The sequence below is a fragment of the Coccinella septempunctata genome, chromosome 2, assembly GCF_907165205.1.
Source record: "Coccinella septempunctata chromosome 2, icCocSept1.1, whole genome shotgun sequence".
Taxonomy (NCBI): domain Eukaryota; kingdom Metazoa; phylum Arthropoda; class Insecta; order Coleoptera; family Coccinellidae; genus Coccinella; species Coccinella septempunctata.
In genome coordinates, this window is record NC_058190.1 from 53,993,244 (window position 1) to 54,126,228 (window position 132,985).

Consider the following 132,985-nt stretch of genomic DNA (forward strand, 5'->3'; position numbering starts at 1 on the left):
ATGGGGTCAGTTAAAAAACCGTCAAGACTGAATGGTTGCACCGAGCTCGATGAACTAACTGGATATAAAAAACTCTTTCTCCACCTGAAGGTATGTAGATTGCCTTTCCTCACTCAGTACTCACCTCAATTATTCGAGAGCCAGTATAAAAAAGTAGATACATAGGTATTTCCATAAAGCACGATGTTTCGTTCGAAACTTTTCACTGTTATGGACTAAATTCATGAGACGGAATAGGTCACTCATAAAGTCTATAATTTGGCGGTAGCCGCCTGGAAAGTCCACTAAAAGAACCTTATTGCCTAACTCTGCGAAATTTCCAACGTAAAATATTCCAAATTTTATCGGAGCGTGAAGTATAAACGGCATTTCTACCCTTCTATATGTAGTTTAGAAATTTTTCTAAACATAAACGAGGGGATGAAGCTCTCGTTTATGTCGACGTAACTAGATCGTAGAATTTAAACACCCACCCGTCGCGATTACCCAGAAATTTATTTATTCCCTTAAATATAACGCTTTTTATAGCCAACTATCTGTATGAACGACAACCCAAAATTGATTTTCATTCGAAATTCTCGTCGATCAAGGAAAAGGGGAGATGTTTCAATTGATAAAAACCGTTTAATAAAATTTAGTTTATTAAATAACAACTTTTTATAGTTAAATAATAATACAAAAGCATTACATAATATATAAATAATAAATTGACTCCACCAACCTTCCATACTGGCGAATAAAAAAGTAAGGTTTTTTTTTCACAACTTGATAATCACACAGTTTTATAAAACTAGCAGATAGAAAATGAGGATTATTCAAACAAATTTACAAGCTATGTTAGGTAAATTAGTAAATTACTAATAAATGGTCCCTCTGTAAGCCAAATAAAGAAAATTAAAAATATACATTCGATTCAAGACAAAAGGATTGATCACAACAAAACGTTAATTCAATATGGCAACTCAACAACGTAATATAATTTCTTTCAGCTTCTTCACACACGTAATATAGTAGGTAAATATCGAAAAATTGCAATTGGCTAACTAGTATTTCAATAATGTTCAGAAATCCCCCGGAAGAACGGCTGGCGATCCGTCGTTCCGGGCGATTTGAGAGATTAAAATTATATTTTGTACAAAAATATGAACAATTTTATCGAAAACAGAGCTATATATCGTAAGTCAGTCAAAAAGGTGAATTTTGGAATTTAAAATCATACAAGGTTTATAATCTGAAGGGTTCTCTTTTATCAGTTGTCTTTTTCGCTTGTCCAGTCGGCGTGTCCGACGCTCCGGACGTTCTGCGGAGGAGCCTAGACACTGCCGTGGTCGAACCTGGCGGTACTGGGGTGTTAGAACCGGATGGGGTTCTTGTCCTACACAGATAGAACATAATATGAGATGAAAATGAGTCTTCGGCATTGGTTTAGATTTTTTACAAGATTAAAGTTTTTAGTCAATGCTTAGTTCAAGTCAACACAAGCTTTAAGAAACAAACACAAGAGTAGGTACATCTGACATTGACCACCTAGATTGATGTCTATTTTTCGTGAAGAAGTTCCATTTTGAAATCGTATCAAATGAAAATTAAGGCATTTACTGATGTGACGAAAATACATTTTGTGAATTTGGCCCAGTACTTTTTTATTTTTGGAAAAATTTTTGTTCTGAATTGTTCTAAGTTTGTGCTACTTTGTTCCGTTGAAATTTTTTTTCAATTATATACGGTTCTCAAGATATTCCACAAAATGTATGGAATGGACCAGCCCAGCACTTCGATTTCCGTGAAGAAAATTTTTGTTCTGAATTGTGCTAGGTTTGTGCCGTGGAATTTTTCTTGTAATTCCATACGGTTCTCAAGATCTTCCACAAAATGTATGGAATGGGCCAGCCTATCACTTTTCGATTTCCGTGAAGAAAATTTTTGTTCTGAATTGTGCTAGGTTTGTGCCGTGGAATTTTTCTTGTAATTCCATACGGTTCTCAAGATATTCCACAAAATGTATGGAATGGGCCAGCCTATTACTTTTCGATTTCCGAAAAAAAAAAAAAAATTGTGCCTAATTTTGCTAGGTTTGTGCTGCCTTGTACTGTGGAGATTTTTTTTACTCAATACGGTTCTCAAGATATTCCACAAAATGTATGGAATGTGCCAGCCTAGCACTTTTAGTGAAATGGGTTTTCATGGCTGAAATGGATTGTTCTATATATAGGTACTCATTAATTCTGAAAGTGCTGGGCTGGCCCATTCCATACATTTTGTAAATATCTTGAGAACCGTATGGAATTACTAAAAACGCCCACGGCACAAAGCAGAACAAACCTAGCACAATTCAGTACAAATTCAGTGATTTTTTGGCCCATTCCACACATTCTGTGGAATATCTTGAGAACCATATGGAATTACAAAAAAATCCTCACGGCACAAAGCAGCACAAACGTAGCACAATTCAGCACAAGAATTTTTTTCTCGGATATCGAAAGGTGCTGGTCTGGCCCATTCCATACATTCTGTGGAATCTCATGAGAACCTCATGGAATTAAAAAAAATCTCCACGACACAAAGCAGCACAAACTTGGCACAATTCAGCACAAAATTTTTCTCGGAAATCGAAAAGTGCTGGGCCAACTTCACACACATCGAAAATACCGATAAATTACGACTGTCAATCAATCATGACAAATATACACTGCTCCAATTTTGAAGTGGATTTTCGAAAGGAAATTTCAATCAAAATGGAAAATCTCTTTGAAAAACCATTAGTTAGGTCGGAAACATCTCGTCTCTAACCAACGAACGTATCAGATTTTGTTATTACCTAGCTGAGGTCCTCAGGCTGGGTGCAACACCCACTGTCACAGGTCTGGTCTTGCTTGCACTCCTAGTTAAAATATACACATGCCAAGTTAGTTGGATTACGCATTATTACAGCTGATAAATTCACAGTCAGCGAGTGAAAATTCGAACCATTCTAATGAACGAGAACGATTTCCAATGAACAAGAGAAAAAATTCTACATTATACAGATTTTGACAAGCAATCAACTTCATTGGAAATCGTTTCTAGCGCCGTTAAATCGACAAACATTAATTATGCAAAAGATGAACACTTGGAATGGTGAAAATAACTTGAATCTATTGAGAAATCTCTAATTTTTCTCTTGAGTTTGATGATTTGTCATAGATAATGGATAACTTTACAACAAATGTAAACAGACAATGAACAAGAAAACATCATGCACTAGAGTACCGTCATGCGATGAACCATGCCTCTATTACCCACATTTATAAAACATCTATTACCTATCCGGTACAGGAATTTTCGATTTACTAGATTTACTCGTTGAAGATTTGGTTCTGGTTAGTGGATAAGAAGAAGAAATTGCTGTTAGTTGAATATATTCACACCAGTATAATAAAACTAATCAAAAATAAAGACTAATAACGCTCAAAAACAAAACCCACATAAAAATATAGGCAAGTACAATAACGAAACGAATAGAACAATTAATACAGAAACGAAACGCAAGAAAACGAAATTAAAGAATTGAATAAACGAAGAGGCAATGAAATCGCAACCAAACTGCAAATCGGCATTGAAAGGCATGCAATCAAACATTTATTATTACCCAGATGAGAAAGACACCGAACAAGAATCTGAAGTGGAAGGTGATTCAGGATCTGTATCCCCATTTCCTCTATACACGGGTATACGAGATTTGCTTTAATAGAAACAGAAAATTGATGTTAAGGAAATGGTATTCTTTAACTGAGATCTCGACCCATTCGACATTTGCTTTGGGTAGGTGGCAAGTGGAGATTTTCACCAGTTACTTCCTAGGCAATGAAAAGATTTTGTTCATTTGATGGAAAAATATCTCAATTTTTCTCTGTATATAAGAATAATTGTGAACTTCGAAATAATACGTTCCTAACGATATATGGGAGTAGGTCGAGATCTTCTAATTATGAAAAGTATGATAGATAATACGTTGAAAGACCCGAAGAGTTCAAACTGGATAAAATGCCGAGGATAGCCGTCTACGCATACTTTCCCAGATACCCAAGAACCCAATCGACACTATTTGTAACAAAATGACCAAAGCCCCTCGTACATTTCCCAAAACAGTGCACACGATTTTTTTTGGTTTACCTTGACTTTGGCGTTATAGCTGTTAACATTGGTATACTTGATGCCCTTGGTATTCCCGACCTATCGAAGGTTATAACATTATGAATTATTAGTAGTATTCTGTAGAGAAGTTTAATTAATGGAAGCTTTAAAGCGTTAAATCTTTCTCGGAATTTTTTCAATCAAATTCGAGGCAAACGATCGAATAGGATGAAATAATCCTCCAGCCAAGATGCCTGATGTTCGTTCATCGAACTGATTGAGTACTCACTTTGTGACCGGACTAGCTGGAGATACCAAACCACTGGGAGTTCTTGAGCCGGAAGTCGTTCCATTGACATTCCTTCTCAGGGTTGAGGACGTTGTGCTGGCTGTTCTTCCGCTGATAGGGGTCCTCCTTGGAATTCTTGAAGGGGTACCATCATCTAGAAATGAAAATAAAAAAAATTAAACCTTGCTACTTTATCGTGGATTGATTTTTTTCTCTACGTAAGGGGGGTGTAATGAAGTTTCATTTTTTCAACAAAAATGCAACCTAATTTCAGAGCAATTTTTTCGTTTTAATTCCTTACCTGTGCTGTCTAAAGAAAGAGTAGATCCGTGCCTAGATGGAGGTTTGCTGCTCGGCCTACTTCCCGCTCTAGATGCCGGCCTTGAATTAGATCTGGACCCTCCAGGAGTTAGGGTGGACCTGTACGATGGTTTCCTTGGCGTACGGAATGACGCGCTTTCGTTATCTGATAGCGAATCTGGCGTTCCAGCGGACAGGGATGATTTCGATGTCCTTGGTAAACTGCCCATCGGCACCGATCTCTGAGATCTTTCTCTCACCTAAACGGGAGGAATCGATGATGTAGGAGGGATATGTACGAAAACTTTATCAATAACAGTGCGCAAAATGAAAAAGGTTCCCGGTGATAACTACAGCTTCCACATTTTTTCTGATCACTACAGATGAAGTTTTTCAAGAAGATTCAAAGATCGAAACTGGAAATTCCACAATGATATGAATAAAAAGAACAAATATAAAGAAAAAGTGGAACTTTCCAGATCAAGAATCACCATGAAAAACGGCTCGACACATACAACAACAGGAGAACCTCTTCCAACTACTGCAAAAGCTATTCTAGCTTACTTACAATTCGAGACCTTACCTTATCGGGTGGTGAAACAACGATCTTGAAAGAAAACGATATTGCAAATTGATTGTTCGTATTATCGGGTTTCTAAACTGATCCAAACGCTAAATCACTAACAGAATATTGTTTTCTCGTGACCTAACTACTCGAAATCTTCGTGTGCAACAGAATGACGTTTTCGAGCAGAACTTACCTGCGGTATACCGACCATTGGAACTTGCGATAAATACAAAAGTCTGTGATGGTCTGTTTCTCGTCCAATAACGGCAACTGCATGGCAAACAATCAAAACACACAATTAAATACTCAAAATTGCTCGAAAGGTTCGATTTGAGTATGTAATTGGTACCACAGACGTTCAAAAAATTATTCTAACTGGTGATGCAACTAGAGAACGGCCTAAACTCGCATGCTCATGCAAGAAAACGACACAAAAATGAGATTTGCGGTGAATAATTCTTCTAAACTTGGTGTTTGAGGAATAATTTTTCCATCCATCAAAAACGGTCTGAAAGTATGAATTGATGTCATGAACGCCGGATCAGTCATGCCTTGGAATTCGCACAAAACCGAGCGATTTCTGACAGTTTAGGTTGTTAACACTGTGCTACGTTGCCGGTGCACTTTTTTAGTTGATAAATAAAAGATAATCATTCACATAAGAATATAATTAATGTATTTGGTTTATGATAGCAATTGAAAGAACTTATTGTGGGAAATTCTGTCGTGACTTCAACAATTTTTCTGAGCAATACGTACGACAATGAAGTATTTACTTTTCAATAAATATCAAGACAACTTTTACTGACTACTTCTTTTATTGCATCAGACAATGTAATGGAGAAGTCATTGTATCACCGGATTATGTGAACTGTAATGATTGATGACTTTGTGAAGACTTTTCCAGACGTATTTTTGATGGATTTCATGCCACCAAAACCTATAGCTGAATAACTAAAGCTACAACTCACAAAATACAAGACAAAAAATACCCCAAACCTGTGTAATCACACAAAGAAACGAAAGAGTGTATTACCCAATGGAAAGAATTTGGATTGGCCTGTGTCCAGTGTAGGGTGGGGCCAGCTGTGGAACCCACATGCAAAGGATATGCATTGCCGATCTCTCCTTTAGCACGAAGCTGCTCAAATATAGGCATCAGCTCCGCCATATGCTCGTGAGCTAAACAGCACATGCCAAACATAACAGCAATTGTTCGATAGAACGATGATAAAATGTCTTTTGTGCGTTTCACACAAAAAGAGGTTTCGACCTAACATCATGTGGATATTGTCGACTTGAAATCGATACAGGGCTTTGTTTCTCTTGAGAAACCAGATATGTTCAATCATTACAATATTCACATGTGTCGGCCACTTTTCCTATGTACAAAGTTTAAAAATTATGTGTAACTAAACATCCATAAAAAAGGTATACACATAAAATTAAGCCAATGTACATAAACTATAATTGTCAACGATTTGATTGAAACAGTTAGTACCAGCCAGAATCGATGATTCAATCATCATTGAGTCTGACAGACGGTAACTATTTCAACAATTCAAACAAACAAAACTCGAAGAAGATCAAAATCGAAGATCCCACCGATAGAGAAAAATGTCTATAGAATTGTGTCTGTAAAGATAAAAAAAAAGCGTGTGCCAACTAATCACAAAAAGAACTATAAAATTCTCTATATCGACAAAAGTTCCGGGTACCAATTAAACACAAAAACAAATATAAGAAAACTACAACGTTCATAGAACAGACAGACGGTCGTATCTCCGATAGAAAAATCACTGAACCTGAATCTCCTGAGGCAACGTAAAATTCCGATGTAACTCAAGAATTGCGTACAATATTTTTCACCTACCTTACCTTACCGATTCAAGGTGTGTGGGTCGTGTATGGAGACATGAAGGTCATGCAGAGGATTGTATACTTACTCCAAACTACTCAAGCAGTAATATCTACATTTGTTTGGACGAGAAAGAGACGCCAAAATCCCCTTTAAGGTAGAAATGTGCATCTCTTTCACTAGGAAAAACTTTACAACATACGGGAAACTAGATACATAACTTGCAAAAAGAGGAAAATGTAGAATATCATGCTTTGCTATCACAGTTACCATATCAATTCATAATATACATCTTGGTTGAACATGTTTGCTGAATTATGCCACTTTCAGAGAATGTTTGAATAGATTAAAACCAGTAGCAGGCGAGACGCAGCATTTGGATGAATCAGCTGATTTTCCCCTCTTGGCACTCTCATTCAGTGAAATTTGTATACAGAGTGGGCCATTGAAAACGAAAAGTTTAAACACGAAGAATAAAACAGAATAATAATAAGATAAAAAAGGCAATCACCAAAACGACAAGAGAGAGTGGTTATAGGTGCGCAATCAAGAAACATGTCCACACAAGAGAGCAGTGCGAGCTGCCGGTGCAATACCTTCGTGATCGGCCCCTGAGGGGTGCGTAGTGATGATGCGGAGGAACCAGAGGCAGGACTGGAGACCGAGGTCTTCGGCTTGAACGCGGTCATGGTCTGGGAGACACCGTCCGCTAGGATGAACTGTTCTCGGAGTTCAATGTTTGTGCGTCCCTTAGCTGTGGTGGTAAGATGGTAGTGGTGGTGGTGGTGTTGTTGGGATTGATGAGATGAGATGTTCGAGATTTCAGAGGAATTTGGAATTGAGGGGAAACGGGCGTGAGAGGAAGATAAGAACAAACAAAAAAGCATTAAAACTAAAATCGTACCATGTTGTTGAAATAAAATAAAAATGCGGCGACGCGATCTTACCACGAAGAATATGGAGAATCGAGATAAATTCATATGATAGACCTATACAGGTTGATTTACGTGTCGAATCACCTTGTACATAAAAACCTCAAGGAATACTCCTGACGAAAATTATGTATTTTTTATGAAATATCTTCACATTTTGAAATAATGGTTATTTCAAACCGTTTCCCAAAAAATATTATTTTAAGTACTTAAAAATAAAAAATAAAAATGGGATTTAAAATTTAAAGCCTTTCGTTTCTATTGCACAAGTTGGCAACATCGACTGAAATATGCCTTGAAAATAAAGGACAATAAATACACTATCTTGATGAGATAGACAAAGATGGCTGTCTATGAAGTCTGCGACGAATGAGGAAGGTCGTAAAATTTTATGGGATTTTTATGGCCGATTGTTGTTGAGGCTCGACTGAGTACGCGCCTTATGATGGCTGTAAATCAACAGCTCTTTTTAGTAGGCGCTGTTGCCAAATCGTAAACTAGAAACGAAGCGATTTGAATTTCAAAACATCATATTTGAAGATGATTTTGAATAGTTTCCGCGGGGCATTTGAAAAATTCATGAATGAAACTCATTATTATTCAGTTTAAACTCGCATATGCTGTGATAACCCAAACTGAGGAGAATTCCCCATTATGTGAAAAATGGCAGAATTTTTTCTGGAAAATCGTCAAACTTTTGAAAATGAATAAACTTTCGATAATACCAGCCTTCGTTCAATTCCAACGAACAAAACGATAAGAGTGAGGGCGAGTTTATAGAAATATCAATTTCGTTGTACGTTAAAAGGCGATCCAACCTTTGCTCCTTCTTCTTCGTGGAAAGACCCGTCCTAGTGCGAAAATCGATAGAATACACAAACTCAGAACAAAAAAAAAGTGTGTACAAAGTAATAAAACAACCTAAAGTGTACGGAACGGCATCTCAACTAAAACAAAATATTAATACCTAATAAGAAAATTAAGGTTATCGATCATGCAGAAAAAAAACGTATACCACAACCAATATGTACAGTTTCGTGATTTTTTCAGTCGTACCACTAAATCTACTGTTTCAACTACCAGTTACTAATCTTGTCATGTCTGTACACCCTTTGAAAAAATCACTGTACCCATCATGCATAATCTTACCAAGGGGGCACCAGGGTTCGTGCTCTTCGGGTTTGTCTGGGTGAGGTAATGGTAACACTAGCATAACTTTCGACATTTAAAACATATATACAGGTGATGAAAGATTACGATGGTGAACATTTAAAGCGCAACGTATTCGCAAAATTAAGAATTAAGTGATGAGAAGGGGAGATAAGGAGAAAGGTAGAGTAAAAAATATTATTAATGCTTTGGAACAATTTTTCATGTTGTGCACTACAACACTCCGTTTGAAATTTTTATTTTAATGATTGATCTCTTGTAAGTCCATGAAGTGTTATAATGCAACATTTCGGTTTTATTATTATTATTATGGATAGAATGACGTGAATTAGCGTTGTACTTTTAGCAAATGATGTTTGATGTTGAGGTAGAAGTTTTAATATGAGAAAAGCTAAAAATATTAAGCTTAAAATTATGCCTTGGATTAATTCCTCAGGAGACACAGTTAATACAGTCAGTAAATTCATCATTAAAATTATTAAGAGGTTCAGTTGGTCACAATATCATCTTCATTTTGTTAAAATTCCTGTCTTCTCTTTTGTTCATTATTGAGTTGACGTGTTTCGAAGTGAATTTAAGGAATCAATAATTATTAACATTGAAATGTTCTGAATTCGAAAGTTGAAGATATAAAATAATTATTGACTCGTAAGAACGATGTAATGTTTTAGGAATGGAAGAAAGCTCACCTCTGCACGGATCATTTTTCACTAAGAATTCATCTAACGCTACCCAACCTCCTCCTACCCTCACCATGACGGTACTTCTCAAGATCCTCACTAGCCTCAATTTCTGACTGTCCCCGAACTGAAACATAATCATTATTTCATCATTCATAGTTGCTACATATTGCAGGAAGCCATTCTATGTTCAATTCTCACCCTATATTTTCCTTCGCCGACTTGGAACACCCTGAACTTCTGTCGACACGTACACAACATGACCAATCGCTTGACCTCGTCGTGAATCTTCTGGGAATCGTTGGGCGCCTTCTCCTCCCAGTCCGGCCTCAGGGCCGCGATGAACTTCTTCCAGTCGATGAAACCCCTGTTGTCCAAATCGAACATGTCCGCCACGTGTTTCATCTCCAACCTCGACGTATCGAACTCTGAAAAAAGGGGAAAAATCGAGGGGCGATCAAGACTTGGGCCCTATGCGGTCCACTTACTGGTTTTTATGATACCCTCGATGAATTCCTCCCTGGGAATCAGCTCGTTGTTGTCCTTGTCCATCTTCCTGAACAGGTCGGTCAGCCTGGACTTCTTGTAGTTCATGAATTTCAGGAACCTCTTCCTCCAGTCGTCCCACGAGAAGTTATCGGCCTTCTCTTTCTCCTTGAGATACGCCAGATGTTCGTAGAGCTCGCGTTGTCGTTCCCACGAGAGCATCCAGACGTGCCTCCATTTGTCGTATAGGAATTTGACTCTCGGGGATTTGAATTCCGGTTCGCTGAGGGAAACATTAGTTAGACGGGTGTTTTAACGATGAAAAAAGGCCAAAGATGCGGTTTTCGATTCAAGAAACGTAAAACTGACATGCATTAAAGAAAATAAACCAAAAGTTTGAAAACATTCGATGCAAATCTCAGGTGTATGCATTTTTCTTCACAAACGAAGAATTTCGGATAGGATTGTAAATGAATTAAATGATAAGTACCTTCCAGGTAAGAATCTAGGTCCGAAGTGAGGATATTGTGGATCTGGACTGAGTTCTCGACCGGGACTGGACCGGCTGTAGACAAAGCACATGCAAACACCACATTACTAAACTAGCTCATAAAATCATTAAAAAAATATCAATATCATTCGAAACAAAAGGAATCATGAACAAACCATCACCAAATGCAATGACCTACCGACATAAAGCTCGACTTTTGACTAAAAACTGATAAAAAAACAATAAAAGATTAAAATTCTAAAGTACAAACATATGGTAAAAGCAATCATATCTCAAATGTAGGAAATCTTGCGAATAAAAGCTACACAATGGATGATTTCAAACTAAAGCTCTGATGAAAAGCAGCCCAATCACTTTTTGTATTCAAATTATGAACTGCGTGCTTTGATACCCTTTGGAATTTCAGATATCTCTCACCAAGACACATAACATTACTAATTAACCAGTAGAGTAACACTGATCAACAATTACTAAGGATCATCAGCCTTCGATTTATTAAATTCGGGAATATTCACTTATTCTCATCAGATACCAGAGTACCTTAAGTCAAAATACTTGTTTTTTTTTCAGAAAAATATGAAAGAATGACGAGTTTCAAAGAAAAAACATTTTGATTGAAAATATAGGAAATTCTAGGTTCACAGAGCAATATTAATCATTACTTTTCAACAAAGATTATAGAGTTAGGAAGAGAAGCGATTGAAGTGATGGGAGCGCCATCTCGTGTGTTAAATGTGTTACTAAGACCCTAAAATATTTTTAAAGGGCCATCTCCAGAAATATATGAAATTTTTCAAGATTTCAGATGGCATTTCGATTATCGTACTGCTTTTTGTTCATCTCGCTCCTTTAAGTTGCTAATCATTAAATTTTTGTGTGTATTTTCTTAGTGAAAATCTCAAAATGACGTTCGAAATTTTTTGAACGGTGAAGAGCTGTGTATGAAATGTTACAATACAACAGAATTCGAATTTCGCGCCCTTCAATTATAAAACAGTTTTTCTGTATTGACAGTACGCTATCAGCGCCATCTCATTGTCAAATGTGGCAAACCCAGGCCCAAATATAGTCGGTTTTTAGTACTTGAAATATGAGGGCGTTTCCTATCTCTCTACTCAATAATCTTCGATTGTGATAAACTGAGAGTTGCCTATCTACAATTCGCCCATGCCACGATTAATGAGAAATTTATACGCGTTCCCTATCAATTGTTGAGCAGTGTATTCGCACAGTTCATCCGACGAAATCGTTTATAATTATCATGCAACATTTAAACAATGAATTCGCTAACCTTCCTCTGTGCGCAAGGAAATCTTTGGATCCTTTGAAGCTGAAATAAAAATGAAAACGTTCACAAACTGAATCTCAAGAAACGATCGATGCGATAAAATGTGCAACACTAACGACCTACCTCTGTTTATGCCCAAGGGTGCCGTAGTTATCAGCTTCACGAATGTCATGCTGCGATCCGCGTCTGAAGATACGAGCACAAATCAAAACATGCACAACAAAAAAACACAAAAAAAACGCAATTGCAGCTACAAAATTCGTATCTCAACACTAGTAGATGAAAGCGAATGAGATTACGAATAATCAAACAAAAAATTAACTCAATACAAGAAATTAATAAAAAGTTAAAACAACTTACAGCGTTCCCTTTCCTTTGACGAACTTCTTGACGTCTTTCGTGGCTTGCGCAGCTTTCACCTGTTTAGCCTTACAAATCCTGTCAACCTCGATCTGTCTCCTCTGAGTATTCTCCATAAACTCCTTGTGGTCGGCTATGAGTTTTTCGGTGGCCGGAATGTCTTGCGGCAACTCCTCGCGTTTGAGGGCGATGAGCGTGTTCTCGAGTCCCAGGAGCCACTGGATCAGTTCCTCCAAACTGTCGTCCAGATTCTTCAAGGTCTGCATGTGCGAGGCCAACCTCTGGTATCTCTGCAAGGCCCACTGCGACACCTCCTCCCATCTGGTCTGGATCACTTTGATCCAGTTCTTGATGACGTTGATGCTGTCCGGATGGGATTTGGCCAAGACGTTGTGCGCCAGTTCCAGAGTGTGATCTTTGTCGATCTCCTTCTCTGCCAACTGTGCTCTGAAATCTTCCAGCATCTGCAACTGTTCGAGAGCGGCGGCTTCGTCTTCCGGAACGTTCCCCATGAATCTCAGTTTACGTTCGGCCTCCGATAGCCAGTCCAGGAGCATGTTGACAGCCATATGTAATTTTTCAGCTTCTCTGAGGGCCTCGCGCAGTTTTTCGGACTTCCTGTGGGTCAATTTCGATACGTTGTCCCATAGTTGATTGAGGTCCAAGAGTTGCTCCCTGAGTTGCGTAGCATCTTCTTTGTTGGCTTTACGTTCCAGCTCTTGGCCGGTCTTCATCACCGATTCCATCTGTTCGTTTCTCCTTTCCAGTTCTTTCTCGAAGAGTCTGTGTTGTTCCACCAGATGGTTGACGGTATCGAGATCTCCATGAACCGGTATATCTTCAGAAAGTTCCCTCTCCACCTTCTTCAACCACTGAAGCAACGCCGCGAGAGCATCCTTGAATTGACCAGAATAGAGTAAGGCTTCTTCTAATTTACGTTGTCGATCCACGCTCTTATTACAGACGCTGGTCCATTTGTTCTTGAGCTCAATCAGCATCGTCTTGAGAATAGGTTCGTCGGCTTTAGGTGCTTTATCTTTCAGGGACTTTCCGCTCTTCATCACGTTATCATAAGTGACTTGTTTGCCCGAGAGCAATCGTTGGAATTCTTGATGTTTCGTGATCTTCAGTTTGATTTGTTCTGGTTCATTTCCAACGGCCGTACTGAGGAGTTTATCCAAATTCTGTTCGGTATCTTCCAGCCAATTCATCAAGCTCGTCCAAGAGTCGTGGAAGTCCCTGGCCTCCTTGTAACCCAAATCCAACGCTCTGGTCCTTTCGCCGGATTTGGAGGCGACCCTTTCCCAACGATGCTGGACGCTTATCAGCAGATTCTTGATGAGTATCACGTCTTGCTTCTGACTGAAGTACTTCAGATGGGTTCCCTTCTTGTCCAGCTGCAGCATTATCTCGCGATGGGCCGCCACGTCCTTCTGGAACACCTTGTGTTCTTCGATCTGTTGCTGTATGGTCTCCAGGACTCTGGATACGGGTTTCAGATTCGTCAGGATTTTTTCCGCGTTGGTCAGCCAATTGACGAAGTTCTGGAGGGCTTCGTGGAACTCCGTGGCCTCCTTCAGAGCTATCTCCAATTTGATCTTCTTGTCGTTGGCTCTGGCGGTGACGGAGTCCCAACGTTGCTTGAGCGTTCTCAGGTTATGCTGTAGGTTAGAGGCCGCGTTGGGACCTCTCTTCAAGTATTCCTGACCCTGGGCGAGCACGGTCTCCACCTTCGGTCTGTTTTCCTCTATTTCGTTATAGATTTCCATGAAACGTTCCAGTTGTTCGGTGGCCGTTTCTGGTAAGCCTCCAACGGGTTTACTGGCTGCGATGATACCGTCCACGTCGCCCAGCCAGGCGAGGAGATCTTGGATTTCGGCGTTGAACCTCTGGGCCTCAGTGAGGGCGTCTTCCAATTCTCTCTGCCTATCAGCCGCCTTACGCATGAGAGCCTTCCATTCCGTGTTCAGGGTGTTCAGTTTGTCTTGAGTGGCGGACGCTTCATCTGTAAACAGTATAGAGTTAAGTTATCGGATGTTAGCAGTGAATTCGTCAGACTTACCCTCTCCACTCTCGATGATTTGGCGTCCAGCGTCGTTCAGAGTATCGATACTGGTCTGATGAGCCTGTATGTCGTTTATCAACACCTTCAACTTGGCCAGTTCGATTTCTAGAATTTGGGCATCGCCAGCAACGGGTTTCAGTTCGTCTAAGGTGTGGTCGGTCTTCTTTATCCATATGAGTAGTTCACTAAGAGCGTGTTGGAATTGTCCGAGCCTGAGCAAGGCGTTTTCCAACTGTCTCTGTCTATCGACGATACCTCTGAGTAGATCGTCCCAACGCTTGTTCACCGCAGCGAGTGGAGCCTTGATCGCGGCAGCTTGGTCCGCCGAAGTCCTCTCGGTAAGTTCTTGAGCTTGCCTAAGGGGAAAAAAAATTGGAGAACTTTTCCAGGTTATGAATTTCAAATAAGCAACGCTAAAGCTGTAAAGCACAAATATCAACAACGCGTTAGTGGAAATTTCGACTGCATTTTCATAAAGCCCCAATCAGTCAATCCAATGAAAAATCGGTATAAAGGATGTTCGTATTAGAATATGAAACAGATTTTTCATCGGAAAGAATAAGCGCAGTAAAACGGAATTGAATCACTGCTGAAAAAACCGAAACAAAAACGATGAATTCAATATGTCGAGACAAGACATGCTCTGATACTGATTAAACTAAAAAAAAAAAATAATGTCCATGCTTTTATTTCATTTATGCGTTATCACATAGGCATTGCACCCCACAAAACGTAAAATTCTCTTGCCTGATGAGACTCCTGTGGTCGGTGGACACATCATAAAAAATATATATTGTTAATAATGTATTGGATAGAACTTAGTCGACTAAATATACACTGAATGATGATTATGGAAGGTCTGTGAAAAATAACCAAACTTTCGTTGATCAAGATGATTAACTATGTAGAATTCATATTTGAACAGTTAGTTGATTCACACCTACTAGCCTGGAGATATTACAGACAGAGGAGGCATTGGAAACACTTCATCTGTCGAAAATGTCGCCTCTTTTGTCGATGAATATTATGATTGTGATAAAGATATATGAAAATTTTTATTGAATCTAAGCAAAAACTTTTGTTTATTGGCTGCTTCTTGTTCGGACTTAGAATACGGAATAGAAGAATAGGACTTTTTTTATTTTTCGAGCTATATCGACCTAGGTCATTATTTTGGATAATTCGAGGTCGTATATTACGAATATGAAATTAGTTTCTTCCTAGGATTAGTATCTTGGGAAATAAATCACATTTAGTCGAAAATTTAGAAAAAATTGGTCAATTTTGAGGAGCTGTAGTAGCCAGAAAAAAGGTACTGGACATATGCTTATTTTTTTAGTGATAGATTGATCATTTGCGAATATAAAAATCCAAATTTCATTCAGCTTCCGCGAACAGTTTGAATTTTATGATTTTTTCCGCGAAGGTCCAAAATTTCGGAATTTCCATCGATCATAACTTGAAAAATAATCCTTTTAGCAAAATTCTCTTTGCATATTCGTGATCTACGCCCTCGATTTAGTAAATACTTCAATTTTGGTGGTAATCGGAGAGATCGAAAATTTTTCAAATTTTTCCATACATATGCATGGAAAAATTGCGATTTTTGGAAAAAAATTTTTAGTCTCCGATTGGAACCAAATTGATCCTGTCGACTAATTCGAGGGCGTAGATAACGAATATGCGAACAGATATTTTTAAAAAAATTTATTTTTCAAATTATGGCCGATGGAAAATTCGAGATTTTCAACCTTCGCGGGAAAAATCGTAAAATCTCAAATGTTCGCGAAAGATGAATGGAAGTTGGATTTTTTCATTCACAAAGGATCAGTCTGTCAGCAAGAAATTCAGCATATGTTCACTGCCTTTTTTCAGGCTGCTACAGTTCCTCAAAGTTGACTAATTTTTTCGAAATTTTCCGCTAAAAAAGATTTATCACCCAAAGTACTGATCCTAGAAGAAATCTGATTGCATATTCGTGATCTACGACCTCGAATTATTCAGTAAAATGACCCGGGTCGATATAGCTAAACGAATAATTTTTTGTTCAGACTATTTGAGATTTTTGTGAAAAAAATTTTTGGTTTCCAATCGGAACCAAATTCCTACTGTCGACTCATTCGAGGGCGTAGATAACGAACGTGCAAACAGATATTTCTAAAAAAATTTATTTTTCAAATTATGGTCGATGGAAAATTCGAAATTTCGAATTAGCACCGATCATAAACAGGGGTGGGTAGTACCCATTCATCTTGTCGAAGATATCGATATTTTTTTTTCTCTTCTTCTTCTTTTCGTAGATTTATTTCTGGTAACGGGATACAGCAATGAATCGAACAGTAGTGTTTTGGCCTAGGTATTCATGAAATTCATTGTATTATGGTTTTTTGGAGCAAATCTACCCGTGGATCTCCTGGCCTGCTAGTGGTATCCAATGATACATGATTGAAAAAAAGTTCGGTTAATTTTTTGTCAACCCTCGAATATTCACATAACCCAATATTAATAATGTACACTGACCTGTTAAGGGCTTCGACCTTAACCATGTGCGGATCCACCTCGGCCTTGAAGTCTTTGAGCTGACCGATCTGTTTCTTAACGGCGTCTATGTCCGCACCCAGAGGACCCATCTTGGCGAACTTGTTCTCTGCCTTTTCCAGGAAATCGAGCAGATTGTCCAGGGTCTCGTGGAACTCCATCGCCTTCTCCATAGCGTCTATCAGATTCTCCTCGCGTTTGGCGTACAAGGCCGTGATGTTGTCCCACGCGTGATCCAAGTCTTCGATGTGCTTCTTCACCTCCGGCTTATCCGGCTCGCCGCACAACTTCATCAACTTCTGCCCGGAATTCCTCACCTGATCTACCTCCGGCTTCGTCTGGTCGATCTCCTGTCGGATCTCTTGCAGCGCCACCTGTTGTTCTTGAATGGCCTTGGGTTCGACGGCCGGCGGTTCTTGACCGATGAGCGACTCCTCGATGTCCTTGAGGGTGGACATGATGGCGTGGAGCTCCTTCCAGAACTTCTGAGCCGCGTCCAGGGTCTCTTCCAGGGAATTGCCGCGGTTGTTGGACGCCCTCTGTACATCGTCCCAGAGTTTGTTCAGTTTGTCCAACTTGCGTTTGATCTCTTTGATGGCCGGGTCCGCCCTGTTGGCGGCCTTGTTGATCACGTCGTCCGCGGCCCGCTGTACGGCAGCGTAGGCTTCTTTGCGTTTGTCCAGGTCGCCCATGAGGTTATCGTTATCCTCGATCTGGTCCCTGATCTTGGGAGGATGGGCGGATATCGGTTCGAGGTTGTTCACTTGGTCGGCGGTGTTGGAGAGGGCGCGCAGCATACCCTCGAGTTTATCGCTGAACTGCGAGCTTTCTTGCAAGGCTTCTTCTAGAGCCTGTTGACGTTGCCTGAGCTCCAGTTTAAGAGCGGCGTATCTGTCGTTGTCGCTATCGAGCAATTCCTGTACCTTGGCGCCGTCATCATCGTTACACAGTCTGACCAGCGCTTCTCCAGTTTTATTCAGTTTATCCACCAGAGGTTTATGCTCGTTGATGCTCTGAAGGAACATCTCGTTTCTGTCTTGTTGTTGAGCGATCAGGTCTGGTCTCAGAGCTGGCATAGATAACATCGCCACTTGCTCTTCCATGTCGTTGAGCCAGTTGACCAACATGTTGTGGGTATCGTGGAAATGTTCCGCGAGAGGCAGGGCCTGTTCTAAGATGCCCAATCTATCGGTGCTAAGAGCCGATACGGTGTCCATGGCCTCTCTCAGATCGTCCATCTTTTCTCTTATCAAAGACGTGTCCTCGTTCGGAGGCGTCTCTCTGAGGACCTTCTTGGCGGTCGACAAAACGTCGCGAACCCTGCTCTTCTGACTGGAGATATCGTCGTTGAGGGCCTTGTGTTCTTTCAGTTGCACCCTTATCAGATCGGGTTCCGCCGACGGTTTTTCCGCGTCCTTTATCTGTCCCTCCACTTCCCTGAACCATTCGAGGAGTTCGTCGATGTCGCTGGTGACTTCGAGGGCGCGTTGTTTGCCCAGGTGTATCCTCTCGGCGCGCCTCTGGATCTGTTCGGCTATGGCGTCGAACCTCCTGTTATCCCTGGTAACCAAACCTTCGATCGTGGCTGCGCCCTCTCCCGGACTCGCCTGACATAACTGTGGACCGACCAGATTGATGTGCTCCAGTACTGGTCTAAGTTCTTGAAGGTCGAACTCGAGACGCGCTATCTCGTCCTCGTTGGGTTCAGCAGATTGCAAGATGATCTCAGCGTTCTGCATCCAGTCCACCAGACGGTTGTGATTGTCGTGGAACTGTTGCACGAGAGGAAGCATCTCTTGAGCGTGTTTTAGAAGTTCCGCTCCTCGAGATGTGAGGTCGTTGTATCGCCTCTGAAGGGAGTCCAGTTTATCCTTCAATTGGAGGGCTTCGTCGGACGATATATGACGCATCAACTCGACTCCAGCATCTACGGTTCCATCCACGTCTTGCTGCCTGCTAGCTAGTTCTTCAGAAAGGCCGGTTAAGTCGTCCATTTGTTCCAACAACTTATCCTTGTGGACTGCTAGTACCTTGTAACGTCTCAATCTGTGCTCCAACGAGTCCATCCAAGCCGCCAAGTCTTGATACGTTAAGACGAGGTGGCGTAAGCCTTGTCTGGACGCCGTCAGTAACTCTCCAATGTTCTCACTCGCTTCTACCAGGTTGCCATACCTGTCGGTCACCTCTTGAAGTTTATCAGCCAAAATAGAAGCTTCATCTTCTCCGACCAACGACATCAGGTTGGATGCGACGTCCGTCAATTCCCTAAAGTCGGGTTTCTTGTTCAAAATATCGTCGTGGAGTATATCGTGCTCCCTTATCCTCTGTTGTATCTTTTCCTCGTCCGTAGGGATGATCTCCATATCCTTGATCTTCTTCTCGCTGCGATCCAACCACTCTTGCAACGGTACCAATTTATCCTGGAATTCTTTGGCCACCTTCATGGCTTGTTCCAGGTCCAGAGTTCTCTGTTGCGCGCCCTGAGTCAGGGTGTCGAATCGTCCCATCAGATTCTTCAGTTGTTTCTCGATGGCCTTCCTTTCGGCCGGATCGGCTTCCTTAGCGATGTCGTTGCCCATGCTGAACAACGAAGACATGGACGGTTGGCGATCTAGCAGCATCTTCTTCAGGAATTTCTGTTCTTGAAGCTGGGCCTTTACCACTTTGTAGTCCGCGGATGGAGGCTTCTGGTTAGCCACGAGATCTTCGGTGTCCGTCAGCCATTTATCCAGACCGTCGAGGGCTTCCTGGAATTTGCCCGACTGGAGTAACGCCACGTCCAATTTTCTTTCCCTGTCGTTTATCTGAAAATTTAAGGGTGATTTTGATGGAAAGTTATGAGATGATGTGATCGCTTACCTTATCCTTGAGTGCGTTCCACTGTTCATTCATCTTTTCGAGATCCTTTTCCAAAATCGCGGTGCTCACGCCAGGCGACGCAGACTGGATCAGACCGTGTCCGAATTTGTTCCAGGAATCGACGTTTTTACCCAGAGGTTCTATCACTCTTCCCAGGAATATCTTAAAGTCTTTCTGTTGGGCCCTTATGCTGTCCACTTCGGAACCTACCGGCTTGAACTTCCTGAGCTGATCTGAGGCATCGGCGATGTTCTCTAAAATGTTGGAATTGGCCATGTAGAAGTCCTCCAGTTTCTTCAGGGTGTTGTTGAGGTCTTGTTCTCTGCCCTTGGTACGATCGTCGAGTTTACCGATCTGTTTTCTCAAAGTTTCAACTTGTTCTCTAGTTTGGACGGTGTCTGGAGCGAAACCGCTATCGACCAGAACTTCTCCAGCGTGTATCGCGTCGTTTACTTCGTCGGACGCCCTGTTGATCTTCTTGGCGAACGTGTAAACCTCGTCTAATTGTCCGTGGACCGTTTTTACATCCCTACCCGGCGGCTTCATACCGTCGAGCTCGTTTTCCAAAGAGGCGAGATCGTGGGAAAGCCCCTTGACTTGGTCGTTGAATTGCGTGACAGCAGTAGCGGCCGATTGTAATTCCAAACAACGATCGTCGAGTTTGGCTTGGAGTTCGCCGAGTCGCTCGCTCAAAACGTCGACTTCGTCTTGTAAATGATTAGCGTCGATTCCGTTCTCCGAAGCTTCATGGGCTAAATCGATACCTTGCTGACGCACCGCCTGTAACGGCTTCTTCAACTTGGCGGTTTCGTCCCTCAACGCCTTGATCCTATCCAGAAGTTTGGGATCTTTCGCGGCACCTCCCAAGGCGTCGTGAGAGGCTAACTTATCCTCGCATCTCTCTAAGCCGTGTTGGAAATCTCTCAGGTTCTCGTTGAAGTCTATCAATTTTCTGGACTGATCCTCGAGAGCTTGCGTACGTTGGATAAGCTCATTGTTCAGTTTTTCCCAACGCTCTTTGAGGTCCGCGATTTCGTTCTTAACGATGTCTTTGTCGATATCGCAGGCGGATAGGAAAGTGTCGCCCAAGACCTTGGTATTTTCATATTCTCCGGATTTCTTCCAGACTTCGTTACGGAAAACTTGAAGCTCCTTGAGTTGTTTCTCTATGTGTTTCCTGTGGAACGACGACGGTTTCAGACTGTCCAATTTGTCCTCAGCCTGTCGCAACCACGGTAGGAAATTTTCTAAGGTACGATAGTACTTGCGGCAATGTTCTTTACAAGTTTGAAGTCTAGTCTGACGATCTACGGCTTCTTTTCTCAGTTTATCCCAGTGCTGTTGGATTTTATCCATTTCACGCTGTAGTGGTCGCGTGTCGGTTTTGTTTCCGCGTCCTAGGATGTCTCGACCTTTGTTCAATAACATTATTACTTCGTGTTCTCTGGCCAGGACATCTCTGTATATGGGTTCGTGATGGGCTAACTGTTGGTCCAACACCACGCGATCGGCGGAAATCAACAATCTTTCAGTGAGAGAGCCCAGTTCATCGGATAACCATCCGAGCGTTTTAGCGCACGAAGCTTCAAACTGTCTTCCGTCGCGAAGGGACCCTTCGAGTTCAGCCTTCTTGTGGTCCAGTTTCTTCTGCAAGGCGTTGAATTGTCTGCTGATCGACGCCAGTTTACCCTGAATATCTGCCCTAGAAGCGGGATCGCTCAATACGTCGCATAGATGAGAACCCGCAGCTTCCAGATCTGCCAGCATGGGTCTTTGACCCTCGAGCTGCCTCTCGAGGTTTTCGATTTTTCTCAGCTGTTCCTCCGGGTCCTTATCCAGCGGAAGCTCGTCCAAATTGTCCGAAATTCCCTGTAGAGCGTCTCTGAGTCTTATGAGCTGCGCGTCGAATTCCCTGCTGGTATCTGCAGCGGCTCCGAGGGAGTCCGCTCTCTCTTCCAGTCTTCCCAGAAGATCGGCCCATTTTTGCTGTATGTTGGCCAGTTTATTGTTGATCCTCTGACCGTCCGGCGAACGTACGTCCAGGAACGCTAGGACGGAATCGCCGACGTCTATCAAATGTTGGAGCTGAGGTTGCTGCGACCTGAATTCTTCTCTCAGAACTTGAACTTGCTGAACTTGGGACTGAACCATCCTGGAATCGCTCGAGATGGGGCCAAGGACTGTTAACATCCTTTCTTTGGCGCCGAGCCAAGCCGAGAGGGAATCGTGCGTATCGTGGAATTCTTTCATGTCCTCCATGAACTTGATCTTGTTTTTCAGGTGATCGCTCAGGCTCTTCCAATGGGAGACCACGTCTTCCAGTTCGTCGTTCAAGGTGTCGCTTCCGGGGGAACCAGGTTTTCTACGTAGTAAATCTTTTATTTGGCTCTTGGTCGAATCCAGTAGGGATTGTTTTTCGTACATCTCTTCGAGAACTTGCTTGATCTGTCTGTTCAGTTTATCGGCCTCGTCCTTTGTGTTAGGTATGGCGTCTTTGGGTAATTTCTTTTGGACTCTGTCGAGGAACGTGCTCAAAGTTTTCAGATTGTCCAGATGTTTCCTGACCTCTTCAGATAGAGAATCTATTTCGGATTGTCTGTCGTTTATCTTCACGCCGAGCATCGAATAACGGTTGTTGATTTCTGCGAGTTGCTGTTGAACCGGTGATAGTTCTTCCAAGTGGAACCCGTCTTGACTGGAACGGCGAGAAGAGAAGCCGCTTGATCCACCGGTTGAAAGGGGACTGAGGGCTTTTGTAGGCGACGGTGATCTTGCGTCTATCGATTGTCTTCGTCCTGAAAAAAATTGATTACATATTTTATCTGGAACTTCTATCGAGATAACTTCACTTACCACTGTTGAATGATGGTCTCTTCGTGGGACTGTAAGACTGACTCTTACGTTTGGTTGGAGAGTCTGGTTGATCCCCTCTGATGAGATTTTCGTAGACCAAGCCAACATCGTTGACTCTTTCAATGGTTGAAGCGTAGTCCTTGTATTCTTTAACGATGGGTTTCAACTCTTCGTTCTGCTTCTTCAAAATCTCCAAGTCGATCGCGACGACCTCCAAACGATTCACCTTATTCTCCATCTTACCCAGCCAACCGAAAACGTCTTCGCGCGATCTCTCGTAAGCGAGAAGCTGTTCCGATCGTTGCTTCGACAGTTTCTGCTTGTCGTCCAGCATATTCAACAGGTCCCTCCATTGGTTCTCCAACAGTTTGATCTTATCTCTGACGTTGGAAACGTCAGTGACGTCCCTCTTGTTCACCAGGTCCTTCCCTTGGTGGACGATGCCTTCGAACATCTCGTGCTTGTCCTCCACGTTGGCGCCGATGTCTTGCATCCTCTTCGAGATCTCGTCGTGCGGAAGCTTGGAGAAGTCTCGCGACTCGATCATTTCCGTTATGCCCCTGTACCACTGATCGAACTGCGTCACCTGGCCGTTGAAGTGGGTGAGGTCCCGATCGATTTCCGCCAGGAATTCTCCCCGCTTCTGAGATCGATCGAACAGCTTCTCGAAGCGCACCTTGACGTCGTTCAATTTCGTCTCGATCTTCTTGGCGACGCGCGCGTTGCTCGTGGAATGTATCAGTTCGCTGGCGGACAGGTAGACCGAGTCGACGGACGAGATGTGGTTGTCGATGTCCGACTGCAGGACGCGGTGTTCACGTATCTGTTCGTCCAGACGTTCCTTGACGAGAGAGGCCGGTTTCTGGGCGTTTTTGAACTGGCTCTCCGCGGAATTCAGCCAGTTTATTATGCCGTCGAGGGCGTCCTGCACGCCCTGCGATTGGATCAGGGCCGTCTCGAGTTCCTGGCAGCGATCGGTGATGGCGTTGCTCAGTTGATCGTATTTCTGTTGCAGTTCCACGACTGGTTGTTCCAGTCTGTTCAGTTCGGAAGGTGAAAGTTGTCCTTCCAGTGACGATATCAAACTTCTCACGGCCTGAAAAGTCGAAAGGATTAAGTGATGATGCTGGAAATCGATTATTTCACTTACCATTTTAGCATTATCGATTAGTCTTCCGTTGGCTACGAACTCGTTATTCATCGCTTTCGCGTTGTTGAGTTGATCTTCGACGGATCTAGGATCGCCGCTGATCGGTTCGTTCAGAATCTTGATAGCTCTAGGCTCGACGTCCCTCAACCACAACCTGGCTTTCTCAACGGCGTCGCTGTAATCTCTCTGTCTGCCTCCCACACCCGATATGCGGTTGGACAAGTTGTTCGCCCTGTTCAGTAGATCCTTGTACTGCTGAGTTATCAGACTAACTTCGCTACGCACTGGAGACTCTTGAGACGTTAGAGGTTCGACGTGTGGTAGTCTGGAAGGAAGGGAAGTCCTGAATTCGTTCAGTAGCTTCAGGTACTCCTTGCCCTCGTCCACGAACTTCTGAGCGGACATGGTTATGAACCTCAAATCCGCCTGATGAGCGATGACGTCGCTCACGAATTCTTTCGTGCTATCCACGCTGGAATCTAGGTTCTTCAAGTCCGTCAAGGAGCGTTCTTTATCTTCCAGAACCCTCCTGGCCTTGGCCAGCCAGTCGGAGAAGATCTGCATTTCCGACTTCAACTTGGACAGCTCGTCTCTAGACGTCATCATTTTCCTGAGCAAGGCGTCGCTGCGTTCGACAGCTTTGTCGTATCTGTTCTTGAGCGTTCTTCCGCTCTTCTCCAAGGCCATCACCTCGCTCTTGGATAGCACGTCGCCGGCAGTCAACACCAACTGCCTCACTTGGTCGCTGCAGCTGGTCACTTGCACGTGGTGATGGTCGAGGTCGTCTTTGATGTGCTTCATCGTGTTGATTTGGTTCCTTAAATCTTCCTCGAACTCGTGGATCACGTCTTGCGAGGCTATTCTATCCTCCACTTCTCCTATCCAGTGCAGGAGTTTCGACAGGGTTTCATCGCACAGTCTGTACTTCTCCTCGACCGCTTGCTGAAAATCGAACACGACATTTGATATACAATGAGATACAGTGCGATTTCCTAAGGTTCAACTTTGATTAAGATCTGGGAGTTATGATTCGAAATTTCAATTGAAAAGTTGAACGTCGTTTGCCAGAAGCTAAACATCCCTTAACCTAAACATGCACTCAAGCATTGCGAACACACATAATGATGTTAGTTTGAAAAGAAATAAAGTTTTACCTAAAACACACTTAAAAACCTGTAAACAAAATATCGATAAAACTGGATACAAAATAAACATAAATGACAAAACAAAGAGCGATTTCACAATCGATTATAAAAATTAATTTGTTAGATTCTTGCTGTGTGAGTCTCTCCAGGTGTTACAATTCTCAAATAACAATAATTGAGTGGAGTACTTGCAAATAACTGCTTAGTATTTCGAAAAATAATCATTAGTTACTTCAACCTATTATTATGTCTTCAGTAATATTTGAGCAAATAATATATAAGTTTGTTACAACAGGTTATAATTTTTATTCTTTTAATAATATTTGTTTATTACTGTTTTACTGACTTCAAGTTGAGTCTAGCATTATTCAATGCTAGGGAAATATGGATGTTACCAAGTTGAAACTGCATGATAAAGCATATGACAGTCATCTATAACTGAACTGGAGCATTCCATAAGCTTTGATGAAGGTCATACTACGGAGGGTGTTCGAAAAAAAATCGATACTTTCTCAATCTACCGATCGTACTTTCCTCTAACTGTCTGGGTGTTGTTGTGAGGAAATGAGATGATTAGGTTATACTTTGGGTTACTGGTATGAGTAAATTATGTGAAAGCGGATGTAATGATACGTTATGTGCGGGGTTGCAGGCGTTTATGCACATTCTCAGTAGGACCACCACACAAAAATGAAAGCTCCCAGGGGTCACAAGCTGCAAAAAACATTCATGTTATAACTCATTGTATTACATCGGAAATCGGGTAAGAAATAAAAACGAGGGAAACATCGAGATCGAAATAGTTTGGAAAGAATAACTGATTCGGATTCTGTGAGATCGTGTGAAATGATATGTGAAAAATTTATTGCTGCATTTGTGGTGCGAAAAAATCAACATCGACACGTTCTTCTATATGACATAGAAAACTGAACATCCAGCATGTGGTCATTACATCCATTTTCTGAATATACAGAGTGAGACATTGAAAACGAAACAGAGGCACTTTAGGTTGGCAGAACCGAATTATGTGAACCAGCTTATATCTTTTGAACCGAGCTGATTCGGAAAAAATTATAGAGGTACACAGTGTTTCTTTTGACCTCAAGAATCTACTGTTCATATACTTGTGCCACTCAAAGATTCATCTTGTTTAATTCGGTCCTGCCTCTTCTACGCACATTTCTCTGCACCAAGCCAGTCGATCATTTCTGCGACTAGTAGTGAGAGGAAGGACTAATTGAGGTCAGTATGGTAACTGCAGAACTGACTTAAAGCAATATATTCCTAGAAATCCTTCATGATGAATTCGTTAATACTGGATGTTCTGTTCTCTATGTCGGAGCGTTTTTGCCCACTTCATGCTTCGAATCGTGGGGTTTTACTGAGTACTAAAAACGTTCAGAACAAAAAGGAGGATCTGCACTATCTCGATAAACTCTTCGCTACTTTCTAACTTTTTTGTTTCATCGCGGATGCATCATCGTTTATCGCAAATCAGCGGCGCATTCTTTTAAGCAAAACTCAAGCCACAATACACCTTAAAGCCTCGCAAACTCGGAACAGAAGCGTACAAGTAAAACGGTAAACTCACCCTTTGTTCAGCAGGTAATATCAAACCCTTTTCCAGCGCCTTCGTGAAGTCCACCTGTTTGCTTTCATTCTTGTCCAGTATCCTGCCTTCCTGCGCGTCCACCAAGCCGTTCTCTATAGCTGCAGAGAGCGGAACTATAGCGCCACTTTCGGGATCTTTAACAACGGTACTGGTCGGATCGACCAGATTGTGCCTTATCGCCTCCGCCAGAGATATACGTTTTCTGTCTATTATCGGCACGTGGACGAAGGGATCGGTGAAGCCTCCAGTTGTGGGGTTGTAAAGGGAGTAAATCACGGATTCTACGAGACTGAAGCCTCTTCTCGGTGTCATGAGCAGACCGTTATCCATGGCGCTGGGAAGCGAGTACAGTTTAGAGGTGGAAGTATCGAGAACGTTCCCTTTCTCCGAGTCGATCAGACCCTTTCGGAAGCCCTCGGGCAGTCTGATCAGTTTCTTTTTGAGCGTGTCCTTGATGACGGCGGAATCAGGGTCGATATAACCGAGAGTTATCGAATCTTTCAAACTCATCACCTGGTTGGATTGCGGATCCGTGAATTTACCGGTGTTCACGTCCAAATTACCCAACTCGATCGCGTGTCTGAATTCTAACGGTTCTTGTAGGTAGATTACGATAGTTTCGGAATAAATGACGACGCGAGATTTAAGAACGGTGGTCTGAGCTTCGAACACGAGCGTCTTGGTCACGTCTAAGGTTTTATCGGATATGGCGTCGCTCACCGTCTTGAACACGCCCGATTGAACGTCTTTGGTGACGGCTATCTGAGGATCCAACAGTTCGAAATTCATCGCTTCTTCCAGGGTACATTCTCGAGGTTGCGTCGGCGTCTTACCGAGATCCGAAATCGACTGTTTGATCTCCAGCGGTTTCTCCAGGGTCACCAAGAGACCCTTATCGAACGCCGCGTCGTAGTTGTACGTCAGTTTCGATTTAGAGTCTAAAACGCGACCTTTCAACACGTCTATCTTACCCTCTTGTATGGCGCTGGGTACGGATTTGGTACAGTTGTTGTCTATCAGAGCGGTCGTGTACGGATCTATGAGGTTGCGGTTGAAAGCGTCTATCAGATCGTAAAATTCCCCGTTTTTCAGGGGATCCGCGAATTTTCCGGAATCCGGACGGTAAAAACCACACAGGATCGCTTCTTCCATAGTCACAGGCCTGTCGATCGGTACTATCAAACCCTTCTTTTTGGCGTCCGACAGATTCAAGGCGTTTTCGTTGGGGAACACGTATTTGTTGTTTTCGTCGTCTATTATATTAGTTTCTATGGCTTCGGGTAACCGAACATACTTATTCTCCAGGCTGTTTTTAACGATGGAATTCAGAGGATTTATGAACTCGTTGTTGCAAGCTTCCTTGAGGTTGACTTTACGTCCCGAAACCGGATGGCGGAAAACGTTATCTACCGGATCGTAGAAACCCATCTGTATGGCTTCGTACAACCCGAAGTTGCCGTTCTCGATGTCCAAGATCAAACCTTCTTCTAAGGCCTGCGATAACCTGATCTGTCTATCCGTTACGGGATCGTTGAAGGTACCACTTCTCTTATCCACGACTCCCAGTTTACAAGCGTCGGACAAATTCAACAGTCTATTCTGCTTCCTATCGAAATAACAGGGCAACAGAGGGGATATTATGCATTTTCTGATGGCCTCGTGAAGCGTGATCTTTCTGTCGTTGCTAGGATCTATGATTTTCCCGGTACTCTCGTCGTATAAGCCTTGATGTATGGCCCGCTGTATCGAGACGGCCGCTTTGCTATCTATCAATATGCCCAACTCGAAGGCTTTCGGTAGGGTGTACTCCGAACCTTCGCTGGTCGAGAAATCTTTGACGAGCGCCAGGTTACCGTCGACGTAATTCTTGTGGATGGCGTCGATGAGGGAAAGTTTCCTCCATACGCCGGCTCTGGTGTCCTTCACGCTTATCGACTCCGCGTCTATTAGGTTGATCTCGATGGCTTCCATCAAGGTCAGGTAGTTTCCGGTGTGGGGATCTAAGAACAGTCCGGATTTTTCGTCGTATATCCCCTTGAATATAGCCTCGCTCAGAGGTACGGGCGGGGTTACTTCTATCAACAGTCCACGTTCGAAGGCCTCGTTGAAGTCTACCGTCTCGTTTCTGGAACTTATCACGACGCCATCGCTGGTGTCTATGTAACCGTCCACTATAGCTTGATCGAAGGTGACCAGTTCTTCGTCTATGGTGACTAGAGTCGAGGAAGTATCTACGTAGCCTCTGTTGAAAGCGCTTTCGGGTTTCAGACGCTCCTTACTTCTAGGATCGATGAATTTACCAGTAGACGGATCGTAGAACCCTTTGAAAACAGCCTCGGGTAGAGTTATCTGACTGCTGTAAGGTACGATCAACCCGCGATCCTGCGCTTCGTAAAGATTCGACTCTGTGTTTGTAACTGGGTCGATCGCTTGACCTTTGATAGGATCGATCAACCTCAGGGTTATAGCGTCGTTTAAAGTTATTATATCGCCCGATCTCGGGTCTTTTATGGTGAGCACGCTAGGGTTCACCACGCCACCTTCGATGGCCTCGACCAAAGTGACTTTGGCGTTATCGACAACGAATTTTCCGGTCTGCGGATCGTAGACCTTCTGAGCCAGAGTTTCTTGGAGGGACCAGGGTAACACAGTGCTCAAGATGTACCCTTTCAGGTAAGCCTGATCTAAGGACAATAATGGATTTGTGAGTACTCCTTTGGTAGGGTCGATAAGGTTCGTTTGGAAAGCCTCTTTAACCTCAACTATACGCTTCCTTCTATCGTCCTTTATCCTTGTACTAGCCGGGTCGATCAATTTATCTTCTATGGCTTGAAGGAGCGTTATTTCATCGCCAGTGATGGGATTCAAGATTTGTCCGTTGCGTGGTCCGTAGTAATTCATGAGGATGATCTGAAGAAGACTGAAAACTATGGGTTTGGTCTGTATCAAGTTCAATTGTACCGCTTGGTTGAGAGGCATTAACTTGTTGTTCTTGTTATCTTTGAATCTTCCATCTTCGATCAAGTTAATTTTGAGCGCTTCGTTCAAAGGTACGAACGTGTCTGCTTTAACATCTTTAACCTCGCTGATTCTTCCGTCGATTATCTGCCTTTCTATAGCTTCGGCAACCGGGAGTAACTGTTTCGTGAGAGGATCTTTGATTTTGCCACTTTCCTCGTCATACAGTCCTTTATGGACGACTGCTTGGAGGGAAATAGGTCTAGGTAAGGCCAGGACGAAGCCCCGGTGAAAGGCTTCGGGGAAATTCATCGTCTTCTGGGTGGCGGTATTGATCACCAGTCCCCTTCTCGGGTCCACTATGGATCTATCCACGGCTTCGTAGTAAGGTACCAGTTGCATGTTCTTGGGATCTCTGATGGTCACCGATTTCGGGTCGACGATGTTAGAAGTCAAGGCTTTGATCAGAGGTACGCTCTCGTTGCTGTCGTGCAATTTGACCTCGACGTTAACTGGATCGAACTCGTCAGTTTTGGCTATCTCCTCGAGGCTTATCGGTTGGTATTTCGTTTTGGGTTTGTCGTCGACGTGGATGATCCAACGAAGCTTGACAGCCTCGAAGAAGGGAACCCGTTTTCCAGTTTTTGGATCGACCATATGGCCTGTGTTTTTATCGATTAAGGGTCTTCGTAGGGCTTCTTGAAGCGTGATGTATTGGTGAGGTTTCCTCGTGGAATCCTTGACTAATATAGAATCGGGATCGAATAGGTCCAGGTCGTAAATTAAGGTCTCGAACGTGATGTGGGCTCCGTTCAGATCAGTGAAGTGTCTTGATCTCGTGTCGTAATAGCCCAATTCGGCCAAGTATTGGGGCGTTATGCTGCGTGAAATGGTTAGGGTGAACCTGACGGGTTCGTCTAACAAGTTCACTTTATTCTTGGAGATAACTTGTATTTTGTGATTGGGGGTGAGTAGGTTATCATCGATTCCTTCTTGGACGTCGTAATTCAATTCGTCGCCTTGGAAAATGATCTTACATTTCCTGGGGGTTATCTGCTTGGATTCGATTGCTTCTCTAATCGTTGTCTCTGGAGCTATAACCTCTATGTTGGCAAATTCCACTTTTGGTTTTTCCTCGACGTTCACCCTCTCAATGATCTCTTCGATCTTAGCCCGATCCGGTTCGTCAGTAGCTTCAGTTTCTTGGTGTGCAGGCAGTTTGCCGGTTATCGTTATTTCGACTTTGGAAGAATGAGGTGTCGTTTCGGTGGAAGAGGCGGTTGTTATAACCCTAGATTCCGTTGTAGTCACCGTCACCGTTTTGGTCTCCGAGACTTTTTCCTTCTTGCTGGATAACTTCTTGATTCCTTCAACGGCAGATGCTCCGGCCAAACCTACAGCCACCAAAGGTAATGCTACGCCTCCCAAGACGGCGATAAGACCGATCTTCGTCGCTTCCTTGAAATTAACCTTGTTGCCGGATTTATTGTCGACGATCTGTCCGCTCTTGGGATCTATAAGACCTTCTTCCATTGCCTTCTCGATCGTCACCGGTTTTTGCGACTCCACATCGTAAATTATCGAATTGGGATCTATGATTTCTTTTTGGACGGCTTCCTCGAATGTTAGTTTTACGTTAGGATCGCTTGGATCCTTGAAAGAATCCGTTTTTTCGTCGTATATTTGGGTGAAAGCCTCGGCTATGTTCAATTCAGCCGTTTCGGATTGATTTCTTTGTACTTCGTCAGTTACAGGTGTTGCTGAAAGGGTTCCTATCTTCAACGCGTCCTTGATAGGAACTTTTTCTCCCGTTTTAGGATCGAGGAAAGTTCCTGATTTCATGTCTACTAAGCCCTTGTTCAGAGCCTCCGAGAAGGATAGGGTCTTGTCCTTGATTACTGTCGTATTTTCTACCTCGTCTTCTTTCACTATAACTCCTCTGAGTCTGGCCTCTTCCACTGATATTATTTCAAGCGTCTCGAGGTTTTGGACTTCGTTTATGTTCAAGAGCGCATAACCGGCCTGCAGCTCGATGGTTCTAGTCGTCACTCTATGGATAGTATTGTTCGTTTCCGTTATGGTGGTTATCGGTTGGGAACTGTCGAAGTTTACGAAATCCGCTGGATCTTTCATGGTTAATAATCCAGATTCCAGGGCTTCGGATACGGGGATAGTTTCTCCAGTTTTCGAATTTTTGAAAGTACCGTTGTTTTCGTCTATCAGATGGTTCTCTAGGGCGTCGTCGATATTTACACACTCTGGGTCCGTTGGGAAAGGTAGACTCATTATGAAATTGTCTTGGATCGCGTCTTTCAACGGGATCTTCTCATTGGTGAGGGGATGCTTGATCTCCTTCTTTTCCGTGTCGACCAGGCCTCTTTTTAAAGCTACGGGGAATGTCATACCGGCCGGTGGAATGTTTTCGGGACTCTTAGCAATGGACGTATCGAATATATCTTCTTTCACAGCCTGCTGAAGATCCAACTCGCCCTTGGCGGTCTTGACCGTGGATCTATCGTCGTCTATAACTCCACGCTCTAGAGCCTTTCCGAGCGTAATCTTCTCTCCGCCAGTTTCAGTCATTTTACTTAAGGGATCTACGATATCACAGATAATGGCCTCGCTGATGGTCAGACAAGTACCGGTTTCAGGGTGGACGACTCTCTGACTGTCCGGGTCCAACAGGCCCTGTTTGACCAATTCCGGTATCGAGAGGCTTCGATTCAACGGGAAGAGGAGTTCGTTGGAGCCGTCCGGGTCTAAGATACCCCTCTGTATCGCGTCGCCGATGGTCAACTGGTCGCCGCGTTGCGGATCTATGATCTTACCCTTGTTGGGATCGATGTTTTCGGATTCGATCGCCTCCTGCAAGGTTAGATCCTCCCCTTTCGGAGACGTGAAGGTGTCTTTGTCGTTCAATATGGACGCGGTTTCCTCGTCGATGATGCCTCTCTTTTGAGCGTCGTCCGGAGATACCAGTTTCCTCCTGAGTTTTTGCAGAACCACGCGTTTGGCCTCGCGTTCCGGACTGAGAGATTTGGCGCGACCGATCTTGACTTGGTACGTTGGTTCGGTGGTGATCCGAGCTCTGGTTTTGTCCGCTTCGGACATTTCTTCGTCGCTGTCAAATCGGATGGTCGTGGTACTCAGAATTTTTGGTTTGGAGGTTCCTTCAACGACCGATTCCGGTAGTAATTCGGAAGTCATTTCTTTGAGTTTTTCGGGCGTTACCAAACCTTTGTTTAAGGCTTCTTCGCTGGTGTACGTGACTCCGGTCTTGGGATCTTTGATGTAAACGGTCGAAGTGGTCGATAAGGTGCTAGACAGGGTGGAGGAAGATTTGGTCAAGGTTATAGAGTGGTCGGTATCGATTATGGCTCCGTTGGGATCCTTCTTTATCTCCTCCAATTTCTCAGGCGTTATCAATTTCCTCTTCAAGGCTTCGTTCTCGTCGTAAGTGATACCTGTGGTGGCATCTGTGATCTGGATGTTGACGTCGGAAGGCGCGTTCTTAGTCTCCATCATGTCCGATAACTGTTTCTGCGTTACCAAACCTTTTTGTAGCGCGTCTTCAGCTGTATAAACTGCGCCAGTGGTTGGGTCTGTGATGTGGATCACTGTTGAGTTTATTACCCTCTGAGGATAGACTATTGTTGTGTGTGATGTTGTGGTTGATTTGGCTTCCCTGAGTTCTATAGGCGAGGTGTTTGCGTCTTCGATGAAAGCTCGACTCTGTAACTTATTGAAGGTAGTTTCGTCGATAATTCCTTCCTTCAAAGCTTGCTCCATAGGGATCTCTCGTCCCGTTTTAGGATCGGAGATCATTGCTTTAACGATTTTCGTAGCGGCGTATGGAACGGCTGCTATGGCGATCGCTCCGAGTTTCAAAGCGTCCGCCAGTGGGATTTTACGACCGGCCGAGTCACGATAACGTTTCTCTTGGTCGATTATACCCCTTCGTCTGGCCTCTACCATCGATATTTTCTCCCCCGTGGTGAGATCTTCGATGTTTACGTTTTCGGGTGGCACTTCACCCTTCTCGATGGCTTCGAGTAGTTCATCTTCGGTAATATCGATCTGCATCTCCGTTTCGAAAGTTTTCACGGACGAAGGGGAAGAAATTTCGATTTTATCCGGTTTACCCTGGATCTTAGTCACTTGGATCGTTCTCTGGTTGGACGGGACGGTCACGACGGCCGTCTCTAACAAGACGTAACTTTTACCGATCGCTTCCTCCATGGTTATCGGTCTGTTATCGACGTAGTAACGACCCGTACCGTCCAGGATCTTCTTCTCTAAACTCCTGGCCAGACTGATCTTCCTCTTCGTGTTGGGTTCAACCACGACCGCGGAATTCGGATCGATGATCTTGAGCTCTACGCATTCCTGGAAACTGGCCTGCCTGTCGGTGCCGGGGATCACGAACATCCCGGTGACCGGATCGAACAACTTCCTGTTTATGGCGTCGGCCAGCGTCCATCCCTCTTTTGGCAGTTCGTAAACGTGCCTTTCCAAGGCGCTGGTTAGTTTTTGGGACGCCGCGAAGTCTTTGGTTTGGTTTTTCGCGTTGGAATCTCTCGCGGACACCGCGTTATCTGGTATGGAATGTGACGAAGTTATGTTGACGAAAACCTTTTCGGAACTGTCGGAATCGGGCGCCAGAAGACCGTCGCTTATGGCCTGAACGATTGGAATGGCTTCGTTATTTACCGGATTTATGAAAATCTGATTCTCGTTGTCGATGAGGCCCTGTCTGAGGGCCTCGGTGTAGGTGAACTGTTGGTGTTCGATGTTTTTCTTGGTGACCGTCACGTAACGCTGGACTAACCTTAGGGTTATCTTGGTGGAAACGGTGAGATTCAACAGACTATTGAGCATGGCGGCGCCTTCCGGCGTTATCAGATGCTGAGCGATAGCCTCGTTCAAATAGACCACTTTACCCTGTTGCACGTCGACCAGATTACCGTTCTTCGGGTCGATGTAACCGCGAAACACGGCGTCTAACACCGACAACTCGCGACCACCCTCGTAAATCCCTATACCCCTAGTGAGCATCTCGTAAACTTCGGGTTTTACGGACCCCGACCCCACCCCCTCGGAAAACGGTACCAATTTCCCCGTCTTCGGATTGACCAGCAGACTACCCCCGTTCTTCTTGCTGACGAAACCCTTGTTGCTCGCCGCGTTGAAGCTTATATGATCCGACTTGTCCGGCGGTTGAAAACCGTCGACGTCGAATATCGATTTTTTCACGACCGCGATGATGTAACCCCTGTGCACCGCCTCCTTGATCGAGATGTTCTCGTTGGTTACCGAGTTGCGGAAATGACCGTCGGGGGTTATGATGCCCTCGCGTAAGGCGTCGCCGAGTGTCACCAGGTCGTTGGTGCGAAAGTCCAGGATGCACCTGATCTGATCCACGTCCAAGACGCCCCTGGACACGGCTTCCAGGATGGAAAGTTTGGTCTGGTGCAGAGGGGACAGGATTTTACCGGTCTCGTCCACGAGATTATCGTCCACGAGTTCGGATAACGTCTTCGGTTTGACGATGAGTTGACGACGTTTCGCCTCTATAAAAGGGAGTTTCTCGTGGTGTAGAATGTATTTCCCGAGCTTCGGATTGATCAAGCCCTTCTCGATGGCCTCTAAGACGGTCACCTTGGTGTCGCGTACCGGATCCACGATCTCCCTGACGTCGCCGTCGACCACGTTCGTCTTGACGGCCGCGTCGATTTGGTATTTGTTGCCCGTGTTACGATCCACGATCCAACCCGTTTTTTCGTCGACCAGACCCTGATTGACCGCGTCGGAAAGGGACACCGCTCCGGTCTGCAGTTTGACCTCGGTGTGTTGCAGCAGATAGCCCCTCCTGTAGGCCTCCCGCAGATCGATAACCTCCCCGGTTTCGACGGTGTAGGTACCGGCGTTCACGTCCACCCTACCCTCGTCGATAGCCTGGTTTATGGTGGAGGAATTTACCTTTAGTCTCTTCTCCGACGGATCCAGGAAACCCTGTTCCGCCTCGTATATCTGTCGCTGGATGGCTTCCAACAGGGTCAGTTCCCTGTCTTCTTCCACTATGCCGCACGGGTTCTGAAGCCTCGAGGCTATGACCGGATCTATGAGCCCCCTGCCGGCCGCTTCGTCGATGCTTATCTGCGTCCCGTCGGCCGTCAACAATCTGCCGGTTCTGACGTCCAGGATTCTGGATATGATGGCTTCGCGCACGGTCATTATCTCGTTCGTGTGCGGGTTTATGATGCCCTGCACCTCCGATATGCCGTCCACTAGGATGTAGTCGTTGATCTTGTGGTGTCGTTTGAGGGAGGCGTTCGTGGTCCATTTTTGGGGCTCTTGGATTATCTGAGTTCTCGTCGTGTATTTGTCTGGAGGTCTGCCGTTGGTTATTTCGTCTCTCTCGTCTTTTCCGTGGTTTTGGGTTGTGCCGTTTTCTGTCGTCCTCGTCTTGACGTACCTTGGGGAAAATCGGCGGTGATATTAGAGGTTGGTAATGTTGAAAAGGGTGATTTAACTTACTGTTGGCTGTAGTGAGTTGTGGTTGTGTACGTAGATGTTAGCTCACTAGCGCTGCTCATGTGAAATTCTGATCTGAAGGTTCTGAATTGTTGCGGTTGCATCTGCTCAACCAGTCTCTGAAAAAGAACATTTGTTTCAAGAGAAATCATTGGTGTATGGAGATAAGTATTAAGGCTAGATGATTGTTTGAATCATGTGAAACTCACTGAAGAGCGATTTTTCTGAGTAAATAGAGTGTTTGCTGAGGACAAAGTCAGGCATGTCAGAGTTATAAACGGGTTGACTTTCATCCTGCATACTTCCGGGATTAACGAATACCATCTTGACTTTTCGTTGTTTTTATTTTCATCCTTTTAGCGGCAATTATTCGAATAAACAAACCGTAATCCGATAAGAATTTATCAAAGTGATAAACACGACGAATGATCTCATTGCACAGGTTGAAGTTCGAACCAACCAAAATCGAAATTTTGAAACACCTATTTGATTGAAAAGCAGTAAACATCGAAACTAAAAAACTCCGAAAAACGAAGGGAAGTTTGTTAACTTAATTTATTCGAATTCAACGTAATCAATTCATGAACCGTCATCTTTAAGAGGTCAGAAACGTCGACAACAAGTTGTCCTTACACAATATCGGAAGATAAATTGCATAAAACTGCTTTAATTTATGCGTTTTCAATCGAAATACCCTTCGAATCAAATTGCTGGGACTGAATGCGAAACAAGAAGCAATTTAATTTCGTACTTCACGAAGTTCAAACTGAAGATTACCTTTTCTATTGTTTGCTACCGATTGACCCAAATCCGTACACGCAATACGTGCGTTGGATATTGACGAACAAAACTCATCTCCATAGAGATGGCATCCAGTGAAAAAATTGTGGTTACAACCAATCAGGCTCAAACGCGAGTGCATTGTCATTATTTTCAAACGTTTAATTTTCGAATTTTGGTCTAGAAACGATTGGATTGTGTTCATTGATAAGGAAATCATGATCGAAATCAATTATAGCTATAAACACTCCAATTTTCAAAGGAAAACAAAGACGTGTAATTTTGAAGGTATTCAGAGAGTTATTAAAGTGTTTAAATGCGCTAGTAAAGTGCGTTAAATGGCAAAATCAACTGGATATTCGATAAAATACTGAATGGAACTGAACACTCAGCGAGTAGTTAAAATGTACCGATACGAAATTTTGTTTTTTGTTTTGTTTGAATGAAAACAGCTTTATATTTGAGCCATAAGGATATTAAAACCGATGAAAATCTTATGATTTTGTTAATTATGAGACGAAACATGACATGAAACGGATACAATAGAGCAGAGTTAGAAATTAAATTAGAGGTTTTAAATACGACTAAAAATAAAACGGCTTCGGATATTTAAAGACTGTATATTTGTTAATCATTCCTTGGGAATTATCGATGTTTTCTAAACAGACGCGTAACGTGGATATCCAGACGATACAATCAGTTACAATCGGATATAGTTAAGACATTCGATTACTGAACTTCTCGAGAATGTAAAACAGAGAAATCGTAAGTAAGAGTAATTTTAATCTCGAAGATTATTTGGAAAATTTCAGACTCGAGATAACAAAAGGGGCTGAGTTCCCCTGAAGATTTCTGCCGGTTTTGTGGTCGAAACGTCGGGTAAAATATCGAATTTCTCTGAAAATTTTCGAACTGATTTTCAGCCAGTGAAATCAGTAGATATGAATAAGAAGAAACGTTCGAATATCCTCAAAAACGAGAAAAGGATTTTCAATACGTAATACTTGAGAATTGAGATTTTAAGGCTTAATAAAGGGCACACAAGTTTCCAAATAATATTATTTCGAAAAGAAAATCATTTGGCAATTGGATTGAGAAATCAAACCCAGAAAAACCGCAATATCCCGACCCCAACCTACCCCTCGTCGATCAGCTGTTTGCCGCACCCGTCAAAAAAAAAATTGTACGAACCCAAGGCACGTCCTCCAGCTCGTGCTCGAAATCGTAATCCGTATCATCCATGTCGGCACACACACACTCTAAATTCGTCTTTTATTTCACGACACAAACCTATCACAATCTATAAAGGCACAAATCTGAGTGTCGACCGTAAAAAAAATATTCGACGTCATGCCAGTCCGCCCGTATGGTCCTTCGCGTGTGCTAGATCCGCAGCCGGCGCGTTCTGTCTGATTCGGCGCTGTCTCCCGATCGCGGACTGATCGAAACTGAACGGAAAAGTCCGTGAAAATTACGATATTTACCTACGACGCGACGGCGGCGCGCGATGACAGATCGACCGAGAAATTTGTCAATATTTATAAAAATAAAAAAATTGACGATAAAAGAGGGACGAGCGCGGCTGTGCCAATGAAAATAGAGCCCGTTTGTGTCATCGGCGTCGTCTACCGGATGCTGCTGCTATTCCGTTCAAGTTCAAGATGTTCGACGGATTGCGGAATGGATTTTCGCCGGAGATTTTTCGAGGTCGAGGAGTTTGAACGACGTTTTTGAAGGTCCCCAGATAACGGATTCATTTCGATCAGTAAAAAGAAACATCTTTTCTACACTTGTGAGTTTCGACCTATTCATTTCGTTGTTATCTACTTGTTAGTTTCTTTTATTATTTGCGAAAAAGTGAATTTTTCCAGCACTGATACAGGAAAGGGTTTTGCCTTCAAGCGTGCTGTGTATAGAGTCATTCGGGGCAACTGTGCGCACTTTTGCCTTTCAAGCCATACCCTGTTTCAAATGTTGAAGCTAGGAAAATTAAAACATATTCATAAGATAGAGAATTTTCTAATCTATAAGAAAACATCAAAAAGCAAACAAACAAAAACGTTTTCTTTCCGCAAAAAAGAATTTAATAGAGAAAGTCGGAGTGCGTTCACATGCCCCGTATTGCGGGTAAGTGTGCGCACCCTCACGGGGTAAGTGAACGAAGTGCTTAGTGAACCACACAATCAAAACAAATTACAAAATAATGTCATCAAAATGTTACAATATTAAAGAAATGCTGTTTATTGTCAATACAGAAGCGCCTCTTTACAAGCACTGCATTATTGTTCGTGCCACAATTCTTGGTGAACACAACACTTGATACATTCCCCTGTTGGTGGCTCTTCATATTTTTCTGAACAAATATGATAATATTGTTCGAGTCTTAACCAAGAAAATCAACAATGTCATAATTTATTCCTCAGTGAGCTAATGCCCATATAATGAATCTATGCGCACACTTAACCGCGCACACTTTCCCCAGTAAGCCAAAATTTGAATTGACGTTCTTATAGAGTTGAGCAGCTAAGAGAACCTAAAATTTTTTATTATATATTTAGATTAATATGCCCATGATCGAATGAAATATTGTTTAACATTGAGGGACTCGGAACTCGGACCTGGCAGCATGTGCAGAGAGCTAAAAATTAACAAGAAAACTAGTGAATTTGATTGATTGCAAATAAAAAGTTAAAGAAACGTGGCACGGCGCATTCCTATGAAAAACTAATATGGCGATTCTGCTCCCTTGCTTCACCCAAATGAACCCCTCTTTCATACATTGCATAGTCAAGATATACGCACTGCGCACACTTACCCACTGCGCTCAGTTACCCCGAATGACTCTATACATTGAATTTTCACTCATTTATTCTGCAATTTCGAAGGTAAATCTGATGCACTGATTGTTTTCGAAAAATAAAGAAATTACTTCAATTCTTTCTGCCAATTAATGAACTATAATATTTTTGATTCAATTGTAAAATTAAATATGCTGAACTCTGAATTAAGGTATCATTAACCTCATATTCCCTATTCAAAATGAAAGAGTTTGGGTTGTAACACTAAGGGTTGAAGTGGTGCAGATTTGTATTTGATTCTAGAAGTTTTCTGCCTTGAATCTAAAATCGTCTTGTTCGAGCGTTTCTATAGAGGGTGAGTCGTTGACTCGTACAAATATTTTAACAGTAGATTCTTGAGATGAAAAGGAACACTTTTTTCCTCTACCATTTTTTTCCGAATCGGCTCGGTTGAAAAGATACAGGCTGTTGAAAAACCATGAAAAATGTTATTTTTAGTTCTATCTCACGGACGGTTTTATCGAATGAAATGAATTTCAGAATATAGTTTTTCATTTATTCCATGAATCTTTTACGAGCACAAGATTATCACCCACGTCTTTCAGTTTTCTTATTATGACCATGAAGTACCATGAAACTGCCAAAAATTTGAAGGAACCAAGTATTGCAACTAAGTTGGATGCTATCTATGGAATATTTGAACATTTTGTAAAATTTAAGTATTCTTTATATTTCCTCGTATAATGCCTCGTTATCGAGTAATTTGATGATGTTTAAAAGATCCACAGAGGTGTAATGTCACAGGTGTAGCTAGTTATTCCAAAGATAATTTTGTTTTTTATGGGTAGCACAGTTCATTATAAAAACTGAAAATGGCTATATCTTTTCATCAGAGTCGAAACGGAAAAAATGGCATAGTAAAAAAGTGTTTCATTTGACATCGAGAATCTACTGTTAAAATATTGGTACGAGTCAAATACTCGTTCTGTGTCACTCGCTGTTTTCAATGGCCCACTCTGTATACAAACGAACTGAAACAAACACGATGACGATGATAAATTTTTTTCGTTCTATATCGGCCCAAATGGCCTCGGCGGCCAAGGTTGTATGGCACGTATAAGTGCCCCTATGAAAATAAGTATCGTCCACTTCCATATCTTTCGATTCTGACGACAGAAATTCATTATTCATGGTTCAACAGCGCTATCAAGCATGAGCATCAGCTTCATTCGAAGTATATTAAGGCTCAATTATCTCTCCAGACACAAAACAGTCACACGTTGTCGTCAGAGCGGCTTTGCTGTTAATCTTGTCAGACCAAAACCTGGCAATTCTGCTCCTGTTGAAGGTTCAATCTAATCTGAGCCTTCACAACTAATTCCTCATGGAAAATCCTGCTCTTTAGGCTAAGTTCATCATCAAGATTTCGGGTCACATTTTTCTTCCACCTTGTTCATACTGACGCAAACTTTCTCCTAACCGTCATACCCTAAAACCTTGAAGACCGTCATCACAACTCACCCAAACCTAACCTTAATCCACGCAGAAATATATGGGCGAAAAAAAAATTTCAACACCACCGGTCGAATTCGGCGAATCCTCCAATCCTTGCGACGTCGATTTTAAAATTCCAACCGCCCATCGTCTTCCTTGGGCGACCACGCGACCTCGAGCCTTACACCAATGGGTCAAGTTTGTTTGGTTCGGTTTCCAGCAAGTGTATCGCATGGCGCAATCGAACAATCATGTTTCATTCATTTTTCAAGCAAGGCGGTCGTAATTTACTTTTATATAGGAGTGACGTAAACCGCTTCAATTCGAGGAGAGAATATGATTGAATAATATCAGCGTTTGAGCACCTCGGAATAAGGAGTCTATTTTAAGGAATGACAGGCGGTAGTGCGATACCACGGGTCGAGTTCATCGTAAATTTATCAATGATTTTTCGCGGCTTGAGATTGTTCGACGATGACCGAACTGCCAAGTTATGAGAACATCGCAGGTGTTTGAAATGAAAATGTGGCGAATTGTTCTTTGGTAAAAACAGCTGCTTCATCTAACGAACGACATCTTGAAAAAAATGTATCCGCTGTTTACGTTGTTCAACTGGTTGCCAAATTTGAAGCTACTGATTCAGTCGGAAACAAAAAGAAGCTGCATGAAAAAGACGAAGCGAGGGACGTGGTTATCTTAGGTCATGTAGCAATGGATCTGACCTTTAGTACCAGGAAATTTGGCATAACGCCATTTATCTCTCCTGCAAGTATTGGAGAATGCAGAAGACCATCAAACGATCATTGTCCAACAAGATGGCGCAACACCCCTTTTAGTTCAAACACAGCCTTCTAAAGGAATAGGCTATAGACGGCTGTGGTTCAATCAGTGCGTCAGTTTTTAGATGAAAATTCTCGTCAAGCCTGTATTGGAAGGAGACATATTGAGTGGCCACCCAGATCACTTGATCTGGTTCCACTGGACATTTTTCTATGGGGTCACCGGATATCCAAGATTCACGCTACCCAGCCTGAGTCACTGGATGATTTGCGAACTAGGATCATTGATGGATGGCGTTCAACATCAATGGATAAAATGAAAAGAATAACAAGAGGATCCAAACTAAACCCTTCGCAAAATATTAAACTGAACAAGACCCAGCATCAGTAGAAAAAAAGAGTAATTATTTTCTGTTGGAGCTTGAAAATGGAAGAGGGGTTCGTAGGTACAATACCAAATTCCATTGAAACACGCTTGAGTAATGCCTGAAACTGGGCAAATTCGTATCTCAATATAGCATGTACGAATAAACTAGTTTATTAATTGAGAAATTCGAATTTGTTCACATCTGTAACGTCGTCGCAACATTAATAATAAAGGCCACACTCATATTTCCAAGTAGAAATAATTATACTGAATTAGCTAACAACAGTCCATTACATGCTCGTAACAACAATTCAGATTGGATAACAGGCTGCACTTTGCGGTGTATTTGAAATTGAAATATCCCTCCAGTACCTACATACTTACGTACGTTAAAAATAGTTATTTATCGCATTCAATTACAATTTCTGGTATATTGTTCTGAAAACCGATAAAAACAACCCGTCTCCGCATATAAGGCAGTAGCAAGTGGGATTCTGTGGTCGAATAACCTACGACATCACCCACGCCATCATCTGAATGAGACCTCGCCTGATTTAGAAAGGAACGTAGTCAGAATGCATCGAACGTTCTTTATTTAGAATAAAATCGATAGTTAACACTTCGCTCGAGTGGCAATAATAAGGCAATTAGAAAAAAAACGACATGTCACTCACGAAATTAGCCATGAGTAAGTTATACATCATAAAATGATCACAGGTATGAGTTTCCGAATAGAATCAAAAACCGTCTCCTTGAAACAACAATAATGAGAAAAATTGATGATAGAGTTGGAATTATGAGAATTCCAAAGTTATGTTGTACGAGTATTCATGAGCGATCCTCGGAATTTGCCAGAAAAGGTCATTTAAGTGACATCATAGCCCAAATGGGACGTATGAAATGAAAACAAACACTGCGTCATTCTGAAGAGTTATCATCTCCTGGAAACATACAGTTGAACCGACGTAACTGCAGAAAATATCAAAATAATCGAGTACAAAGTGTAAACCATGGTTTCGCATATTTGAAATTCTGCAAAAATCATCACAGATCGGAAAGTGATGCACAATCCGAAGAAGCAACTCTTCTAGTAATAATTCTGAGAACTACAGCGATCTCGAAGCAACCGTTCGGTCTTGACGAATTTTTAACTGACCCCATCTTTTTGGAAATTTTTCGAAGGTCACCTTTCGAGTAGTTTATCTCTCAATAAAAGTAGCCCTAGATAGAAATGTGATACATATTCTCGAAGAGCAACTCTTCTAGTAATAAATCTGAGAATTTAATCCATCTCGGCGCAACCGTTCGGTCTTGACGAATTTTTAACTGAACCCAGCTTTTTCAGGATTTTCCAAGGTCAGCTTTCGAGTAGTTTATCTCTCAATAAAAGTAACCGTAGATGGAAATGTGATAGATACTCTGAAAAATCAACTCTTCTAGTAATAAATCTGAGAATATCATCCATCTCGGCGCAACCCTTCGGTCTTGACGAATTTTTAACTGAACCCAACTTTTTCAGGATTTTCCAAGGCCAGCTTTCGAGTCGTTTATCTGTCAATAAAAGTAACCGTAGATGGAATTGTGATACATATTCTGAAAGAGCAACTCTTCTTGTGATAAATCTGAGAATTTCACCCATCTCGGCGAAACCGTTCGGTCTTGACGAATTTTTAACTGACCCCATCTTTAGGGGTTAACTTTTGAGTCGCGTATCTTCCAGGAAAATCATCGTAGATCTAAATGTGATGAAGTGTTGTTTTTCTAACGATTCTGAGGCGAGCTAGTGAAACTAAAACTAAATAAGACAGCGATAAGAAACTCACCAACGTGACAATATCACCGGGACACCTGGCCGCTATCTCTTTCATCCTCCCGTAAAGTTGATCGACCAAGTACTGGTACCTCGCGTTCAGCTCGTCCAACTCCTGGGCGATCTGGTCCGCTCCGCCGACAGCCTTGGATTTCTGATTCCTGAAGACGTCGTTGACGTCCAACGAGGGCTGGTCTTCCAGGAGACCCTCCCGGAACTTCTGCAGTCCCTTGCTCCATATCTAGTGTTACGGTTAGAGAGAGGTTAGGGGTCAATTGTTAGTTCAGTAAGTGCCTTTGTAAGATCGATTATAAAACGTGAAAGCCTCGTGGGAGTCCCCTTCCGCGGAAGGGGGAAAATACCTCGAAACTTATGTGTGGAAAAGATTAATTTCGATGAATTCGATAAATATACAAGGGTGTTTTCGTGTTGTTGTGCCAAAAATTAGTCGACCTTAACCAGGAGTGGAAATCTACATGTGTGTTTTCTACAGATAAGTTTCGGAGGTGGGGTGGGCGAGATAATTTCAATTCGAATTATATCTGCACTAAAAGAAAGAGAACAGTTTCAAAATTCAAATTCTTCAAGTTGGAAATGAGAGGAGACAGATATCAGAACAAAGGCACCAAGGAGATAAGCGATGGAAACGTAAAGACCCATACACCAAGGAAGGAAAAATATGAGCGGAAAAAAAGAATCATTTGAAGAAAATAAAGAAAAGAATAAAAAAAATGATAAATGTGAAAAAAAAAATGATATGCTATGATTGAAATTAAGTGAATTTTATTCATCAATCATTATTTATTTCGAATTCTCCATATAACAGAATAAACAAATGCAGAAAATATTTAGAGCTCACTATTATTATTATTATTATTAATAAATAAAAAGAGTAGAGGTTTTCACCCATAAACTCAAAATTACAAAGTGAAAAAAAATATATTTGGTCTTAATACACGGTGTTTCACCATAAACTCGACAAATATATTATAACATAGTGGTGTATATGATATCAGGAAAAATATTTTTGCCTTATCATACGCAGGGTGTATTAACAGTGCTCGATAACTCTTCTAGGAGAATAATTCCAACTTTTTCGGAGTCGACTAAAATTTTTTTTGACTTTATAGGGTGTTCCGATAATACCATGCTTTTTCAACAGAGATTGCAAAGTTTTACATCATATTCTACATCTACATGAAATTCTGATTTCAAAATACCCCAATTATCATAATTATATATGTGTTTTGACATATGTCACTTTTTCCAACAAATTTCACACATATCCATAGATAATGAAAATTGGGGTATTTATAAATTAGAATTCTATGTAGATTCAGAATATGCTGTGAAAATTCCGAAAAAGCCGGGTGGTAACGGATCATCCTGTAAACTCAAAAATAATTTGAGCTTATGCTCTAATTAGAGTCGGTTTCGCCAAAATTTGAATCATTTTCGTAGTTCAAATTTCAAAGAGTTATCGACCGATCGTGCATTATTGTCTCACCCTGTATATGGTATATGGAGAAAATTTTTCTTCCACTATCATCTTCATGACTATACATGGTGTTTCAAAAGTGAGGCTTATCTTTGACAGAAAGTAACAAAATTTGCCTATATAAAAAATCAAGATGGCGGAAATACAACCCCTAGAATTTCGACAAAATTTCATTAAATTTCAAGCAGGGACCTGTGAGAGGCGACAACGACATCGGAAAAACGAAACAAAACATAAACATATGGCTGGACAATGAATGGTGCAGTGCATCCGAGTCTATCTGATTAGTTGCATCAGTTCACTTAAAAAAATGCGATTTGAGGTGAAAACAGAGTAGAAAATTCAGACGAATTCAATTTTTCTGTACTTATGTCCTGAGTCTTTAAGTACTATAGAAATCAGCCTTTTCATAAATTCGTTGAAGTTATTGAATGATGAGAAAAATTCAGAAATCTTATTTTTTTTCCCGTTGCTTTGCTAAAATCGTATATAAATCGTGTATAGATGATTTTCTGCGAAATGCTTTATTTTATTAGAAAAAGCTTCACCTGCAAATAAACCCTGCATATGTTTATTCAGTATATGGTGAAAAATTCTGTAAATATACTGAGAGTGAAAAATTTCAAGACAAAAAAAATTTGAAGAAAAAAGCTTTGTTGATCCAATAGCCAACGCATATGTGAATTTTTCAGAAGAATTTCAAATGATTCGGAAAATATCCCTCAAAAACCATCACCACAAGAGCAGGAACAATTTTATACAGAGCAGCGGAAGGAGTAGTTCAAATGAACCACTACTAGATAGGTCTAGGAGGATAGCAGAGATGGAGGTTTCAAGCCGATAAAGTAATAAGAACACATCCACTCTACCATTCACACAAATCTAACCTAAACTCATCTCAAAAAATATACTCAATAAATTAAAGATACCGAAATTGTTATTTACCTTTCCTTCTCTGATATATCTACCACCGTTAACGTTAACTTGTTCGATTATCGGTGCTCTTTCTACAACGCTGTTGAGTAAGTTCTGAAACAAGATTATTCATGGTACATGTGCAGTTTACATCTTGTTGTGCAGTTAAAATGTTTGTTACTCTTTATTTTCGTTAGTGTTTTTTATCACAACTTAATTTTTATTTCATTCATTTATTTATGTTGTTCAGTTCAGTAATAAGGGTATCAAGTTACCTTGGTCGATTCCAAATTGTCCTTGGCCCGCTCCTTGAGAGGCTGCAGATTTTCCAGTCTCCCGTACTGCTCATCCAGCCAGGAATCCTCACCGGCCTTAGCAGTCTTGTAGTTCTTCAACAGATTGTAGGCCTGTTCGCAGCCCCTCAAACGATCGGCGAGCTGGGTGCAGACGTTGCCCCATCTACTGTTCAGTTTCTGCACCTCCTTGTCCAGCCTCTCGACGTCCGCGTGCGGACCCCTCTGGTTCGGCCTGGACTTCTCCGTCAACCTCTTGGTGTTGTCGAAATCGTCGTTTAGCTGATCCATCGCGATCTGCTGCTGCCCGACTGCGGACTGGAGCTTCAATAGGTCGTCGTGAACGCCCTCCAGACCCTTGGCGGTGCCGGGCAGTTCCTCGAACATGGCCAGCTTGGTCTCGAACTCGGATATGACCAGGGAGGAGTCTTCCATGCCGACCAGGACGATCTCTATGCATTTCAAACGTTCGATGTACAGGTTGCTGGTGTTCCAGATGTACTTCCACTTGTCGAGCACCTTCTCGAGGTCTTTCTTGTGCTGCGGCGTCTTCAGGGTGATGCTTCGGAAGGTATCTTTGCACTGTTCGATCTCCGGTTCGACGTTCTGCAACCTGGACTCGAATTCCTTGTGTTCCAACACCAGATGTTGTAACGTGTCTAGGTCTCTGGGTAGGGGGGAGAGTACCCTTTGATTGATGATCCTCTCGAATTCGTCCAGGGATATCTGGAGGGATGCTATCTGGTTGTTGAAGACCCTGGTCTGGTTTTTGCTCTCCTCTGAAACATTAATTTTAGGAAACATCGAACTATATTGAATTGAAAAAATTATTCACCTTCGGCTCTGGCCCTCTTTTCAAACTCATCGAACAGCCTGTTGACTTCGTCCATCTCCCTTCTCAATCTTCGTAACTGAGGATCGGATGGATCTCCTTCGGCCATCAGCTTGTCGGCGTCTTCGTTCAACGCTTTCCTTATGGCGTTTCTCTGTTCTGCTCCAATCGCGATGAACTGGAAATGAAAGGGAAATGAGTAAAATTTTAAACAGTTGATGTAATTTCGACTAACCTGTGGTAGGTCCCAACCCTTGACGACCTTGATGGTAGCGAAAATCATGTTCTGTCGCATCCTCAACTGTTTCTTCTGCCACAAGGAGATGGATCTATCGTACTGTCTCCTGAGACGATCTGCAGCATCCAATGCTTCTTTGTCCGGAGGAGGAATGACGAAGCAGACACCTGGTACTTGACACTCGACCCCTTTATCGTTGTGCACTCTCCATTTCAGTCGACCGGAATTGTCCAAGAGGGTGCACTCTTTGTTCTTTTCAATTGCAAACTGAAAAAAAAAGGATTAATTTCCCAACACTTTTATGTCACACGTGACTTACATTGTTTTGTTTGTAATTGCAGATGGCGGTAACGGTTAGAGGCCTCGTGACCGGTTGCCTTCTCTGTTTCAAAGGCACTATTTCTTGAGCCCTGGCCGTCAAGGCTTGAACTTGGTCGCCGAAAGTGTTCAGCTCGTCCCTCAGGGCTTGCATTCCCTGAAGCAGTCGCTCTCCGGCGTCTAAGCTGAAGTCTCCCTGACTGAACTCGGTGTTCATGATCTCGTCTTTTCTGAAATTCCGAGAAACGTTAGGTTTCGAACCGATCTGTCGATTTTGCAGGTACCACTCACTCTTTCAGCCATTCCTCGGCCGTGGAAACATCTTGGAAGAATTGCTGGTACTGCCTCGTGTTCTGGAGGTGCGTCTCCAGGCAATGGGTGAGCTGTAGGAGCCACGCCCATTGCGCTTGCATCCCCGCCATGTAGGCTTCTATCGCCTTGGATCCCGGATGATTCTGGAGGACCAGAATCTCGCCCCTTTCTTGGACGGCGCTCAGTTGAATTTCTCGTTTTTCGAACTCGCTCATCAGACGCTGTAAGGAAGCGAGATGTGAAAATCTGAGTTGAACAAACAGAAATTTCGCGATTTTTGGGATGTCTTGTCTCTCAGTACACTAAACCAGAGAGGTATAGCTAGAACTTCCATAGAAAAGATTTCCATCGCTATAGTCAACCCATAAGCCTAGAAGAAGTGGAGAACAGCACACAAAGCTAAAAACCTTGTTTATTACCTTATAACCAGATCCGTACAAGTCCTTTTTGAGCATAAATAAAAACATCGTAATCAGTATACGAAACTAAAGATATCAAACAAACTGAAACATCGTGAAACAACATAAAGGACGAACGAAGAAACAAATAGTGTTCAAGCTCACCTCGAAATGTTTCTCGATCGAATTCACGTTCATCTTAGTGTCGCTCCAATCCCTGGTGATCTCCTCTTCTTCCTTCTCGTTGAGCCATTGCAACTCCTTGGTGGCGGACTGGATGAAGTCGAGCAGCGTTTCTAGATCGTTCATTCTGCCGGTGGAGAACGACAACAGTTCCGCGTAGATCTTCTGCAGCTGTCCCAGATGCTGATTGTACAGCGTCAGTTCCTCCCCTGCGAAATAGGACCTCGCCTTCACGCAAGACTCCACTTTGGAGTGGAACTGATCTATCTGTCTGTGTTCTTTCTGGTGGAGGTCGCGTTCGGTCTGGACGGACGGGAGGTCGTTTCCGTAGTCGGCCTTTTTCAGTTGTTTCTGGAAGAGTAAGAAGTGCGTATAAGGATGAGCAATGGATGGTGGACGTATAAAACTCACCAGTTTCTTCTTGCACCACTCGATGTGCTCCTGTAGGGTAACGAAGTGCGGGTTCGTGTCCACGTTCCTGGTCTCCTGAACGGTGCGCACGTGCTTGGTGATGGTCCTCTCCTCCACGGGAAAGCTGAGATTGGCCAGCGGTTGCAGTATCTTGTTGTGCAACAGACGCCTGATGTTCACCCATTTCTCGTGCAGCTTGTTGACGCGTTTGTCCAGATCGCCGGCCTGGGAGTAACGCCCGTTTCGCAGCGTGTTCACGTCCGTCTTCAGGGACTGGATGTTCTGTTCGGTGATGGCGAGGTCCTGGTCCAGCTGATCGGCGATCTTCTTCGCCTCAAGGGGATGCAGCCGTTCGATCCTACGCGACTCGACGTCGATGCTGTGCTCGATCGAGTCCAGGGCCGAGTCGGTCTGTTTTATTTCTCTGCAAAAAAAATATTGTTCGATGAATCAACCTGGCATCTTCCTAAATCAGTCTATTCACCTGTGTACTTTCTCAGCAAGCCTCTGCAGCTTCTCCAACCTCTTGATCTCCTCCATGATGAACCTATCCCTGTCTTGATAGGCGACCATCAGCTTCTGCCAGCTCCTGTCGATGCTGTCTATCCTCAGCTCCGGCTCGACGTCCACCTCCCCGATCGACTTGAAGTACTTCTCCAGGTCCCTGTACATCTGACTGAGGTAGTTCTTGTCCCTCTGTCTGGGCGGAATCTCGTCGGTCCTGAACCTGTTGGATTCGGTGGCCAGCTTCTTCATCTCGATCAGGGTGGCGGGGAACGACCTGTCCTGCATCAGGCTGTACTTCTCCCTTATCCATATGTGGAGGGAGGAGGCCAGTTCTCGGTATTCTTGCACCCTCTGTTGGGCCAGCGAGTCGAACAGGGGGTGTATGGCCGGCGGTTCGGGGAAGACCTCGTGCAGGGAGGATATGTAGGTGATGAGTGACTTCTCATCCGGTTCATGAGTGTCAACATCTGGAAGGAAGGGTTGGAATTGGAATTTGTGTTGCGAAAGAATGAAAGTCCTAGTATATTGCATGAAATCACGAACTGAGTATAAACTACTTGTTGATTTTCAATGGTTTTGATTGAAATTTATACTCAGACTCCAACAGAAAAACTGTCAAGGCTTTTTCGAATCTACCAAAAAAGCTACCAATGAATCATGAATCGAATATGTACTAAGAGTTATGGAAATTCTTCACAGGTAATTTACTTTTTCATTATACCTGCTAATAATCACTGAAATGGTAATAGCAATAGCTATTCGAATCGTCGTCAATAGACAGTTTAATAACATATTCAACACCTGCTACGTAGAAGAGAGATTGAGACGAATACCTAATTTTATGAGTCATTTATTGTCCTTAAACGATTCGATCATTATTTCTGTACACAATGGCCTACTGTTCTTTTAACGACACAAGGAAAATAATCAGTGGGGTCGATTCTGCAGGAATCCAACTAAGCAATATACAGGGTGGGGAAATTGCGTCGTCTACTGAGGAGATCTCGAAAACGACGATTTCGAAAAGTTCTCATAACTTTTTTGTCTTTGAAGTTACCGATCTGAAACTTGAACCTTCTACAGGCACTTTTTTACGAAGAATCCACCCACAAGCTCAAAATATTTTTTCACTAGGCGAACTTCCAATTTTTTTAATGCAAACTTGTATTGAATTTGTTAATTTTGAATTGGAAAAAACCCTTAGTCAGTAGATTCTTCGTGCTTAAGAAGGTTCGAGTTTCAGATCTGTAACTTCAGAGACAAAAAAGTTACGAGATCTTTTCGAAATCGTCAAAATCTCAATTTTTGTTTATAACTCAAAATCTAGAAATGATAGGCCGGTTTTGTTTGCAGATTTGAATTAGTCAGGAAAGAGGAGCTCGAGAATGTATTATCCGTTTCCTTCTAGCTGCTATAGTTCTTGAAATCGCCTCAGTAGACAACGAATTTTGCCCACCCTGTACTTAATGGTCTCTGGATTGTTGCGTTGTTGTTCGCCGATAAAAATAAAAGTTAGTCTTGATCTATTTTCAGATCGAAAATTATACAGTCTTCACCAGGAAAACCTTACGTGTTCTTTTCAGATAAGTAACAGTTATTGTTACAGTTGTTTGCTCTCAGATCCATGGAGGTGTAAATAAAACAGATTTGCATACATTGTACATGCAAATGGTAAACACCCTAGCCATGAATATTTCTTGCACGAGTTAAATGTTGAGCAGTTTGAAAGATAACATCTGAATGATCCCAACGGCTGCATGAAGTACAGAACGCCCTAGATATTTACAGAAAGAGTGCATGACTTATCCAGGATGTCTCGAAATTAATGAAAAAAAATTTAGTCAAACATTCTCGAACAAAAATAGGATATCCTCTTTTTGATTTTTGCTGAAAGTCCCCTGATTTTCTACCATAAAAATATTCTTTTCTTTCCATCTAAGAATCCAGTCATAAAAATCACAATGACATGTGTTTTATGATATGCGAAAGTGTTTGTGATTTTCCCATGACACTCTATATTCTTTAGAAAAATCTAAAAATGCACCTTGATTGATTCATGAGGGTATACCAACTCCATGTTCCATAATATAAAAATCAAAGAAGTATAAGATAATCGGGGATGAACCTAGCTCCCAAAACGACCATCACAATTTTTTTTAGGCTAGATCTGTTTCATCTCTCACTCACCTTCTGGATCGAGCAGCCTGGTGACGCCGTACTCTTTCTCGACGACGTAGAAGGCCGTCTCCATACGTTCCCTGGCCCTCTGGTTCTTGACCGTCCTCCAGTCGATGAGGTCCGGTCTGTTCCTGTGCACGATGGCGCTGAACGCCATGCCGTCCCTCCAGGACTTGGAGAAGTCGGTTATGTGGACGCCGGGGTATTTGTGGACGGTGCGTTTGGCCCACCTGAGGAGGTAGTCCTTGGCCGAAACGTTGGGTTCTTGACCGACGACTATGTCGGATATCTGCAAGAAAAACGGAAACCGTAAAAATCAAGTCGTCGAGTTGTATATGGTAGTTTGTGTTCACTTTGAGCAAACTACAGTTCTTTTTTCGATTTTATCTTGGAATGACCGGATGCGCCAAAGATTAAGGTGATATTTGTGGCTGAATTTTTTCTTCCTTGAAGATAAAAAGGCCAGTTTAATCAAATTATCGTATTTGTGAATTTCTTATAAAAGGGATTATGTTTTATTTTTATTTTTTCTCTCGTAGGAATTACTTGTGGATATTGATAAGCAAATATACTTTGTGGATGCTCATCTTACCGATAGAAACTTATAGATTTTTCATAGATGTGAAACGCTGAGTGAGCATTAGCAAGAGATCTTTAAAAATGCAATTTTCCATTTGGTATACTCCGATGGCATCGTATACAGTTAACGGTATGAGGAAGTCATAGATGTGATCAATACAAAATCGAATACTTCTAGGCAAATAGGTAATAAATGCACGGTTGTTTGCATAATTTATTGCTTATAACATTCCTAATGATGGAATGTTTCCTTTTAGCAAAACGATCAGAATTTCGATCCGAAATTTATTGAGGAAGACTGTACTGCTTTTTTCTGTAGACGAATGAAACAGCTATTCCCTTTTTGTCATATCCCGAACATTACTCTGTGTTTCTTCTCAGTAGAATTTATCTGGTGAGATCGTGAGAAGGCTGGTATATAAAAAAGTTGTTTAAAGTTCGATATAGCGAAGGAACGTGATAGGATAAAGATCAGAGGTAAAAATACACTCCTGAACCAAGAAACCTTTCTCCCAACTCGCGAATACTTTCTTGTCATTTTGGAGGATGAGAATTGTAATTTGATCAACGATCAAAACCGTATCCCATCGATACAGCGGCATGGTGAAATGAGAATATAAAAACGCATTTTAATATGGACAACATCTCATATCGGAATCTTGCAAATCTTACCGGGCATATATGGCAACATCAAAGAGACGTTCGATTATTATTAATTAGTCATTATACATTCCCGAGATCGATATTTACCGAACAAGTTTTGCCTCATTCACCCAATTATCGACAATGAGTTGCATTCGACTTCCTCATCTCGAAGATTCGATAAATTGGATCAAATCAGCCGGTCTTACAGTTACGCCCAGTTCAAGAAGCGTAGGAAGACAAGCTCTATATACGGTTTCCTTTAATCCCATCGCCGCAACGTAACCACTTTTTCCAAGTGTTGAACGAACGAGGATGAAACCTATACTGTGCTTCCCCTTTCTTAACTCAACACCACGTGACAAAACTGCAGTTTTAGGATTAATTCTTGAGCCCTTACTTTAGATATGGACAGAGTTCATTGATGGTTTGATGAATAGAACAAATCTGACCAATTTTTTTCGGAGGAAGTATAATACGAGAATATATGAAAAATTCTTAGCCTACTATAGAACCAAACGGGATTTCAATGTCAAAATATTTTATTACTCAACATATCCTCCTCTTAATTGGATACACTCATTACAGCGAACCTGCAACGTCTCTAGACCTTTCAAAAAAAATGTTTCTCCTTGCTCTGCAAACCAGGCATCCACAGCTTTTATTACCTCCTCGTTGGAAGAAAATTCACGACTTTTTAAACTGCTTTTCAGTTGAGGAAAGAGATGATAGTCGGATGGAGCTGAATCTGGTGAATAAGGGGGGTGTTCTAGTAATTCAAACACTAAATCACGAATTTTTTGCATCGCAACATGAGATTTGTGTGCAGGGGCGTTGTCCTGCAGAAACAAAACACATTTGGATAGCTTTCCGCGTCTTTTCTCTTTTATTTTTTCCCGTAGAGTGGTCGGTAATGTCGAATAGTAATCTCCGGTTATTGTTCTACCCTTATCCAAAAAATCAATCATGATTACCCCATGGCAATCCCAGAAAACTGAAGCAAGAACTTTTACAGCAGATTTTTGGACACGAAACTTCTTAGGTCTTGGAGAACCAGAGTGTCGCCATTCTATCGATTTTTGCTTTGTTTTTGGATCGTATCATATCCGAATTGACGTGAACTATTATGATGAACGCGTTCTTATGAAATATTCAGTGTTTCAGATATCTGTTTTAGCTCAATTCGACGATCTGATAAAATCATGTCATGAACTGCATCGATATTTTCGGGGACTGACACAGAAACTGGTCTTCCCGATCGGTCATCATTTTCAATGGAGAATTTACCTCTTTTGAAGCTTGCAGTCCAATTTTTCACAGTTGCATACGAAGGACATTGATCACCAAGGATATTAGGCATATCTTCGTAAATCTGCTTAACTCTTAACCCTTCCAAATACAGGTACTTGATGATGGCTCGATACTCTAATTTTTCGATTTTCACAATGTCGTTGGACATCTTCTTTCTTTTAATTTATTGCGTAACTCTGGTTTACTCTTTTGACCTCAAATTTCCCACTGACATTTCTAATCAGTTATGGTTCGTTGCTATTGTAATACAATATTTTTTTATGCATGGAACTGGTCTAGGCTAACTAGATATCAATACATCCTCGTCATTCGGAATAAGCTTATATACTATATCGAAAATGGTAAGGTAAGAGCTAAACATACGCTCAAGAATAAAATATGAAACTTCAAACATCCACAATCTATCTGACTGACGTTTTTCGCTCGCAACATGTTTCACTCTGAAATCGATCAATTAATAACGCATGGATCGATCTGAAAGAAATGTCAATAGGAAAAAGGAAGTTACGTGTGTGCCTTTCCTGTGCCTCTCATTCGGCATCGCAACATAAATATGCATTCGGCCTAGCTCCATAAGGAAGCTCAGCGAGTTCGACTCTGTTAGATCATACCCGATCAGAACCATTCGAAGCGTAATAGCAAAGTTCAAATACCAATTTCACTGAGACAACTTGCCATTTATGGTCTACCGATGAAAGTAAACGTTCCACGTAGCGAGACGTTAAACTAGCCCACAATAATGAGGAGAGAAGTACGAAATGCCATGCACCTGGGGTATGCGAAAAATTGCGGGGCTATTGTTTGCTTCAATTAGGCATCCAGGACATCGTTAGCTAATTAGGAACATCTTCTGGGAAAATCTCGAGCATGCATCGCCTGAGAAAATGACAAATAACAGGTAAGATTGTGTCGCATCTTCAATCCAGAGACTGCATGTAGAAAATCAAATTGAGTTCGAAGAATTTAATAAATATATCAATTTAAGAATCTCACCCATGCGTTAAAAATTGTATGAATAACAGTGATACAGGAAATGGTTTTACGATTCGGGGATAATCTAAAAAAATGGCAACAAACAGATATTACAGTCGACCTCGACAAGAGTCGCTACCGTGAATGAAAAATGGTTTAAAACTAAAGCTTAATGGAGAGCAATCCTGCGAATCAGAGTCAAACCGACTAAAAATCTGCGTTCGTGTGAAAAACAATGAATCAACCTGAGTGAAAAATTGACTTCAGGCAAGAGTGGGCAAAAACAATGAGGGCTATTACGCGAATTTTTAAGGCGATGCAACAGGAACTTGCACATGATGCAACAATCCAACACAAGAACCGCCAATTACCCAATGTTCGAACAGAAATTCGCACAGTCATTTGTCGGAACAACCTACCTCACTTTTCGAGAATTCATGACACGAATTATAACAGAAGGAAATAAGAACAATAGGAGCATAATTAGGATTCAATCAAAAGAACATGAATTTGTCGTTAGACACTCACAAGCACATCAAAGATCTATTAAAAATTTTGAGACTGCCTGAAAACTCTACTCTTCAGTAACACTGTAGCAATGAGAAAATCAAGCTTGATTATAACTCAATCTTCAACCCCAAAAATCATCAGAGTTGAAGGATCTGTTGACGGATCAGGATCATCTATCTTCAACAGTTTCAGAAGAAACAGCAGCTATAGAGATTTTTTCATTCGTTTTTTGTATTCTGCGTTTATCAAAGTGCTGGAAATATTATCTAGAGGTGCAATTTTTCCTTGGCGAATTCCAAATAGAGGGTTACATTTACACGTGTTCAAAAATAAGGTTGACATCATCAGATTCAATATTTTAGAACGAGGCGAAGTAGCAACCAGCAAATATTTGTGTTGTGAACGTTGTTTGTATGCCGCTCATAATTATTATTACCGGTATTTATACCAGGTGTAACGGATAGATGCATGCAAAATGCATTTTTGTTTTCCAAATGAGGAAAAACGTTCAAAATTGTATGTTTTTGTCTCAGAAAATGGGGTAATTTAAAATCCTCATCAATATGTTACAATCATCGTAAAAAAGGATAAAAACTTATATCAACAGTCAACTCCTTTTTATAACCCACATCGTAGTAATCCAATTACATAGACGGTATGTTGGAATTGTTAATTATACCGACATACCTAACCCAAGCCCCCTGTCCATCCCGTTCACCATATGCTTCTCAGGACATATCTCTCCATTTGGACGAAAAATGCCAGCTGTATTATTACCAGCAACTGTATAACTCGAATAACTGTTTCGAACGGCAAAAATCGACAATTTAACCAGCCATGCACGGTTGGTGCAAATTTTTGTTATGCTACCTTTGGAATATATCGGTTTTCATTTGATCAATTTGAGGAAGAAGTAGGATTTGAAAAGATGAAAAATTAATATACAGGGTAGGCACTGAATAGATATTTTTTTAGAGCCATCAAACTCTTCTTGTAATAAATCTCGAAATTTCATCGAGCATGCAGCAACCGTTCGGTCTTGAGCAAGTTTTAACAGACGCCATCTTTTTGGGAATTTTTGAAGGTCAACTTTCGAGTCGCGTATCTTCCAGGAAAATTATCGTAGATCTAAGTGTGATACATATTCTCAAAGAGCAACTCATCTAGTAATACATCTGAGGATTTCATCCATCTCGGCATAACCGTTCGGTTTTGAGGAAGTTTTAACTGAACCCTGAACCCAAATTTTTGGGAACTTTTCGAAGGTCAACTTTCGAGTCCCGTATCTTCCAGGAAAATTATCGTAGATCTAAATATGATACATATTCTGAAAGAGCAACTCATCTAGTAATACATCTGAGGATTTCATCCATCTCGGCATAACCGTTCGGTTTTGAGGAAGTTTTAACTGACGCCATCTTTTTGGGGATTTTTAAAGGTCAACTTTCGAGTCCCGTATCTTCCAGGAAAATTATCGTAGATCTAAATATGATACATATTCTGAAAGAGCAACTCATCTAGTAATACATCTGAGGATTTCATCCATCTCGGCACAACCGTTCGGTCTTGAGGAAGTTTTAACTGACGCCATCTTTTTGGGAATTTTTGAAGGTCAACTTTCGAGTCCCGTATCTTCCAGGAAAATTATCGTAGATCTAAATATGATACATATTCTGAAAGAGCAACTCATCTAGTAATACATCTGAGGATTTCATCCATCTCGGCACAACCGTTCGGTCTTGAGGAAGTTTTAACTGACGCCATCTTTTTGGGAATTTTTGAAGGTCAACTTTCGAGTCCCGTATCTTCCAGGAAAATTATCGTAGATCTAAATATGATACATATTCTGAAAGAGCAACTCATCTAGTAATACATCTGAGGATTTCATCCATCTCGGCACAACCGTTCGGTCTTGAGCAGATTTTAACTGACGCCATCTTTTTGGGAATTTTTGAAGGTCAACTTTCGAGTCCCGTATCTTCCATGAAAATTATCGTAGATCTAAATATGATACATATTCTGAAAGAGCAACTCATCTAGTAATACATCTGAGGATTTCATCCATCTTGGCACAACCGTTCGGTCTTGAGCAGATTTTAACTGACGCCATCTTTTTGGGAATTTTTGAAGGTCAACTTTCGAGTAGTTTTTCTCTCAGGAAAATCATCGTAGATCTAAATATGATATTTATTCTGAAAGAGCAACTCGTCTAGTAATAAATCTCGAAATTTCATCGACCTTACTACAACCTTGACGTATTTCGAAATTCATCTTAAAGCTGCCAGGATAATATTCCTGGAATTACCCTGCCCTGACATTTTTCACATAAGAAATCTCGTAAGAAATCAATTTATTTATTAACAGACAACGTCCGAAAAAATCCAGATCCAGATGATAATCAGAGCTCGAGCACAGATGGGATTTCAACCTACAAAAATTATTTTTCGATTGAAGAGGAACTAGTAGAAATTGTTAGAAGGTGATTTGATCGATCACCAATCCAAGATCTCTAACCTTTACTCTCTTGACGGCCTTATGCCCGGCAACATTGGCTCCAGCCACATCCTCCCCCGATTCGATACATCTCACTGAAGCCCTCTTGGTCAAATCCTCCACGTTGCTGTTCTCCTCACCCCTGGTGAGGGTGGTAACTTTCCGCACGATCCTCGTGGTTATCCTCCTGGTGCCGTCCTCGTTACGCCTGCTGGTCTTGGTGGACTCGATGGAGCTGCCCAGCACCTCGGTGGACAGGTGCTTCCTGGTGTAGACGGCCTGCAGGCTTTCGACGTTGACGGGGTTGGCGGCAGGTGGACCGAGGGCGGTGGTACCGGAGGTGCCTTGCACGAAGAGGCGTTTAGACGCGCCGCCCGAAGACGTTCCGTCTTTCACGAAACGGTACATGGACATTGTGCGTTAGTTTTTGCTGTTTCGGAGGTGTGCTGTGGGTTTTGCGGATGGTGTGTTTATTGGGCGTGAATGAAGGTTATGCGATTCGATTTTTTCAACGGAAAATCGACATACGATTTAATTTTTATCAACAAAAGACTATCGGAGATTTACAGATGTATTTTTAGGAAGAGAAATTGAAAATATTGTACATACACTCCATTTACATTTATTTTAGCAGTCGGTTGGCCATGAAATAATTTTCTCAAGTTTTTGTACCAAGAACGGAGTATGGTTGGCACTCATGAAATGTCGTTAATGTCATAACGCCGTTGCCACAACAAATATCAATTTTTATTACGAAAATGCCGAAAGTAATTGAAAAAAAGAGACAGGGTTGCAGGAAGTGCTATTTAGAATTCAGGTCCGCTCATTCAAATAGTTACACCCTGATATTCTAAAATCCACAATACGTCAGACGGTAGTGAACATATTTTTCAATTTAAGAGAATTTATAATAATGTTTCATCTGAATCTAAACGACTTATATTTCAGCTGAATGTTTCAACAATCAGAAAGATTGTGAATGAAGAGGATGACAAAGAATTTCCTTCTATTGGGAAACCCAAAAAGTGGTAGGCGTTTGAGAATTTTATGTTTGAGTGAATTAATGCAAAAAGTTTACTACAGGATTTTTTATGAATGTCATCAACAGTTTCCGAATAGTGATAGAAGAATAAGTTTCCGAAAATTGATTTTTCATTTGAGTTGTCCTATACATTTCAGATGGTTGTAAATGTTAAGGTACCAATAAATACCTAATTATTATTATTATATTAATGTATTAATATGAACAGCCACAAATACGCGCCAGTTGTCCTGTTAATTGTTTATTCATGTGAAATTTTTGTTCAAAGGTGCAGTTCATCTTGACTTGAAACTTCCTTTAATTCCTTTTTCTTATATTGATGCAGGATGATTTTTGTTGAAGAATTTAACATTCTTGTAATTATCTGTTAATTCCTTCGGGGGAAACCCATTCCCAACCATTGCATCATATGCATTTCATCTTCGGGTCAATATTTTTGAAATCTACAACTGATGTAACGTATTCAAACTTTAGCCAAAGAAGATAACGAACATTAACTCTCCTCAAGCTAGTGCATATTATGATATTATACTGATCTCTTGTATTTTCCATGCAAATAACTGGATTTGGTATGCCTTCAGTTAGTTTGTATAAACTTCAATTATGTTCGTCACATATTTTCCGAAGAGATTCGACATTGTGATAAAATACGTAATAACAGAAACTTTTACGTAGAACGGGCAACATAGCGTTGATTTAAAACCCAAAAATGTATTAACAAGCTTCATAACCGCACATTTTCATACTATACAGAGTGAAATATGTCAAATTTCCATGGCCAACCGAGTGCTAAAATAGAAGTGAATGGAGTATAGATAGCATTTTCATCAACGTTTGTACAGTTTCTCGATTGTCAAACTGAAAATGTATAGAAATCACTTTTTAAATCAACATTTTCAATATACTCGTAGAAAAAGACCAAAAGTGTATCTGCATAACCTTAATATCTTCCAAAAAATTATCTCCCAACAAGAAAATACTCAGGTCAGAAATGAACCGACAAGTTTGCATTAAATTTATGTACTTTGTGACCAGTTCCTATCAATGAATGTCAATATAGCCTTTCTGATATACAGAGTGTTCAGACTGCAGAAAAGGTCAAGATTCATAACTTTTGTTTTGAACTTCTACAGGATTATATGAAAAATTTTATACTTTTTATATAGTTGGACCAATATAGCTTTTTATTCTTGAATTTCGTTCACCAGTGCTGAATTTATTCTCTATATGGACCTTTTATCCCCGACACGTTTGATTAACAACATCAGGTAGGTTACCCTGAATTTTATAACATAACTGACTTCTGACAGGCGAAGTTTCTAATAGCACTAAGATCTACGTTTAACGAACAGTTGAAAATACCAAATGTTATGGAGTTACCCTCGTTTTTTCTTCGAATTCTCGCAAAACTTAACAGTGAAAACTTTGGGGTAACTATGTGGAATGATTATTGAGCGAAAAAAATTTATAAAAATATAATTTTTCCTCCACTTCCTCTACGTCTCGTATTTCAGAGAGGACAAACGTTGACAGGAACTTGTCACCTCGACCTGTGAAGTAAGGACATTCGGAAAAACAAAATTCCGGTCCTAATCTGACTCACCGTGTATAATTGAATCATAAAAAGACTCGTTATTCAAAGAGCCGAAATTTTACCCAAATTATGAGTGGCAAATTCGAAACAGTCAAACATCGACTAAAAAAAAAAACACGAAAAAAAAAACGAAAACTATATTTCGACAAGAAGCTCCTGATAAAGCCCAACAAACACACCGATGAATTCGCTCAGTTCCAGATCCGCACTGGGAAATCCTCGCGTTTTTCAGCAAAATTTTCGGCGACGAACACAAAAACAAACAGATAAACAAACAACGTTCAGCACCGAGTTGACATAGCGACGTCATGCGCGTCCGAGACAGGTGTATGGTCAGGTGACGTTCCCGACGACCGATGCGAGGTACACTAAATCGAGCGCGCTGCGTACCTTATGCCCGCCGATACACGCGGACTCGCTCGCGATGGTGGAGGCATTAAGGATTGCGTGGGACGGGCGCAGGGCCGTACGAGGGCGTACGTGCCCACCGGGCGTTTTTTAGACCTCCGTCCGGATTTGGACAGCGGTATGAGGGTGGTGGGCGTCGCAAATATGTGTTATTGATTTTTTTTAATCGAAACGATGGGCGCCCACTTCTCGATCGCGGTCTGGTTGTGGTGTCGAGAGATCTCGACGATTGGTCAAGAGACGAGATGCTCTCTGATGTGATGGGAAATCATTGCGTTGAATCTGGTCTAAGTTATTGAGGTTTAGATCGTTCAGGGGCATTGAAATTGTATTTATTATATTATCATCATAGGTAATGAAGTATCACATACCATACTCATCGGTCGTGACCATGAACGATGACGATTTACCCACCAGCACTAGTTATCGAGAATATCAAGTGACTTTTACTATACTTTGATATTTTACGCCTTTTCTCTCAAACCTATCGCGAGCTTATCCGAGAGTTTTTGTTAGAACTGAGATCGATTGTGATGTGACAGGCTTCCTTTTACGTCATCTTTGCAGGTCGATTGTTTGTCCAGCAGGCGAATTCATAAGTGAAAAATCAGACATCGTAATTGTAGTTCGGGTACCGATATAGTACCCAATTGTTCTTGGAAGGAAAGATTGAACACGATGAAACGAAATGAAATCGCATATCTGATGCAGGTTTGTAGAGATTAAAAATTTATTATGTGGAGGAAAGTAATCGTAGATCTAAATATGATACATATTCCGAAAGAGCAACTCTTCTAGTAATAAATTTGAGAATTTAATCCATTTCGGCACAACCGTTCAGTCTTGAGGAAGTTTTAAGTGAACCCAACTTTTTGGGAATTTTTCGAAGGTCCTCTATAGAGTAATTTATCTTCCAGGAAAATCATCGTAGATCTGAATATGATACATATTCCGAAAAAGCAACTCTTTAATACTATAACGTTGATAAAAAATGATCACCGAATCGTATCAAATTTTTTGCCATGTTGAAGTGTTGGGGGAAGGTATGGGAAATTTGAAATGGTGAGCGCCGAAGGCGCGTGGCTGGGTAGAGCGGTACATGGAACGCTAGAAGAAGAATCGAGCTCTCCGAAAATGCCTAAATCGTATTTTTACCCCGTCTAAAAGTGTCCGAAAATTGCGTGAGAAAATCGCGAAATTCACGATTTTCGCGAAAAGGTGCCAAAGTTATTTGATTAGCTTGAGAGATCCGCGGTAGCTCGAGAGCCGGGATGGGTGTCGAACTAAGCTCGAAGAACCCGAAATTAAAATAGGCCTGTTTTTTTTCCCGGAGCCCGAACGATATTACCTAAAAAAGCGTAAGAATTTCGAAAATTTTTGACGTCTACGAAAATTTGATAAATTAATTTCCAAGAGCATAGAGGTAATTTCATCACGTCTGACGTTTCGAAAGGGGTTTTTGCAGTTTTCGGAAACTCGAGTCGATTATTATATGAATAATGCCAAAATAGGGAAGATAAATGCTAGAGAATCATTCTCCATATCCTGTAGCATCTCCAGGTACCCATATTTCGGCTCAATATGTACAGGTAAGTTTGCAATTTTCGATATTACGAAACCACCTCGATTAAGCACCGTTCAGAACCTTCGTTTTGGCCCTGAATATTTTCAGTAATTTCGTGATTTTTAGCGTTGAAATTGCCAAAATAAATTTATATTAGGAAAGTCGAGGTCACTATTCAGCCAAAACTAACTTAAAATTCTAAAATTTCCATAATTTTTCAATTCCTATAACGTGTTTTCCTGTCATTTATGTAACAGTGTTGTGGGAGCTTTAGGCCAGTTTCATTTGACTGTTGACAGACCGTAAAAAAATTGATGCAAATTTTTAAGGTTTAATTATTATTGGAATTATTAGAGGATATATTTAATATATTTACTTCATTTTTCTCCGTACGATAGCACTTCGAAGCTAACATCACAGTTGAACTTTTTTCCATAATCGGAAAGTTAGGTTATTATTGAATTCTGAGATATAAAACACAGTTCTTGGACGTGAATCTGTATGAGAGATCGAATATTATAACTGATAGTATATTTTGTCACTAATAATACTTATTTTTTTCAGGCACATATCAATTTATCAGATACAGAAATGAAAAAATCCTAGGATGGCAATTATCATCCCTCGGAGAGACTGTATTTGGAATGAAAATCCTTCTTCAGGGGTAAAGTCCTGAAGCAGTTCGTTCAGGAGAGTTTCTATTTGAAATATATGATCCATTTGTCAAGTTTACATAATGTACTTCAGATCAAATTACATGCAAACTCACAGAATGAGAAACATCTTTGATCTTGGTGTATGAACATAAGAATTTCTAGATAACAAACGGTTCTTGGGGGTGAGTCTGCACAGAAAATCGACCAGGAGATTCTATATTTCATAATTGAAATTTATTTTCAGGCACATATAAATTTATCAGATCAAGAAATGTATAATATCATTTCTCGGACAGTGTTATTTGGTAAAAAAGAGGTAGTTCAGAGTAAGTTTATAAAGCATATCATTCAGGATAGTTTCTATGTGAAGTAAATGATCTATTTCGCTTTTTTTCAACTGAATACAACAGATTTCTGACAACTTCCATGCAATCGGGTAGTGTACGGAGATGATTTTCTTAGTCTAGATCTATGGAAAAATGTTTTGAGATAAGTTATTCATTTGGAATGATATAATGATTATTGAAACACAATCTATGAGTGAGTTTTTGCGTTAAAATTCTATATTTATAGACATTTGTCAAGTTTTCTCATTTAAGGTAAGATTGTTACTCTTATCGTAGAGAGAGGGACTCTGTAGGTTTTTGTTCAAAATAAACTGAATGAAATGTTATAATACTTGAAATCTTCATAATAAGGCTTCTTTTCAATTCCATATGACAGATTTTGGCCAATTTTTAAGCTTTTTGATTAGTGTACAAGGATTATTATATTTACTCATTCCAGATAATAGGAGAAATGTTTTCAAATAACTCATTCAAGTGGAATAATAAAATGCTTATTGGGATGATAAAAAGCATATTGAAACACAATCTATGAGTAAGTTTTAACATAAAAATTCTATATATGTATAGACTTTCGCCAAGTTTTTGTCATTTGAGGTTAGTTTTTTTTTCTTATCGTAGATGAAAGGATTTTGTAGATTTTGTTCAAAATAAACTCAATTAAATATTATGATGCTTGAAATTTTTATAATTAGGCTTCTTTCCCATTCCATATAACATATTTCGGCCAATTTTTAAGCTTTTTGATTATTGTACGAGGATTATTGTATTTAATCATTCCAGATGGAAGGAAAAATGTTTTCGAATAACTTATTTGAGTGGAATGATATAATGATTATTGGAATACAATAGCAGGGTGTTTTTTTTTGCGTTGAAATTCTACTTTTATAGACTTTTGACCAGTTATTCTCATTTCAACTTAGTTTTTTGTTTCATCGTAAAGAAAGAACTTTGTAAGTTTCTATTCAAGATGAACTGAATGCATGGAATCTCCGTTATAAGGCTTCTGTCCAACTGAATATAACTGATTTTTGCCAATTTTTAAGCTGTGTATGAGATTATTTGTATTTTTTCGTGAAATTTGCGACAATGCCTGTATATATCGAACGCTGTGAGTTATGTGTGATACTCAGTATTGTATAGTATTCGCGTATCATTAAAAGCGAGGGCCGTAGGCCCGAGCTACGGTCGGAAGGTGAATGGCGAGGGCCGAAGGCCCGAGCTACTGACGAAAGGCGAATCGCGTGGGCCGTAGGCTCGAGCTACGGCGGAAGGCGAATCACGAGGGCCGTAGGCCCGAGCTACGGACAAAAGGCGAATCTGTCCATGAAGGCGAATCTACCTACAAGGTGGATCTCCTGGCTATACTGATCTGCCAAAAAAAGTAGATCTATCAATAAAGGTAGATCTATGGGCTTACTAGTCTAGTAATAAATCTGAGAACATCATCCATTTCGGCACAACCGTTCGGTCTTGAGGAAGTTTTAAGTGAACCCAACTTTTTGGAAATTTTTCGAAGGTCCTCTATAGAGTAATTTATCTTCCAGGAAAATCATCGTAGATCTGAATATGATACATATTCCGAAAAAGCAACTCTTCTAGTAATAAATCTGAGAACATCATCCATTTCGGCACAACCGTTCGGTCTTATGAAAGTTGTAACTGAACCCAACTTTTTGGGAATTTTTCGAAGGTCCTCTTTAGAGTTATTCATCTTCCAGGAAAACTATCGTGGATCTGAATGTGATACATATTCCGAAAGAGCAACTCCTCTAGTAATAAATCTGAAAATTTAATCCATTTCTGCACAACCGTTCAGTCTTGAGGAAGTTTTAAGTGAACCCAACTTTTTGGGAATTTTTCGAAGGTCCTCTTTAGAGTAATTTATCTTCCAGGAAAATCATCATAGATCTGAATATGATACATATTCCGAAAAAGCAACTCTTTTAGTAATAAATCTGAGAACATCGTTCATTTCGGCACAACCGTTCGGTTTTAAGAAAGTTGTAACTGAACCCAACTTTTCGGGAATTTTTCGAAGGTCCTCTTTAGAGTAATTTATCTTCCAGGAAAATCATCATAGATCTGAATATGATACATATTCCGAAAAAGCAACTCTTTTAGTAATAAATCTGAGAACATCGTTCATTTCGGCACAACCGTTCGGTTTTAAGAAAGTTGTAACTGAACCCAACTTTTCGGGAATTTTTCGAAGGTCCTCTTTAGAGTAATTTATCTTCCAGGAAAATCATCATAGATCTGAATATGATACATATTCCGAAAAAGCAACTCTTTTAGTAATAAATCTGAGAACATCGTTCATTTCGGCACAACCGTTCGGTTTTAAGAAAGTTGTAACTGAATCCAACTTTTTGGGAATTTTTCGAAGGTCCTCTTTAGAGTTATTTATCTTCCAGGAAAACTATCGTAAATCTGAATGTGATACATATTCCGAAAGAGCAACTCTTCTAGTAATCAATCTGAGAACTTCATCCATTTCAGCACAACCGTTCGGTCTTGAGGAAGTTTTAACTGAACCCAACTTTCTGTGAATTTTTCGAAAGTCAACTTTTGACACCCTTATATCCCAGAAAAATTATCGAAAATGTGAATGTTATACATATCGTAGAAGAGCAACTCTTCTAGTGATAAATCTCGAAATTTCATCGACCTCGGTGCAAGAAGAGATTCATTTCCCGAACCTCCAAATCTCCGAGGAGACTTCAACGCTGCGTCAGGATAGAAACCTCCTTAACTGAACAGCCGCACTAATATGGGAATTTTCGTAACCATTTTCCCTGGATGCGTCTCGAACCACTTCCGAGAAGTGGAAAACATCGACGGTCACGCGAATCGTTACAGATGGTCAACAAAGCATAATAACAACCGTCTAGTTGCTATAGTGAGACCAAATTATCATCATCTCGCATCTCCAAGATGAGCAGGGTATCGTTAAGGTCCTAATTAAGACATTGCCGTTATTGTTGCTTTCGGATAATGCGTAAAAATCAGGAGAGTACGTAGTAGCCTTCGATTCTCGTGGAAATTTTTTTGATCTAGTTCTATCTAGGTACTCTTCCGTCGATTTCTTTTAGCAAAAGATGTATGCCATAAGATAGAAAAACTATACTGATCACCTTCAGTGAAGCGGCTCTATAAACGAAGGATTCATTTTCATTTCGCTCAAATCTCCCATACAAGGTCGCCCATTTAATCGATAGCATGGAATGGACCATGTATACATATACAGCAATAGCGTCACGGTACCTTATTTGTAACAGGTTGTTTCCGGTCTGACGTCTGTCGTTTCCTGTGGATCAGACAGGTGAGACCTGTTCGCGTCTGAATGAGAACTAGTCGAAAAATACGAAAGGATGAACGGAGAACATGCGTATACATCTCTTGCAACCGTGCAAAGTTTGATTTCCTGCAAAGACTCTAGTTTTTTGCAATTAAGCAGAAATGGTTTCGTTTGATAGAGGATGCTGCGTTAGTTTTTCAGCCATCCAGCATTCATAGTTCTTGAGTTGTCGTAATACGGAATGTATCTATTAGGAAAAAAAAATGAGAAGAGTACCGAGGTGTAGGTCCTATACTCAGGAGCTATTACGCACTTCGAATTCATAACCAGACAATGTCTTCCATCTATGTCTTCATCTATGAGATTTATATATTGTTGAAATCAATGTTATGTAACGTTTGATAATTTCGCAACTCCCTTAGTATCAAAAAAAATCGACTTTTAGAAGCGTTTTAGTTTGATCCCGTCGACTTGCAGAGCCGCTATGTCGTTCCACTCTGTATATTTGACTGTTGAATCCTTCAATCCAGAGTCTGATGACCGCTTCATGCAGGAAAAGTGTGTTTTTCGAAGATTCTTATTCGGTGTATCATCAATTAAAAATCGAATGTTTTATCCGATGATGATGCCCACAGAGCCGTTGGGATGTTTCAGGCTGGTCGAACAGAAAAGTGTAAAGTAGACGACTACCCCAGCAAAAGACAGTTTTTCAACTCTGTCGTTGAAGAGACACAGTTTCAGCCCCGCCAAGTACAACTTGTAGATGCCACAGGTACTTCGATTTTTCGCACAATAAGAAGACACCATGAGGTCGATCTAACATCTAGACGTTTGTTAGGAAGAGTTTCAATCACTCGCGAGCACAAGCGTCAGAGATTAGAGTGAGCAATGCAGCAGTTACTCTGACGATACGAATGACGATAGATATTCTCTACCGACGTAGTCCAAATATGGCTGTTTTTCTGATAATGGACGAGGACGAGTGTGGACATGTCCAATAGTACGAAAAAACCATCCTGTCCAAGAAGTCCTTCATTCATCCATTGCTGTATCCCGTACCGGGAATAAATCTACAAAGACATAGAAAAAAGAACAGACTTCTTCTAATTTCTTAGGGCTAATTGCGACTGTGTGCCCTCCTGTGACTGAAGAGACCCAATCGTGACCTACAGATCCTTCCAAACTCCGGGCATGGACAGTTACTAACCAGATCTGGCCACCGCTTTATTCTTCTAGATTCTCCATTATAACTGTGTACCAAAGACCTCCACTGTGATCTGTCTAACGCGAGTTGTTCCCAGTTATGATTGGCATTAACCAATTTTAGGGATTGATGTAGTGTATCCTTAAACCGCTCGTATTGGCCTCCTGGTTCCCGGGCTCCCTCTGCCAATTCGCCATACAGAGAAATTTTGGGAGTCTTGTGTCTTGCATCCTCCGAATGTGGCCGCTCCATCTGAGTCGGGCCCTCGTTACTTGAGTCTCAATTGTTGTACAACTCGCGCGTTGCAAGACTTATGCATTCGAAACTTTGTGGAACCATCTGATGTGCATTATCTGTCTTAGATGACGTTGTTGCGTTTGTTCAAGCTGTTTAATATGTCGCCTGTAGGGCGTCCAGCTTTCGCTTCCGTAAAGAAGCGTTGGGAGACGACCGCTCTGTAAACAGCTGTCTTGGTCTTCAGATTGAGGTCGTGATTTTGTCCAAGAAGTAGATCCTTTTCGAGGAGATGCAATTATGGTCTGGGATGGAGTTTATATCGTAGCAGCACTCATTAATTAGTAGATACTCAAAAGAGCCATGTTTTTTAGCATTTATGAAAGCTTATGCGTGAGCCTTATTCGCTGAACCAGAAAAATAAAAGAAAAAATAGTCAATTTACGAGACATTATGGGGAATTCACATTTGAAAAATATTGAATTACACGACAGGGGGTTGTCCGAGAGACAATACATTATTATTGTCCGCGTCAAGATTCCATCCTTGACACCATTAAGACTGACCAGCTCACGTGTATACACGATGATGTCATCTCCACCGAGTAGACGACGGACTCCGGGACGTGTAGGTAGAAGTGTCCAATTTTAGACATGTGGCGAGATGAATACTTAGCTCGACTCGGTTTTAACCGTGGGGCGTTCTGGCGTAACGCGCGAAGAAATTTCTCACATAGAAAAATGTACGATGATGGGACGTTCTGTATATGGGGAGAAAAGAAGATCCTTCCTTCGCGTTTTTTATCGCCTATTTGGAGAGGATGGGAGTGCGAATGTCGAAACTGTCGATGAGCTGGGTCGTGAGCTATCCGATTAATTGGACGAAGAGAAAGGTATACCACGATTTTCGTAAAGTGTCGATCTTATTAGAATTCAGCGTGGTGTGTCTTAAAGGAGGATTTCTTAACCTACTAGTATTTTCATTATTATGATAATATACTAAATTGCTTCAAAATTTTAGTATTTTTGCTGGGAAAACATAACAATAAATGGTATTTTGAAAAAAATGTTTTTTGCTAGAAGACTTATTCAATATTCTCAAATTTTGACGAAGAATTCATTGAGCAAAATGTGAACTACGAGGATATATTGAAAAATTCTTAGCCAACTATCAATCAATGTCAAAATATTTTATTACTCAACATATTCTCCTCTTAATTGGATACATTCATTAGAGCGAACCTGCAACGTCTCTAGGCCTTTCAAAAAATATGTTTTTTCTTGCTCTGCAAACCAGACATCCACAGCTTTTATTACCTCCTTGTTGGAAGAAAATTTACGACCTTTTAAACTTTTTTTCAGTTGAGGAGGAAGATGATAGTCGGAGAGAGCCAAATCTGGTGAATAAGAGGGGTGTTCTAGTAATTAAAACTCTAAATCACGAATTTTTTGCATGGCAACATGAGGTTTGTGTGCAGGGGCGTTGTCCTGCAAAAACAAAAATCCTTTGGATAGCTTTCCGAGTCTTTTCTCTTTAATTTTTTTCGGTAGAGTGGTCAAAAATGTCGAATAGGAATCTCCGATTATTGTTCTACCCTTATCCAAAAAATCAACCATGATTACTCCATGGCAATCCCAAAAAACTGAAGCAAGAACTTTTCCAGCAAATTTTTGGACACGAAATTTCTTAGGTCTTGGAGAACCAGAGTGTCGCCATTCCATCGATTGTTGCTTTGTTTCTGGATCGTAGAAATGTACACAAGTCTCATCCATAGTAACAATTTGGTTTAAGAAGTCTACATAGTTTTTCAACATTGTTGAACCAAAACTGCACTTCAACCACGGGTTAATGTAACATTTTGACAGGTGGAAATTGAATTCCTGATTTTAAGCCATCGATATTCCGAAAAACAAAACGAAAATAAGTTTTTTTTTACGAACTGGCGAGGAAATCTAGTGAATTGAGGTAGCCAAATACCCAAAAAGTAACCATGACTCTAGACGGAATCGGAGTTAACTGTAAATGAATCTTCGTTGGGGGAATTTTGCGAAGTGAAGGCGGAACTAACAAGACCAAGAAAGCAACATTCCTTCTTTAATTTTCGCGAATCGCCAGACTTTTTCGTTCGAATAACTCACCGAACAAAAACGAACGTACTTCCTGGCTCGAACAAAAGGAATCTGCATCGAGATAATGGACCGACATTCACCAGAGGAATAGCAGATCTGCGATAAATCGAAATTGTCACGATTCTTCACGTGATTTGGGTCAAAAGATCGGTCGAGATGAACCGGATAAACTAGCGTGAGATGAAATAATTGATAGAGTTGAGTTGCTTGAATTTTTTGTACCAACGCGATAAAAAGGCAAAAATTCGAAATCACCGAAATGTAGTAAAGAATTCATTAAAATTCTAGTATTTTGTGATCGACGGATAACCTCCAATTTTCAGGAAATTAATTCTCAAAACTTCTTCTCATCTTTGTCTAACTTATTCACAATCTTTTCTGTTTCAGTTATGGTCGTTATGATATCTTGGAGCGAAAAATAAGGTATGGATTAAAAATAACTGTGGATCCGGTCCTGCCCTACCATTTCAATCACTCAATGCCATCTACGGATTGTTTCCGCAACCAAACGATTCTGTGTGACGCGTTCTTCTGACCAACGACGAAGAGAGCTGGCTGCTACAGCCATCTAGTGATCAATTACATAGCCATCTACATCGCCAAGCACAATATCTTCGTTCAAAGCGCATTGAAGCATTCCGGAAAACAAACATACTGTATATTTTCAACTGAAGCATAGATTTACATTTCGTGCGTCGACTCTCTGAACACCTTCTCTCAAATTCTTACCTTCTGACCCTGAAGGTTGTTTGCAGTGAAAAACATAACAAAGTCTTAGTAATGGGGCTATGCTAATGACATATTTGATGAATGGGTAATCATATCTCGGGTAATCAGAGTAGGCAAACAGGTTTCTCGAGCATTCGCCAAGAAAAATGCATGATTTTCAGACGAGGCGGCAAAGCTTTGAATTTTCGAAAGGTGTTGAATTTTGTGTGGGTTAAACGTAATTTTGAGACAATATTGTTGAAATTGGGAAGAACCGCATGCGAAAATCGACGAGACTTACCTGGAAATGTAGGATGATGGTCCATATAAGTCCCAGTGTTAGTTTGGGGTTCCCATCTACTATGTCCTCCGATCGTATGTTCACCAATTTGATTTTTTTACAATGAAGAAAATGTAGGGCTGTGTCTATGTTGTGAAGCATGTGAAAGCGCATTTGTCCTCTCTCTCTCGGCTGAAACAAGATTTTTAGGTTGAGATACGTTCGAATTTTTCCAGCTAGAGGAAGAAATTTCCATTCTTCTAAGATTATTAATTTAATTCAGTAGCGTATATCTTATTAGCTTCTGTGGAGAGCCAACATTTTGCACCAGACATTAATGTAAATCATTAAAACAAACACTTCAGACCTCATTCCCATAAAATATTTAGGAATGACTATTTGGTTGTAATATCTTCTTAACTTATACTCTTTTTGATAGCCATTAAAAATTTTGCTCCTTTATGACAAATTTATTTGATTTTAATTGTAGAAATTCAATGAAATTAAGTAGTGTGTGACTCTAGTCTCTTTAATGAATCTGTTTCAAAGTTCAAAACACTTTTTTCCCATTATTTTCCATAATTTCTGAAAATTGGTGAAGAGACTCTACCAGAGTGTTCTCTAGTGTTAGTAACAGGATTATGCAAAAACTTACAAGTTGTTCGCCAGTGAGAACTTCCAAGAGAGAAATGAGATTGTGTCCATCTCTCAGATCTTCGAAAAGATCCCGAATTTGACGGTTTGCCTGCAAAAAAAATTGTATCAGAAATGGATTAAATTTCTAGCTAAGGTGAGAACAAAAATCGTGGGTAACAAATAATCATTGTGTGCTCTACAAATAGCGAGATAATATTGACTATGCGAAACAATAAAAAAAATTAAAACAGATAAAAGCGTATTGATTTATAAGTGCAAAACAAAAAATCTACGGATCATCGCATCGGAAACAAAAATACGCAAACAAAAAACAAATGAGAATGAAAATAGCAGCAACAAAGCATGCTTGAAACACTGTAACGCAGTCCATCAAACTTACAGACGGTGGACAACATGGAATATTGTTAACTGTTACACATACGTGAAGACAGGTGTAATTCTGAAAGAAATTCAGATAGAAATGAGATTAAGACATGGAACTGTGAGTTAGTCAAAAATCTAATAATGACTTGATTGGTATATCTTTCTTCTGAACTCTAAGCACGGATGAATGATTTTCATATGAAAAAAAAATGGCAGAAGATACTGCAATGAAATTCCATCAGATGAATGAGCATTAAAATTCCGGTAGACAGATTTAACGTGGCAACATTCCTCCATTTATGACAGCGACGCAATTCAGTATCTGACACAAAACTGTTATTTATTGTAATGAATATTTGTCTTACGGACGCTACCAAAAAGGAACTTGTTCTGGTGCATCACGTGAACAGTGCCTTCTATGATAAATTGAGAATGGGTTAACCAGCTCAGATACAGAATAGAGATTAAGTTCTGTCGTGGATTGTGTAATTCGAGTTTATTAAAAATAAAACAGGGCGAGCCTTTGGCTTGTATTTCACCCATCAGTGAATTCTCAATATTTTCGTTCCATATACGTGAAATATTCTGATTATTCGTTTTTCATCAGATTTTTAATTGAGAGTGTTTGATACATCGTCAAAAGTTGATATCTTAGACAATTTTTTGAAGTTTTTCAAATATGCGACCCAGTGTTAACTGGAGAATATTTATGTGCTTAGTTTTCACTATTTTACGTTCTTATACATTAGGAAACCTATGAGATTTCGAAGCAGGTGTATATTTTCTCGGAATTCTCACAGAACAAACGTAAAAATGTTCATGAATATTGAATACTGCCCCAATCTTCAGTTCCTTTACTTTTTAGCAATTTTTCGAAGATCTGCGTTAAAAAAGACATGCAGTATTGAGGTGAAAAGCATGAGATATTCTGAGATCCTACTACACCTATCACAAACTTCGAAAAAGTGGTATATACGGATTTTTATCGCCATAACTTCTCGAAATATCTCTTTATAACTTTCCCCATGGCATAAAATTGATCAGAGTCGTACATCATTGTCCGATTGTTTGGTTTCCCGCATATCCCGCCAGATTGGCGATGTTCATCGCACTCTATCCGGTGCGTTTTTCGCAGTGTTGGACTGCAGGCAAACCATATGCCCACTTTTATATAGAACAAACATACAAAGACATTTTTTACGGCTATTTAGAAATATGTTTGAACTACCTAAAGCTTCGTCTGAACAAAGAGACGCCTGCGAACATGACGCATGTGAGCTATACTTCGTTTTTATTGCCAGGAAGAGGAAGTTTACCCATTCCACCCCTTTCGTGATCTTCCAGAGATTCATCATCAAGGGAAATTCCAGGTTTTGTCTGAGTTGGGAATTTATAAATATGTTTCGATTCTGCCGTGTTCCTATTATATGTACTTTCATTCATTGATACACAGTGGGTAGCGTAATCTTGTCTGTTTCGTTTTCGAATGCCCACCCTGTAGGTCTTTTCAGGATCTCGTTTTTTCAAACCCTCAACCTTACGGGGCTATAATTCATGCCCAAACAGGATCTGAATTCATCGTTAGCGTTGTACTGTTCATAGTTCCAGTTCAGTCGCTTTCTGCACCAAGCAAGTCGATCACTTCGGTGCCAAAGAATGAAAGGTAGGACAAGCTGAGGTGAGCCCAAAACATCTTCGTCCATTGGTCTGAACAAAAAATTATTCATTCAGCTATATCGACCCGGGTCATTTCACTGACTAATTCGAGGTCGTAGATCACGAATATGCAATCAGATTTTTTCTAGGATCAGTATTTTGGAGAATAAATCACTTTTAGTGGAAAATTTCGAAAAAATTGGTCAACTTTGAGTAGCTGTAATAGCCAGAAAACAGTCACTGGACATTATGCTGATTTTTTTGGTGATAGATTGATCCTGTGGCAATAGAAAAATCCCACCATCATTCATCCACCGCAAACAGTTTAGATTTTATGATTTTCCCAGCGAAGGTCCAAAATCTCGAATTTTCCATCAGCCATAACTTGAAAAATAAATTAAAAAAAAAATATATGTTTATACATTCGTCATCTACGCCCTCGAATGAGTCGACAGTATAAATTTGGCATCGATCGGAGACAAAAATTTTTTTCAAAAAATCGAAATTTTTCCATACATATATATGGAAAAATTTGAAAAATTTTCGATCTCCCCGATTTCCACCAAAATTGAAGTATAAACTAAATCGTGGGCGTAGATTACGAATATGCAAACATAATTTCGCTGAAAGGATTAGTTTTCGAGTTATGGTCGATGGAAAAACGGAAATTTTAGACCTTCGCGGAAAAAATCATAAAATCTGAACTGTTCACTATAGATGAATGAAGGTTACATTTTTCTATTAGCAAAGGATCAATCTATCACCAAAAAAAATCAGCATATGTCCAGTGCCTTTTTTCTGGCCGATACAGCTCCTCAAATTTGACCAATTTTTCGCAAATTTTCCACTAAAATTGATTTATTTCCCAAAATACTGATCCTAAAACAAATCTAATTGCATATTCCTACTCTACGACATCGAATTAGTGAGTGAAATGACGCGGGTCGATATAGCTAAAAGAATAATTTTTTTGAGAAAAATTTTGTTGGTGGAGCGCGGGTAAAAGACGAAAATATTTCAAATCCAAAATTTTTTATTTTTCGATCTATATCGACCCGGGTCGTTTGTTTGACCAATTCGTGGTCATAGATCTCGAATATCCAATTAGATTTTTTCTAGGATCAGTACTTTTGGCAATAAATCACTTTTAGTATAAAATTTCGAAAAAATTGGTCAACTTTGAGGAACTGTAGCAGCCAGAAAAAAGGCACTGGAGATGTGCTGATTTTTTTGGTGTTGGAGCGATTCTTTGAGGATAAAAAAATCCAACTTTCATTCATATACCGCGAACAGTTTAGATTTTATGAATTTTTTCGCGAAGGTCCGAAATTTTGAATTTTCCATCGACCATAACTTGAAAAACAAATTTTTTAAAAAATATCTGTTTGCATATTCGTGTTCTTCGCCCTCCAATGAGTCGACAGTATAAATTTCGTTTCGATCGGAGACCAAAAATTTTTTTCAAAAAATCGCAATTTTTCCATGCGTATGGAAAAATGTGAAAAATTTTCGATCTCCCCGATTTTCACCAAAATTGGAGTATTAACTAAAACGAGGGCGTAGATTACGAATATGCAAACATAATTTTGCTGAAAGGTTTAGTTTTCAAGTTATGATCAATGGAAAATCCGAAATTTTGGACCTGCGCGGAAAAAATCATAAAATCTGAACTGTTCGCGGTAGGTGAACGAAGTTTAGATTTTTTCATTCGCAAAGGATTAATTTATCACCAAAAAAATCAGCATATGTCCAAAGCCTTTTTTCTGTCTGCTACAGCTCCTCAAAGTTAACCAATTGATTTATTTCCCAAAATACTGACCCCAGAAAAAATCCAATTGCATATTCGCGATCTGCGACCTCGAATTAGTCGAACAAATGACCCGGGTCGATATTGTTTGAAAAATAAAAATTTTGGATTCAGAATAATTTCGTCTGTACAAAAACAACTGACACTGTCAAAGGACAACCCAAGGAACATGATGCTAGAAGAATATCATTAGTATGGTCAGCGTTTGACCAGATAGAGGCAGCAGATTGGCAAAGACTGGCGTTCATGAGACCATGTGGCCACTCAGGGCTGCACCTCTAATGATGATGAGGAATATACAGTGTCGTCTGTGGAGAATGGACTTCAGGCGTAGCGCTCCACAAAAATCATAATAAAGAGGACTTGTCCAAACTCGATAACATCTAGTTCATCTCAAGAATTCATGTGGTTTTTGCCGGCATCCTTCGATTGCAATCCTCGGAACATCTCTGAAGACCCATAACCCGGTCCAATCTGGATCTTTTACTCCATATTCGGCATAATAAAGAACGCGTACGCAACAAACAATGGCGCTTTCTTCGCCGGCGATCCGAAAAACGAACGGTGACATTGGCCTTAGTTGGGGTCAAGAAAGAGTTTATTGTTGGACACGGACATTATTTTTAGCGGCAGCATTGTCAGTCAACATATCGCCGACAACGGCAGAATAAGAGGCTGAACCTTGGTCCACATTTTGTCGATTCCGATCTGGCGTAGAGATGAGCGGATTTTCGAGTCTCTCTCGTGAAAAATAATTGAGTACGTGACTTTTCCGGAATCTCAAGTAGTTGTCGAATTGATTACAATGAAAACACGACTCAAATACTTTCTTTTAAGTCAAATACGTACCTTCATATATCTCCAATGCTAGGAAGCATGAAAAAAGACATGGGTTAGAAGAGAATAAATAAACAATTTGTAAATAATAAGCAATAGAGTCATTCGGGGTAACTGAGCGCAGTGGGTAAGTGTGCGCAGTGCGTATATCTCGACTATGCAATGTATGAAAGAGGGGTTCATTTGGGTGAAGCAAGGGCGCAGAATCGCCATATTAGTTTTTCATAGGAGTGCGCCGTGCCACGTTTCTTTAACTTTTTATTTGCAATCAATCAAATTCACTAGTTTTCTTGTTAATTTTTAGCATCTCTGCACATGCTGCCAGGTCCGAGTTCCGAGTCCCTCGGTGTTAAACATTATTTTATTCGATCATGGGCATATTAATCTAAATATATAATAAAAAGTTTTAGGTTCTCTTAGCTGCTCAACTCTATAAGAACGTCAATTCAAATTTTGGCTTACTGGGGAAAGTGTGCGCGCATAGATTCATTATATGGGCATTAGTTCAGTGAGGAATAAATTATGACATTGTTGATTTTCTTGGTTAAGACTCGATCAATATTGTCCTATTTGTTCAGAAAAATATGAAGAGCCACCAACAGGGGAATGTATCAAGTGTTGTGTTCACCAAGAATTGTGGCACGAACAATAATGCACTGCTTGTAAAAAGGCGCTTCTGTATTGACAATAAACAGTATTTCTCTAATATTGTAACATTTTGATGACATTATTTTGTAATTTGTTTTGATTGTGTGGTTCACAAAGCACTGCGTTCACTTACCCTGTGAGGGTGCGCACACTTACCCGCAATACGGGGCATGTGAATGCACTTCGACTTACTCTATTAAATTCTTTTTTGCGGAAAGAAAACGTTTTTGTTTGTTTGCTTTTTGATGTTTTCTTATAGATTAGAAAATTCTCTATCTTATGAATATGTTTTAATTTTCCTAGCTTCAACATTTGAAACAGGGTATGGCTTGAAAGGCAAAAGTGCGCACAGTTGCCCCGAATGACTCTAATAAGCAATATATGATTCATTTTGTTTCTAGCTTCTTCGTAGCATGTTCCACATAGGTACCTATGAGGATTATTGTCGTGAAACGGTAAGTATAATAAGCTCCCTACATTTCAATCAATACCAAACAGCCATGAACGTCATTTGCGCTTGCTTTCAATCAAAGAACTCCGTCTTACGGCCGCCATGAAAACAGATTTCTATTCCTGATTGACAAACGAACGTTAATTATCATGCATGATTGATTTAAACGATTATTATGGATTTATTCATTGGTTTCGATCGGATAGCCTATAATTTAATATGTCGATATTGATTCTGTTGCTAATTCAATAAAGAAATTGTCGGAGAGCAACCAGTCTAATCTTGTCATCATGAGGAAGACTACATAGATAGTTTCTGATTTGTTGGTTTCTTCGAAAGAGTAGTTAATTTTCGACAACTATCGCAATAATTAGGTAGCTATAAAGCTTGAAAACTAAGGTACAAAATGATACTTATGTTCTTGGATTTAAATTTTTTTCATGCTTATGACGTTTGAGGTTGGAACTCATTTCAGAAATACAGGTGGGCCTTGTGGATATATTTAGATCTAGCGATCATTGCTCAATCATTAATCGAAATACATACATCCAATTAATTCGATATGACACAACCTTCAACAACCGCACCGCTCAATAAAATATCTTCACCTCCGCTGAATTTTTCAGAGTCAACCACTGACTCACATACGACCAAATGGGTGAAAAAGAAGGACAATTTTTTTCCTACGTCAAAAGAACGAGTTACTCGAAAAAAAAAACGATACGTTGATTAATTCACAAACCTTTTTAAGGCAAGAAGCTAGAATGTGATGAAATACATAATTCAGATCTGTCTCAAGGTGTTTGTGTGTGCAGTTTTCTCATATGATCAAATTGTACACCTAAATACATGGCTGAATAATTCATTACATTCAGAATCTATTAGATTTGAAATTTTGAATAATAATCGGTGTGAGAATGAGGAAATAATTAGACCCTATTTGGTCGTATGTCGACGCCTCGAAATGAAAATCAATAGCTTGTTATTCAATCGAATATCACACCTCTATTGAAACGACAAGCATTGTTCGAAATTTCTTCCAGGCGTTCTCTGTCTGTGATATTAGCCGAATCAATGAGCCGTTCATTGATGGAGTCCTAATGTGAAAATAATTTATATGGGTATCAATTATTTTGACGTGCTTGAATTAGTCTTAATCGCGCATTCTCTAACCTGCGCAATCTTGATTGATATGCTTAACGAACATGAGATATACTGGGCTGCTTCTACAGGAGGTGAAGAAGCTATGAAATTATCAGAATCGTATATGTAATCTGTTTTAAGTTCAATCATGGATTTTCATCAAGTATCGGTTTTATATGTATACAGTTCATGTAATAGCCAAACTTCTAGTTTTAAGAGAGTGAAGTCTCATTTTGAAAATCTGACAACATTTGAAGAAATGTATTTCATTTGGTCTTGAATTTTTCAGAATCCACGTCTTGAAACTTGAGGGATGATAGGGAGGAACGAAGAAGGACCGTATCTCTCTCTTGTGTCAAAATTGACGGACCTAATGAAGGCACTTTTGCTCTCTCTTTTCAGGAAAAATATATATGGCGGGAAATGGTTAGCTTTAGCTCGCAATACAATAAGAAATGTTCGAACGTAGCTTGTCTATTTATAGGCATTTGCCTATGTCGTTGACATCGGTAAAACGTTTAACGATCTTGGATCTAATAATATTGTTTGCTAGGATCCGATGTTTATTTTGTCAGGGTTGCTGTATCATTATTTGCGGGAAGGCAAAAAGTTTACAGATTATTATTGTTAAGAGATCAGTTGAATCGCTAAAACAATAATAATTTGAATATTGAACTTGAAACAGCTTATACGATTTTCAAAAAAAGTGTTTTTAAACCACGAAACACGTGTTTCGCTGTCACGATAGCATCTTCAGGTGAATGGAGGGTGAGTTTACCTTCATCCATACCATAACCATCATTGGGCACTGTCAATGCTAATGCATTAATTTCGATTTTATTTAATTCGTAATTGAACTGTTTGTATGTGTGTTATTTGAAACGTATAATTTACCGCAAACATTTAAATATGACTCTGCTGTGTAATCAACGCAGCTCTCCTCTATATTCATGAAGATATTAGTTCCACATTGAAGTGTCCGTGAATCTAGTGCTCTAGGTATACGCGGCTTCTTTGAAGTAGCGTCTGATCTTATCAACAAGGATAAATGACGGAATATCAAATCTTCAGAACGAAATTTTCAGATTTGCCATATTTGTTTGTTCTCGCCAAATGGATGGGTTGACAAATATTGATAGGTCTTCGAGACAGTTGAGTAACAGTCGAGAGAAAGTTCATGAAATGACATTCTCAGTCTCAATTTAGCCAAAGCACTTATTCCATAATGCAAACAAATGTTGTTATGACGGACTGAAAATGAAATTCTCCAATGAATTTTGAAATTTTGAAGCGAAATTTCAGGATCAGATAGTACACGGAAAGACCTTCAACATGAGGTATCGCACCACCCCTCATCCCTATTCAAAATCAAGGGGTTGTGCTCACGCCCGTTAGGGGTTGCAGTAACGGGAACATAAAAGTGGAAATTGAAGAGTCCGAGCGATTTTCTACGTTTTCATTTAAGAGCCAAAAAAAAGAGCTGTTGTGTGGAAATTGGAAAATCATAACAGCTGTGAGAGAGCTGAAATAAACGAATTGATAAGCTCGTTTCCACCTCTACATAACGATGTATTTATGCCGTCGGCTGTGTTGGCGACACTGCTCCATCCCACGATCTAGATAAGCATGATATATCGCCAGTAATTAGCACAAACAATTATTTAATTTTCCGAATAACTTGGGTACGCTCAACTCTCTCATAAAGGCATTTTAATAAATAACAAGAAACACACACACACGCTGATAAATGCTGCTTACGCATATATGGACTCAAAACGTGGTAGAATGAGTTATTCGGCGACACTGATGTACGACTTACCTTTTTTAGATGTTTGTTGACCCATTTCGTGAACGTTTTCTTCTGCACAGCGTCTCTTTCATCTGAAAAACGAAAAATTAATCAAGTTGCGAAATGGAACAAGATAAAGAGGCTGTTCATGTGAGGAATGGCATGAATGTTTCGGTATTGAGTCATGTGGATTGCGCGACACAAAAATAAAATGCGATCCGACCAATCGTATATACGGGGTGTATTTGAAGGTGAGGCTTTTTTTCAAAAGAAGGTAGAACTGGCCAAAATGAAGAGTTTTACCAAAAATCACCTATACAAAACTTTCAAAATGACAAAGTAGAAAAAAAAATTGAAAATGATTACTGAAATAGATCCTTATACGACCCTAGACTGTTTGTTAGCTGAATTATAGCAAAGCAGTGGGAAAAAACTTTTCTCCTGATTCGACCATATGATTTCGTTTAGGATATTGGTTCGATATTTACGTGGTAATGAAAATGGAAACTCAGGATTGCCGAATTGTTCTCATTATTTTTCAGTAACTTACACGATTTTATGAAATGGCTCATTTCGATACCAACTGACTTAGGACACAAGTGTAAAAAAATAGAATAATACTTCGAAATCTCAACAATAAAATTCGTCTGAATAATTATTCACGAATTTTTTCACAATGGGCATCAGAATCTTCTTGTTCGAACATTCCAACAATCGTCGTTAAAATGGGATGAAATGGGGAAACATCATAGCACTTCTTCAACATAACTAACATAAGCACTTTCAAGAAACTGGCTCGGTTTTCTACATTTCTTTTTCACCCTAAATTGCACGATGCAACAATTATGATTCTCTCCAAAAGTGACCTGATGCATCTAATCCGATGAACTTGGTACTGAACCATTCATTGTCCGGCCATATGTTTATGTCTTGTTTCGTTTTTGTGATGTAGGAGTACCTTGACAGTACGTACTTGAAATTCAATGAAATTTTGTCGAACTTCTAGGGGTTGTATCTCAGCCATCTTGCATATTTTATATAGGCAATTTTTGGTTGAACGACTTTTTTTGATGGGTTCTGCCTCACCTTCGAAAACACCCTATAATTCGGGAGTTTGTTAATAATATTAAAATGCACTCGCAAAAAGCATATAAGAGATTATCGCTTCTGATGCTCAAATTATGATCTGATGGGTATTTTTCAATAATACTGCGAAAAAAAAAGGAATTGCGCTATTTATTGAGTTGTACGGTGGACATTTGGAGGTTCTGCATCAGTGGCGACTCGTTAGGCCACCAGGGTTAGCCGATCCAAGAAATAGGCAATTTCTTATTTGCAATACCTTGCTTAATCACCTGTAGATAGCGACATGTTACGAATACCGATAAGTTTCATCTTAACTGATTTTTGGTGGCTTTTACCTCAAAAAAGGTTCTGATTTTTGACGTTTACGAAAAGTAAATGCTAAAGAAAGTGTAGAGAAAAAAGGTTAAAATTGTCGAAAGAAATGCCCACGGTGCTCGGTTTCGTTTTCATGAAATTCCTCGATGATGACAGAAACACTTCCTATCCTGTCATCGTTGTACGATTATCCGTCATCTAGTAAGCGATGATCGGTGACAGAACACATACATGCACGATGTAGAACATCCTCAGAGTGCACTCTACCGTTTAGCCGAGACACATATTTAATAACCGGACCCATTCATTCGATCTTCTAATAATTGACATCTACTGGTTAAGTGGATAATTGACGAATGAACTATGGTCGGTGGTTGCTGTGGGACGAAAGAGCGACTTGTAGATTTTATCAGCGTATCAATACGTCTTTGAGGATTTTCCAGTTGGCGTAGACGAAGTATGTGCTTTCAAAGCTCACCAAACTATGCAATAGAATATTTCAGTTGGTATTAGCGTTTGACGTTTAGAATTTTTCTTATGTATACTTCATTCACTTTTATTTTAGCAGTCGGTTGGACAGGGAAATTTGACACATTTCACTCTGTATAGTACGAAAATGTGGGGTTATGACGCTTGTCAAACATTTTTGGGTTTTAAATCAACGCTATGTTGCCCGTTCTACGTGAAAGTTTTTGTTATTACGTATTTTATCACAATGTCGAATCTCTTCGGAAAATATGTGACAAACATAATTGAAGTTTATACAAACTGATTGAAGGCATACCAAATCCAGTTATTTGCATGGAAAATACAAGAGATCAGTATAATATCATAATATGCACTAGCTTGAAGAGATTTAATGTTTGTTATCTTCTTTGGCTAAAGTTTGAATACGTTACATCAGTTGTAGATTTCAAAAATATTAACCCGAAGATGAAATGCATATGATGCAGAGGTTGGGAATGGGTATCTCCCGAAGGAATTAACAGATAATTACAAGAATGTTAAATTCTTCAACAAAAATCATCTTGCATCAACGTAAGTAAAAGGAATTAAAGGAAGTTTCAAGTTAAGATGAACTTCACCTTTGAACAAAAATTTCACATGAATAAACAATCAACAGAACAACTGGCGCGTATTTGTCGCTGTTCATCATCGATATAATAATAATAATTAGGTATTTATTGGTACCTTAAGACATTTACAATGTATAGGACAAGTCAAATGAAAAATAGAAAAATCAATTTTCGGAAACTTATTCTACGATGACATTAATCGAAAATCCTGTAGTAAACTTTTCGCATTAATTCACTCAAACATAAAATTCTCAAATGCCACCACTTTTTTGGGTCTCCCAATAGAAGGAAATTCTTTGTCATCCTCTTCATTCACAATCTTTCTGATTGTGGATCATTAGTTTAGATTCAGATGAAACATTATATAAATTCTCTTACATTGAATATGTTCGCTACCGTCTGACGTATTGTGGATTTTGGAATATCAGGGTATAACTATTTGAATGAGCGAACCTGAATTCTAAATAGCACTTCCGGAAACCCTGTCTCTTTCTCTTTTTTCCAATCACTTTCGGCATTTTCGTAATAAAAATTGATATTAGTTGTGGCAACGGCGTTATGACATTACCGACATTTCATGAGTGCCAAGTGCCAACCTAACTTCGTTCTAGTTACAAAAACTTGAGAAAATTATTTCATGGCCAACCGACTGCTAAAATGAATTTGAATGAAGTATATGTATAAATGTCTTAGATCAGCCACCTACTGTTTGTCTAGGTGGTGTTAAAACTTCAAGTGTTTATCCAAAGAAGATATACGTGGTCTTAATCGAGGTCTTAACGCTTCAAATCCCAACTGTCTTCAAGACGAAAGATCTGAAGAAAAAAACATTTTGTAATATCTAGAGAATAAATGGCAATTCTGACATCTCGCATGAAATATCAAGGAACAAAAGTTGGCCTGTGTGTGCATCACTGGACCTATGAGAACATACCCAACAAGGGCACTTGAGGTCATTACAGATCTCACCCTTCTACATCTATTGATGTAGGCCACGAGGACATTCCCAGAATATCTAGAGGACGTACAGGCAATGAGAGAATTAAAAATCAGACAGCCTGGTCCTCTCTAACCAAGTGCCATCTTTTCTTCGAGCTGACATGATGGATGAAAAAAAATTAACCTCTTTAAACGGATCGTGACGTCGAAACTAGAACACTCATCGATCGATAATGATTTAAAACGATATCACGCACTCTAATAGCCTCGCTAATCATATCATTCTTGTGTGATACCTTCTGCCATTCTAATTCAGCGTGTTCAATTACCTCACGTCTCTTCAGCCTGCATTTTTCCCACAGTATCGGCATTTACCGGCCCTAAGGTGACGATTCTTCTGGCAAGTTGATCCAGATTCAACGGACGTCTCGTATTTCATTCAGAACAATTACAGTTGAAAGTTGTGAGGTACGTGGGTGATGGAAGAAACTTGATGAAATGTATACTCACGCCATAGTTCAGAATGGAGTAGATACGGAAAAATTTGCCAAAACAAGCACGACTTGATGACCGAATACATTTATAAAAAAAGTAGTCGTTGGAATACCGAACAGATCAAATTTTTTCCGTAATTTTGACATCTGAAGAACTCTCGAAGGGCACATAATTCTATGTGAGCATTTGACGTTAATACAACCATGAATATTCATATATCTCTTCAGTAAATATTTATCTAACAAGACCGAGCAAGATAAGGACGGTCTGTGTAAATTGTCGAAAAGAAGAACATGAATTTCTTGCCGAGATATGAGGACCTTCAAACTTTGAGATACCCAACCCTCAAGGTCGATAACCTTTTTTTTTGAGCGATCGGAATCGAATACAAACGGATTTTCCTCGAGTGTCTCGAAACATTGAAATAGACGGAATTCATTCCTTACGTATTATTTTATTTGAGGCAATAAAACGTTATTTATCGACCGTTTGAGTATTAACTGAGCGTAGAAGTCTTCCTGTTCCATGGACTGAAAGGGAGGGACATGTTTGTAACATGTGTTGAAGATTCTAGGAGATATTTTGATCACATAGGATCCGGAACCTTCTCCGAAGATGGGAAATATTCTTCTCAGGTGTTTGACTATATTCGATTGAAATTTGAAGATATATCTTCAACTCTACAGGGTGAGACTCGTACAATTATTTTAACAGTTTTCCGATTCGGCCCTGATTAAAAGATATAGCCATTTTAAGTGTCACTTCTGGATGAACAAAATTACCTGGGCATAATGAGAAAACTGGAAAACGTAGGTGATATCCGGTGTTCGAAAAAGATTCGTCTAATAAACGAAAAACTATATTCAGAAATTCATTTCATTCAATAAAACCGGTTGTGATATAAAACTAAAAATAATTTTTTTTTTATGGTTTTTCAACAGCCTGTATCTTTTAAACCGAGCCGATTCGGGAAAAATGGTAAAGGAAAAAAGTGTTTCTATCGACCCCTAGAATCTACTGTTAAAATATTTGTACGAATCAAAGACTAACCCTGTATACCTCGTCCGAGTATCGACAAAATATCTTGCAAAATAATCGGTGAGCTGAAAGCCGGTTAAGCAACAACAAACCAATCGTTAATCCATCGTTACAATCCACTCGGAACGCCATGCCTAAAAATTAAAAACCCTCCACCATACCTGAAGTACTCTCTATAAAGCAATCCCATATAGTACCTTTGAACTTGGTCAAGTTCTCCTCATAACCATGGGGTTTATTGCTGTCGGAAGGGCCTGTCCTCCTGTATTTCTCCTGAGGACCCTCGTACATCGCCTCCCTGGGATCGAACCCCAATCTGTCCTTGTAGTAGGCCTGCGTCGACATTTTTTCCCAACTTTGGCACTTCACATAAATGACACTTGCGGTTTTTCGTATCTCGCCTGGTTCACAGTCCGTTTGTTGCACTCGAGTCGATTATTCCGTTTCAGCGGCAGATTAGTAAGACAGTTTCTTATCGGATTTTTTTTTCGAGATATCGCCAGGTATCTCGAGTGATTTTTTTCGGTTAGTTTTTCGTATTTTTCGTTCCTTGTTCGTTTCGTACGCCTTCTGGAAAGTTATGCTTTTCTTATAAAGAAATTGGACGCTAGGAAATGCGAGGAAAATCAGCTGTTCCTATTCTATCATTTATGATTCGAACTAAGCGAAAAAACGAGCGAAACTTTCATTATTCCGAATCAAAATTGAAATGAAACAAAAATACATTTAGATCGAAGAGTGTCAGTCAAATTCCCATCCGACAAGAAAAAACTGAACAGGTTTCAAAGACCGATGTAGTTCCATCAAATGTATATCATTACGAAACATCTCAACTTTCGATTTCCACCAAAAAAACGAAATAATTTGCATTTAAATCGTTCCCAAGGAAGTCCAACGTAACTATGTAAATATCGTTCATTATTTCATCTATCTGGTAGAGTTTTATTGGAATGCACAGTATGCAATCGATGTTCACAAAGAAGCCTTTCAAGTTATTGCATCAAATGCAGTATTTCCTCTTAATAACATTATTTTCGAAGAACTGAATCAGGTCATCCTTGATAAGGATTAAATTGATTCAAGAATTCACCCACTTTGGAAGAACTGATAATCCAAGAAATGTTATTTCTTCAAACGAGGAAATGTGGGGCCATTAAATATCGTACCTATTCATGAAGATCGAAATTTCACCATAATCATCTCATTAGATCTGGTGCAAGGGTATATTGGAATGGTTCTTCCATTAACATGATTACACTCTCATCGATTTTTAATTTCAGATTTCTAGTCGGAAGTTCTGGCCAGGCCCTACTGATTTTCTATACAGATAACGTATGAACTCTTATGAAAGCTTAGAACTTCAGAACCGAGTACTGTAACTCGAAAAAAAATTTCTAGCTTCTGAAATCATTAATGAATATTCCATATAACCTAACCCTGTATCTGATATATTATTCAAATTATTGTACAGTTAGTCATTATCTACGAGTGCTTTGTCTTTTGCAAGACTTTAAATTTAGCCTGAAACTGGGTCGATATTTGCATAGTAACACCTTGTATAAGGCGATTGACTAGGAAAAGGCGAATTTGACAACCACCTATGTAAGAAATGGGCGTAGTCTTGGGTAATTCTTTGCCACATATTCAATCCTAACATCACAAAATACGAATGCATGGTGGAAGAAAGCATTCATTCATTTACCAAACCATTCCCTGTAAAATAACCAGAGAGAACTTTTTTTTTATGAAACCCGTAGGAATTCTGTCTAGATACGGAACATAATACCTCTGACCTACAAGGACATCGTAGAATCTGGTTATGCAAAATAAGAATTGGACCTAACTGACCAAGGTTAAACGAACAGTTTGGAAGAGAATATTTGGGGGATACACTTGTGTATCTCGAAAATAATTGGATGTATCAACCTACCTCTACGTCTACTTCGAAGGAAGATATCAAGGTTGAACACGAATCTTGTTGTCAGTGTAGGCAGGAATGACTAAAGTCTTCTGAACTTCGAAATTTGATGGCTAAAATCATGATAAAATGTTCTTTCGAAAAGATACCCCATTCTTTCGGACAGTTAATGAGGTGATAATGAAAAAACGCATCATGTATAGACGGTCGACCCTATTGAAATTTTAACAGACGAACACAGATTAAACGGGTACTTAAATGGTCCCATATGTCTGGATGAAAGTAACCGTTTGTTCCGCGAAAGGAATTCACTTCATTGCAGTGATCCGTCACTAAATTGATTCAGTGGAAACGGTGACGTCAACCAATAAATTTAGGTGCATTACTGCGGTTTCCTATGCTGAAAGCTATGAACACGTATGATTGGAATGATATCATGAGAGGATATCACAGAATTATCGTCAGGATTGATCATTAGTGTTCCAGTTGAAGAAAGAGTTGTGTTATTAGTGCAAAATGTCTGTTTTGAACTACATAATATGCATATTTATTCTTGTCGGTGGTATAAAACCGAGTATAAAACGCTATGTCGAAATCAATAATTATGTAATACTCCTACACTGTGTGGTGCAGGTTATCAAAAGGCAACCACACTTCGCAGTTGTTTTCGGTTACAACATCCACCTGAAAATTTGAAGAAAACTCTAGTTGTCTTCAATTCTAGGAAATATTATACCTTTAGAGAAGTGCTTCAACCGAACCATATTGAAATGGTGAAGAAACCTGAAGGGGAATTAAATTTTAGATCATATTTAATGAATCAGAGAATAATGGATTACAATTATTCAAAATCTGTGTTTCCCATTTGAGTGGGGTGAATATGAACTTCTGCAGGGTGTAGATACTGTTGAGGAGTTTTTGCTCATTGTTGTTTCATATTTTCTAATGAAAAAACTTAAGAATTGATCACGAAAAAAGTAGGACATCTCCTAAAACTTTACGAATTGCTCTCCCAAAACCAAACGATGAACGACCCATAAGATCAGGTAGAAAATCGAGGAGTGAAATAAAAAAACATATTCCTAAGACTGTCGATGACAGACTGTTAAAATTGGAAGGTTTTAGCCACAATGTGACTTTTTAATAACACTTGTCTCTGCTTGAGTCTAACTCAATAAGTAGCAGGGTTTTGTATAAAACGTTTTTTTAGTTGTTTCAAGCGAATTTGCTTGATGATTTATGTGCAATCACGAGCCTTGTTTAGGTTTGAAAAACTACTCATTTCAATTTTGATCTGGACTAGTGAAGGTCTGTGAATTTTTTAGGAAGAATTTAAAGATGGTAAAGTTCATGAAACACCAGGGCGAATTCTGATTTTTTGGATATGAAGGATTCGATGGACCAATTTCTGGAATCAGATGAGCACAAGGAAATGAATGAAAAGGTTACTAAAACATCGAGAAAAGATGAAGCAGTAGCAATCACACAACGCCACGATCTAAAGCAGCGATTCCACGAATCCTTCAAATCCAAAGTTGGAAACGAAAAAAAACCGTCTCCTTCGGCAAAAATACCTGTCGGGTTTAATTCTAAGAGCACATTAAAGAGACGATAGACGACACATCACAACCGAACATAGCGCGAACTGAGCCTCTCTCTATCGGGCAATAACAATTCGATCCTTACTCGCTCTAATCAAATCAAGTAATCCTCGGATAATCTAACGTAGTCGGGTATGGCACGTAAACAACAAAAACTGCGACGGCAGCGCAAGCGACAACCGTTGGACAACTGACAATCGGCGCCAAAGAAGAATAAGAATGGGTTGAACATGCGTCGCCGGACTCAACGAGGAGTAGTAGTAGATAGAGGCTTTCTTGACTACTTTTGGTATGCGGAGAACGGGTATGTTGACGCGTTTTGCATGCGTAGGAGTCAATACACCGGTGCCGATGGCGACTTTCAATTTTTATCATCGATATCGTGTGATAACGGTTGTGGCGATGCCATCGATTATGTTCGCTGATACGGGAGATGGCACGCTCTAGAGATGCACCATGCAAACCTAGATCCAACTAAGAAAACTGGGACGAAAATAGTTTTTCCTCTTCTGGGTCAGACTAAGGGAAATGAGAAGCCATCTCCTTGGTGTCGAGAGGTCAACAAGGTCCCTTTTGCAGCTGCAGAAGAAGAGATGCTTCTGACAGAAGAAGGTCTCCGAAGCTGTCAACTGAAAGGCAAGATACTTGATGCTGGTATTGCTGGTAAATCTTGAAGGACTTGGATGAGTCCTTTCTCCTTTTTGGGGTATCTTCCATACGTATACTTTCACACAGTTGCGAAAGACACTGTATAACAGAGTAGAAAACGAGACAAAGAGTGTGACCAAGAAACTTTTCAAGAGTATATTTTCTACTGAATTCAATAGGAAGTAATTCTTCTTATTGGTAACACTGTTGTATAAAGATTCCTACAAACATTTCCAGAGGAATTACAGTCTGTACGAGTCTGTATATCTAGATACATACCAAATCTTGTATCTACATAGATAACAAACTTGAAAACACCTTTCCACACAGACGTTTCACATTATTACTACCTTATATCTCATAACACAGCTTTGAGTTATATAGGATATTGTCTTTTAATCTAACTATACGCAGCTGTCTATCAAGGATCCATTCCTACTTTCTAAACCTTCGTATTCTAGCTGAAAATGTCACATTATCTTGAATTTTTTCAGGGAATTCAGTGTTTTGGAAAACGACCATCTAACTGGAGTTTTTCTATGAAGGAAATAGCTTCTTCTCCTAGCAGTATCAGTGGTGAATTCAATTTACAAGTTATCATAATGTGATACGTATCAATTTAATACCCTTTATTATCAATGTTTGCAAAGAATTCTATATTTGAAGAAATTGTTGATACACTGTCAGGAGTGACATTGTTAATTATGTATAGTATCGATAAACCTCACAATACCGACTACTCAACGACACAAGGGTTATCGCTAATTTTATTTCAATTCGAGGTCATCGAAAGAGTCATAAATGTTCAGATGTGAAATTCAAGAATTTTCGCGAAACCCCAAAGCGTATTTAAAGTCCACTTTCATCATAATTAGCCATCAATTTCGACATTTATCATACCAATTATAAATACGAAGTGAAGGAAACGGATAAGTGGCTTTGCAGTAAAGACATGTGGTTTATAGCTTTTCTTTGAAATGATTGCTGAATTTCTTTCTCTTCTCTGAGTTACTCTTATGGTTTCCTGAATGATTCTGTATACTGAGCGACATGGAAATAGGGACACAGCAATACTAGGCTGTATTGGAATAATGTTCTGTATACTTACGAGGATATATTGAAAAATTCTCAGCCTATTATTGAACCTAACAAAATTTCAATGTGAAAATATTATATTACTCAACAGATTTTCCTCTTGATTGGATACATTTGTTACAGCGAACCTGCAACGTCTCTAGACTTTCCAAAAAAAATGTTTCTTCTTGCTCTGCAAACCAGACCTCCACAAATTTTATTACCTCCTCGTTGGAAGAAAATTTACGACCTTTCAAACTTTTTTTCAGTTGAGGAAAGAGATGATAGTCGGATGGAGCCAAATCTGGTGAATAAGAGGGGTGTTCTAGTAATTCAAACCTTAAATCACGAATTTTTTGCATGGTAACATGAGATTTGTGTGCAGGGGCATTGTCTTGCAACAACAAAACACATTTGGATAGCTTTCCGCGTCTTTTCTCTTTAATTTGTTCCCGTAGAGTGGTCAGTGATGTCGAATGGCAATCTCCGGTTATTGTTCTACCCTTATCCAAAAAATCAATCATGATTACTCCATGGCAATCCCAAAAAACTGAAGCAAGAACTCTTCCAGCAGATTTTTGGACATGAAACTTCTTAGGTCTTGGAGAACCAGATTGTAGCTTTGTTTCTGGATCGTAGAAATGTACCCAAGTCTCATGCATAGTAACAATTCGGTTTAGGAAGTCTACATCGTTTTCAAATCGAGCACAGATCGAACGCGATGCTTATATCCTTGCACGCTTTTCGTCAACATTCAAACTTTTGGGGATCAATTTTGCAGCAATTTTTCTCATGTCCAAATTGACGTGAACTGCATGATGAACGCGTTCGTATGAAATATTCAGTGCTTCAGATATCCGTTTTAGCCCAATTCGACGGTCTGATGAAATCATGTCATGAACTGCATCGATATTTTCTGAGACTGACGCAGAAACTGGCCTTTCCGATCGGTCATCATCTTCAATGGAAAATTCACCTCTTTTAAAGCTTGCAGTCCAATTTTTCACGGTCGCACACGAAGGACATTGATCACCAAGGGTATTAAGCATATCTTCGTAAATCTGCTTACCTCAACCCTTTTAAATACAAGTACTTGATGATGTCTCGATACTCCAATTTTTCGATTTTCACAATTTCGGTGGACATCTTCTTTATTTCAATTTATTGCGTAACTCTGGTTTACTTTTTTGACCTCAAACGTCACACTGACACTTCTAATGAGTTATTGTTCGTTGCTATGGTAACGCTATATATTTTTTATGCATGGAACTGGTCTAGGCTAACTAGATATCAATGCAACCTCGTATATTCCTGGAAATTCCTTCTGATGACCTCATTATTACCGGGTCTTCTGTTTTCTATGTGGCTTAGTATAGGATACCGCTTTCCTCGAACTGCTGATGGAAAGCCATCTGCGTCCTGTAACTCATCTAGGTTGTGACACCCAGTGTACTCACACTGTCGCCAAGATCGAATCGCCCAACGTTGAATCATCCATGTTCGCACGAGGAGTTACCTTCATTAAATCTGGTCATGGATACCCATAAATGAATAAATCCGTGCCGATTCATATTCCATACTCGACACGGAGTGATATGTTCCATGTTCGGTCAAGAGATTCCGAAAAATCCCCGGCCCTCATGATCCGTTTGCGAATGGGAGCGAGCGTGTGGGTATTAAAAATTCGAATCGGGTTACTCAATTGATTGGATAATGCCCACACCGGTGCTCTTAGAGCTGCTCCGTCTGGTCGACGGTATCGAAACGACTTCATGGAATTACTATTTTTCGCCCACGACCCTCGCATGTGCATTTTCTGGGACGATAAAGGAAAAATCAGAAGTGGATGTGAGGTGTGACGTCGATACGTGTAGGTGACGCTTTATGTGGTTTATTCCTTATTGCCTAATATGTTGCGGCTGGTTCTATGTTGAGGATGGCGAGGAAAGTTGTTCATCTTTATGGTTATGGGCTGAATAATATTACGATTCCATATGTTGAGTGAACTGTGAAATATTCGATTCTACCGCACCCCAAGCGAGGGTAGAAACTTGGACATATTTTTACCGAGAAGTCGACAGAATTGTTTTGGTCGTAGATGGATGAAATTTGGATATTTATTACTAGAAGAGTTGCTCTTTCAGAATATGTAACACATGGAGCTCTACGATTGTTTTTCTAGGAGATACGCGTCTTGAAAGTTGACCTTCGAAAATTTCCGAAAAAAATTGGGTCACTAAAAATTTCGTCAAGAGCGAACGGTTTCACTGAGGCGCTTGAAATTTTCAAGGGGTATTTCCGAATGGTTCATCTAACTAGAAAAAAATCGAGGTTTCTCTGCGTCGACTAGTTTTCACGTAGTCAAGTCACAAACTTGGTCCTCTCAAAATCTCCAAATAGGTTATGAAATTAATTTAAATGGGGAATTCTCCTCAATTTGGGTTATCACTGCATATGCAAGTTTAAACTGAATAATTATGAGTTTCATTCATGATTTCTTCAAATTCACCGCGGAAACTATTCAAAATCATCCTTCAAATATGGGGTTTCAAAATTTAAATCACTTTGTGAGGAGTTTACGATTTGGCAACAGCGCATACAAGACAATGAAAGAAGAATATCCGATCAGCTTGTTTATAAAATAACAGCTGTTGATTAGGGATGGGGCGTTATTCCCTAACCTGTTATTTAACAACGGTTATTCGAAAAAAGCAATAACTAACCGTTATATGTCCTGAACAATAACAGGTTGCGCAGTAACGTGTGCGCGAACACGTTACTGCGTTGAAAAAGCCGTTTATTCAGACCGTTTCTGATATAACAGTCGTCGACGTTGGCGTTGAAAAAGCCGTTTATTCAGACCGTTTCTGATATAACAGTCGGCGACGTTAGCGTTGATGGCGTTTAGTTAGACCGCTTATCATATAACTGTCGACGACGTTGGCGTTGAATAAGCCGTTTATTTAGACCGTTTCTGATATAACAGTCGACGACGTTGGCGTTGAAGCCGTTGAGTTCAGCAGAGAGGTTGTTTCTGGCGGTTATTGTTTAGTTAAACCGTTTCTCATATAACAGTCGGCTACATTGGACTTGTTGGCGGTTAGTTAGATCGTTTGTTGGCGTTTATTAACAGTTTACACTTTTCAAACGGATAACGTTGGCCATATTCTCGACTCTCGATCTCGGTTGATGGTTCTGTTACGTTAGCGGGCGGATGGGAGGCTGTTATTGGTACATTATGTTGTTAACATCGAAGTGATGAGATTGGATAAAATATCGGGAGGAGCACTCACCGCAGATATTAGCCGATATTAGCGTATTATTTTATTGGCTATATAGAATTAATAAATCGAACTTGGAATAGGACGAATGGGTAATGAGAGTATCCAGATGAAAAAAACAAATGAAAAATGGTTATTTAAATATTGGGGAACACATTGAATACTCTAATATTTTTCATCAGTTGCGAAGTATTTCACTGGTTTAGAAAAAAGTAAATTTTTTTCACATTAATGTAACATTAAGATGAATGAAAGAAGTAAACATCCACAAAAATTATAATCAAAAATTTCCAACTCAGTCGTGACTCGTTTACACCCTAAATTTGTAGAGAAAACCCCTTAATCGACAAACCTTGAAGATGTTATCGGTTTTCAGAGCAAATAACGTATTCACCTGTTATCAACAACCGTTATTAAAAAAAAACCATAACGGTTGATAACCGTTAGTGAAAAATAACGTTATTGCCCATCACTACTGTTGATCTACAGGCGTGTGCTTACTGGCGAGCTTCAACTGCAACAGGCCATAAAAATCCCATAAAATTTTACGACCTTCCTCGTTCGTCGCAGACTTCATAGACAGCCATCTTTGTCTATCTCATCAAGATAATGCATTTGTTGTCCTTTATTACCAAAGCATATTTCAGTCGATGTTGCCAGCTTGTGCAATTCTCACAAAACGCTTCAAATACCCATTTTTTTTTCATTTTTAAGTGCTTAAAATAATTTTTTGGGAAACGGTTGAAATGGTTATTTCAAAATGTGACGTTTCAAAGATATTTCATAAAAAATACATCATTTTCGTCAGAAGAAGTATTCCCTATTCCTGAACCTTGGGGAATTCGAATCAAATTGATTGATTTCCTCAACCAACGATTGAAGAAAATGCAAAAAAGTGTTTGAATCACCCAAATCGACCAAGTGGTTAGAATTCTATGAAAATTAGTCTTCAAAAGTTGTTGTTTTCTTAGATGGATGAAATTTGAAGACTTCTGTGACTATAAGAGCTTATTTTTCAGAATATGTATCACTTTTGACACTTTTGCATCAGTCTAGCAGAAACTGACGAGTGTAGATTCTGTGGGAAGGAGAAAGTGTGGCGGCGTAGTTGTACCCATGGTAGAAGAATACTTCATCTCACCATGGTGGTACCAAGGGTGGCCAAACGATGGCATCACTGCGCACGACGGTTGCGATCACAGGGTAGATTATACGTCTATTGCGGTGCAGCATACGCCAAACGATGGCGCCACCGGCGACGCAAAACTCGATACCCTCGACGTAACCGGCGTTTATAGCAGGCACAAACTACGGTGCTTCGGCGATTGTCGTAGGTAGCTGCTAGGGTTCATTAACCTACCTGATGAGTCCGACCCTAGCAGTGGGACGAAACAATCACCCCAAGAGCACGCATTTCCTCAAATAGCGTGAACTCACCCCAGCACATACCGCCAAAAAAGGAAACTCCAGATCACCTCACCTATTTGGCTTCGCCAAATACTCTTGGATAGGAGAGCGATCCATAACCGATTAGATGCAATGCAAACTTTTTTGAAATCTACAATATACAACACGTTACAGAAAACAGCTTATGATTTTGTAAATACTTTCATCGTCCTTGAGTGCAAGGATGCATTGCGACATCTAGACGTTAACCACAATGAATCATTGACTGGCAAAATTAGAACGAGTATATAAAATGCTATTTGCTTCTCACCGTCAGCTGTAAACACCATACAATTATCGGTTACAGCAAGATATTATTTGGTAACATTTCCGGTGGTTAACGTAACTTCCAACAGACCAACTTTGGATTCGCACGAGCAGAAATCGTACATAATAATTGCGATTATAGGATAGATGGATAGATGAGCTTGTCGAAAGCTGCGTGCAGATGTAAATCACATATCCACAGTGAGAATTCGGCATGACATAATATTTTGGTTCGTGTCTTCCAAAAACGAACGAATCGAGCAAGAAAAAAACGATTTCAGCAATGACAATCTGCCATCCCGGGCCAGAAGAAGACGCCCACCAGGTGCGTAGGCCCTGCCAAGAAATCGCGCTACCTCGCGTCTCCATCTAGGGTCATATCCGACGTCGAATGTGTGGCAATAAACAACTACGAGTCGATACGTCACCTGTCGTGCTAGTTATCTGGTGCAAATGTTCGTAAATCCGATCTAATTGATGTTGCGAAAGGGTTTTTTGCCCGACTATTTGGCGTCCCCAGGTGACGAACTGTTAACAAACTGTTGCAGACGGTTGAGGTGTCTTTATTTGGGACTGACGACGCCTAAGCTACAGATTATACTTCTTTGTTGTTTGCTAGCAAAGGCTAAGAACTAGCTCCCAGAAAAGTGTTCGAAGGATAACAAATCCAATATATTTTTTTGAGAGGATGGTTTGGCTAGCTCGCTCTCCACACATGATATGCATCGAGCATGTCTTGTTAAGTTACACTGCGCAAATAAATTAACGCACATTCTGGAAATCTCAAATTTATTCTACAACTGAAGGTGTTCTCAATGATAATTAATTTTATCAGAATTATGCATGCATATGTTATCCACTTTCAACGGTTTTCTTCAATACAGATGTTTTTTTCCCAGCAGGAATAAAAAAAGATGATATTATCAGATTTTGAATGTATTGGCTCCATTCTAAAATCAGTTGTTCTCGATCAATTCTAGTGATCAATAGTTTTCGATCGCTATGCAACGCGAAACACGCAATTTGAGCCAAGAGGAATGTGCCCAAGCGGTAGTTTTGCGAGAAGAAGGGTGGACATACACAAGAATTGCAGAAAGGTTTGGAGTTTCCCATACAAGTGTGTCCAGAATGTTGCAGCGATTCAGGGAGACAGGTATGAATGTCCGAAGACCAGGACAGGGTAGACCACGGGTAACAACTGCCATTCAAGAACGTTACTTGAGAGTTTCTTCGTTGAGACAACGGTTTGCAACTGCTCGCCTCCTTCAAATTCAGCTTGAGCAAACTCATGAGGTGCACTCAGACAATAAGAAATCGCCTCAGATGAGACTAGATTCTGCCTCTACCATTGTGATCGACGTTCCCTTGTATACAGACGTCCGCATGAAAGATATGCTCAGTGCAATTTCCTGAATACTACTGGTTTCGGGGGAGGATCGATTATGGTATGGGGTGGAACATCTTTGACTGCTCGCACAGACCTAGTGGTCGTTGATAATGGAGCTATGAATGCTGATAAGTATATAAGGAACATTCTTGAAGAGCATGTAGTGCCATTTGCCCCATACATTGGTAAAAATTTCATTTTTATGGACGATAATGCCAGACCCCATCCAGCGCGCATCGTTCAGGAGTACCTTGAAGAGGTTGAAGTCTTTCGAATGGAATGGCCAGCAAGAAGTCCAGATCTCAATCCGATTGAGCAGGTTTGGGACAACCTCAATGAGAAGTTCAGAAAATCATCCAGCTACTCTTAATGACATAGGAATCCAACTCGGAGAAATCTGGGAAGGATTAGATCAGAACATTTTAAGATCACTCATTTTGAGTATGAACCGTCGTTGCCGAGCTGTAATTAACGCAAGGGGTGGAAATACAAAGTATTAAATCACTTATCAGCATTTCAGTATTTTGAAAATAGTTCATTTCTCTTCTTTCACATAAGATTCGGTGAAATCCTGAATTTTTCTTCCATTTGATGTGTCTTGTTTCGTTCAAAACCTTCTCGAGAGAACATAAAAAATAAGTTATAAAGTCAATGTAGAGTTAACTTTCATTAAAATTGAGATTTTCAGAATGTGCGTTAATTTTTTTTGCGCAGTGTATGTCAAGAACAAGTGATCAACAACTGAAGCAGCCTTCTAACGCTTTGCTGAATATTTGGACTGATTCGTCCCAAAATTTCATGAATTGTCTTGGAAATCAACAGACAATGCCTCTTCTTATATCAATAATTGAAGGGCTATAGCAAGAAGTGAAAATTATTACAATTAAACAACTCACAAATTTTTTCTGCATTTTTGTAAGCCAACTTTCGTTGTTTGAAATTCTTTCTGGCCAACATTTTCGAACGAAACACTCGTCTGCACTAATGAAGAGACAAAAAAATCGACGATTAAATGATCATGAAAACTATTATCCCAATAGGATAATAGAGAAATTGTCATGATAAATTGACACAATGATTACGTTGCATTGAACTTTGCGAATTGAGGATGGGTGGGAATTAGAAACAGGTGTGGAATAGTTCACACAACAATTTGATGGGATATTTCACCCAACTGTTGGTTCAATATCGAAAGCCAAACTGAAAAGTCATGGAAGTGGAGAAATCTTGACATCCAAATGGCATAATTATGGAAAAAAGCAGTAGTTAGTGGCAGAAAGCACTGAAGAAAACATTGGGTAGCCTTTTAACGAGAAAAAATATAATAGAAGTATAGAATGAAAAATATCAATGACAAAATCATCCCCATTTACAAAGGGTTAATGAAAAGTTAGGATTATCATTTAAAAAGAATTTAGTACCCTCCACGCTTGGTTGAAGGTGATAATTCATAAAAGATAATGATCAAATGAGCAAAATACCGAGCAAAATACTAAATCCCTCTCAATCTGTATATTTAAAAGTTGATTTCTTGTGCAATTCGAGATCTAGAACAATAACATTCTGGAAACTCTCTCGATCTCCATGTTCCAAATTGGTTACGACCAATTCGACCAATTTCTACCACATCCTCCTACGAATTAAACCAGAAATTAAATCGACCTTTACGATATGAATATTCATGACTAACAAATCATTTCCATGAATGACGATTAAGTTTATATTCGTGAATACCAACGATTCTGTAGCGGGCTATTGATGAGTTCATTGTGAAATAGTGAGAATTGGGTTTAGTCTCGTCTGCGCAGGACCAGATATCAAATGTACCATGAAATAGGTGTTTGACTTGGGTATTCGCGATTTTTTTTTGTGATACAGGAGGCACTGTTCAGGTTCTATTCGGATCACGAAATGTACGATACTAGATTATTCTTAATCGAAGGTTATACTCTGGATATTGCTACATATTGTTAATACTCCGTTTCAATTGCGTGGTGAATCAACACTACAAGAAAACAACTATTAACATCAAAAGATATACGTAGCCAAGTATTCATTACTTTATTTACATCACCCGGACAATACAGAGGATTTTCAATAATGAAGGCTCGATGTTGAAATGGAATAAAACAATTTAAGTGCAAGAATTCTTAACTGAATAATATTTTCGTGAGAAGGGATCTGCCAAAACAACACTGCTACTTCTGCCTGTCAATATTGACCTATTCCTTTTGGATACCCCTTCAGACAATCATTCTTCGTACAGGCTCAGTTGAGGATAGTAGATTTAGGTGGAGTGTCAAAGTTCCCAAGGATAATTTTTATCGAATATATTCGCCAACATCCCAGCATGCCACTGACTCATACCGAACTTTATCTCGTCATTAAAAACTGATATCAAATCATGCACTGCATTTATACGCCTCATATAAATTGACCCTAATTAAATAATTTTCGATCGTTCGATGAAAATAAAATTAAGCTTGATAAATCGGGTTAAATAAACAGATTTATTCGCCTGATTTGTCTGCCAAAACATATCAATTTAAATACAATAGGATAATACGGTCGGCACTCTGGATTCAAATGGAATAATTGACGATTGGCATTTCAATGACAGTCTTGTGTCACTCCCGATTTGGAACGTGATAATTCAAGAACCATTCGGAGTATCGGCTTATAAAAAACTACTCCGATAACTATCATTGAAGATTTGGAATAAAATTTCACTGAATCGTGAAGAGAGTCCCTACAAGAATACCCCATCAAGATCTATATGGGTGATGATGATATTGCACAAGTGGACGAAATCGAGCAAAATTGAAAGTAGACGTTTTTACACCACATCAAAATAACCATAAATGCTGTCTAGTCATCTCTGAAACGCAGACTAGAAATTGACTCGTCTAGGTATTTCTCTTCGTTCTATATTTGTGTTCCGGAAGTTAAGTCATTAGGAAGGTATTTCGCATCGCGTTTGTTTCACAGAACCCCTTTCGCACTGGACAAAATTGATGAAAAGATCACTGGTATTATTTCACGAGACCTATGTATGTATAATTTGATCTTTCCTCAACAATTTGCTCGTAATAATGAACGACGTAATGAGAACATTTGAAATTGATTATTTTCTTTGGATGACATATAGATATACAAATGTAGAATGGAGATTCCCACGATTACTATTATCGTCAATTAAAAACGAAGTAATCAACCACTAATACACTGATATTAAAACAATTCCGAAAAAATATCCCATTACGATGATGATAAAAAATTCGATTCCATTGTCTGTAAACGAGGACACTGCGGTAGGTATCCACTCTGGTTGTTAAGTCGATTCAAGATCACTTCTTGAGGTTATTTTCGTATCCCATATTCAACAAATAGAAGCACATTGTAAGCGCCTTCGAAGCTTTCAATGTACTGTCACTATTATTGCCTTTTCATCACTAAATCATACTTTGATGGTCTAGGATTATATCACTCAATCTTCTTCACTTCCAAAATTTCAAGCATAGATACCATTATTGCCAAAAGTAAACTTTCACCTTTCAAACCAGAACAAGAGAAGCATATGTAGTATGTCTAGGTACATGGGAGTTGTGTACGCTTATAAGAAAGGCAAATTTGAACTTTTCTTTAGGTGCTTTCCATATACATTAAGATGATTTACGAACCAAAAGTTACCACTAGTGATAAAATCAAAACTTTTCTTGTCAACCTCAAAAAGTTGTTGGCCAGTCCCCAGCTGAGGTAAATATTTGTAACTTTTCACTTGTAAGTAGATAAGTTATCGTTTGCGAAATGTGTTATAACCCACTATAACACAATAAGAACAAAGCGTCATTAAACAGAATGAAACAAAGCGTTCTTAGAGAAGGTAAGGCCAAGAATGTAATGATATCGTCGAATCATCGATAAAAATTTAATAGCTTCCTTATGTACCCGGTACGAATTGGAATGGACAAAAAAGGAATAAGTCATTTCGTTGGACTTTGAACGTTTTTCGTTCGAAATTAGCATTTTCCTTGATGGAATGAAAGCACATTTTAGAGGAATGCAGCAGGATGTAAACATGGTTTCAACGCTATGTGCTCATATTCAATGTTTGTTTACTGACGTAGATTGGATAGGTGTAGGTAGACTATCCAGGATACTGTTAATTCTTCCCTACTTTAGTGTTAGCGGTTGAAAATTCATTTTCGATAGTTATATTATTACTTGAAACAACCAAAGTTTTCCTGGGTTCGGAGCTAGCTTGGGACAGTTAGCAAACAATTTTTACATAAAAATATTAGAAGAGGGATAAACAAAGGATCACTTCTAGCTCTTCAAGTGCCTAACAGTGGAAATTTGACGGATGTACGTCAACTATTCTTTTTACCACAACATTCTTGGGAACAGTGAATAATCAGATATTGCCAATGGATCTCCGGGAACGAAATTGATGTTTTAATAGAAAGGTATAGTGTTTACTGTAGCTTATAACAGGATCTGTTACTGAATGTCAAAAAAAAAGCTACAATCTGTCGAAATCACCGAGATCTCTCAAAAATACGATCGGTAACGAAGAAGGAATATTGACAGCTTCCATCCTAACCTGTACGCCGTCACACGATAAAAACAAACTATTAGAGCATTCCTAGGCGACCCGCTCCAAGGAACAGCTGATTTTAGAGCCGCAGGCTCGTCACCTTTCGCATCCGGTCAACTTAGCACGGGCACAAACACACACGCACTTTGATTCTCTTACCCTGACACTTTGTTTAATCCATCACGCGCGTTTCTAGCGGCGTTTCTACACACACACCATTATGCCCACGTAGTAAAAGCCGGACGACATGCTCGCTACGTTGACGTTAGCGGAGGACTAGTCACCTTCGGCGAGGAGATGCGCGTGCGCGACGAGCTTATGTAACTGGCTGAGCTAGCCCCGACTTCGATCGGCGACTTAAGTAAGGTGGATGGGAGGATCATTAGAATACCGGCTCTCGTTTACCTGTGTCGATTTCGAAGGTTGCGGATGGGTTTCGCCAGATATAGGGCTATACAGTCTTTGGGCGATATTGTTGCTTGTATCCCCACGTTTAGTGCCGTTTTAGCTCTTCATAGATCTCAAGGATTCTCCAAGGAACCTTTTAGACAGTTCCAGTCTCAGAAGAGTGAATCTTTTTCGGATTTTTCCTTGTCATTCTTGCCTATTTCATTGAATTTCCTTCGATACTCCCTTATCATCTTAGAATCGATGACCTGCGAGCTCAGTTCTTCGATAACCTATTGACGTGTCGAAACTATAAGCTCATATCTTTTGTCGACCATTAAATTGGCATTTACATGGTCGCTACCCCTAATGATTAGCCCCTATACATTCATTTAATGAATCTAAATTGCTCCTTCATCAATAGAGAGCAAACTTTTCAGCGATTTCATGAATGAATGTAAAATCGTTGATCGGGTGATCAAAGTGTTTTTTTTTAACGATTTTGTTCATAACTTTAATGCTCTTGAGAACTGCAAAACGACGTCAGAGTAGGAGATATGTCAATGGCAAGTTTTTGAAATCCCACCCTGTAGGTATGCAGGGTCAGTCTTTGACTCTTACAAATATTTCAATAGTACATTCTTGAGGTCAAAAGAAACACTTTTTTCCGATTCAGTTCTGAAAAAAGATAAAGCTATTTTGAGTTTTCAAAATAAGCTGTGCCACCCTTGGAAAAACAAAATTTCCATCACAAAAACTAGCTAAATCTGTGACACTACACATCTGTGGATCTTTTAAAAAGAGGTGCATTCGGTCAAAGTACCCAATTTCTTGAATTTCACAGATAGTTTTTTATTTTTGAAGATCAAATAACTCAAAAATACGAAGAATAGGTACTTCTATTTTACAAAACGTTCAAATATTCATTAGATAGCGTCAAACTTAGTTTCAAGAGTTGGGTTCTTTGAATTTTTGGTATATTTATGGTACTTAATGGTCATAATGAGAAAACTGGAAGACGTGGGTGATATCTTGTGTTGGAAAAAGATTCTCCAAATAAATGAAAAAGTATATTCAGAAATTCATTTCATTCGATAAAAACCTTTAGCCTGTATCTTCCAAACCAAGCCTGTTCGGAAAAAATGTTGAAGGAAAAAAGTGTTTCTTTTGACCTTAAGAACCTACTGTTGAAATATTTGTACGAGTCAAAGACTCACCCTGTATATTTTCTTCATAAAACTCCGGTGGTCTATCACGTCTACCCTCATGGGAATATCTGAAAGCAGCTCATTCTTCACGTCGTAAACAAGGCAAAGTTCTTCGATACATTCACTCTCAGCAAGTGAATGAATATCTTCATGGAGAAGTGGACCTATTGAGAACATCCGGATACACTCAGACTTCTTGTTGCAGTTAGTAGACGCCTAAATGGTGTTTATTACCGCTCGAATTCACGGAAGATGCTCATGTTACAACCAGAATTAATTACGCAGTAAAAACCATCTCGGGCTCAGGATGTGTAATAGGAGATCTACGGGCATATACTCGGTAAAAATCTGGGGAAAGATGAGTAATGATGGCTTCGAAAGAATTGTGGATGCAGGCTCTCTCTGGCCTTCATGTGATAAAAACCTAGATTGGTTGGAAACAGGAATCAGATCCTTTTGTCTCAAGATATTCGAACGTTCGAAAATTGAAGAGGATATTCGAGAGAAAACTCACTTTTTACACTCGAATCAAATTTTCAGTATTGCATACATACAAAATATGGTCCTCATGACACTTAATGACTTAGGTGAAAAAAATTATGGAATGATATGCTATGGCAATTCATCTGGTGTTGTGTAGTATCAACTATGGATTGATTGTCACGAGTTTAACATGATTTAGAAGCTTTCCAATTTGAGCAACATCCTGTGTGATTCCAGCTATCATCACATTGTCATTTGCCATCTTTGAGCATTGGCTACATTTCGAAAATTCAAGGATTTCCAGGAAACCATTTAAATGGAATTCATTCATCTAGAAGATTGTCAAATCAAATTGAAATTCGAGGAATCAACGAATCCTCGTTGTTACCATTTGTGACATCATCATGGCTGCAAGCCGTAAAATTCCAACAGATGACATTTCGTCTAAATATAGACATCTCGATGATCGGAGATCTACGGATCGATTGAAAAATAGAAACCTATGGAAGGTATGGACAGAATCGAAGGCTTGAATACACGACCAATGGTAGTGACGTTGTGAGATGGAATTGATTTGTAGCAGTGGTTTCGTTGAATAACGATTTATGTAACGGCTAATTAGTCAACTAATCAGTTTGTATTAATTGGTTGAGAAGTAACGGTGAAAGCCGGGGTATAAATTGAGTTTTTGTTGAGTTCGACGTAAAACGCTAAATCAAGGCAAGAGTTAGAAGATACAGCGATTCTTTAACGATGCCTGCAGGTGGAAATAGCCCCTAAGACAATTTTAACAAATTTGATGAAAAGTGTGCCTCGCGACTTCCGCGAAAACTACACTAAGTGACATAGAGACAGAACTTCCAGTATTAATTCATTAGAAAGAATCTCTAGGAATATATTCGTTAAGTCAGGATATGGAAGATCCACAAAAAATATTGTAATGAATTCATTGATACATTGTGTTCTGTTTTTAATATCACCTAGTTTATTAGAGCAGAATTTCATCACAGCTATCAGCATTTTTGTAGCGAAATTCAACGTGGGTTTATCGTTCTTATTGACAGCATAATTTTCAGCTGTCCTATGTCGACTAGCTGTTAAAACAACAGGTTCTTCAGAAGGAAATCTCTCGTAAAACCTGTGGTAGAATTCAATAGGAGTCTACAATGTCTCTCCAATAGATCACCGAGTTTTAGAACTGGCAGAAAAATACATCCAGTCTTCTGCAGGACATTCTGGTGCCTATTTAACCCTCCTATTATCATCGTTTGAAGAATCTGTTTGCTCACACCGATGAAGATGAGAGTCTGGAGCTCAAACGTCACTCACCAAAGAAAACAACAAAGTCTCATCTTGAAATCAAGTGAAATGGCTCTCCCTTGAACCACAGGGCTAAGAACCTGCTGAGATTGCACTGAGATTCCTCTTGCTCCTACGTGTTGCAATTTTATTTCAATGGGTAAGTTTTTTACTAATCTGTTTTTACATTCTTGCATGCATATATCTGATCATTGAAGGCAGCTGAACCCTTCCTCGATTTTTTTTCTTTCAATTCATCTAAGCAAGCACTATCTCGTCGCCTACATCCAAAACGTCTCTATTTCAAAGTTACGGTAGATTCCACACGTCAAGTCAATTTTTCCGAGCTGCACATGCCGTTACGATTTTTATTATATGCAAATTACCTTCTCTTATCTCCATTTTCAGACCGAGGCAGTCGTCCCAGTTCCTGAGAACCTGCAGCGGGCGAATTTTTAATCGTATATCCATTCCGAATTGCGCATTCCCCTCTCAATGATCGAAACGTAAGTACCGTTCTTAAGAGGGGCCCGTGTTTCAGAGTGCCGCTCTCGGGGTAGATGTAGAAGACATCGGGTACAATAACCTTGCGCATTCTGCAGGAGGTCGTCCGATGGAGAGGGAGTCCACGATAAATTTTCACGGATGATGGGAGAAAGTTTTCCTAGCAGACCGTTCAACGTCGAGTTAGATGGATATTGGCCTTTCTTCATGACAGAGAGATTATAGTGCAATGGCTCTCTAATCCTCCCGATTTATCTCCAATCGAAAAAATGTGGTGTATGGTGGTATAACATTGCACGTAGCAACAAATCAGCGAGTGATGTAAGTAATCAAGAGAATGCTGATGAAAATATGCTCTTAGATCCAATGACATATGACACGATTCTTCTAGATTAAAAGATTTCCGAAATACTCAATTTTCACCAATGAATCGATGAAGCCTTTGGTTGAAAAACTATTGATAATCAGTGCATCTTATGTCTGTATGTATCAACGTGTAAGTCCTCTTTGGAACATAATTCTGAGAATACAGATCAGCGAATAAAGAAAATACCTCCTACCTTAACGGTCCATTCATGCCATACCTATGCACACAATTTACCAAATACAGACTGACCTGGAAAAAAAACACTTATTAGCAAAATCTCATCGTCAATTTTTGGAAATAGTAAGTAATAGATGACTAATAATTTTTAATCAGACAAATCAATAATGTGTTGGACATGGTAGTCCGGTAGGGCAAAAAAGTTGAGTCTGCTGGAAAAAATTTGGAACTTATGGAACTTTGCAGGTTCTTCAGGAGTGCTGTGAAATGATCTTTAAATTCGTATTCTAGCTGAATGCAACTCTGTTTTAAAGATCCACAGATGGGTAGTGTCACTGATTGAGCCAGTTATTATGAAGGTAATTTTGTGTTTCCAGGGGTTGCATAGGTCATCATGAAAACTTTAAATGGCTATATATTTTTATCAGGGCCGAATCGGCAAAAATGGTATAGGAAAAAAGTGTTTCTATTGACCTCAAGAATCTACTGTGCAACTACACTGCGCAAAAAAATTAACGCACATTCTGAAAATCTCAATTTTAATGAAAGTTAACTCTACATTGACTTCATAACTTACTTTTTATCTTCTCTCGGGAAGGTTTTGAACGAAACAAGACACATTAAATGGAAGAAAAATTCAGGATTTCACCGAATCTTATGTGAAAGAAGAAAAATGAACAATTTTCGAAATACTGAAATGCTGATAAGTGATTTAATACTTGGTATTTCCACCCCTTGGGTTAATTACAGCTCGGCAACGAGTTCATACTCAAAATGAGTGATCTTAAAATGTTCTGATCTAATCCTTCCCAGATTTCTCCGATTTGGATTCCAAAGTCACTCAGAGTAGCTGCTTGATTTTCTGAACTTCTCAGCCTTCTATTGAGGTTGTCCCAAACCTGCTCAATCGGATTGAGATCTGGACTTCTTGCTTGCCATTCCATTGGAGAGACTTCAACCTCTTCAAGGTACTCCTGAACAATGCGCGCACGATGGGGTCTGGCATTATCGTCCATAAAAATGAAATTTTCACCAATGTATGGGGCAAATGGCACTACATGCTCTTCAAGAATGTTCTTCATATACTTATCAGCATTCATAGCTCCATTATCAACGACCACTAGGTCTGTGCGAGCAGTCAAAGATATTCCACCCCATACCATAATCGATCCTCCCCCGAAACCAGTAGTATTCAGGAAATTGCACTGAGCATATCTTTCATGTGGACGTCTGTAAACAAGGGAACGTCGATCACGATGGTAGAGGCAGAATCTAGACTGATCTGTGAAGAGAACTCTTTCCCAATCGGCCTTTTCCCAATGGATATGCTCTCTCGCAAAATCCAAACGCGCCCTTCGATGGGCTGGGGTAAGAGCTGGGCCTGTTGCCGCGACACGAGGCCTTAAATCATATTCTCTGAGGCGATTTCTTATTGTCTGAGTGCTAATTTGCACCGCATAAGTTTGCTCAAGCTGAATATGAAGGAGGCGAGCGGTTGCAAACCGTTGTCTCAACGAAGAAACTCTCAAGTAACGTTCATGAATGGCAGGTTACCCGTGGTCTACCCTGTCCTGGTCTTCGGACATTCATACCTGTCTCCCTGAATCGCTGCGACATTCTGGACACACTTGTATGGGAAACTCCAAATCTTTCTGCAATTCTTGTGTATGTCCACCCTTCTTCTCGCAAAACTACCGCTTGGGCACATTCCTCTTGGGTCAAATTGCGTGTTTCGCGTTGCGAGTGTAGAAAATCAAACGAAAGAAAAACTATTGATCACTAGAATTGATCAAGAACAACTGATTTTAGAATGGAGCCAATACATTCAAAATCTGATAATATCATCTTTTTTTTTCCTGCTGGGAAAAATCATCTGTATTGAAGAAAACCGTTGAAAGTGGATAACATATGCATCCATAATTCTGATAAAAATAATTATCACTGAGAACACCTTCAGTTGTAGAATAAATTTGAGATTTCCATAGTGTGCGTTAATTTTTTTGCGCAGTGTAGTTTAGTGAAAGAGTTTTGGTAGTAATATGATTTGGACAGTTCCCCCATCAAATGGCTCCATAAGTCCGATATGCAACCTAAGAACTCCTCGAAATAAATTCGAATGAAGATGACGACCATAGAGACCGTCTTTCTGACTGATAGCGCGCGAAGACGACCAAGAAAACGCCTCCCAGGTCACCCATTAAACCAAATCGAGTTCTAATCGCCTCTAGAAGGTCCTGATGCCGCTTCGAGCATCACTAATCAGCCTCTAAAGGCCCGTCTCATTCCGTATTCCGACAAGTGGCATCCGAGGTGTTGGTCTTGTTGCATAAATTTATTGCCGACACACGTAGATGTCCAATAGGCTTTAGAATGTGCCGTTGCACACTATCAGATTTCGCATCTTGTCACACGTGTCGGGGGATTAAACGGTGCTGAACAAACTTAACGGTAAAAAAATATTCCACTTATGGTCCGAAAAATTCGGTGAAGATCCAGAAAACGGAAGGAATCGAAGAAGGCTGCGTAGTCTCGTGCATCTGTGTGGTTTCTAGATGGTCTTCATGACCATTACGTGTCTCTTGTTTATTTTTGCCTTAGGTTATTGAAGTGTTTCGTCAATATAGAACTTCAGATGAAAGGTAAGTGAGTATTGTTATTTATGTTGTATTGTTCTTGAATTGACGCCAACCCATTTTTCATCTAAACTGCTGCAAATAAAACAAGAACTACGACTGACCTATTTTTGCTCCAAATTTCATCCTATTAGGTTGAGGAGTTCACGAAAAAAAATTCAGGTCGATAGGTGGAGAATTTTTTGGTGTAATGTAAGACTCGGTTGCACAATTTAGGTTTAAGTCGAATCTTACATTGATTTTAGAATAATTTTCAACTTTTCCTTGAATTTTTTCGGTTGAACTGGGATTTACGTTGAAACTACTCGACCAGCTTATATCACCTTGAATGGGCCCTTTTTAGACTGTAAAATATACATTCCAAAAACTATCTATGAAGTTTTCCAGAGAGTTTTTTTATTCCAAGTTCAGATTGAATCTGCACCACCTATAATTTCCAAGTCAGTCCAAGTCAATATTGCTAGTCCTGAATTACTGATAATATACTGCATGAGCCTTGTACCCAAACTTTTTCAATGGACTAACACCGAGACTAACACCCTATTTTGAGTGCCTAAAATTTTGAACTTCAGCCTTCAGCCCAATGAAAGCATTCGTTGTTGAATACGTCCTACATATAAAAGCGAATGAAATCAAGATATTTCTATACTGAGGATTCCAGAGTAAATTTCCTAACATCCTTAATTCTCAATTGACTGTTGCTCGTCAATTTTCAAGAAGAATAACATGTGTGCTGAATAACATAAATGCCAATATTTTCTGTGAATAGTCAATATTTGAGAGTTGACAGTTTCAATATTGATTATAATCAGGTAGCTGTTTGAGAATTATATTGAAACAAAACAAATTCACTCCATATTCTATTATATTATATCCACAATCCTCAGTTTCCGGAACAATTTTCTCATTGAATTATTTGACGAGGAACACCGTCATCAGTTGTATCAATATCTTAAGACAACGAAGCAAATAAATTAACTGTTAACAAGATTACTCAAGGAACGCATCCGTCCGACATACTCATAGCGCCATCTTTTATCTCCATCCTCAAGTTTATATTTTCCCGATCTGCTATGAGAAGTTTCCTTTTATATAATAAATGGTGCATGCGACAACACGATACTCGCGTTGTACCAAGCGCATTCACCATTTTGGTGTAGCTATTTCTTAATAATAGACTCTCCGCTGAGAGGAAACCAGCGTGAATTGCAGGTAGATCGAATATTATCTACTACAGTGAGATGCTACGTTTTTATCAAGCAAGGTCCTCCAATTATATTCGGTAACACTTCGTTATGTCATTAAGTGCTTGAAAATTCATTATACAGATGTAATCGATAATTTCTTACATCCTCATCATTGAAAACTGTTCGAAGAAATTGAAATGGACCCAAGAAAATTCTAAAAATAGTATGAGATCCAAACAATTAATGTTTCTCGTTATCAACATGTTCGTAAACGATAAACTGATTCTATTAATCCATGCACAACTTACAGACATTGCAATCAGTGCATTACAATTCTGTTTTACATCGATATCCGAGCAATTTCTAACATATTATAGCCTAACATCGTAAACCTGATGATTTCTCATAATTTTTCCATCGATAATATCTAATCAGAACTCTGATACATAACGAACAAGAATATTGTGTTCTCAGGTATGAAGATATCTCCCTGAACAGGTACGAATATGTAGATACTCGTTTGTAATGCAGAATAATGATGTTTATTGCAGTTCGAATGTCTTCGAATATATGTAGCTAACGGTATCTTGATGGAATGCATGGGAGTTGCATTTCTTCGGCACCATTCATGAATTGCGTCATGTGAGAATTTAGTGGTGAGCTCTAGATAATATCGCGACCTGCGAAATACACGTGGGAGGAATGAGAAAGATTGAAATTGGATCATGATCGTAATCGAATACGAATAACAGAATTTTTTCTAAAAATGCGAACGTTGAGATGTTGAATTATTAGAAATGGTGAACCGAAAATTGCACAGATTTGAGAATCATTGCGTTTGCTCGAATTCAAAAGACAAAACACTAAAAATAATGTTTTTCTCTGTTCTGACTCATTTCAACTCCGTTGGGAAGACGCGAAACGTCTAAAGTGTAATCGATTCACACCTCGTAAAATACATTTGCCCGTGATACAATCATTCGAGAATTTGAGATTGAATCACGCCAGTTCGATGATTCGGAAGTGAATTCTGAAAATTGAGGTTGGCAATCGGATCATGGTCCTGAAATTTTCACGAGAAGCAATATACTGTGTTAGGTTAGGTCGAATCTAGAATACGAACATCTTAAATTCGTGAAATATTTCAGGCTTTCGATCTACCCCAAATCTGAGTTTCATCTGATTATCGAGATTCTGTTATCAAAAGATCAAAAGTGGTAGACATAAGTGTATAGGTGTATATTTTTAACTGCCCTACCGAAGAAGCGATAGAACTTTTTAACTGATCCTCTTGCATCTCAGAATTCTTCCTCAAACCGTTTTTATTTTCGGATTGTAAGAATCAGAGTAAAAAAGATTTGTTATTCACATCCAAGTGATTTTGGTTGATTAAAGTGATTCGCTCTGTATCCATTATAAAACACACTCTTTCATAAAACCTCGTAAATGTGTCAATAAAGTTTGACGATAACTTTATTTTACACCCTCCATAAATTTCCTCACATCCATGTTGTTTCCCAGCGGAACATCGTAAATATGAAATATTGAGCACCTAAATAAAAATACACCCACCCTTGTGACCTGGGTTTTCATTGCATCAGTCGCTCGTTGCTGCATCTTCTGATGCAGGAAGTTCTCGATTGATTTTCCAAGATAAGCCCCTCCTCTACCTAGTTTTACTAAAATCCTCAACGCGAATATTTCGTGGAATGTAAGCTATATATATGTTGGTGTAGTTCAAAACCATTAGTAGGTCGATACAAGAACGTAACTGCAATTCCACTTAATTACAGGTGTAAAATGTGTCATGAAATTGGGTCAAAATAATTAATGGTGGCTATATATTCTACCTCGAAAAATAGCAGGAACACTATACGAAGATGTATTGATATCTAGTTAGCCTAGACCAGTCCGAGCATAAAAAAATATTGCGTTACCATAGCAACGCACAAAATTCATTAGAAATATCAGTGTGAAGTTTGAGGTCAAAAAAGTAAACCAGAGTTACGCAATATATTAAAAAAAAAAGAAGATGTCCACCGAAATTGTGAAAATCGAAAAATTGGAGTATCAAGCCATCATCAAGTACCTGTATTTAAAAGGGTTAAGAGGTAAGCAGATTTAGGAAGATATGCTTAATAACCTTGGTGATCAATGTCCTCCGTATGCGACCGTGAAAAATTGGACTGCAAGCTTCAAAAGAGGTAAATTTTCCATTGCAGATGATGACCGATCGGGAAGGCCAGTTTCTGTGTCAGTCCCCGCAAATATCGATGCAGTTGATGACATGATTTTATCAGACCGTCGAATTGGGCTATAACGGATATCTGAAGCACTGAATATTTCATACGAACGCGTTCATCCTATAGTTCACGTCAATTTGGACATTAGAAAAATTCTGCAACATGAATCCCCAAATGTTTGAATGTTGACCAAAAGCGTGGAAGGGTAGAAGCATCGCGTTCGATCTGTGCTCGATTTGAAAACGATGTAGACTTCTTAAACCGAATTGTTACTATGGATGAGACTTGGGTACATTTCTACGATCCAGAAACAAAGAAACAATCGATGGAATGGCGACACTCTGGTTCTCCAAGACCTAAGAAGTTTAGTGTCCAAAAATCTGCTGGAAAAGTTCTTGCTTCAGTTTTTTGGGATTGCCATGGAGTAATCATGATTGATTTTTTGGATAAGGGCAGAACAATAACCTGAGACTACTATTCGACATTACTAACCACTCTATGGGAAAAAATTAGAGAGAAAAGACGCGGGAAGCTATCCAAAGGTGTTTTGTTTTTGCAGGACAACGACCCTGCACACAAATCTCATGTTGCCATGCAAAAAATTCTTGATTTAGGGTTTGAATTACTAGAACACTTCCCTTATTCATCAAATTTGGCTCCATTCGACTATCATCTCTTTCCTCAACTGAAAAAAAGTTTGAAAGGTCGTAAATTTTCTTCCAACGAGGAGGTAATAAAAGCTGTGGAGGTCTGGTTTGCAGAGCAAGAAGAAACATTTTTTTTAAAGGTCTAGAGACGTTGCAGGTTTGCTGTAATAAATGTATCCAATTAAGAGCAGAATATGTTGAGTAATTAAATATTTTGACATTAAAACGTTTTGTTTGCTTCTATAGTAGGCTAAGAATTTTTCAATTATCCTCGTACACGAATACCTATTTCATTGAATTTTATTTCAGAATATCTGTAGAAAATCAAACTCACAAATTTATGTTGTAGACTTGAAGTATATGTTTCACCTAGGAATTTGAGACAAGTCAATAACATTCATCCTCAATCATGCCATCACGTTTAAATCGAAACCGAATATATTTACCTACATCTGTCGATCAAGTCTTACTTCAACTCTTCATTCACCAACATCTCAATCGGAAGGCTCAACGATGTTTAAATTATAGACGAAACGTATTGTTCCTAATTAACGCAACATTTCCACCTGTGTGGAGTGATCAATCAATAACCTGTCGAGATCAAAGCGTGCTCTTCAAATGGACCAAGTGAAAAACTGATAGTACGTCATTAATTCTATAGTTCGTGGATAATTTGTACGAGGGCAGTCGAAAAAATAACGTCAAGACATATGACATTGCCATTTCGAAACGTCAACCAAAATTTCATAGGTCACTTGGCGAATAATTTTTTGGACTTCAACATTAACTAAAGAAACGAAAATCTCATATGTTCAAGGAAAAAATAGTTCGGAATATTACGAAGTTCTGCTAAATTCGACCTTTTCAAAGATACATGGAACGAGTCTAAAAATACCTTTTGGCGCAGCCGTTTTCCGTATAGGTATTCTAATGAAACGGTTGACAGAAGCAGCGCTGAATTTCAATGTGTACCCAAGAAACTCCGAAAATTGTTCGCAAACAGTGAAATGACTCACCGGTGTGAACAAACCCATTAACAAGGATCGGTCTTTTACAGTCGAAGCAGACACTAATAAGATTTACTTTGTGTGTGAAATAATTCCTTTAGATTATTTTGTTCTCTTGTCAGTGACGAATTTGGGATCAAAAACATCGAATTTTTCATTGAACTTGTCCATATATACGTGATATAGTATATAGGTTAATTTTTCTTACATATTTTGTCATTGTCACAGTGACAAATAAGATGCAGAATAAGAGTAATGAAGCATAAAACGATAGATCAACTGAGGTCATGATGAAATCAAATCGATGAATATTTCTCCAATCGTCCATGGAAGCAATCAAAACAAATATAATTCAATGTTCATCAACACATAAGAAATATAAATATTTTATCACCAACTCTCTCGGCAATGGAGCAATCAAAGATGCAATTAAGTGATTCGCGAATGAGATAAATTTGGAATTTAACAACGTTAGCACCCAATTAAAAATGCAATAAAACGATAACGTATATAGTTCAAACGTTGAGCACGTTTTGGGAAATTATGTTATGGATAAATCTTCCACAGACCTATCAGGAGGAACAAGTAGAATATAACATCGATCATCTGTTAAGAAATATGTAGCAGAATTACTGCGTAACAGATGATGAATCCTGGAAGTCCATATTTCTTGTATCTGCTATAGCCTGTGATCATTCACTGATCTCAGACTGAGAACTGACCAATTTTTTTCACGTGCTCTTGCATTTTTCGAATCGACAATGAATGCTATTGCAATCTACTAAATTTGGCGACAATCCTTCGTATCAGGATAATGAACTCGCACTTTCTATGGACAATTCGCAATTTCAAACCTAACAATGGAGGTTTATCAATTGGTTGGATAAAACCGACCCAGGGGATTGCAGTTCCCGAAACATCGGAGCTTAAATGAACCAATTGAGTTAAGCCTCTGATTGTGCAACAAACTGATTGGATTACCTGGAATAATGGCTACTCTTGAAAGAGAGTTTTCATGAACCTATTTGAACGATGCAGCATTCATCTTGCAATCGACAAAATTGACTTTCTTTGGCTCACACTGTATAATATCAAGACTTTTAACGAAGGAAAGAGAGTCGTCAAAGAACGAACAACATAACCAACTCAATTTTCCCATTCACGAACTTTGAAAGTTGAGCAACAGTTGGCGCAAGTTCTCATAGAGATTTTCGTTGAAAAACTCGATGTAGATTCACGTTATAGATCACGCTAGTTCAGTCGCTCAGTTGAGTTCTCGGAATTAATAATTTAGATGTTTATCACGGATTAAAGTGACCTTGCCAGGAGCTTGACTTAGTTGGGCAAGAGGACCGGTGTGAACCTAGCAGACCGTTTCCAGCAGACGGTTCGACGGAAACACCCGAACGCGGTGACCAGTGGCGTACAGCCTGAATTTTATAACACGGAAACTATTCGCCGGAGCATAACCATATTTGGAATGTAGGACCTTTATATCGACGTGATTAACAACAAAAAAAATCAGCGACTCGCATAGGGATCCAGGGGGTGATTCGTCATCCCCTAAATTTCAAAATTCGATAACACGGAAACTATTCGCCGGAGCATAACCATATTTGGTATGTAGGATCGTAATATCGATGTGATTAACCACACAAAATATCAGCGACTCGCATAGGGATCCAGGGGGTGATTCGTCATCCCCTAAATTTCAAAATTCGATAACACGGAGACTATTCGCCGGAGCATAACCATATTTGGAATATAGGATCTTTATATCGATGTGATTAACCACACAAAAAATCAGCGACTCGCATAGGGATCCAGGGGGTGATTCGTCATCCCCTAAATTTCAAAATTCGATAACACGGAGACTATTTGCCGGAGCATAACCATATTTGGAATGTAGGATCTTTATATCGATGTGATTAACCACACAAAAAATCAGCGACTCGCATAGGGATCCAGGGGGTGATTCGTCATCCCCTAAATTTCAAAATTCGATAACACGGAGACTATTCGCCGGAGCATAACCATATTTGGAATATAGGATCTTTATATCGATGTGATTAACCACACAAAAAATCAGCGACTCGCATTGGGATCCAGGGGGTGATTCGTCATCCCCTAAATTTCAAAATTCGATAACACGGAGACTATTCGCCGGAGCATAACCATATTTGGAATGTAGGATCCTTATATCGATGTGATTAACCACACAGAAAATCAGCGACTCGCATAGGGATCCAGGGGGTGATTCCTCATCCCCTAAATTTCAAAATTCGATAACACGGAAACTATTTGCCGGCGCATAACCATATTTGGTATGTAGGATCGTTATATCGATGTGATTAACCACACAAAAAATCAGCGACTCGCATAGGGATCCAGGGGGTGATTCGTCATCCCCTAAATTTCAAAATTCGATAACACGGAGACTATTCGCCGGAGCATAACCATATTTGGAATATAGGATCTTTATATCGATGTGATTAACCACACAAAAAATCAGCGACTCGCATAGGGATCCAGGGGGTGATTCGTCATCTCCTAAATTTCAAAATTTTATAACACGTGAACCATTCGCCGGAGCATAACCATATTTGGTATGTAGGATCGTTATATCGATGTGATTAACCACACAAAATATCAGCGACTCGCATAGGGATCCAGGGGGTGATTCGTCATCCCCTAAATTTCAAAATTCGATAACACGGAAACTATTCGCCGGAGCATAACCATATTTGGAATATAGGATCTTTATATCGATGTGATTAACCACACAAAAAATCAGCGACTCGCATAGGGATCCAGGGGGTGATTCGTCATCCCCTAAATTCCAAAATTTTATAACACGTGAACTATTCGCCGGAGCATAACCATATTTGGAATGTAGGATCTTTATATCGATGTGATTAACCACACAAGAAATCAGCGACTCGCATAGGGATCCAGGGGGTGATTCGTCATCCCCTAAATTTCAAAATGTTATAACACGTGAACTATTCGCCGGAGCATAACCATATTTGGAATGTAGGATCTTTATATCGATGTGATTAACCACACAAAAAATCAGCGACTCGCATAGGGATCCAGGGGGTGATTCCTCATCCCCTAAATTTCAAAATTCGATAACACGGAGACTATTCGCCGGAGCATAACCATATTTGGAATATAGGATCTTTATATCGATGTGATTAACCACACAAAAAATCAGCGACTCGCATAGGGATCCAGGGGGTGATTCGTCATCCCCTAAATTTCAAAATTCGATAACACGGAGACTATTCGCCGGAGCATAACCATATTTGGAATATAGGATCTTTATATCGATGTGATTAACCACACAAAAAATCAGCGACTCGCATAGGGATCCAGGGGGTGATTCGTCATCTCCTAAATTTCAAAATTTTATAACACGTGAACCATTCGCCGGAGCATAACCATATTTGGTATGTAGGATCGTTATATCGATGTGATTAACCACACAAAATATCAGCGACTCGCATAGGGATCCAGGGGGTGATTCGTCATCCCCTAAATTTCAAAATTCGATAACACGGAAACTATTCGCCGGAGCATAACCATATTTGGAATATAGGATCTTTATATCGATGTGATTAACCACACAAAAAATCAGCGACTCGCATAGGGATCCAGGGGGTGATTCGTCATCCCCTAAATTCCAAAATTTTATAACACGTGAACTATTCGCCGGAGCATAACCATATTTGGAATGTAGGATCTTTATATCGATGTGATTAACCACACAAGAAATCAGCGACTCGCATAGGGATCCAGGGGGTGATTCGTCATCCCCTAAATTTCAAAATGTTATAACACGTGAACTATTCGCCGGAGCATAACCATATTTGGAATGTAGGATCTTTATATCGATGTGATTAACCACACAAAAAATCAGCGACTCGCATAGGGATCCAGGGGGTGATTTGTCTTTCCTTATATTTCGAAATTCGATAACACGGAAACTATTCGCATGGATCCTTATGCGAGTCGCTGATATTTTGTGTGGTTAATCACATCGATATAAAGATCCTACATTCCAAATATGGTTATGCTCCGGCAAATAGTTTCCGTGTTATAAAATTTTGAAATTTGGGGGATGACGAATCACCCCCTGGATCCCTATGCGAGTCGCTGGTTTTTTTTGTGGTTAATCACGTCGATATAAAGATCCTACATTCCAAATATGGTTATGCTCCGGCAAATAGTTTCCGTGTTATCAAATTTTGAAATTTGGGGGATGACGAAACACCCCCTGGATCCCTATGCGAGTCGCTGATTTTTTGTGTGGTTAATCACATCGATATAAAGATCCTATATTCCAAATATGGTTATGCTCCGGCGAATAGTTTCCGTGTTATAAAATTTTGAAATTTGGGGGATGACGAATCACCCCCTGGATCCCTATGCGAGTCGCTGATTTTTTTTGTGGTTAATCACATCGATATAAGGATCCTACATTCCAAATATGGTTATGCTCCGGCGAATAGTTTCCGTGTTATCGAATTTTGAAATTTAGGGGGTGACGAATCACCCCCTGGATCCCTATGCGAGTCGCTGATTTTTTTTGTGGTTAATCACATCGATATAAGGATCCTACATTCCAAATATGGTTATGCTCCGGCGAATAGTTCACGTGTTATAAAATTTTGAAATTTAGGGGATGACGAATCACCCCCTGGATCCCTATGCGAGTCGCTGATTTTTTGTGTGGTTAATCACATCGATATAACGATCCTACATACCAAATATGCTTATGCTCCGGCGAATAGTTTCCGTGTTATCGAATTTTGAAATTTAGGGGGTGACGAATCACCCCCTGGATCCCTATGCGAGTCGCTGATTTTTTTTGTGGTTAATCACATCGATATAAGGATCCTACATTCCAAATATGGTTATGCTCCGGCGAATAGTTCACGTGTTATAAAATTTTGAAATTTAGGGGATGACGAATCACCCCCTGGATCCCTATGCGAGTCGCTGATTTTTTGTGTGGTTAATCACATCGATATAACGATCCTACATTCCAAATATGGTTATGCTCCGGCGAATAGTTCACGTGTTATAAAATTTTGAAATTTAGGGGATGACGAATCACCCCCTGGATCCCTATGCGAGTCGCTGATTTTTTGTGTGGTTAATCACATCGATATAACGATCCTACATACCAAATATGCTTATGCTCCGGCGAATAGTTTCCGTGTTATCGAATTTTGAAATTTAGGGGGTGACGAATCACCCCCTGGATCCCTATGCGAGTCGCTGATTTTTTTTGTGGTTAATCACATCGATATAAGGATCCTACATTCCAAATATGGTTATGCTCCGGCGAATAGTTCACGTGTTATAAAATTTTGAAATTTAGGGGATGACGAATCACCCCCTGGATCCCTATGCGAGTCGCTGATTTTTTGTGTGGTTAATCACATCGATATAACGATCCTACATTCCAAATATGGTTATGCTCCGGCAAATAGTTTCCGTGTTATCGAATTTTGAAATTTAGGGGATGACGAATCACCCCCTGGATCCCTATGCGAGTCGCTGATTTTTTGTGTGGTTAATCACATCGATATAAGGATCCTACATTCCAAATATGGTTATGCTCCGGCAAATAGTTTCCGTGTTATCGAATTTTGAAATTTAGGGGATGACGAATCACCCCCTGGATCCCTATGCGAGTCGCTGATTTTTTGTGTGGTTAATCACATCGATATAAGGATCCTACATTCCAAATATGGTTATGCTACGGCAAATAGTTTCCGTGTTATCGAATTTTGAAATTTAGGGGATGACGAATCACCCCCTGGATCCCTATACGAGTCGCTGATTTTTTTTGTGGTTAATCACATCGATATAAGGATCCTACATTCCAAATATGGTTATGCTCCGGCGAATAGTTCACGTGTTATAAAATTTTGAAATTTAGGGGATGACGAATCACCCCCTGGATCCCTATGCGAGTCGCTGATTTTTTGTGTGGTTAATCACATCGATATAAGGATCCTACATTCCAAATATGGTTATGCTCCGGCAAATAGTTTCCGTGTTATAAAATTTTGAAATTTGGGGGATGACGAATCACCCCCTAGATCCCTATGCGAGTCGCTGATTTTTTTTGTGGTTAATCACGTCGATATGAGGATCCTACATTCCAAATATGGTTATGCTCCGGCAAATAGTTTCCGTGTTATCGAATTTTGAAATTTAGGGGATGACGAATCACCCCCTGGATCCTTATGCGAGTCGCTGATTTTTTTTGTGGTTAATCACATCGATATAACGATCCTACATACCAAATATGCTTATGCTCCGGCGAATAGTTTCCGTGTTATCGAATTTTGAAATTTAGGGGGTGACGAATCACCCCCTGGATCCCTATGCGAGTCGCTGATTTTTTTTGTGGTTAATCACATCGATATAAGGATCCTACATTCCAAATATGGTTATGCTCCGGCGAATAGTTCACGTGTTATAAAATTTTGAAATTTAGGGGATGACGAATCACCCCCTGGATCCCTATGCGAGTCGCTGATTTTTTGTGTGGTTAATCACATCGATATAACGATCCTACATTCCAAATATGGTTATGCTCCGGCAAATAGTTTCCGTGTTATCGAATTTTGAAATTTAGGGGATGACGAATCACCCCCTGGAGCCCTATGCGAGTCGCTGATTTTTTGTGTGGTTAATCACATCGATATAACGATCCTACATTCCAAATATGGTTATGCTCCGGCAAATAGTTTCCGTGTTATCGAATTTTGAAATTTAGGGGATGACGAATCACCCCCTGGATCCCTATGCGAGTCGCTGATTTTTTGTGTGGTTAATCACATCGATATAAGGATCCTACATTCCAAATATGGTTATGCTCCGGCAAATAGTTTCCGTGTTATCGAATTTTGAAATTTAGGGGATGACGAATCACCCCCTGGATCCCTATGCGAGTCGCTGATTTTTTGTGTGGTTAATCACATCGATATAAGGATCCTACATTCCAAATATGGTTATGCTCCGGCAAATAGTTTCCGTGTTATCGAATTTTGAAATTTAGGGGATGACGAATCACCCCCTGGATCCCTATGCGAGTCGCTGATTTTTTTTGTGGTTAATCACATCGATATAAGGATCCTACATTCCAAATATGGTTATGCTCCGGCGAATAGTTCACGTGTTATAAAATTTTGAAATTTAGGGGATGACGAATCACCCCCTGGATCCCTATGCGAGTCGCTGATTTTTTGTGTGGTTAATCACATCGATATAAGGATCCTACATTCCAAATATGGTTATGCTCCGGCAAATAGTTTCCGTGTTATAAAATTTTGAAATTTGGGGGATGACGAATCACCCCCTGGATCCCTATGCGAGTCGCTGATTTTTTTTGTGGTTAATCACGTCGATATGAAGGTCCTACATTCCAAATATGGTTATGCTCCGGCAAATAGTTTCCGTGTTATAAAATTTTGGCTGTACGCCACTGGTCACCGCGTTCGGGTGTTTCCGTCGAACGGTCTGCTGGAAACGGTCTGCTAGGTTCACACCGGTGGCAAGAGGAAACTATTTCCTCTAGACACGGAGTTTTCTACTGTACGCTCTTAATGAAAGTAATTAATAATTAATAATCCGATTGAAGATAATTAGTTTGTGGGGAAGAACGGTTGAATAAGGAATGAACAAAGTGGTAACTCCCTCTGAATATTCTTCCCAGCTAACTTGTAGAAGAGAAAATAATAATATGCAGAAACGATTTTATTTTGAAGACAAAAATTTTGACCTTACGAGAAACAAGTCACTCTCGTATCCATATTTATGAACCTGCCCGAAAATCGATGTTTATACATGAAAATATGTCCAATAGTTGTTCGCGTTCTAGCTGGTTCTATTCAGAAACCTGTCTGTTATTGTTTATGTGGAGTCAAAATAGAACTATCAAATTTAATAACTCCAATATCCCACAAGAAACAGTCGTTTTCAAGGTTTATGGAGCAGGTTTTGTTTCGTCTATTTATGGTGAATAAAACACCGCTTTTGTGTCTTTCAAGTTGAAAAGATCACAGTTGATGGTGTGAAGATTCAGGCAACAATGAAGAACTCACACGTGCAAATCTGAGAGAAAATAGAGCTGAAAATGTAATATGAAATTCTAGAATCGTTACTGGAGTTCTTATATAATCAATTTGAATTATTGAAATTGATAAGTGTATCCTAGGATATGGAGTGCCTAGAATTTGTTTTGAAGATTCTAGAAAACAAAACAGTTGATGATTCAGTACAGAATTGCACTCCAGAGAGCTCTTCGAAGTCAACCCGAAAATGAAGACTGGAAAAACAAAAAGGAACATTTTCTACTAAACAGTGACAGATATTCGGAATTTGGTATGAAAATATAGGTTTTCGAACCCGCTGGATCCATTGCGAGCAATTTCGAAAGCCTATCTTCCTTCTTTTTGATTTTCATCTTGGAAGTGGCATTTTTCAAAAATTGCAATTTTCAATCTGGGATATCTCCTGTTATATTCGTCTGATCCAATTGGGATTTCCGGTTTTATAATCAGTATTGCCAAGGCTTTCACCCAAGCACAAAAACTCGATTTCGAAAATCTCGATTTTTTTTGGTCAAAAATGAGCAAGGGGTTAGACCCCCCTAAAATGACCTATTTGCTACTCTGTCTCAAAATCAGGTGGTTCTATTACTGCCTTAGGATATAGAGTGCATAGAATTCGTTTTGAAGATTCTAGAAAACCAAACAGTTGATGATTCCATAGAGAATAGCACTCCAGAGAGCTTTTCGAAGTCAACTCGAAAATGAAAAGTGGAAAAACTTTATTATAAAAAAATTATTTGCTCCTAAACTGGGCCAGATATTTGAAATTTTGGTATGAAAATATAGGTTTTCGAACACGCTGAATCTATTGCGAACAATTCCGAAAGCCTATCTATCTTCTTTTAGGTTTTCATCTTAGAAATGGCGTTTTTCAAAAATTGCAAATTTCACTTGAGAATTCGTCAAGACCGAATGGTTATGCCGAGATGAATGAAATTCTCAGATTTATAACTAGAAGAGTTGCCCTTTCAGAATATGTATCACTTTCCGATCTGTGATGATTTTTCTGGAAGATAAGCTCCACACGAAAAACTGCAAAACTAGCGAACTGAGAATATATTGAGACGTTATAGGTCTTTTCTTTGAGTAAGAGTTTTAGACCATTCTATTACCCTTCAGCTTGACACGCCCTGTAAACACCGTTCAGTCTAGCTTTCGTCTAACGAGTAGTAACGACCAACATTAAAACTTTTGCCAACGTCCGTCAAGCAGACCTAGACTAGACAGAGCCAGACAACTTGGAGTCTCATATTCCGATCGATACCACAGCCACCGTTGTGATTTTTCTGACTGGGAAATCACCAAGTCATCTCTCTACACGATTCATAGTTGCAGAATTAAATTGCAGAGGAAATTCCAGAGGAAATTATAGAAACATCGGACGTTATGTGGATATTAGATGCAGATGCAGGTGTTCGTTGGAAGAGGTTAAGAACCCCTAGAGTCAATGGACTTGGTTATCTAAGTAGATCATTCTGCCACTTTCGGTTATGGTGTGAAACGTGCGATGAGTAATGGAGAGTAAAATTACAGTAGCATCCTGTGAAGGGAATGAAGTACAACGATCAATATGATGAGATAATGTCGATACTAGATAGATTGAACGGATAAAAAAAGCTATTTGTACGGAGCAGAATAACATTGCTTTTTCCGAAAGTTACATCCACTATTGGAATAATTATCTCGAAATCAATTCGTCAATCATTTCGAACCAAACCTCACGACCTGCTTTAAATGAGTTTTCGTTACTCGAATAGGAAAAAGCAGATGAGAATTAACATCTATGGGGTTGATTCACGCAACCCTTCAAGGTTGAGCGTGTGAATAAATACCAGAATGCCTTCGCACCAAATTGTTCAGCGATTGAGTTGTATCTGAACATGGAAAACTAGCTAGAATTGATTTTTACTGCTGTCAATAGATCTGAAGACTAACTGTAAGCATATCTAAATTTGCAAGGGTAGAATCATCCTTTCATTCATTATTTACAATTTTTCGTGAACCAAATCATAGTAGATGCTTCATAATCTGGATATTTGTCTATCTTGTGATTCAGATAGGTAGATTTACCCATAGTCTAATCCCTAAACACTCAGAGATAACCGAAACATTTTGAATCATAGGTTTTGATTGACAGGTTTGGCATGAAGATGACATAATCGTAGATTCATAATAGTTACGATATGAAGAGGTCTCCTATAATTTCAGGTCAGCATGATATCCGCCAACTAGGTAAATTTAATTTCGAAGATAATTCCAGCATATACGATTTACGCTAAGTAATTGTTGATGAATTATTTTTATCTCAAAGATCTTCACTTTTAGCAAGGCATTACAAGTGACTTTATTTATTCAAAATGAATCAAGCCATTGAAAATTAATTTTTCAATGATATAATATGAATGAGGAAGAAAGATCCTTGCGAAACAAACTTCAGGGGTGGCTTTTTCCATGATAACAAACATTTTGGATGATAAAGTATGAAAATTTAGAGTTGTTGTCGAGCTATCTGTATAGATATGTAACAAATCTATATATCCCGAACATTTATGGGGACGGGTTTCAGGAGTTCGCCCTTTTACCAACAATCTAACCCCTTGTGGAAAAAAAAGTACCTCAAATAAATATCCAGCGCAAAACCAAAAAATAAATTCAACGTGGAGATTCAATGAAGGAATATATAAACTACGAGTTTGGCAACGTCGAGGTGCATTCTGCGAAGAGTTGTTAAGCAATTGAGAATTCGGAAGTCACGTGTTTCAATTAATCATCAAAATAGCGACCTTCCTCAATCGCTGTCCACAAGAGATGTTCTGATGAAGATTGTGAGAATGTTTTATGTATAGGTACATTTCATCCTTCACTGTCGTGAAGTCAGGAGCATTTGCTAGTTCAGATACCGATTTTCCACAGCATCACCGGGTTCTTAGAACTGGAGGAAATCCCGCATACCACTACTTGGACAAATTCAGGCCGTTCTTGGTCAATCTGACCGCCTTTTTCACCTTGAAATCCTATCGCAATTTCAGGCCTGAGAAAGGATAAAGGAAGCAGAAACCGTAAATCATTACGTAGGTCGCCTAAATAAAATATACCTAACGTAATATGAACTCATTCATAATTCATCGAATTCGAACATGTTGAAAACGTACTCTGCTACCCGCGGCTACCTTGTCTTATTCAAGCGGTCCCATTCACCGTTCGTGGTACTTGAAGACATCAAGAAAACTGATTGTTCTCTACGTTCAAGCATTGTTTCTGCCGGAAGAAAGTCGGTGTCGTGTAACATCAACATGAGGGTGATTTTCTCCATGTTAAATGCACGTGTCGACAAAAAAACTGGGAGAAATTGAGGTACTAATACTAACACTAATAAAGGGCAGTGAGAATCCAAAATCACTCGAAGAAAGCACTGAAAAGCTCCTAAGATGAAGATTGAGAATCCCAAGTCAACGATTCTTACAATAATCTCCTTCGTTTGCTCAATAGGAGATAGATCCGGAGAGCGGGTTGGCCGCACAAATGAATTGACGCGGTGACCAAATTCAATTTTTGAGTTCATTTTACTGAAGAGCTTGATCGACTTACCTGCTATCCTCAAAACGGCTCTGTCAGCGCTATCTAAAGCCAAAACGGCTAAGGGTTGCTCCCTCGTCCATTCTTGCAGCGAGATATCCTTATCGAAATCCATTGTCAAAACATCTTCTGCAGAAAAAACTCTGAATCAGTACACTTAAATTCTACTTTTGAATACACTGCGCAAAAAAATTAACGCGCATTCTGAAAAATCTCAATTTTAATGAAAGTTAACTCTACATTTACTTTATAACTTATTTTTTTTGTTCTCTCGGGAAGGTTTTGAACGGAACAAGACACATTAAATGGAAGAAAAATTCAGGATTTCACCGAATCTTATGTGAAAGAAAAGAAATGAACAATTTTCAAACTACTGAAATGCTGATAACCGATTTAATACTTGGTATTTCCACCCCTTGCGTTAATGACAGTTCGGCAACGACGGTGCATACTCAAAGAGAGTGATCTTAAAATGTGCTGATCTAATCCTTCCCAGATTTCTCCGAGTTGGATTCCTAAGTCATTAAGAGTAGCTGGAAGATTTTCTGAACTTCTCAGCCTTCTATTGAGGTTGTCCCAAACCTTCTCAATCGGATTGAGATCTGGACTTCTTGCTGTCCATTCCATTCGAGAGACTTCAACCTCTTCAAGGTACTCCTGAACGATGCGTGCACGATGGGGTCTGGCATTATCGTCCATAAAAATGAAATTTTCACCAATGTATGGGGCAAATGGCACTACATGCTCTTCAAGAATGTTCCTTATATACTTATCAGCATTCATAGCTCCATTATCAACGACCACTAGGTGTGTGCGAGCAGTCAAAGATATTCCACCCCATACCATAATCGATCCTCCCCCGAAACCAGTAGTATTCAGGAAATTTCACTGAGCATATCTTTCATGTGGACGTCTGTATACAAGGGAACGTCGATCACAATGGTAGAGGCAGAATCTAGACTCATCTGTGAAGAGAATTCTTTCCCAATCGGCTTCTTCCCAATGGATATGCTCTCTCGCAAAATCCAAACGCGCCCTTCGATGGGTTGGGGTAAGAGGTGGGCCTCTTGCCGCATTAAATCATATTCTCTGAGGCGATTTCTTATTGTGTGAGTGCTAATTTGCACCTCATGAGTTTGCTCAATCTGAATCTGAAGGAGGCGAGCAGTTGCAAACCGTTGTCTCAACGTAGAAACTCTCAAGTAACGTTCTTGAATGGCAGTTTTTACCCGTGGTCTACCCTGTCCTGGTCTTCGGACATTCATACCTGTCTCCCTGAATCGCTGCAACATTCTGGACACACTTGTATGGGAAACTCCAAACCTTTCTGCAATTCTTGTGTATGTCCACCCTTCTTCTCGCAAAACTACCGCTTGGGCACATTCCTCTTGGGTCAAATTGCGTGTTTCGCGTTGCATAGCGATCGAGTGTAGAAAATCAAACGAAAGAAAAACTATTGATCACTAGAATTGATCGAGAACAACTGATTTTAGAATGGAGCCAATACATTCAAAATCTGATAATATCATCTTTTTTTATTCCTGCTGGGAAAAAACATCTGTATTGAAGAAAACCGTTGAAAGTGGATAACATATGCATGCATAATTCTGATAAAAATAATTATCATTGAGAACACCTTCAGTTGTAGAATAAATTTGAGATTTCCATAATGTGCGTTAATGTTTTTGCGCATTGTATGAGGTACTCCGAGAGGTACTCTTACGTTCTACTTCTTTTGGAATTTCACTCTGCATTCGCTCAATAAAAAAAAAGATCAACTTTAGGACAATCTGACTGAATTTTCTCTCAGGTGGTTTCTGCCCAGAAAATTCAGGATATTTCCGAGATCGATTTCGATAGAACGAACTCAAATGCATTTCTCTTGTTCCGATAAAATAATTAGTAGATTCACTTCTAGTACAGTGCTCGGCTGGATTATAACAATAATTAATTGTGCATGACACAATAATTGGTTTTGCTGCGAACACTGAGAGCTGTATGGCCATGTTTGTTTCCGAAATGCAAAAACGAAGAACAGGAATGAAACAGCTTATAACTGTTGTTTGCAGTCATACTATTCAATTCCTAAGTTACATTTCTTATCGGAAATCTCGCTAGTAACTATTACTTTTGGCTACAGCAATAGGTGAATATTGAAACATCGCAAAAAATTTTGAAATATTATTACCTTTCCTACATGTCATTTGTCACATACAGCAGTATTGCCATGTTCAACTAATATGCTGGAGCACTAGATCACCCTCTATTTCTAGAGAATCTTGTTAAATCAATGTGATAAATATGGAATAGCCAGCCAATCAAAGCAACATCTAGTTGACTCCAAAGGTGAATAATAAATTGACACTTATTGAAGTTAGATTGGTACTGGCAAGTTCCTATAGTTGATTATCCTTAAAATAATTAATACTGAGGGAGCTGGAGACACACTCCAACTATACACAGCACATAAACGCTGATGACTTCATTTCTAATTAATTCTGAGTGGTGTCCCTTCTGTTAACTGAAGTAATGACATCGGGTACGTTGTGGAGGATTTTGATGAATTGTTAACGTAGAGAGATACGAGAATAACAACTCGACTTGATCATTCATTTTTTGTGGGATAAATTGATGAATTTATGAAGTACTAGCTTGTTCAAGTCGACACTCTGTATATTTCTTTGCTGAGATTTTATCTGTAGCCAACTCGACGATCCGTGAGGCATTAGAAACATTTCCAAAGTGGACCAATTAGCTCGCAAGATAACATAGGATCGTGTTCCCCTCAATAAGTACCACCACGCCATCCATATGTCACTAAACGAGTACCATTGAGACTTGAAAGGATGCTGACAGACCAATACAACATGTTGTGCGATCTCTAGGGATCGATATACTGCACGATGTTATTTTGACACCATGAAATGGAAGTATCATGCCTCTTTTTGGCTACAGAATATTAATTTACTCTAGCTTTCACCCTTAGCTTCGTTAAGGCGAAATTTGTGGTATATTGCGTCAAAGATACTACACTTCGCATGGTTTAAAAAAACGACAGAAAGGAAGCATAATTCACAGGTACGTCCTTTTGAATCTCACAAATACCTGTCAAGGCAAATGAACCTCTTATAATGCCTGAAAAATGAATATTCAAGGTACGAGGTCTGTTCCTTTTGTACTGCATTCTCACCCTTGGGTCTTAAGAGATTTATGCCCGATTATTTTCTGAGAAATACCAGTCAAAGAAGGAGGTCAACGACCATGAAGAATATTCTCCACTTGAAGAGTTATCGCTTTCTGCCTTTTTTACTGGAGAATATGGTGAAGTAGGAGATTTTAACGTTTTAATAACAAATCGCCTGTTTGCATCAATTATCCAGCTGGGTAATAAAACTATTATTTTCACTCTCTGGTGAACCCACGAAGTGGTTCACATGAACTGAACAGAAACATGAAATCCCACAATTATATCTGAGCTCTCGTGAAATAAGATACAATGCATTTTATAAAATCCTTTTTTTTTCGATCAAACACGATTCCATTATTTGTTGAATGAATTGTCATTAAAATGATGAAGATTGATGTCAGCTGAGTAAAGGTGGGTCAATCCTCTTACCTAGAACAGAGCTATCGTATCGATGACAGGCATTTGATAATTTCGATTGGCGGAATCCTATTGGCATCAAACAATTTTATTTTTCTTATGAAGACAAGAATTTATATTTTTTCCTTATTTCATCGTAGGAGTGTCTCCATATTGTTCGTCATCGTTTCCCATTTGGTTTAGGAGTTGTTCATATGGGGTGAAAGCCATATGATGTCAACAAACCTTTCAACTCTCCCTTCAATGGTCCCTTTTTGTTGATCTAGCGATATCCAAACAATTATTGATCTCGAATGTTCAAATTTAATGAAGTGATTAACAATTTTGGTTGTGTTCGATATAAATTTTGCAGGCATTATCATGTAAAAAACGAATTATGAAAATTTCAGGGAATGTGTGTATAGAAAATTCAATGAAAGCAATGACCTTCACATATTTTGGAAATATACTCGCATGTATTTTGGATATGACTATGTAGGTATATCCACAGCGGTCATGAATTATCATATCAAACCAATTTACATCGACTCGCGATAGTTGAAATTATAAAATTAGCATTTTCACGCTTCACATATAGAAAAGATTTATCTTGAAGTCGAATCGACTCGGCAATTTCGAACATAGATATCTATTATCTTTCCAATGAAAATTCGAGGAACCAGATTCAAAGTACTCGGGATTAATTCTACGTTAATTTCTCTATTAAAATGATTACTTACGAGTATTATATTATTATATCCGACAGTTACACCACTTCGTCAAAAGTTTTTAAGCACTTTAAGGCAGCTCGGTCATGGAATTGTTCAAATTACTACCTAATTCATAGGTAAAAAATTAATCACAGATATTCCGAGAACACTGAAGACACAGCTACCCCATCGTCACAACTGGATTGTTATTGAAATTAAGGCGAGGGTTGAATTTTGAGGGTGATTCAGTGACAGAGAGTGAGGTTAAGGGCCAAAATCAATACCGCTTCAACTTGTCAACTGAACAACTGATAAAAACAGCACGTGTTTCACTGATAAGTGTACGGGTCGTGTCGTTGTTGCTTCTATAGTTTCGATATCACAAGATACGTCGTTTTTAATTCAGGAACATTGGCGAAAAGCCTTTGTTTTGCTGACCACCGGCTTGAAAATGTCCTTTTCCCTGTCACGGGAAGCTAACGAGCGCACGCATCGTAACTGGCCGTCTTTGCAATGCCGGTTCACTGTAGGGATGGGGCGTTATTCCCTAACCTGTTATTTAACAACGGTTATTCGAAAAAAGCAATAACTAACCGTTATATGTCCTGAACAATAACAGGTTGCGCAGTAACGTGTGCGCGAACACGTTACTGCGTTGAAAAAGCCGTTTATTCAGACCGTTTCTGATATAACAGTCGTCGACGTTGGCGTTGAAAAAGCCGTTTATTCAGACCGTTTCTGATATAACAGTCGGCGACGTTAGCGTTGATGGCGTTTAGTTAGACCGCTTATCATATAACTGTCGACGACGTTGGCGTTGAATAAGCCGTTTATTTAGACCGTTTCTGATATAACAGTCGACGACGTTGGCGTTGAAGCCGTTGAGTTCAGCAGAGAGGTTGTTTCTGGCGGTTATTGTTTAGTTAAACCGTTTCTCATATAACAGTCGGCTACATTGGACTTGTTGGCGGTTAGTTAGATCGTTTGTTGGCGTTTATTAACAGTTTACACTTTTCAAACGGATAACGTTGGCCATATTCTCGACTCTCGATCTCGGTTGATGGTTCTGTTACGTTAGCGGGCGGATGGGAGGCTGTTATTGGTACATTATGTTGTTAACATCGAAGTGATGAGATTGGATAAAATATCGGGAGGAGCACTCACCGCAGATATTAGCCGATATTAGCGTATTATTTTATTGGCTATATAGAATTAATAAATCGAACTTGGAATAGGACGAATGGGTAATGAGAGTATCCAGATGAAAAAAACAAATGAAAAATGGTTATTTAAATATTGGGGAACACATTGAATACTCTAATATTTTTCATCAGTTGCGAAGTATTTCACTGGTTTAGAAAAAAGTAAATTTTTTTCACATTAATGTAACATTAAGATGAATGAAAGAAGTAAACATCCACAAAAATTATAATCAAAAATTTCCAACTCAGTCGTGACTCGTTTACACCCTAAATTTGTAGAGAAAACCCCTTAATCGACAAACCTTGAAGATGTTATCGGTTTTCAGAGCAAATAACGTATTCACCTGTTATCAACAACCGTTATTAAAAAAAAACCATAACGGTTGATAACCGTTAGTGAAAAATAACGTTATTGCCCATCACTAGTTCACTGGGTTCACTCGGGATGCAGCGTTGCCGGGGGCTCTGTCGCCATTTTACCAGATATAACCCTACCACAGGAACGGAATAGGTATCAGCTGATAGCGGACGGCTGATAAACAGGGGCGTCCCAACGCTCGGGCGAGGATATCGCCGGCTATCCGCACCTGTCCGTTCGTATTCGACGTTGCCACGTCTTGCGGAATTTCTTTCACTTCCTTCTACACCATCTTTATGAGAGTTTGTATTTTTAATCACAATGGTTTTTCAAGACCTTTGACTGCGCGATCTACCAGTCAGTTTTCAGAATTGAAGCTAAAAACCTCTAGCAGTTGAAAATCAATAAG

At 39.7% G+C, this 132,985-nt stretch overlaps 1 protein-coding gene and 1 long non-coding RNA gene across 2 annotated transcripts; one reads left to right on the forward strand and one right to left on the reverse strand.

The window, feature by feature from the left end:
* Positions 1–623: 623 nt before the first annotated feature.
* LOC123307190 lies at positions 624–103,154 on the reverse strand. Its single transcript, XM_044889408.1, has 40 exons — positions 103,030–103,154; positions 86,813–87,221; positions 81,733–81,794; positions 73,388–73,447; positions 73,007–73,096; positions 72,373–72,543; positions 52,390–52,669; positions 50,180–50,669; positions 49,696–50,119; positions 49,267–49,635; positions 48,683–48,924; positions 48,393–48,621; positions 48,071–48,340; positions 47,839–48,013; positions 46,986–47,782; positions 46,741–46,824; positions 44,311–44,538; positions 36,273–36,388; positions 26,757–36,210; positions 24,021–24,962; positions 22,871–23,966; positions 20,018–22,812; positions 17,141–19,962; positions 15,368–15,379; positions 14,618–14,976; positions 12,556–14,560; positions 12,319–12,381; positions 12,199–12,237; positions 10,887–10,961; positions 10,399–10,679; positions 10,112–10,338; positions 9,920–10,037; positions 7,725–7,882; positions 4,704–4,962; positions 4,403–4,556; positions 4,153–4,212; positions 3,629–3,721; positions 3,303–3,356; positions 2,819–2,881; positions 624–1,375 (listed from the first exon to the last, which is right to left on the reverse strand). Exons 2-40 carry the CDS (start codon positions 86,994–86,996, stop codon positions 1,225–1,227), a joined length of 25,551 nt encoding a protein of 8,516 aa, XP_044745343.1. The 5' UTR covers positions 86,997–87,221; positions 103,030–103,154; the 3' UTR covers positions 624–1,224.
* LOC123308224 lies at positions 64,001–64,829 on the forward strand. The gene is made up of 2 exons (XR_006537069.1): positions 64,001–64,333; positions 64,396–64,829. It is a non-coding gene; the product is annotated as an uncharacterized LOC123308224 (long non-coding RNA).
* Positions 103,155–132,985: the final 29,831 nt, after the last annotated feature.

Coding starts and splice junctions, on each gene's coding strand:
- LOC123307190 (XM_044889408.1), bottom strand. CDS start 86,996: ATGTCGACGCAGGCCTACTACAAGGACAGATTGGGGTTCGATCCCAGG. Junction 22,813..22,870: donor GAGACCATCATTCAACAGTG/GTAAGTGAAGTT, acceptor AATTTTTTTCAG/GACGAAGACAATCGATAGAC. Junction 12,382..12,555: donor GTCAAAGGAAAGGGAACGCT/GTAAGTTGTTTT, acceptor TCGTATCTTCAG/ACGCGGATCGCAGCATGACA.